The sequence below is a fragment of the Manis pentadactyla genome, chromosome 5 (assembly GCF_030020395.1).
Source record: "Manis pentadactyla isolate mManPen7 chromosome 5, mManPen7.hap1, whole genome shotgun sequence".
NCBI lineage: Eukaryota > Metazoa > Chordata > Mammalia > Pholidota > Manidae > Manis > Manis pentadactyla.
The window spans coordinates 44,825,212-44,969,390 of record NC_080023.1 but is presented as its reverse complement, the minus strand read 5'-3'; the positions used below and the strand labels follow the sequence as shown (position 1 = coordinate 44,969,390).

General features: G+C 37.1%; 2 protein-coding genes across 9 annotated transcripts in view; both read right to left on the bottom strand.

Moving 5' to 3' along the window:
• The window catches only part of CRACD (capping protein inhibiting regulator of actin dynamics), a 280,742-nt gene extending 275,110 nt beyond the window's left edge, over nt 1-5,632 (bottom strand). For both annotated transcript variants that reach the window (XM_057502247.1, XM_036895229.2), the window contains exons 1-2: nt 5,453-5,632; nt 4,842-4,885 (exon numbers count right to left, since the gene is read on the bottom strand). The gene's annotated coding sequence lies outside the window, so the exon portion shown is untranslated. The remainder of the gene's footprint in view (nt 1-4,841; nt 4,886-5,452) is intronic.
• A 25,217-nt stretch (nt 5,633-30,849) lies between these two features.
• Nucleotides 30,850-136,522, bottom strand: CEP135 (centrosomal protein 135). 7 transcript variants are annotated; one of them, XM_057502243.1, is made up of 27 exons: nt 136,312-136,522; nt 135,203-135,448; nt 126,921-127,078; nt 122,979-123,169; nt 122,047-122,214; nt 119,730-119,871; nt 117,581-117,665; nt 108,255-108,383; nt 104,392-104,607; nt 102,227-102,292; nt 100,025-100,163; nt 86,301-86,524; nt 81,062-81,214; nt 76,388-76,540; nt 66,059-66,136; nt 61,064-61,215; nt 49,105-49,220; nt 48,883-49,037; nt 48,394-48,449; nt 47,506-47,674; nt 46,548-46,658; nt 46,080-46,265; nt 39,997-40,206; nt 38,958-39,160; nt 38,014-38,118; nt 36,403-36,516; nt 30,850-31,820 (listed from the first exon to the last, which is right to left on the bottom strand). In XM_057502243.1, exons 3-26 carry the CDS (start codon nt 127,055-127,057, stop codon nt 36,417-36,419), a joined length of 3,444 nt encoding a protein of 1,147 aa, XP_057358226.1. In that variant the 5' UTR covers nt 127,058-127,078; nt 135,203-135,448; nt 136,312-136,522; the 3' UTR covers nt 30,850-31,820; nt 36,403-36,416. The 7 variants fall into 7 exon arrangements, with proteins under 7 accessions (XP_057358226.1, XP_036751112.2, XP_036751113.2 ...); XM_036895217.2 differs by having other exon boundaries at nt 30,850-34,723; nt 135,203-135,258; XM_036895218.2 differs by having other exon boundaries at nt 135,203-135,258.
• Nucleotides 136,523-144,179: the final 7,657 nt, after the last annotated feature.

Here is a 144,179-nt window from a genome sequence, read left to right as displayed (position 1 = left end):
AATTCACATGGAAACACCAAAGACCCCGAATAGCGAAAGCAATCCTGAGAAGGAAGAATAAAGTGGGGGGATCTCGCTCCCCAACTTCAAGCTCTACTACAAAGCCACAGTAATCAAGACAATTTGGTACTGGCACAAGAACAGAGCCACAGACCAATGGAACAGAATAGAAACTCCAAACATTAACCCAAACATATATGGTCAACTAATATTCAATAAAGGAGCCTTGGACATACAATGGGGAAAATGACAGTCTCTTCAACAGATGGTGCTGGCAAAACTGGACAGCTACATTTAAGAAAATGAAACTGGATCACTGTCTAACCCCATACACAAAAGTAAATTCGAAATGCGTCAAAGACTTGAACCTAAGTCATGAAACCATAAAACTCTTAGAAAAAAACATAGGCAAAAATCTCTTAGACATAAACATGAGTGACCTCTTCTTGAACATATCTCCCCGGGCAAGGGAAAAAAGCAAAAATGAACAAGTGGGACTATATCAAGCTGCAAAGCTTCTGTACAGCAAAGGACACCATGAATAGAACAAAAAAGTATCCTACAGTAAGGGAGAATATATTCATAAATGACAGGTCCGATAAAGGGTTGACATCCAAAATACATAAAGAGCTTACGTACCTCAACAAACAAAAAGCAAATAATCCAATTAAAAATATATACATATGTTAACTACTTACATAATATGTTAAATACTTAAAAAATATGTTAACTATAAGGCATCAACATCTCAAAGGCTTTTACTCCATTTTCTTATTCCCACAAAGTTACTTAAAATAATGTTTTTATTTATGGATTAAAGTTTGTAATCTTGCTCTTCTAACATATCTGTGAAAATCATACATACATGTAAGCCTAAAATATGCATATGTGCCTGCCTCAAAGCCACTAGTACAAAATTTCTAAATTGATTTTGCTCTTATCTCTTAACAATATTCACATCAAGAATAAAAGTAGTACAAAACATAATGGTGAGTTTAGTATCTGCCTTAACATACATATTACGGTGATCATTCAATAGCTGGAACATTTATTGATACAAAAACTATACCAATTTATTAAGGGTCAAGTGTAAGACAAAAGGAATAAACCATAAGCATAAAACATAAGCTTACTACATTTATATGCATTTCCTTAGGGTCAAAATGATTTTTTGAAGGCTAACTTAAGGATGAAATGCAATATTCAACAATAAATGAAACAATATATTCACTTTAATCATAATAGAAAATGAAGACTAATGAACAGAAGCATTTTCCTATCACATAAACTACGAAACTGCTCTTTGTCTACTCTAATCATGATTTATACAAACACTTATTTTAAAATGATCAGATTTGAAAAGACTAACCTTAATTCAACAAATAAACTGTTTAAGCTTACAGCTAGAAGTTTAAAGTTCTGTGCACACAGAACTATAATACAAAAGCAGGAGCATACTTATACATCTTTAAGCACCTGGTAATTATATCTGTAAGACACATTCCTACATATCAACAGCTATACACAAACCAGACACTACAAAAGTCTGAATCTACAGAACACAACAATGAAAGAAACAGTGAAATTTTCCTTTCCACTGTCACTGAAAATCATTTACTTGTGTACTCTAAGTACTATTTATAAAATCTTTTCCCTTAAAGCATTCCTTAATTCTGACAGTATTTTTAAAGAGGAGGAAAGTCCCAGAAATACCAAAAAATTATAATTAAATTATTGCTAAAACTTCAAGAAATATTTGCAAAGAACTGAAATACCAAAGAAAAAAATTAATAGGACAGTTCTTGGTGGTTTCTTACAAGCATTTTACAAAGCAAATAGTTTTACTGCCTGGTAATTTTGAGACAAATCAATAGACTGTAAAGTACTCTCTCTGCAGCTCTTAAGTCTTCATTTTGTGCCTTAACAAAAGCTGACACTCATTTGTAATGAGTCTTTTTATAGTTACACAGCTATTTTACATCTCTTCTGAAGACATATTAAACCTTTGGGTGCTCAATAAAACTGACCAATTAATTGACTCCATCATAAAAACCTGAGAAGCTATTCCAAAATATGTACATCAAAGACCAAAGTCAAAGTTAATCACAAGTCTTTCCTACTTTACTAAGTTGAAAATTTTCTTCAAATGGGTCCTTTCCGAGGAAACTACAAAAGATGTACAACAAGTGAATTCTTAATACTGCCATTCAAGTTTACATAAGAGAAGGAATGATAAAGCTTCAGAAATCACTGTGAGAGAACAGAGCGAGGGGGTTCAGAGAGCAGAGAGCTCTGGGGTCACAGGGGACTCAGTCTGAATTCTTGCTTCACCTCTCACAAACTTTAGGACCTTGGGCAAGTTAATAAAACCTCTTTGAGTCTTAATTTCTATTATCAAATGGAAACACAAGGCTAAATTACAGGCTGTTGGGGGCACTAAAATAGATAACATATACAGACTGCTTAGTACAGTACTGAGGCCATTAATACTCAATAAATGACTGTAATTACTAAGATATGTTTAAGAACTTATTTTCAGTGTAATTTACTATTCAAATTCCAACTAATGTTGCAAATCAATAAAAGGAAAAGTATAAAGATTCAATAACAGATTTTTCTTTAATGCATTTAACTGATCGTCCTTTCAATTAGTGCTCTCCCACTGCAGGTCCTGACCCATTAGTGGGATGTGAAGCCATTTAGTGGATCTCAACCAGCATTTTTAAATAAAATAGAATAAAACTATAAGAATGCCTTGTAAAGGAAGCCTAAGCATTGATTCATGAATTTTTTTAAAAAACTTTTAAGTATTTTCATAATGTGTCTGTACACTGGATGGCAATATAAAACACATTTCTTACTGTACAAAAAAAAGTTTAAAAGCAACTGCTTCATGTTGTAATAACAAGAATAAAAATAATTAACTGACCCTGAATGCTTAGTTTTTGCAAAACATTGCACAAAACTCATACATTATTTCATGCGATCCTCCCCAAAATCCTGTAGATAGGTACTACTATTTCAAACATTTTACAGATGAGGAAACTGAGACTGAGAGAGATTAGGTCACTTGCAAAGGATGCAGTGCCAATAACTGGTAAATCCGGGGCTTGAATTTAGTTACCTTACTCCAGAACTTGCACGTTTAACCACTTCAGAAGGTACTAGGTTGTAACATATAACTTTTTCTTACATAAAAGCTATTCAAAAAGAAAACTTTCTCATAAGGCTTGACTTTCTGGGGGTTTAGCTTATCTTAGAGAGGGCAGTATGATTCAGATATAAAAGCTAGGTGTGAGATTCAGCTGCTGTCCCCTGGCATTGTTACTTCAGTGGCAAGCAGTGTTAGCAAGTCATTAAATCTCCCCGTGTCTGGATTTCCTCACCTACACACAGGAATGACAGTATCTGCTCTGTGTCCCCACAGGCCACTGTGAGAAATTTATGTACATATAACAAGTGAAATGTTTTACTTTGCTACTCAGTTATCTAAGATGATCATTAATACCGCTCAAAGGACCCCATGCTTTATAGAAACATATATCACATATGATCAAATAAAGGAAGGCCACTAGAAAACTGTATGTGCAAACACTACACATTTCTTGACAAACAGTAGGCTTTCAGTAAATGTTCATGAAACTGAAAAAAGTAAACCAATTTGATCTGTACGTATGTTTTAGCCCTTTGTATTTTATTTTTCATTAAATCATTTTTTCCATAACTATTTATTGAACACCTACTAAATGCAGATTAGAAATGGGGACTATAAAAAGACTAAAAAACTGTTCCTTTGCCCTAGAGAATTCCCTATTAATTTCAATTTTTTTCCAAACTTGTGTAAGAGAGAATTGTAAAATACAGCAATAATAATAACTTACATTTACTATAGTGCTTTATACTTTAGAAAGAACTATGTGGTAGCTTTTGTTTCTTGCACCAGTTGCCTAAGTTGTCAAGTCAGTATTATTTTTCTGACTCCAAATTACTGTTAAGTACTGCTAAGTCTTCGGAGTGAAAGTTTTTCAATGTCACAGGTGACTATAAAAATAAGGTTTTGAAGAAAATACATTTTAATACGGGAAAGCTAGTGGCATGACTTTCTTCCTTCACATTTCTGAGCTGAAGTAATCTATAGTGCTACTGCATTACTACCTACGTTAAGATGCATTTCCAAAATGTTTCTTTTAAATACCTGCCTTTTATCTCTTTTCTTACAGGCAATTTTGTTTAATATATTGAACTAGGATTCAGTTTTCCCATAGAATAAAAGAGGTAGTAGTGAAGGTGTGTTCCCTTTGTTGACTTTTCAAAATTACCGAAAACTGATTGTTGTATTCAGAGTCTTGAGTCACTCAGAAAGCCAATTAATTGTAACCCATATTATATATAATTCAACAACTACAGGTGATTTTTACAGGTGAACGTTGATTTCATAATGAACTGAAAATTTGCTCCTGGCTATTTACCAAGAACCTCTTACTACAATTGCCTTATCCTTTGTATTCTAACCACTCCCTCTCCATCACCAACCCCCGCAACAGACTCACACTCACTCACTGACACCAGATCAGTTTCCGAGCCATTATTCGTAAAAACCATATTAAAATTTCACAACACATGGTCGTAGTTACTAGGTTTTCTACCCCCACCACCACCTCCACCCACTGAATTAATGTGCCTTTATATATATATATATATATATATATTCTCTCTTAAAATCAAGAATTCAAGAATTCGTAAACTATTACGATACCTCTGTTCTGAGAACATCCAATATAAAATGTAACGCCTGCCTTCTGCTTACTAATAACCATGAAAAAAAGCCATACTCCACCTACCGTATCCGTAGGGTGAGGAGGTCCAATCTCGCCACTACAGAGCTCTGCAAAAAAAAGACGGTTATAGGAGCAGGAAAATAATCGCAAGAGCCCCTGGGAGAAGATAAAGAAAACACATTTTACACTACTGCCAGTGTGTGGTCTTCCGACTCCAGCCCTTGGTAAACAGGCAGAACCTTTGTCTTGCCTCAGCCATCGAAGTGGTGGCTCATCAGAATCGGGTCAACAAGAGTTTGTGCGAAATGGCTTGGCAGAGGTTAAACAAAGCGCTGCAGCCCCGAGGCGGGGGACGGGGCTGAGCCCGTCGGCGTCCGAGATCCCCGACGTTGAGGTCTCGCGCCGATACCACCGGGGCCGGGGCGCGCTTAGGAGAGGGGATTTCAGGGTCCCACGCTCCCGGCAAGTTCGCGGGGCGCAGCCCACCCGCAGTTGCCTTGCGGGAACCCCCAGCAGCGCCGCCCCGCGCCGGGTCCTCAGCGCGGGCCGGCAGGGCACACGGCCGGGAGCACGCCCCCAGGGCCAGGGCAAGGTCGGGAATCCCGGGCGCCGCGGAGATGCCAGCCCGCTGCCCCCATTGTCTGTCCCCGGCCGCGGGCCGGCAGCGCGCTCACCTGAGGCCCCGCCCGGGGCCGCGGCGGGCAGAGCGGCTGACGGCGACGGGCGGTCCCGCGCGGGCGGCGGGCGCGATACAGCCCGCGGCTGCCCCGAGCACCAGCAGCCTCCGCAGCAGCGCCAGCCGGGCACCCGCGTCTCAGGCGGCCGCGGCCTCCATTGCTCTCCCCGCCGCCGCCACCGCGCGGCAGTGCGCGCCCGGCTCCGCGCGGCGAGGTCACGTGCTGCGCCGGCGCCCCGAGCGCTCGGACCCGCGCCGCGGCCCCGCCCGGCTGCGCCCGGGGACTGCCCGGCCCGCGGCACCTCGGGGTCCTCTCGCTCGCTCTGGACAGCCCCCTCCCTGCGGGTGCCCAGGAACCCGAGGCACACGGAGGGGCTTGGGGTGGGTCAGTGCCCTTCCCACCACTGCGGGGCACGGACCGAGGAACTGAGCGCGTGGGGTCTGAGTTTCCTGGGGTGGGCTCGCAAGGAGGCTCTCTTGGGGTGAGGGCCGGGGACCGTTAGTCATCACCCCACGGGATGCAAATCCGGCCCCTGATACCTAGACGAGCTGGATGCCAGAGAGAGCGCCCTGGACGCCTGTGGGAGTTGCACTTTGCAGAGCCCCAGCAGTGAGACATGGCCCTGGGACTCCTGAAAGTTCAACAAGCCTGTGGAAAAAGGCTCGCAGTTGCTCTGCTGAGCCGTAGTACATCAAAACAGAGTGACATTGACGTTGGGCATTATTGTCCCCAGCCATATGAAATTAAATACTTTAATATTTTAAGGAAAATATTTGTCCTTTCTTTTTGTGACTTACCTGGAAACACTGAGACTTTTTCTCCGTACTTTTTGCTGTGACTATTTTAACGGAACTTGGAAATCAGTTTCTGGTGACGTTTCCGTTCACTTTGCATGGGAAGATGCTAACAATAATATAGCATCTTTATTTATCAGGAAATTGAAAACGAAGCATAAACATCCTCTGTGATAAAAGATGCAGAAGATTAAAGGTAATCCTGATAGATGACCTGTTAAACCAGATGTTCCCAAGCCAAAAACAGGATTAATAATTTTAATGCAGGTGCATGACTTAAAAGGAGCAACTTTGATACTGGGAGAATCTAGTATGTATTCCCTTATCTATCTGAGCTTTTTCCAGATAAACACTTTAATTCACTATCACCATGAAATACGGTTGTGTGTTTTTGCGAATATATATTTCATTCAGTTGTTCAGGGCTTATATGTTCTAAATGATGTCTCCTTTTTTCCAAATAAGCATAATGGTATGTTATATAAAGGGTTGAGCAAGTTCTTTTTTATTTGATTTGATCTAGAATAGAAGCCCAAAGTTAAATCTGTTTAGAACATAAAACAGGTTTTTTTTCTTGACATAGTCTTGCTAACTACATGAAAATATAAAAATTCAAACTTACATAAATCAAGTGTAGGTGTACTGTCTTTTTTAATTTTGCAGAGCAAGGTATCCCAAAGTATATACCCTTAAAATACTGAAAGAGTTCTAGAGAATTTATGCTCATATTACAGCTTTCAGCAGTACTTTGTGTTTCATGGGCCTCAAATACCAGAAGCTATCAAGCACCCCTTCTGCTGGGTGCTATTTTTTTTTCCCTCACTTTTCAAACATGGTTCATGGTTACCATATAGAGGACTATAATAACAGGTGGCACATCAAAGCAGGTATCAGTCCACTATTCACTTTTAAAATAGCTTAACTGTCTTTCAGTTAAGACACAGATTTTCAGAGATCATAATACAATATAAAAGATGCAGAACATTAGGATTTTTTGAGACATTTAACCATTTAAATATCTTAGGAAGGATGTGATAAAGAAATTACATAGTTAAGCCAGTAGTTCTCAACTGTGGCATTTTTGTCCTTGAGGAGACATTTTGGTTGTTACGACTCATTGTCAGGCGCTATAGCTGGCATCTGGTGGGTGGAAGCCAGCGATGCTGCTACATCCTGCGATGCCCAGGACAACCCCCACCACCAAAGATCATGTAGCCCAAAATGTCATTGATGTCAACGCTGAGAAACCCCGAGGTAGACCCATGGACTTCCAAAGCTCTTGATTCTGTACTCCACCATGTCTGCTTATCATCCCTTTCCCTGTGTACTTGCACAGAATTTTCTTAGTGCTCAGGAAAGGAGTATAATAGTAGAAGCTTTCTACTGGGAGGAGAGACTAATAACTGAGAGACAAAAAGTAATTGCATAAACAAAAGTCATGTAGATAATAAGGAAAAAAAAAGAAAAAAAGCTAAAATCATGGAAATATTGTGGTGTGGGAAATATCTTAACTGTTCCTTGCAACTTCTTCAGAACTTTGTTGGGTCTTCCCAACAGCCTTGACTTCCAAACTGAAAGAACCGAAATAATACCACCATTTTGAAAGTTTCCACTAGTCAGGAGTAAGGTTAGTAATTCCTCCTGACCACGCCAGGGGATGTGCTGCTGTGAACATTCAGAGTTCAAAGTGAATGAGGTGCTTATAAACAGCTCAGCAAGCAGGAAGTAGGGTTATAATCAGAACACTTATCCTATCCCTAGTCCTGACTTTTTCTCCCTATGCTTGGGTCTGGGGTAACTCACTTCAGACATTTCCTCAAATCTATAAAATAGGGTTAACTGTTAGATCTCACATATCTTTCATCTAAATTACAAACTTATGATGGTGTCTAAAAATAAAGTAATACTAGGCAAATGTTAACAAAAAGAAAGCATATGGGGCAACTTGATATCCATAAGCAAAAGAATGAAACAGGAGAAAAAAACAGAATGAAACTGGACCACTACCTCACACCATATACAAAAACTAATTCAAATGGATCATAGACTTAAAGGCAAGAGAACTATAAATGAACTCTTAGAAGAAAATATAGGCATAAACCTTCACATAATTTCTTAGATATGGTACCAAAGGCACCATGAAGAAAATAAATAAATAAAATTAGATTACATCGAAATAAAAAACTTCTGTTCTGCAAATGATACCATCAGGAGAGTGAAAACATGACCCACAGGATGGAGAAATGCACCAGCAAATCATATGCCTGATAAGAGATTTGTACACAGAACATAGAAAGAACTTGTACAACTCAATAATTTAAAAGACAAATAATCCCAATTTTAAAACGAGCAAAGGTATCTCAACAGACATTACTCCAACAAAGATATACAAATGACCAATAAACAAATGAAAAGATACTCAACACCATTGACCATCAGGGAAATCACGTCAAATCACAATGACATACACTTTATACCGACTAAGATAGCAAACATTAAAAACAGATAGATAATAACAAGTGTTGGTGAGGATTTAGAAAAATTTTGAAAAAACCCTCACACATTGCTGGTAGTAATGGAAAATGGTGCAGCCACTTTGGAAAACAATTCCTGAAGATGTTAAATATGGAGTTACCATATGACCCAGAAATTCCATGCCTAGGTATACACCCAAGAGAAATGGAAACATATATCCACACAGAACATGTATAGGAATGCTTATAGTAGCATTATTTATAATGGCAAAAAGGTAGAAATAATCCAAATGTCCATCAATTGACAAATGGATTAAACAAAATGTAATATTATCCATACAGTGGAATATTATTTGTCAATAAAAAGGAATGAATTGCAGATGACATGATATTGTACATAAAAAACCCTGAAGAATCCACTCCAAAACTACTAGATCTAATATCTGAATTCAGCAAAGTTGCAAGATACAAAATTAATAAATACACAGAAATTTGTTGCATTCCTATACACTAATAATGAACAAGCAGAAAGAGGAATCAGGAAAACAATTCCATTCATAATTGCATCAAAATATTAAAATAGCTAGGAATAAACCTAACAAAGGAAGTAAAAGACTTATACTCTGAAAACTATAAGACACTCATGAGAGAAATTAAAGAAGATACCAATAAATGGAAACACATCCCATGCTCATGGAGAGGAAGAATTAATATTGTCAAAATGGCCATCCTACCTAAAGCAATCAATAGAGTCAATGCAATCCCTGTCAAAATACCAACAGCATTCTTCAATGAACTAGAGCAAATAGTTCTAAAACTCATATGGAACCAAAGCAATCCTGAGAAGGAAGAACAAAGCTGGGAGGATCACAGTCCTTGACTTCAAGCCCTAGAACAAAGCCACAGTAATTAAGACAATTTGGTACTGGCACAAGAACAGAACCATAGACCAATGGAACAGAATAGAGAGCCCTGATATAAACCCAACCATATATGTTAATTAATATACGATAAAGGGGCCATGGACATACAATGGGGAAATAACAGTCTCTTCAGCAACTGGTGTTGGCAAAAACTGAACAGCTACATGCAAGAGAATGAAACTGGATTATTGTCCAACCCTAAACACAAAAGCAAACTTGAAATGGATTAAAGACTTGAAGGTAAGTCATTAAAGCATAAAACTCTTAGAAGACAACATAGGCAAAAATCTCCTGAATATAAACATGAGCAACTTTTCCTGAACACATCTCCTTGAGCAAGGGAAACAAAAGCATAAATGAACACATGGGACTACATTGAACTAAAAACCTTCTGTATAGCAAAGGACACCATCAGTAGAACAAAAAGGCATAGTTTTTGAGAATATATTTTGTAAACGACATATCCTACAAGGGGTTAACAACCAAAATATATAAAGAACTCACACCCCTCAACAACCAAAAAGCAAATAACCCGATTAAAAAATGGGTGGAGAATATGAACAGACAATTCTCCAAAGAAGAAATTTAGATGGTCAAAGGCACATGAAAAGATGCTCCACATCACTAATTATCAGGGAAATGCAAATTAAAACAACAATGAGATATCACCTCACACCAGTTAGGATGGCCAGTATTGAAAAGACTAATAACAGCAAATGCTGGTGAGGATGCAGAAAAAGGGGAACCTCCTACACTGCTGTGGTGGGAATATAAGCTAGTTCAATCATTGTGGAAAGCAGTATGGAGGTTCCTCAAAAAACTAAAACTTGAAATACCATTTGACCCAGAAATTCCATTCCTAGGAATTTACCCAAAGAATACAAGTTCTCAGATTTAAAAAGACATATGCACCCCTACGTTTATTGCAGCACTTTTTACAGTACCCAAGGTATGGAAGCTACCTAAGTGTCCATCATTTGATGAATGGGTAAAGAAGATGTGGTACATATACACAATGGAATACTATTCAGCCATAAGAAAGAAACAAATCCTACCATTTGCAGCAACATGGATGGAGCTGGAGTATATTATGCTCAGTGAAATAAGCCAGGCGGAAAAAGACAAGTATCAAATGATTTCCCTCATTTGTGGAGTATAACGATGAAGCAAAACTGAAGGAACAAAACAGCAGCAGACTCACAGACTCCAAGAAGGGACTAGCAGTTACCAGGGGAGGGGTGGGAGTTGGTGGGTGGGGAGGGAGGGAGAAGGGGATTGAGGGGTATTATGATTGGCAGACATGGTGTTGGGGGGTGTCATGAGGAAGACAGTATAGTACAGAGAAGGCAAATAGTAACTCTATGGCATCTTACTACACTGATGGGCAGTGACTGCAATGGGGTATGGTGAGGCACTTGATATTACAGGTGAATGTAATAACCACATTGTTTTTCATGTGAAACCTTCATAAGAGTGTATATCAATAAAAAAAAAAAAAGGAATGAAATATTGACACATGCTACCACATGGATGAACCTTGAAAATGTCGTGTTAAGTGAACTAGGCCAGACACAAAAGACCACATATTGTATCATTCCATTTATGTCAAGTGTCCAGACAGGCAAATCTATGGAGGCAGTAGTAGACTCATGGTTAGGGGGTGGGGAGTTGGGAGGAAAATGGAGAATGAGTCTTAATGGTTATGAGGTTTCTTGGGATGATGAAAATGTTCTAAAAGTCATTGAGGTAATGGTTGCATAATTCTGTGAAAATACTAAAAATTACCAAATCACTCAATTTAAATGGGTGAATGGTATAGAGATATATAAATTTTATCTCAATAAAGCTGTTAAAAAGAGAAAAAAGCCTAAGTAGCAATATTAAAATCTGATAAAAGAGATTTGAAGATAAAAAGTATCAAGTGCTAAAAGGTATAAGTCAACTATAAAATATTTAACAGTCCTGAAACTACCTATCTAGCAATTGAGTTTTTGAATTATTTAAGCCAAAAACTGAAATAAAAGGGAAAATTAAAAATCTGCTCTCACAGTGGACTACTTTTATACTTTTCTTAGAAATTGACATATCACAAAGACAAGGTAACTATGTAGAGAATTAACAAGCTTAATCTAAAAGATATAAAGAAATGGGTACCCAACAAACAGAAAATATCCATTCTATACAAAACCATTTGGAACAGTCATAAAAATTAACCAAGTTTTAGGCTTTAAAAAAACTCAATAAATTTCAAAAACCAAAATCCATGCATACTACATTCTTTGATCAAAATTCAATGTTAGAAATTTGTAACAAAATCCTATGTGAAAAATTTTAAATTCCTTTTATTTTAAATAACTGTTAAAATAGGGTGACAATGCCTTTCAATACACCCAGAAACAGTCCTGCCTTACACCTGTTGTCCTGACATTTTATATATATATATATCCCAGTTTGGATAATAGAGTACATAGTGTGGTCCCAGTTAAGGAATAATGCAGAACTCAAGTTGGAATGTTTTCAGAAAAAAACAACAAAAAGCAATGACAAAAAACCCGTGGGTGGACAGCCCAAGGTTTTGAAGAGAAATTTTGTAGCCTTAATGCATACATTAGAAAATAAGAAAGAATAAAAATAAACTTAAGTACATGACTCAAGAATGAAAATAAATAAAAACAGAGAAAGTAGAAAGAAGGGATGAAATAGAAGTTAAGGCAATAGAAAACAAAATTATTTTTTATTTTTTTTATCAGCAGATTTTATCAACAAAATAAGTTGATTCTTAGGGAAAAAACTTGGCCAATCTCTGGTCAATCAGTGAAGAGACACAAAAAATAAACAGTTCACAAGAAAAGAGAAATGACTTAGGTATGGATTTTTTTAAATCTCAAGGAAATATAGTGTCCAGAAAAACTGACATCAGAGGGAGAAAATCTCAACACATCAGTACTTTTAGAAGAAATTGAAAAGGCAGTCAAATGATTTCCTCTAAAAAAGACAACTACCCAGGTGATTTCATAAATCAGCTCTAACAAACTTTCAAGGCCCTAACAATTCCCGTGTAATGTAAAGTGCTCCAGAGCATGAAAAAAGAAATTTCACAACTCATTCTAGGAGGCTAGGATAACAACATCAAAGCTAGACAATGCTGTTTTCATCCAAAAAGATGGCCATGGCCCAGTCCCACCTATGAGCACAGATTAAAAAATCTGAATAAAATACTAGAAAGTCAAAACCAGCAGTACATTAAGATAATGCTACAGTGCTGGAAATTGTAATGGTAATAATTGTACAAGGCTGTGAATGTATTTAACGCTACTGAATTGTAAACTTAAAAACTATTAAAATGGTAAATTTTACATATATTTCACAATGAAAAAATTAATGTTACAATTATTGGGAGACAATTCTCCATGGAGCTCTTAATTTCTGCATGTCTTTTTAGAAGTGGCCCTGACAATTTTTTTTCTGGACTATCTTTTCAAGGATGTTTGTGTAGCTTTGGAAGATAGAGATAGTGTTATCTCAGAGCAGGGGGCAGATTTGTTTGCTGTCCAATATAAAGAAGATAATGACTCTCTCCAAGGCAAAGGTTGGATAGGTTGCTTAAAGTCCCTTACTGAAGACCAAGGTTGCCTAAACTGTAGTTCCTTAGCTGTGATGTAAACCCACTGCATATGCAGCATTCATCCAGGCTTATCTGTGGAATTTAGGACTTGAGGAACTGGTGCGAAACTCAGGCTCCCTGTAGGGTGTGCAGGAATAAAGAGCTTTGTCTTGAACGCAAAAGTCTCACATCTTCTGCCAATACTTATGAACCTCTGACAAGCTAACTTGACAGGTTGCCATAGGGCAAAATTTAAGACCAGTTACAGTTCTTCACAGTCTGAACCACAAGGATAGACTACTACATGGCTGTCTGGAAGAGAAAGGATAAGGTTAGGGGATAAGGGAAGATGGCACAGGGGGTGCTCTCATGCAAGTGTTGGGTGGTGTGGAGGAAATGGGGGTCCTGGACTGTCCTACCTGTTCAGGAATGCTTAGAGACTGAGCAATGAGAGGTGGGACTGAAGCAAGCTGTGTGCGTGGTGTTCTCCTCAGGTGTGGTAAGAAAGAGCTGTCATGGCAATGGGCAGCAGGCCTTGGGGCCCCATCAAAAGACAATATGACTAGAGCTATTGAGTCAGGGGATCCGCAAAGTTGAAATAAATGGCATCAGCAGTAAGGATACAGAATTTTGGTTCTGTTTAGTTGAGCCTGGGTCACCATTAGTCACTTGAAATTAAAAGTCAATGCAAAGCTTTGGTTGCTGGAGAAAAGATACTCTTTCCTTCTATACCCTCTGATCTCTCCCTCCTCCTTCCTGACCTCAGGAAAGTCGTGCTACTTTGAGGAACCAAATGATTGGGCCAAGGTCTCCTTGTGGCCAAGGAGGACTGAAGGCCATAGACACACTGTACAAATATACTGAGAAAATTTAGGAATCAGAAAGACTCACATTTCCATGGCTTTCTTGGATACAGGAACTCAAGTCACCATTCTGCTTAGCCTGATGGTGCTCAGATTCAAGTGATGGGGTTTGGGGAGGCTTCTGAATGGGGAAGAGAAGCTAATTTGAGCTTATGGATGGGCTCTTTTGGACTAATTCAATGCACTGCTGTGGCTTGTACATGTGAATGAATATTAGGAATTGATGTGTTACATGCTTATACTCCCATCCCCTCAGTGTCAGAAGGGATTACCCCAAACAGGGAAGAGCAGAAAGTACAGACAAGCTGGTGGGCCTAACTTTTGGCCATTTGGCACTAGCAGATGAGCCAGGATTGAGCACATGTGCCTCTGCCCTCTGATTTCAAAGCTCTCACTCTGTAGATGATATCCTGTTGGTTGGCAAGTCAAAAGCCTCCATCTCGAGGCTCCTGACTATCACACCTACACCCAACAAACTTCAGAGGCCGGCTTGCCAAGTGAAGTTTCTTGGGACTGTATAGGCAGATTCCCAGTGCCAAATGCCTCCAGCACTCCAGGAAAAACTGTTAAATCTCTAGGCATCCCCACTCCCCAAAATTGGTTTCAGCTCCTTTGTGGACTTTTGGGAACCGGAGACAACAGGTGCCGCACTTGAACATTCTGTTTGGTCCTTTATATCAGCTAAACCACAACTCAGCGTTCTTTGAGAGAGGCCCAAACCGAGAACAATGAATGCTCCCTTTGTCCTCTAAAAAGAGCCTGCACTGCAGCCTGGCAAAGTCATATGGTCTGCCTGTTTCAAGAAACTGCAGTGGCCGGCAGTCTAACCTGATGCTGTGCCATCCCTGTCCACATGCTATGAAACAAACTCAGGTGCATATGGGCCACTTTTGAACCATTTGTCCTTGAACCACAATGACATCAGTGGCGGCTCCCAAACATGGACTCTGTCCTGTACATGTACAAACACATAGACAAGCAAAACCTTTTAAAAACCTGGTTGATACAAATTCATATGCTTCTCCTGACTTGCCTTACAGCTTTGGGTTCTGCAATGGATGCCTATCTAAGCTGCAAGTACTCAGTGATATTGCCCATATTTCTTAACCAAATCAATTTCATGATGATCCAAATCAACAAATCCCAAACAGGAGTAACTTGTGAGCCTTAGGTCTATCTGTATATGGAGGAGAGATACCACAGGCCATCTCTCCATTGTGGATGGAGGTTGCTTTTTGGCTTATCTACTGCCCCACTGGCAAGTTACCAGAGAGTAGCAGGCCAGTCTAAATAAGTGCATGAGTCATAATGGATAACAGATTGACTTTAGACTAAATCCTAGATATCTAAAACAGCACCTACCTGCTCTGCATGATAGTTACTCAGTTGGCTGGGTCAGGGATCCTGGGAGGCATGACTGAGGTAAGCACTGCTGGTTAACCTCTTCCTGCTGCTTAGAATCTCATTAATATTAGCCTTAAATTGCTGTGTGAGACAAACTGAACAGATCTGGTCTCAGCCTCTGTTGGTCAGAGTAAGTAGGGTGGCAGATGGAGTGGCATACTTACAGGAGCACTCAATTTGGCCAAGAATGTATAGAGTCAAAGGGTGGATTATCCTTGGGAGAGGCAATTTGCCATGGACCCTGAGCACCCTTGTACATTATTGTCATGGGTAGACCAATAATGCAAGGCCCTGATGAATCTTTACCTAGGCCATTTCTCAGCATTGTTTTTGCAGTGAGCACCCTGAGGGATGAGGCGATGTTTTCCCTCGGGGACAAAGAGCAGGCTTACTTATTGCTTGCTATGAAAGAGATGGATTCCCTAAGCTCAGTGATCCTAGGCTGTGACATGAACCTCTGTAGGCGTAGTATTCATCTGGGCCCTTCCACCCTGACCTCCTGGGGCTTGGGGGTGGGTAAAGAGAACCAACACAAATAGGATGCTTATGCTGCTTATGGTGCCGTGAGAAATAAAAGCCTTTGCTTCTGACCCAGGAATCTCCTGTTTTCTGCCAGCATCTAGGTTCATTTACTAGCTTGAAACTAAGGTGAAATAAAATCCAGACCCTTATATTTAACTGCACTTCAATTTCTTTAACACAGACTGTTCTAGTTGAGTTCTACATTATTTCTTGAAGGAAATTTCAGCATTTCCTATTTTTTGGAATTTATCCATGTGTTAACTTACATTAGCATATGATCATTCTTCATACTTTTTTCTTGGTATCTGATAGATCTGTAATTATTTCCCTCTTCGTTTTGAATTTTATATATTTTTTATTGATAAGCCTTGATAAATGGGGGTTACTGTTACTTTTTCCCAATCTCTTGAGTTAAGTTCTCACTCATTTGTTAACAGTTTTATTTCCTGATTAGCATAAAGTTATAGGTTTTCCTCTAATTACTCCTAGGTTTGTAATATACCACAATTTTGATTCTAGAGGATTTATTATCACAATTATTGCTCTGAATTATTTCATTCTCTTTATGATTTTCATTTTTATCAGAAGGTAATTAAGGAAGAAATTTTTTAGTTTTCAAACACATTGAAGTTTTTTTGTCTTTTATATTATTTTCTAATATGCATATGGCAAGAGAAATGATTTATGTAACAATCCTTTTAAATTTAAGGCTACCTTCAAGGGCTAATATATGATCTATATTTTAAATCTAAGAGATGTACTTGAAAAAAATGTGTCTTCTCAGTATGTTGGGTCTAGGGTTTTTTACATGTGTATGAATATATACAGCTAGGTATTTGTGATGGCTGTATCTTCTTGTTCTTAGCATTTTTCTTCTTGTTCATGTTCACCCAGTACATTAGCATCATGTTTTTCTTTTTTCCCCTAAAATTCTACATGGTCAGATAGTAAGATTACTACTCCAGCTTTCTTTTGGTTTCCAATTGCCTGGTGAATCCTTTTCCTTTCAAACTATGCCTTTTTATTTTAAATCTCTCTTGTAGCTGATATATATATATATATAAATCCAGTCTTTTAATTGGTGAATTTATCCACTTATATTTATTGTGTTTGTGCTTACATATGGATTTATTTCTGCCATTGTTTCATATTTCTATTACACTTTAATTTTCTTTTTTTCTCTTTTTTTTGCTTTATGCCAGAGATCAAGTTTTCTTCTGTTAAATGTAATGTTATATCACTTTAAAAATTATCTAAAAGTGACTTCTCCATTACTAGTTGTATGTCTATGGACAAGTCTTGCCTGTGCCCTCACCTGTAAGACAAGAATGAAGGATAATATGGTTGTTGTAGAATTAAAGGAGGTAATTTATGTGAAACAGAGTAAGTGCCTGGTAAGAATAAAGTTTTCTATATAAGTGTTTATTGCTATATCATTATGATAGTTGCTCTTAAGAGTCATATTTATGTTATTTGTCCCTGTTGATTTCTGAAACATCATATTTGTATTTTCTCCCAAAAGACAAGTATTTTACCTCTTCTCATGTTCATTTTCTTCCCCACCATCCAGCATGGTATTATCCAGTTTCTATAATTTTTGGACTGAATTGTTATGGATCTGCTTTCTTCTATTTTTCATTTTTTGTTCCTCTCCCTTTTATTAGTACAGTAGACTTTACTAAGTAAGCTATTTGGTTATCTTTAATTAACATATCTATTGCATCATCTCCTATACTTCTCGGTGTTACTTCCTCCAAGTGATTTCAGTGTGGATCTTCACTTGACAAACCTGAAACTTGTATGCATAAGAACACTTTCATTACACCTTCAAATTTGAACGACAGGACAGCTAGTTATACAATAATTAAGCTCAAAATTCTTTTTTCATTATTCTAAAAATACTATGATACTCATTTCTAGTGTGACTTTTGAGAAGGTTGATGCTTTTTTTGGATTGCTGTAACAATTTACCATAAGCTGGGTAGCTTATAAACAATAGAAATTTTTTCTTACAATTCTGTGGGATAGAAGTTCAAGATGAGGGTGCCAGCAGGGTCAGGGTCTTCTGGGTTGCAGACTGCCAACTTCTACTATATCCTAACATGGCAGAGAGGGCAAGAAAGCTCTCTGGGGTTCCTTTTGCAAAGCACTAACAGCATTCATGAGGCTTCCACCCTCATGATATAATTACCTCCCAAAGCCCAACCTCCTAATCATCACATTGGGAAATGGGGTTTCCACAAAGGAATTTGGGGGGAACACATTCAGTCCATAATAGATAGAAATCTGATCTTTGTTCCTTTTTAGGTGACCTGCTTTCTTTCTGAAATTTTTATTTCTTTACTTGGATATTGTGTCTAAATGTAAATTTCTTCTCTCCCACTTGGCTTTCTCCAAGCCCTTTAAATGAATACCTCAGACTGTATCCTTCCACTATTTGGAGACTGCTCTCCATTATTTCTTAAAATATTTCTTGCATTCCTAATATTTCTCTCTTCTCAGGCTCATTATTAATTGGAAGATAGCACATGTACTCCATAATGCTTTTCTGTTTAACCTTTTTCTGTTGCCTTCTGCAAGAAGTCCTCAATCTTATCTTCAAATTCACTATTTTATTTTTTTTACAATATTGTATTAGATTGATTAGTACAATCAAGTATACAACACAGTGGTCACCAGTTACCCACATTATTAAATCCTCACTCTAACTAGTGCAGTTACTATCTATCAACACAGAAAAATGTACAGAATCACTGGCTATTTTCTCCATGCTCTACTATCATCCCCATGACCAACATATATTATGATTGAGGATTTTTGTGCTCCATTTTCCACCTCACCCTCATAACTCACCCATCCCAAACCCTCCACCATGGTATCTACCAGTCACTTCTCAGTGTCTGTGAGTTTACTGCAATTTTATTCATTGTTTTGTCTTTATATTCCACATAAAAGTGAAATCATATGGTATCTGCCTTTCTCTGCCTGGCTTATTTCACTCAGCACAGTACACTCTAGGTCCATTCAAGTTGCAAATAGAAGAGTTTCTTTCTTTTATTATGGCAGAATACTATCCTATTGTGCATATGCACTATCTCTTCTTTACCCATTCATCTACTGATGGACACTTTGGTTGCTTCCATATCTTAGCTGCTGTAAATAATGTGGCAATAAAAACAGGGGTACATATATCTTTTTGAATCAGGGATTTTGTTTTTTTCAGGTGTGGAATTACTATGTTGAATGGTATTTCTATTTTTATTTTTTTTGAGGAATCTCCATACTGCTTTCCTCAGTGGCTGCACAAATTCACATTCCCACTAACAGTGTAGAAGGGCTCCCTTCTCTCCATATTATCACCAACACTTGTTATTTCTTGTCTTTTTGAACAGTGGCCATTCTGTACAGTATGAGGTGATAGCTCATTATGGTTTTGATTTGCATTTTCCTGATGATAAGCGATGTGAAGCATCTTTTCGTGTGCCTGTTGCCATCTATATTTCTTCTTTGGAAAAATGTCTGTACAGGTCCTCTGCCCATTTTAAAATCAATTTGTATGTTTTTTTTTAAGCATTGAGTTGTATGAGTCCTTTATATATTTTGGATGTTAACCTCTTATCAGATAAATTATTTATGAATATATTCTCCCATACTGTAGGATGCCCTTTTGTTCTGCTGATGATGTCCTTTGCTGGTATCCAGAAGCTTTGTAGTAGTTGGCTGTAATCCACTTGTTCATGTTTTATTTTGTTTCCCTTGCCAGGGCAGATATGTCCCGAAAAAAATTGTTTATGCTTATGTTTAAGAGATTTTTGCCTATGTTTGCTGCTAACAGTTTTATGGTTTCATGTCTTACATTTAGGTTTTTAATCCATTTTGAGTTTACTTTTGTGTATGGAGTTAGACGTTAATCCAGTTTCATTCTCTTGCACATAGCTATTCAGTTTTCCCAACACCATTGAAGAGACTGTCTTTTTCTATTGTGTATTTATGGCTCCTTTATCATATATTAGTTGACCATATATGCATGGGTTCATATTTGGGCTTTCTATTCTGTTCCATTGATCTATGGGTCTCCTCTTCTGCCAGGATCATACTGTTTTGATTACTGTAGCTGTTTACTATATCTTGAAGTCAGGGAATATAATACCCTCAGCTTCATTCTTCTTTCTGGGGATTGCTTTGGCTATTTGAGGTCTTTTGTGGTTCCACAGGAATTTTAGGATTATTTGCTCTAGGTCATTGAAGAATGCTGTTTGTATTCTGATAGGGACTGCATTGAATCTGTAACTTGCTTTGGACAAGATGGCCATTTTGAGAATATAGATACTTCCTATCCATGAGCATGGGATAGATTCCATTTATTTGTGTCTTATTTAATTTCTCTCATGAGTGTCTTACAGTTTGCATACTACAGGTCTTTCACCTCCTTGCTTATGTTTATTCCTAGGTATTTTATTCTTTCTGATGCTATTGTAAAAGGAGTTGTTTTCCTGGTTTCTCTTTCTGCTAGTCCATTGTTAGTACATAAGAACACAACATATTTCTGTATACTGATTTTGTAATCTGTAATTTTGCTGAATCCAGTTATTAGTTCTAATAGTTTTTTAGAGGAGTCCTTAGGGTTTTCTATATATAGTATAAGGTCATCTGCAAATAGTGAGTTTTACTTCTTCCTTATCAATTTGGATGCCTTTATCTCTATCTTGGGTGACTTCAATGGCCAGGAACTCCAGTACCATGTTGAATAAAAGTGGTGAGAGTGGACATCCTGGTCTTGTTCTTGATCTTGGAGGAAAAGCTTTCAGCTTTTTGCCACTGAGTATGATGTTCACTGTGGGTTTGTTGTGTATGGTCTTTTTTATGAGGTGTGTTATCTTTATATCCATTTTGTTGAAAGTTTTTATCATGAATGGATTTTGAATCTTGTCAAATGTTTTTTCAGCATTTTGTTGAGATGATCATATGGTTTTTATCCTTTCTGTTCATGTGGTGTATTACAATGATTGATTTACAGATAGTGTACCATCCTGCACTGCTGGAATAAATTCCACTTGGTCGTGATGTATGATCTTTTTGAGGTATTTTTATATTTGGTTTGCTAATATTTTGTTGAGGATTTTGCATCTATGTTCATCAGGGATATTGGTCTATAATTTCATTTTTTGTACTGCCTTTGTCTGGTTTTGGTTATTATAGAGTGATGCTGGCTTCATAGAATGAGTTTGGAAAGTATTCCCTCCTCTCCTACTGTTTGGAATTCTTTAAGAAAGGTATGAGCTCTCCTTTAAATGTTTGGTAGAATTCAGCTGTAAAGCCATCTGTACCTGAACTTTTGTTTGTTGAGAGTTTTTTGATTATCAGTTCAATTTCATTATTGGTAATTGGTCTGTTCAGATCTTCTGTATCTTCCTGGGTCTATCTTGGAAGACTGTACTTTTCAAGGAATTTGTCCATTTCTCTAAGGTTGCCCCACTTATTGGCATATAGTTTTTTGTAAAATTCTTAATAATTCTTTGTATTTCTGAGGTGTCAGTTGTAACTACTTCTTCATTTCTGATTTTGTTATCTGTGTCTTTTTTTCTTGATTAGTCCAGCTAGGAGTTTGTCTATTTTCTTCATTTTCTCAAAGAACAAGCTCTTGTTTCATTGATTTTTTCCTATTGTTTTAATCTCTACTTACTTCTGCTCTGATCTTTATTATGTCCCTCCTACTAAATTTAGGTTTCATTTGTTCCTTTTTTTCTAGTTCTTTAGTTGTGAGTTTAGACTATTTATCTGGGATTGTTCTTGTTTATTGAGGTAGGCCTGTATTGCTATGTACTTACTTCTTAAAACCACTTTTGTAGCTTCCCACATATTTTTGACTGTTGTATTTGTTTTCATTTGTCTCCATGTATTGTTTGATTTGTTTTAATTTGTTCATTTATCCGTTGATTATTTAGGAGCATGTTATTTAGCCTCCAGGTGTTTATGGGTTGTTTTCTTCATGTAATTTATTTCTAGTTTCATACCATTGTGATCTGAAAGGATGCTTGACACAATTTCAATCTTTTTGAATATATTGAGGCTCTTTTTGTGTCCTAAAATGTGATCTGTTCCAGAGAATGTTCCATGTGCACTTGAAAAAAAGTGTACCCTGCTGATTTTGGGTAGAATGTTCTGTGTATAGCTATTAAGTCCAACTGATCTAGTATGTTGTTCAGTGCCTCTGTTTCCTTATTTATATTCTGTCTGGTTGATCTGTCCATTGATATAAGTGCTGTGTTACATCCTCTAATACAATTGAGTTGTATCTATGTCTCCTTTTAGTTCTATTAGTATTTGTTTTACATATTTAGGTGTTCCTATGTTGGGTGCATAAATGTTTATAATGGTTATATCCTCTTGTTGGACTCACCCCTTTATCATTATGTAATGCCCTTCTCATCTCATTACTTTGTTTTGAAGTGTATTTTGTTTACTGTAAGTACTGCTACTCCTGATTTTTTTCTTCCTGTTATTTACATGAAATATCTTTTTCACCTTCAGTCTTTAGATCTGAAATGAGTCTCTTGAAGGCAGCATATGGATGGGTCTTATTTCTTTATCCACTCTGCCACTCTGTCTTTTGATTGGTGCATTCAGTCCATTTACATTTTTTTTACTTTAATTTCTCTTACTTTTATCAATCAATCAATTAATTAATTTAGTTATCATTAATCTACAATTACATGAAGAATATTATGTTTACTAGGGTCCCTCCTTCACCAAGTCCTCCCCACAAACCCCATTACAGTACTGTCCATTAGCATAGTAAGATGCTGTAGAATCACTACTTGTCTTCTCTGTGCTGCACAGCCCTCCCCATGCCCCCCCCACATTATACATGCTAATCATAATACCCCCTTTATTTTTCCCCACCCTTATCCCTCCCTTCCCTCCCATTCTCCCCAGTCCCTTTCCCTTTGATAACTGTTAGTCCATTCTTAGGTTCTGTGATTCTGCTTCTGTTTTGTTCCTTCAGTCTTTCTTTGTTTCTATACTCCACATATGAGTGAAATCATTTGGTGTTTGTCTTTCTCTGCCTGGCTTATTTATACCCTCTAGCTCCATCCATGTTGTTGCAAATGGTAGGATTTGTTTTCTTCTTATGGCTGAATAATATTCCATTGTGTATATGTACCACATCTTCTTTATCCATTTATCTACTGATGGACACTTAGGTTGCTTCCATTTCTTGGCTATTGTAAATAGTGGCTTTTGGATGTAGAGTTCTATAGATGTCTATTAGGTCCATCTGTTCTAGTGTGTTGTTCAGTGCCTCTGTGTCCTTACTTATTTTCTGTCCAGTGGATCTATCCTTTGGAGTGAGTGGTGTGTTGAAGTCTCCTAGAATGAATGTATTGCATTCTCTTTCCTCCTTTAGTTTTGTTAGTATTTGTTTCACATATGTTGGTGCTCCTGTGTTGGGTGCATATATATTTATAATGGTTATATCCTCTTGTTGGACTGAGCCCTTTATCATTATGTAATATCCTTCTTTATCTTTTGTTACTTTCTTTGTTTTGAAGTCTATTTTGGCTGATACTACTGCAACAGTTGCTTCTTTCTCCCTGTTGTTTGCATGAAATATCTTTTTCCATCCCTTGGCTTTTAGTCTGTACATGTCTTTGGGTTTGAGGTGAGTCTCTTTTAAGCAGCATAGAGATGGGTCTTGCTTTTTTATCCACTCTGTTACTCTGTGTCTTTTGATTGGTGCATTTAGTCCATTTACATTTAGGGTGATTTTTGAAAGATATGTACTTATTGCCATTGCAGGCTTTAGATTCATGGTTACCAAAGGTTCAAGGTTAGCTTCTTTAGTATCTTACTGTCTAACTTACCTCACTTATTGAGTTATTTTAAACACTGCCTTGTGATTCTTATTTTTCTCCCTTCTTATTCCTCCTCCTCCATTCTTTATATGTTGATTGTTTTATTCTGTGCTCTTTTGTGTTTCCTTTAACTGCTTTTGTGGGTAGTTGATTTTATTTTTTGCCTTTAGTTAGCATTTGGTTGGTCTGCTTTCTTTGCTGTGATTTTATTTTCTCTGGTGACATCTATTTAGTCTTAGGAGTGCTCCCATCTAGAGCAGTCTGTCTAAAATACCCTGTAGAGGTGGTTTGTGGGAGGCAATTCCCTCTACTTTGCTTGTCTGGGAATTGTTTAATCCCTCCTTCATATTTAAATGATAATCGTGCTGGATACAGTATTCTTGGTTCAAGGCCCTTCTCTTTCATTGCATTAAATATATCATGCCATTCTCTTCTGGCCTGTTACAATTCTGTTGAGAAGTCTGATGATAGCCTGATGGGTTTTCCTATGTAGGTGACCTTTTTCCTCTCTCTACCTGCCTTTAAAACTCTGTCCTTGTCCTTGATCTTTGTCATTTTAATTGTTATGTGTCTCGGTGTTGTCCTCCTTGGGTCCCTTCTGTTGGGGGTTCTGTGCACTTTCGCGGTCTGATTATTTCCTTCCCCAGTTTGGGGAAGTTTTCAGCAATTATTTCTTTAAATACACTTTCTATCCCTTTTTCTCTTTCTTCTTCTTCTGGTACCCCTATAATACGGATATTGTTCCTTTTAGATTGGTCACACAGTTCTCTTAATATTGTTTCATTCCCGGAGATCCTTTTATCTCTCTCTGCGTCACCTATGTTTTCCTATTCTCTGGTTTCTATTCAATCAATGGCCTCTTGCATCTTATCCATTCTGCTTATAAATCCTTCCAGAGATTGTTTCATTTTTGTAATCTCCTTCCGGACATCATCCCTTAGCTCTTGCATATTTTTCTGCAGCTCCATCAGCATGGTTATGAGCTTTATTTTTAATTCTTTTTCAGGAAGACTGGTTAGGTCTATCTCCTTCTCAGGGTTTGCCTCTGTGATCTTGGTCTGTATCAAATTCTTCTGCCTTTTCATGGTGATAGAGGTATTTGTGGGGAGCTGGTGTGTGTGTTGGCTAAGAGAAAGTCCCTTCTTGCTGGTTTGTGGCCTTCCTCTCCTGGGAGAACAGCGACCCCTGGCAGCTTGTGCTGAGTAGCTGCGTGCAGATGGGGTTTCTAATTCTTGCCCCGCCACTGTGGAGCTCCACTGTGGTTGCTGTGGGAATGGCCTCAGGCTGCTTCTCCAGTATGGCAGAGCCACACTGGAGGGTGAACGGGTAGGAGGCCGTTTATCTCCGTGAGGGGCCTCTGAGCTGCGCTGCCGCCCAGAGGTTTAGGGCGCCTGGAGTTCCCTGGGATTCCCAGCTGCTGGGCTAAGTGTCCTGGGATGCTTCCGTCCAGCGGTGGGGTCACTGTCCCTTTAAGACTTTCAAAAAGCACTCTCTTTTCTTTGTCCCAGGGGCACCGGCTGCGGGGACCTGCTCACAGGTCTTACTGTCCTGTTTCTCTAGTTTCCAGCACCCCATGCATGCACTGTGTGTCTGCGCTCTGGTGCGGATGGCTGGGGCTGGGTGTTCAGCAGTCCTGGGCTCCCTCTCCCTCCCCGCTCCGACTCCTCTCCTCCCGCCGGGAGCTGGTGTGAGGGGCCTCGGGTCCCACTGGGCTGCAGCTTGTATCTTACCCCTTTCACAAGGTGCTGGGTTCTCGCAGGTGTAGATGTAGTCTGGCTGTTGTCCTGTGTCTTCTGGTCTTTTAGGAATAGTTGTATTTGTTGTATTTTCAAAAATATATGTGGTTCTGGGAGGAGATTTCCGCTGCTCTACTCACCGCCATCTTGATTCTCTCTCCTCAGTCCATTTACATTTAAGGTAGTTATTGGTAGGTATGTACTTATTCTACATTATTATTTTCTGGTTGTTTTTTTAGTTCCCATCTGATCCTTTCTTCCTCTTTTATACTCTTGTCATTTGATGGATTTCTTTAGTGCTGTGATTGGATTTTTAAAAAAAATTTTGTGAATCTATTTTAAGTTTAAGGCTTGTGGTTACTATTAGGTTCATAGTTTCCTAAATATATAACAGTGTATATTTGATCACTCCATTTTGAACATAGGGTAAAAGTATTTATTCTTCTTACTCCTCCATATATATATTATATATATGTATTAGATGTCATAATGTGCATTTTGTGTGTATCCCTTGACTGAGTTTGTGTATAGCTGATTTCACTTTTTTTTTTTTTGGCTTCATACTTGCTTAGTTAAGTAATTGGTCTATAACCTTTACTGTGGTTTATTTTCACTGGTGAAAAATATTTAGGCTTAAGAACATTTCCTTCTACAGAAATCTCTTTAACATATCCTGTAATGCCAATTTAGTGGTGGTAAATTCTATTTTTTTTATCTTTTATTCTCTCCTTCAATTATGAATGGTAACCTTGTTGGGTAGAGGATTCTTGGTTGAAGGTTCTTTTGTTCCAATTCATTAAATATTTCATTCCCCTCCTTTATGGCCTTTAATGTTTCTGCTGACAAATCTGCTGATAGCCTTATGGGGTTTCCCTTATAATTTTTTTTTTTGTCTCTCTGGCTGCTTTCAATACCCTCTCTTTATCCTCAAACTTTATCATTTAATTGTTGTATGTCTTGGTGTTGTCTTCCTGAGGTTCCTTTTGTTAGGGGCTCTCTGAACTTCCAGGACCTATGTGCCTATTTTCTTCCCCACACTGGAGACATTTTCAGCAATTATTTCTTCAAAGAGACTTTCTACTCCTTTGTCTCTCTCTTCCCTTTCTGGTACCCCTATTATGCAAATATTGTTTCATTTGGAGTTGTCACGTAGCTCTCTTAGCATCTTCTCCATTCTAGAGATTATTTTTTCTCTCTGTTCCTCAGCATGCTTTCTTTTCTCTGATTTCCACCTCATTGTCTTCTCTACTTGTGGCAATATATTATTCATGCCCCCCAGTGTATTTTCCATTTCTGTTATTGTTTTGTTTAGCTCTGAGTAGCTTTTTCAAATCTTCTCTTTGTTGAAATCTTCCCTGGGATCATCAATACTATTCTGCAGACTGGTGAGCATATTTATGACTGTTATTTTGAAATATTTATCAAGAGAACTTGTGATGTTTCATTTAGCCGTTTCTGGAGTCTTATTCTGTTGTTTGGAATGTATTCCTCTGCGTCTTATTTGTCTGGGTTTCTGTGGGCATTTGGAGCTGGCCCCTGTAGCCACCTCCCCAGTTGGGCTGAGGGCCGAAAAAGCTGGAAAGCCTCCCTCCACCTGCCAGGCAGCAAAGTCTAACTGCTTTCTGATATCTTATGCTGTTCTTTTGTTTGGAACATATTCCTCTATCTCATTTTGTCCATGGTTGCACTTTGTATTAGATAGATCCACTACTACACCTCTTGATCTAGAGGGTAATAGCTCTATGGTTTCCTGTGGTGCCCAGAAGCTCAAGATTCTCTGCTCAGCGGTGCCTGATTCTCCTTTGTGGTAGAGCTGTAGTTGCTGCTGGCAGGCTGTGCGGGTGGGGCCACCTTTCTGCCTGTCTGACAGAAGTGGCTGATCTGTCAGCAGGGATCCTTTGTGAGCCATGTAGCAGTGCTTCTGTGGGGATTGTTGTGGGTGGACCACCTTTCTGTTTGCAGCAGTGGCTTGAGTCAGTCTGCCACAGCTGGCAGTTCACCTCAGCTGGCCCTTTCTGAGCCATGCAGCTCCACTTCTGCTGGGATCATTGTGGGTGGGGCTGCTCGGGTAGGCACAGAAGAGCATGCCATAGCGCTGGACCACCAGGAAGCAGGAAAGCACTTGGAGTTGGCTCCTGCAGATGCCTCTCTAGCTGGACTGAGAGGGCTGGGAAAGCGTCCCTCCACTTGCCAAGCAGCAAAGTCTGACCACTGCTGGGCATAGCAGGCCAGGCAGTTGGGTATGTGCAGAGTACCTTGAGGCTGAGCCTTTTGGTCTTTTGTTCAGTGGGGGGGATTGGCCTTTTGGGGCTGGCTCCTGTTAGCACCTTACCTATTGGGCTGAGGACTTAGAAAGCATTGTCCACCTGCTCTTTCTCCTGCAGACAGAGCTCTGTCCAATCCCTGCATTTCTCAAACCCTTCCCCCTGCTGGTAAATCTTTCAACCTGCTGCCTGGGTTGATTCTCAGCAGGACAGAGCAAGTCAGTTCCTCCACAAGTAGCAGAAGGCCCAGCCTCCCAGAGTGTTGTGACTCTCCCTGGTGCCCACCTCCATTAATCACCAAAGTCCAATGCAATGTGGACTCACATTCCCAGAGCAGATCTTCAGGGCCAGGTGCACTGAGTTCCCAAGCATTTATCCCCTCTCTGCTCTGTTCCTCTCCCTTCCGCTTGTGGGCTTGGTTCCCTCTTGATGACAGCTCTGTCACTTTACCCTTCTCTGTGTGGTCTTTTCTTCCTCCTCATGTGTAGGTGGTCTGTTTTGTTGTCTTCAGGTCCTTTTCAGGGCTAGTTGTATTTTCTGTAGTTGCTTCCTTGGTGTGTGTGTGTGGGAGGGTTCTGCCTTGCCTTTGTACTCCATCTTTTTTGCCAGACCTACTTTCTTTTAAAGATATATCCAATCCTCAGATGAAAATAGAAGCAGTATTAAAGAAGAAAACATAAAAAAAGCACTAAGTGGAAATATTCATTGCATTAAAGGTAATATGGAGATAAAGAACACATGGGAGTTGCTGGTGCCTTGAGAAGAATGGTTTGACTGGAGTCACTAAAATAAAGCATGATTAGAATAGTTCAAGGATAGTTGGGTATAAACAGGGGATGAAGTGAGTGTAGATACCTCTTTTCAAGAGATCTGTGCTATAAAGAGTGTGAATATTTGTAATGGTAAGATCTGGGAGGGTTTTTAAAATGGGGTATTAAAAGTGGGAGGTATGTATTTAAGTGGAAAAAAGTCAATAGCAAAAATGACCCAGGAAATGTGGGGTTAATTGCATGGTCTTCTTAGTATAAGGAATGAATACTGGCCACAAATAGGTGGAATAGAGGATGAGATTGTTCATGAAATAATAGGAAGGAATTTATATGGATACAGATGTGTTAATAATAGATTTGGAGACTGGGAAAGTTCTTATTGTTTCCATTTTCTCAGTGGAAAGAAACAAGCCAGTAAGAGTGAGGAAGACAACGGATGGAAGGCTTGAGTGGAAAGGTGTCAAAAACTTGTTTAGGGAGAGGTTATTGGAATTGATCAGGAAAATGTACAAGGATTGTCACACAGTGCTGTGTGCCCTTGCTTTTGAGGGCCAGAGATTCCAGGTGAAAACTCATAATGGTTGCTCTTTTCACCAAGTAAGGTTAGTAGCATAAGTACAGATGCAGAGTAGCTGAAATAGCTGGATATAAACAAGATGTGAATTCTCAGTTCAGAGGAACAAGAGATAGGTAATAGAAAACTGTCTGGAGATCCTGGTAGAGTCAAAGAATTGTTGGGATAGGCGTAAGAGAGTGATCTAGAAAGAGAGGTGAGTAGGATGCTAGGAGTTGAGGTTTTTTGGAGGTAATAACAAGATCTAAAGCAGTGTTTTCAAACTATAGGTTGAGTCCCATTAGTGGGTCATGAAATCAGTTTTGTGGGGCAGTTTCCAAATTAGCATTTTAAATCCTGGCTGCATTAAAATTATTCAGAGAATCTAAAAAAAGAAAAGACAGGGCCCACACCTCATTCCCAGACAGTCTCTTTTATTTGGACTGGTGTAGGGTTCAGAAATCAGTTTTTCAATAAAATTGTCCAGGTCATTCCAATATGCAGGCCTGGTCAATAGTCACTGTTCCAAGAAGAAACTGACATAAAAAGAATGGTGACAGAACTAATGGTAGAAAGATAGTAAGCCAGGTGCTAAAACCTAACAGTTGGGGAAAGGAGTGTGAGATCAGATGTGTGGTAAGCTATAGTAAAGTAAAGTAGCAGGTAGCAGAGTCAATGGTAATTAATGTTCTCTACCAAGAGCATCTGCAAGAGAAAAAAATATATAAACACACACAAACATGTTTAACATTATATAGATGGATTTTAAACAGAAACTCTGATTTCATTTCTTATATTTTGAACTAACTGGAAATAAACGAAAGTCAGTTAAAAAAAAAAAGTGCCTGGCACCTAAGTTCAGAATTTCTCCATAACCCACGATGATAAAGTTTGATTTGACTAAATTGTACTTAATTATAGAATTAAGAATATTGCTAAAATTATTAAAAACAAACATTTGTAAGAAAGAGAGAGTAAACTGGGAAGTTTATTTGAAAATCTATGTCAAGCTCCACAATTTAAAATTATTTAAAACAAATTAAACATCTACAAAAGGTCAGAACATTCAGTATTTTAAGGTAAAACTAATTAAAAACTGTAGTTTCATGGTTATTAAAATAACAATTACGGCAAGCTATACATTTTTAAATTATAGAAAACATTTACATATATTTATTAAAAGATATTCCTTTCCACATGACATGGCAAATAGTCCCATTCTCTTGTATTTTGCTACAATACATGAATTCACACAAAGGAGATATAAAACGAAAAATTACAAAGTGGATGGGAAAGCCAGTCACATCACACCAAAATACATGCTGAATCAGTGCAAAGGGCATAACCCAAATATGTAAGGCATGTTAGTTTTAGAAAAAAAGCACTGTCCACCCCCAGTTATGCACACATACACACAAACTCTATTTAAACTGCAGAAACAAAATGTATCATAAATAATTGGTCTTCCACTTTCCTGTTAATTTTTAGTTCTTTTTAAATAATGAAATCTATTAAGAACAGCAATTTTTTCAAATGCATATTCTTCAAACACTATTAGTTTCTGTATCTGACATTCTTTTTTGTTATTGTTGTTCTTTTATCAATATATGACTATATCAACATTCTTTAATATTGTAACTTTGAAAATTAATTATTTAATATGCTACAGTTTTTACATACTATTCTGCAAGACTGACAAATTATAACATACAGGTTTAGAAGACAAAACCTGGTATTATTGAATGTATACACTGGAATTTTAACAAAATATTTTACTATATTTACCCCGCACACTTTTATACCCATAAGTTTTAGGTTAATACAGCAAGGAATTTTATTTACTGAAAAAAAGTCCCAAATATCTGTTCTAATGTTTTACAAAATTCTGAAGACAGCTTTTAGTTTGATTTGGATAGAATTTGTATTATGTGAAGAATCCATGTGGTAGTCAAAACAATATAGTATTATATAATGTAAGTGTATCCTTCCTATCACAGTTCTTCCAGTTTGCAACAACAAATTATCTATGGTGACCATTATTTTATCAAGACCTCTGCTATTATAAGAATAGACCTGAATATATTCCCCCTGATGGACAGCAAATTGTGAATAGTTTTACATTTAGAAGAAAAAAGTTAAGCATGACAGCATAGCATCAAAGTTGATAATTCTTTGTGAATGTGTTAAAGATATGGGTGATAAACATAGGCATGGAAACTAAATAAACACTAAAAACAAGTACAGTAAGAATATTTACATACATATATCATGACTCATTAGGAAAAATATTATTAAAGCACAATGTGAACAATACATTATATTAATTCACAGTATAAACACACTGGAGTAATTTAAGTCAGAAATAATAAAAATACAGATATCAGCACTATTTTACATATTTTGTTGCCATATATATGAAAATATACACACCGATATAGTTCTTTTAAACCATAGTTTTTATATAAATATTCACTGATTTAAATAAAAGTTGACAGAGGTAGAATTTGTGTCAATGTTCATGATTTTCAGGAACAAGTAATTCAAATATTTCATTACTGTTCTTTTAAAAGACCCATATAGCCAATTCATTGAAAGCCATCATTCTGCAAAAGAGGGGAAGAAAGGTGGGTTAAGAATATTCACAAAACAGAGATTCAGTAATATTTTAATTGAAATTATAGTCTCTAATAAAAGCCCTTGCCCACAATCAAGTCATATTGAATAGTTAAGGACTGCTCTGTAATTCAAAAATATATTCCCCTCAAACTACCAAAATACATCAAAGCACAAGAGAACTAAATAGATGATACATACTGAAAAGAAGGGGTAACACAATTAAGAATAATGACTCACAAAAATGGATAATATCTAGGTTTAATAAAATTACATACTATTACTATAAATTATGTTCTCTGAGTCTTATAGTAGCATGTTATTTACAATCAATTATTTTTCCAAGTATTTTGACCTTATATGCTATCTAATCACCCTCTTAATCAAAATGCACACATTAAAATAAAAAAATTCCAAATGGAAATGCTGAGAAAGTAACTATATTTTTCTGTATGTAGGAAGATATACTTAAGTAGAAACTGTCACACACATTGTCCAATGATATAAAACATTTATAAGAGAAAAAAAATCGGGCAGCTGTATGTCCCATAAAAGGATGATTAAATAAATCACAAAATACCCATGTGATGAGCATTACATCACTATTTTAAAATGGCACTTTTGAAAATGCTTTTAATTATAAGAATAAATACAGCAATATTAAGGGGAAAAATCTCACAGAAATAAAACAAAAGCAGGATAAAAACTATTTTGAGTATGATCTTCATTAGAATTACATATGTACATCTATGCATTTGTATGTTTATTCCAAATTAAATACAAGTATACCAAAATGTGAACTGCTCTTTTCTCTGGGTTGTAGGATTGAAAATTATTTTGATTGAACATCTATGTTCATAGCAGCATTTTCACAATAGCCAAGAAGCGGAAACAACCGAAGTGTCCATCAATTGAAGAGAGGATAAACAAAATGTGGTATATACATACCATAGAATATTACTGAGCTTCAAAAAGGAAAGAAATTCTGACATATACTCCAACATGGATGAACTTTAAAAATATTATGGTAAATGAAATAAGCAAGTCCACAAAAAGCACACACACTCTATGACTCCACTTATATGAGATACATAGAGTAGTCAATTTACAGAGACAGAAATTACAATAGTGGTTGCCAAGGGTGAGGGGAAGGGAGTTGTGTTTAATGGGCACAGAGTTTCATTTACAGAAGATGAAAAACTTCTGGAGATGATGGTGGAGATTATTTTTGCACAACATGAATGCAAAAATTGCCAGAGAAATGCAGAGTTAGGAGTTGTTAAAATGATAAATTTGATGTTACGTATATTTTACTGCAATTTAAAAAATGTAAAAATAAATTGATCTTGGTTTCCTTTCTGCTTTTGTAGTTCATATCTTCTCAACGAGCATGTATTTGTTACAATAGTCAAAAAAATTAAAAACAAAATTGGATCACATACTTTAACTATTAGAGAGATATTAAAAATATGAATTAATAGGAATATTTCATATTCATTTCTAAGTACTTATGGGAAAATCCCTTAAAATTAGTTTTGGTGGCTATATTTAAAAAATATGAATGGAAATGGGTTACCAATTATCAACACCATTAAGATAGTATGGAAACTTGTTAATAGTTGTAGAAATTCCAAATCTGCCTATTAGGATGGCTATAATTTTAAAAGGAAAATAAGTGTTGGCAAGAATATGGAAAATTGGAACTGTTACATTGCTGATGGAAATGTAAAATGGTACAGGCATGTAGAAAAAGTTTGGCAGGTACTCAAAAAGTTAAACATAGAATTACCATATGATCCAGTAATTCTACTCCCAGGTACTGCCAAAAGATTTGAAAACAGGAACTAAAACAAATACTTGTATGATACCTATGTTTGTAACAGCATTATTCACCCTAGCTAAGAGGTGAAAACAACCCAGGTGTCCATCAACTGATGAAAGGATAAAAAAAAGTCATATAAACATAAAAAGAAGTATTATTCAGGCATAAGAAAGAATCAAGGTTTGATACATGCTACAACATAGCTGAACCCTGCAAACATTATCCTAAATCAGATAAGCCAGTTGTAAAAGGACAAAAATGGTATGGTTTCACTTGTATGGAAATTTAGAACAGGCAAATTCGTAGAGGAGAAAAGTAGATTAGAGATTACCAGAGGCTGGGGAGGTAAGGTCAAGGGATTGGAGAGTTATTGCTTCATGGATAAGTTCTGGATATAGTGATGATGGTCGCACAACATGAATTTAATGCCACTGAGTTGAACACTTAAAATATAGTTATGATGGCAAAGTTCATGTTATTTATATATTTTATTGCAACTAAAAAGACTTTTCTAATTGATTGCACCTTTAGAGATTGCTGGAATCCACCATGTTCTTTATCAATGGTTCTTAAAGTATAGTCTGGGATCACTTGGAGTGCTCAGGACCCTTTTAGGGGGTCTTGAAGGTCTTGAACATAAGCCTATTTTCATAAAACTAATCAATTGTTTGCTTTTTTACTCTTAGTATTATGGGTACACACATGAGTTTTCCAGAGGTTAAGTGATATGAAAGGCCAGAAAGTAAATTATCTTAGATTTGTGGGCCACAGGGTCTATGTCACAACTACTCAATTCTGCCAGTGCAGAGAAGCAATCTTAGACAATAATGTAAACAAACGGTTGTGGCTATGTTCCAACAAAGCTTAGTTTACAAAAATAGGCAGTGGAGTGGATTTGCCCACAACTCTAATTTACCAACCCCTGATCTAAAATGCAGTATGAATCAAGTATGAGAAAATGTTTATGTCAGAGCTGTTATAAGGCTTTATGACAAGCTGAATCTCATTCAAATTAATGCAGCAGCCTAGCAGTCAGCATCCAGCGATTGCAGCCAGCACAGAGAAGTGGTCCTCAAAGTGAAAGAAGAAAATAAATGTTTTACTCAAACAAAAGCAAAAGCATAGCAATCAGAAGTCATTTAAACCCAAGTCTTAAAAACACCAATAAACCCTGTGGCATCAGTATGTTAAAGCACAGCACATAACTAATGTTTATAATGAGGATTCTGAGCCGTTGGGGAAATGCTTAATTATCTTTCATATACTTCTATTACAACAGGCAAAGAAATGCATAATTTCTAAAAAGACTGACTTTGCTATTTTTGCCCATAAGCCTGGATTTTTCCAGTCACCTATTTTCAAACCCTGCGTCTGACATGCTTCTTTCCTGTTCATTACCATCTCCAATGAATCAGCACATCCCTTTGACCCTTTCTCAGTCAAATGTGCCCTCTTTACAACCACTTTGGAAAACTGGTTTGCCATATCTACTCAAGCTTGAACATACGAATGTCCAAATGACCTCACATGCACCAAACACCCTTATCTAGTGACCTGACAATTTCACTCATAAGTGTGCACTCAACAGAAATGCACACATCTGTTCACCAACATGCAGGTACTAGAATGTCCACCATAACTCTATTAGTAATAGCCCAAGCAGGTAATGCTCAGCAACAACTGAATTAAATGGATTGTGGTAAATTTACACAATGGAATACTGTGCAGTAAGGCTGAGCAATCTACAAGGACACACAACAGTATGGAAGAATCTCACAAATGCTCTGTTGAGGAAAGAAGCCAGAAATGTATGATCTCATTACAAAATGTCTAAAAACAGGCAAAAGGAATCTATGCTTTTAATAGGTAGGACAATTACTTTTAGAACAGGGCTTACAACAGAAGGAGGCCAACAGAGGTAAAGTTTTGTTTCTTGATCTGGGTGCAGGTCACATAGGTGTATTCAGTTTGTGAAAATTCAGAGCTACATAGAATGATATTATACTTTTCTGTATGGATATTCGAATTTATTTTAAAAAATCTGTCCTAGCTTTCAATTTTATTACACTGACCCTGAACTAATTATACCTTTCATTTCATACCTCTTTCTGGTCTCCCAGCCTCTGGTTTCTACCCTCCCCGATATGGCCCAAATAAGGTTGTGAAGTTAATTTGCCAGGAACAGTTCTTTCACCTTAACCTGTCCTATACACAGAGGACTTTCAATGGCTCCCCAACTTACAGAATAAAGTCTACAATCTCTAATTTAGCTTTACATTCAATTTAATTAGCATGTCCTACTCTACCTTCCACATCTTTCTCCCTCATTATTCTCCAATGACCTGCTTTTCCTGTCAGCTTGAGTCCAATGTGCCACATGCATTCATTTGTACATCTTTGTCCACACTTTCACCATCTATTATTTGTACCTTGAGTTTGCCATTTCATCAAATATTATCCTGTGATATCTCATTTTGTCATTTAACATTTGTCGTGGATATCTCCTTTTTTTGAGGCATAATTTATGTTCAGTAAGATAGGTGGACAGTAAATGTTTAGTTTAATGAGTTTTTGCAATCATATATACCCATGTAACCATCCCAAGACATAGAACATTTTACTACTTCACAAAGTTCCCCTGACTACCTCTGCAGAAAAACTGCCCCCCTTCACCCTCCACACCAAAAACTACTTTCTGAATGTTTATAACCATAGATTAATTTTGTTTTTCCTGGGTGTTACACACATACCTTTCTGATAAGTATCAGTTTACATGTTCGGAAGAATGTAAAGGAGATCTCAGAGTAGAACTTAGGGGTGGTGTGAGAAGACCATGCCGACGCATTTCCTGAATTGCTCGTTCTCTGTCAGTAAAGATCAGTAAGAGATATGAAAAAGTAGTATACAAATATAAGGTGTTGTCATTGTTATTTGTTGTCATTTCTACTTAATTAGTTAATTAGTATTTCTACCAAGTTTAAACCCTATGTCCTTACATGACTTTTAAGTAGTGTGTAAAAGATTTCAATTAAAGGAATATGCACTATAAGAGATTATTCAAAGTGTCTCTGAATACAGATATTTAAAGTACATTGTTCCCTTCCCTGCCCCTTCCTTTCTCACCTCTGCTTGCACATAAAATTTAGTCCTTTTCCTTCTTCCTGCCTCAAAACTCCCAAATGTCAGAGTGAAATAACCCATTCTTTCTGTTACGTTTTCCTTCCCCGTGTCTAGGTCTGTCCCACAAAGCACAGTGACTGTGCTGCCACCTCAGTTGTGGGCTACTAGAGTCTCTGGCATAGATGTTCTCTGCCTTGAGTTCTTTGGTTTCCAGGATTTCTACCTAGTTGGGTGTTTCACAAATGCTTTTTCATTATTATCCCCCAAAGGAAACTTTTTTAGACATCCTGACCCCACAAATTATTCCCCCAACTCCATGAAATTTTAATACAGAGACACACTGTGTACTGTGGCTCTTTGGAGGGCCATAAATCATTGTAACGCTTGAGGTGTTTTGTCACTCCCTCTTCCACCCAGAACTAATTTTGTCCCCTGGGGCGGCAATGTTGCCGCTTTAAGAACAAATGACAGAGGGTATGGTAAGGAAAAAGGAAGACATGGTCATGTGGGTCAGGTTTCTTTTGGGAACCAAGAGCAGGGAAAAAGGTGAGGAATTAATGGTATCTATAACCCTAGTCAGTGGAGAGCTTGAACTGTTTAGGACCCTTGAACTGAAGAGAATTTAAGTTTTCATTACGAAATAGAAATCACTATAAATGTACCATTAAGCACACTCAAAAATGAGATCTTCTAAGTTATAAGAAATTAACAACACTTCTTTCATGACAGTGATGTAACCTCAGACTTCATTTCTCTTAGTCTCGGCTCTGCCATTTACTGTATGTGTGACTTTGGTTTCCTGTAATATACGCACAATAATCAATTGTTGGTAGGATTAATCAGATACATATATGGTGATGGCAACTATTTATTAATTGCTCTTAAGATCATTATCACTTTTAGATGATGTGTATTATGAGTGTCCTACTGAACCATACTGTTTTGGGCTCTTGCAGAATTCTTACTAGCCTATTGATTACTTATCTATATACCCTTTGAAATAATGCCCTAATTTTGCCCTGAGGAATGCTATAGGAAACAAATAATAGTTGTTACTTTATTTACTGAAGGTACATATTATCGTTTATAACACTTGGGGCCTTTTTAGGGAGAATTACTGAAGAAATTTATTTTACATATTAATGTTAAAAAATTTTGCTGTTTAAGGCATAAGAAGTTTTTTTTGGAGTAGGATAGAGAATAAATAAAAATACTATCCAATGCTACAAATTCTTTCTTACCGTTCATATCTCTCAGTTGAATTCTGCCTTTTTAGAGCATCATGATCTGTTTGTAATTGTGCCACTTTAGCCCGAAGCATGGTGTTTTCCCGGCTTTGACTATTTCTTAAAAAAATTTTTTTGAAAATCAAAGAAATAAATAACAAATGTGCTGTTTACATGGTAGAGTCAAGTGCTATGGATTTTTGTTTCTCTTATTACCAAATACAAATGGAGCCGACAAAGATGAAAAAGAGAAGATCAAGACTTTCCAACAATTCTTTAAAATTCCTGAAGCTTTTATCATGGTTCTCTACTACATTTATTTTGTTTATTTAATGAATATTTACTGAGCTTCTAGTATGTGTCAGGCACTAACTGCAGCAATGCTGGAGATACAAATTTGAATGAGACATGAATTGTAACACCAAGATGTAAAGTATCTTCATCGGCTCTTTCTTGACTCTTGCCTCAGAAAAAGAAGTACTTCGAACTCCTTTTAAAAGTCCCACTTGTTCTATCTACTCAGGGTTTCCTCCCTTCTTCCAATAAACAAGTCCAAACCTCCTCTTCTAAAAAAATACCATCAATCTCCTAAATGGTAATCAATACACTTATGAGGGTCAAATTGCATAGCCTTTTGAAGTCTTTTTCCTAATCCACAGCTGACTCCCTCCATCCTGAAATGTGTCCTCCTTTGCTGACTCCTCTCTTTGGTCCTCAAATTTAGGCATTTTTTTATTCATCCACTTCCATGGGGACCACGCTTTGTGGTAAAGATACATAATCCAAACACAATTTCTCTCCTGAACTAAAGCCCTGAATTTTCAAAAGCAGGAGCTACATAAGCAAAACATTCTGGTTGTATTACCATCCTACACATGCCCATCCCCCTCCCCCATAAATATTGAAAAATTATTTTTGACAAGTTATTTTCCTCACATAGGTTGACTTGTGACACTTACAATTTACTTTCTAAAAGGGTTAATTTTTCTTTAAGTAGTTGAATTTCTGTATCCTTCTCATGGGAGGTTAAATGAGAATGAAATTCTTTATCTCTATTTGTAGCCAACAATGATTCAAGGTTCTTAATTGCATGTCTTTCACTTGACAGTTGTTTTTTTAAAAGCTCTGCTTCTGATTTTACATTTTCTAATTCCACCACAACCTACAGGAAAAAGAAAGTAAGATTATTTCACAACAATTTTAGACTTACTCTGAAATATTATTTGCAGAGCTACACACCAACTGTTGGTTCATTTTGGGTAATGGGTAAACATTTTGAACTATTTCTTTAAGTATAAAATAAACATCTTATTTTTAAAATTATCTTTGCTGTTTTTAGTAAAGGTCTTATTTGGCAATAAGACCTATCCCAACCCTCAAACAGTTTTCACTCATACTACCTGGTCAAGAGAGGGTTGTTAATATAAAATCTTAAAAACATGGCCACTCTATCAGCAAAGAGGCCCTTTTGGTTTATTAAGTATGTATACCCTGACTACATAGCCAAGCCAGTATTAGGCCTTCTCACCTGAAAATAAAGATACTACTAAATGAGTGAAGATGAGAACTGTGTTTGAGAACACACACTGGGCTGTTCATTGTTATGGCTCAGTTTGGGAATGGAAAGTTCCAGCTAACTAGATTTTTAAAGTGAAGTAAGTTTTAAACACCTTGAGATTTTTATCAGGAAAAATATCCCACTTAGGAAACAACGAACTGCTCAATCCTTCATTTAAGTCTGACCTCTGAACAGAAAAAAGAATGTACTGGGTAGGCTCCTATTCTATAATTAGAAGACTCACATTCTAATACTCATCTACTCCAAAATAGACAGCATCTAATTTTATCACCATGTTTACCAGAGAAATCTTGAAAGAGAATCTAATCAAAAGTAACTACTCTAGAGTGGAACAAATATTTGGTAGTGAATGATAAAGTAAAACAACTGAAGTAGGGATCAATAAAGAAATGTGCTACAATAATCTTTTAAATTCTTACCCTCTCAAACTCAAGGCTTTTGGAATTTAATTTTTGGGTCATGATATCTTTCCCTGAGTCAAGCTTAATGCAAAGTTCTCTAAGAGATGACAAATCATTTAATACGGCTGCTTTCTCATCTTCTTTATGTCTCAGTTCTTCTTCTAATCTAGATATGGATTTTGCCATTGATGAGATCTGAGACTCATAAGCATGATGTGCATTTATGTGCTGAAAATAGAAAAAGAAACAGGTAAAAAGTTAAAGTAACCCAATTACCTTAAAGGCTTGAATCTGTGCAGCCACAACCTCACTTTATAAAAATATGAGAGCCAACTTTTGCATATTTTAAGATATTCTCAGGAAGATGGACTTTCTATTGCTTAACAAAATGAATTATGTATAATTATTAACCATGGTAACTAAGTGCCTTATATATATTTGGACAATGCAAAGATGAAAACTATTGTTTTAGGATGTTGTGAAAATGAGGGATCTTTGAAGGTATAAAGTTTTCCTTTATCAGTTCTTTTTGCTATAAAGAAAAATACTTTGTTTTCAAGAAAAAGTAACGTATATATTTATCACTCCTCAATTATCTTTTTTGTCAGCTAAAATATTTTTAATAAGAATGATTGATATTGTTATGAAACTAGTATGTGCTCATTGAAAAACTTCTAACTGATAGAGAAATAAAATGTGAATCTCAACCTTTGCCTTCAATCTAAAAATCACTGTCAATACTTTGGTGTATAAATTTCCATATCTGCATAATCACATATAATCATATATATATATAGATACATATGTATGTTTTTTAATATATAATATATATGGAGTGAAAGATCATTTTTAAATGTAAGTTAAAATAGAGTAACATTTAAGTATATATGTTATAACATATATTATCTATATAACAATATTATATATATAGATAAAATACATGCTATTCAACCTGCTTTTTCTTTTCAAAATAGAACACTAACTTGGGGCATCTTTACATATTGGCATGTATAGGTAGATCTCTTTCATTCTTTATCAGTTGTATACTTACTCCTCAATTATCTTTACATTCTGAGTTTCAAAAATACAGTTTGCTTTAAGACTAAATACCTGAAGTCATATTTAAATTTAATTCAACCTAATAGTACTATACTTTATAATATTTTAACTGAAATAATGAACACAGTTTGAAATACTGAAAAAGATTTTTCCCCTACAATAATCCACATTTTAAATTTCTCACAATTTAAATTGATAAATACAAACTGATATAAACTACTTCTATAATTTAAGAATTCTACACTAGAAAAATAAAATTATAATAGGCTTTACTGTAATGAATCAACATTAAAAATACAACACTGTGCTGTGGAGATTTAATAAATATCAATGGTTGCAAAAACTAAATATTTGGATTATCCAAATATTAATTAATTAAATTAAAGTTTCCCAAACTAAATATAAATATGTAAACTAATTTCGTATACCACATAAGAACACAAATAATGACAAAGAACAAAAGAACTAAAGAACAATTTCTCCTGAGAATTCTTCTGAAGGTTGAAAAGCATTCCTTTAGTTATTATACGCTTAATAGAAAAACTCAGTGTATAAGTCTCCTAGGACTGCTGTAACAAATTACTGCACATTAATGGGTGCCTTAAAGCAAGACAAATTTATTCCCTTACAATTCTGGAGGTTACAAGGCTAAAATTTAAATGTTGGCAGAATGGGTATCTTCTGGAGGTTCAAAGGGAATCTGTTCCATGCCTCTCTCCCTGCATCTGGTGGTTGCTGGCAATCCTTGTGTTCCTTGTCTTGTACACACACCTCTCCAATCTCCGCCTCCATCTTAAACACTAGAACCTGGTGTTTGCCCTCTGGTCTTCAAGGACAACAGTCATTAGGCTGTGGCCTGCCTTAGTCCAGTATGGCTTCATTTTAATTTGATTAAACAGACAAGGAAGTTATTTCCAAATAAGGTCATATTTCAGGAACGTGTGTGTGTGTGTGTGTGTGTGTGTGTGTGTGTGTGTGTGTTAGAATTTCAACTTATCTCTTTGGGGGTCATAATTCTATCTGCCTTCTGCTTCCTCAAAATTCATGTCCTTCCCATGTTCAAAATACATTACCTCTATCCCAAAATTCTAGCATCAACTCTAATTCCATAACCTCATCTAAGCATCATCTAAATCAGATGTGGGTAAGACTCTGGGTATGGTCTGTTGTGAGCCAAAAGTCCTCTCCCTTAACAGACCCATGGCACTAGAAAAACAAGTTACCTGTTTCCAAAATACAATGGTGGGATAGGCATAGAATAGACAGTCCCTTCCTGCAATGGAGAAAATAATAGAAATAAAGGGGCCACTAGCCCAAAATAAGTCTGCAACCAAGCAGGGCAAATTCCATTAGACTTCAAACCCTAAGAATAATTATCTGTGCCTCGATGCTCTGAGCCCTGGGCTTGCTAGTGCAGACCCAGTTTTTTAGTCTTCAGCTACAGCCGCCTCTATTTGGCCCTTAGGGGCAGTAATCCCACCTCTGGAACCAAGGAGGCAGTAGGCCCATCCTTCTGCGCCTGTGGTGGCAGCTGCAGCCCCCCAGCTTTTGAACTGCCCTTAGCAGCCCTGCTGTTCTCTGAGCTACCTTCACAGTCATTCTTCCCTATTGTTGAAAGACAACATGCTTGTAGCCAAAGAACTCTACTGGCCTGTTTTCTGCTAGTAGGATCCTGGATTTTCAAAAGACTTTACTCATTTCATCTGGTTTCTGTCTCTTTCAGTCCAAGCTGCCAGTGTTCCTACTCAGATGACTGACTGGATCCATGAGTTACACCAACAATTCCTTCACTCAGAGATTGTCTAGCCATATTATTGGTCCTGTCTCCAGAGTACACTATCTGGATATGCTAAGAATTTCCTAAGTCACCCACTCCTGGTTCCTTTTTTTGCTTAGTAGTTCCTTCTATTTATCTCTTTCCTTTATATTTTACTATAGGCAGAACAGGGTAATCAGCTGCACCTGCCATACATTGCTTGGAACTCTTCTTAGCTAAATATCCAGGTTCATCACTTCCAAGTTCTCCTTTCCTCCCAGGAGTAGACCAGCCTTTAGCTAGTTCTCTGCCATTTTCTAACAAGGACCATCTCTTGCCCAGTGTCCAATAACATGTTCCTCAATTCCAGCTGAGACCTCCCTTCTATGAAGAAGCATTCATACTTCTGGAAAAATATTGTTCATGATCATTTATATATTTTGTTCAGAAATTCTGTCTACAGTTCTTTCTTTTTTATGAGCTGTGGGGAAGTTGGGGTTCCTATGGTCAGGATCCTCACTGAACTTAAACCACCTGATGATGTAACTGGCCTGTTGCTAGGCTACCGCTTCCACACCTTTAGGCAATAAACTATTATTGTGCTATATAGAGAGCTTGGTCTGGTGCTCTGGGCAGAGGCAGAGATGCTAGTGCTCGACCTACCGCTGGGAGAACAAGCCAGGTAATAAATCCTTTCACCCCAAAGAACGTTTTGCTGTCAATTTCTTTGGTCACATTGAATCCATAGCAAACTTGCCTGGGGCTGAAACCCATTGGCAAGACATGAGCTCTCATCAGAATTGCTTTTAATGTCCACCTTTTTACCAAAAATCTTTTGAAGGCCTATCTAGGCTTTTTCTAGCAAACTCCTCAAAATTCTTCCAGCCTCTGTTACCCAATTCCAAAGCCACTTTCACATTTTTAGGTCTGTTACAATAGCATTCCATTTCCTTGTACCAAAATCTGCACAGGCACACCTCGTTTCGTTGTGCTTCACTTGGTTGTTCTGTGCAGATATTGCAACTTTTACAAACTGAAATATTGTGGCAACCCTGCATCAAGCAAGTCTACAGGTGCAATTTTTCCAACAGCATTTGCTCACTTTGTGTCTCTGTGTCATATTTTGGAAACTCACAATATTTCAAACTTTTTCATTATAATATTTGTTATGGTGATCTGTGATTAGTGATTATGATTTGCTGAAAGCTCAGATAAAGGTTATCATATTTTAGCAATATTCTAAAATTAAGGTATGTCCATTTGTTCAGACATAATGCTGAACACATGCTTAACAGACCACAGTACAGTGTAAATATAACTTTCATATGCACTGGGAAATAAAAAACTTCACGGTACTCACTTACTGCAGTGGTTGGGAACCAACCCTGCAGTATCTCTGAGGTCTGCCTATATTTCTAAATAAGGTCACATTCACAGGTTCTAGTGGTTAAGATCTAAATGTATCTTTTTTGGGGGCTATAATTCTACTCATTACAGATTGTCAATAATTTCTCCTGAAAAATGACTACAGTACTGTACCAACAAAACAAAAACAAAACTAATAGCCAACTATTCTGTATTAATCTAACTTTAGGATGTCTATATTTTAACTTAACTCAAAATTTTATTAAGAGATTTTTATTAGCCTGTCTTTATGACAAAAACCTATTTAAACCCACGTGCAAAAAAATTGAGTTGGACCCTCACTTTATATCATATATAAAAATAACTCAAAAAGGGATCAAATACCTCAACATAAGAGCTAAAACTATATAACTCCTACAAAAAAATAGGGGGAAAATATATGTAATGTGTAATTTACCACTTCAGCCATTTTTAAGTATACAGTTCTGTGGCAATTTGTACATTCACACTGTTGTGCAACCATCACCACCATTCATCTCCAGAACTTTCTCATCTTCTCCAACTGAAACTCTGTACCCATTAAACACTAATTCTCCATTCTCTACTTCTACCAGCGCCTGGCAACCATTAGTCTACTTACTCTCTTTATGAATTTGACTACTCTGTGTACCTCATATAAGTGACTTAGCAATGGTTTCTTGGATATGACACCAAAAATATAAGCAACAAGAGAAAAAATAGATAATTTGGACTTTTTTAAAATTAAAAACTTTCATAGGTCAAAGGATAAAACTGAGTAAAAAGGCAAGCCAAAGGATGGGAAAAAACATTTACAAATCATGTATTTAATAAGGGATTAATATCCAGAATATACAAATAATTCCTACAACACAACAAACAACAACCTGATTAAAAAGTGGGCCAAGGATATGAATAGACATTTCTCCAACGAAAACAATACAAATGGCCAATAAACACACAAAAAGGTATTCAACATCAATAATCATTAAGGAAATGCAAATCAAAACTGAGATATCACTTTACTCCCCTTGGGATTACTATTATTAAAAAAAAACAAGACAGAAAATAATGTGATGGCAAGGCTGTGGAGAAACTGGGAACATTACATTACTGGTGGGACTGTAAAAATGATGTTGCAGCTCTTATGGAAAACTGTATGACAGTTCCTCAAAAAAATTAAACATAAAATTACCATATCATCTAGCAATTCCACTTCTGGGTATGTCCTAAAGAATGGAAAGAAAGCAAGGACTTGATAGGTATACCCGTGTTCACAGCAGCATTATTCTCAATAGCAAACCATACATCCAGTGTCAGATGAATTGATAAACAAAATGTAGTATAGACACATGATGCAGCCTTAAATTTCAGCCTTAAAAAACAATGAAATTCTGACACATGCTACAACAGGGATGAACCTTGAGGTTAAGTGAACATTACAGCTAAGTGAAATAAACCAGTCACAAAAATACAAATATTGTATGATTCTACTCACATGAGGTACACAGAATAGCCAAATTCATAGAGAGAGTAAGTAGACAAATGGCTGCCAGGGGCTGGTAGAAGTGGAGAATGGAGAGTTAGTGTTTAATGGGTACAGAGTTTCAGTTGGGGAAGATAAGAAAGTTCTGGAGACGGATGGTGGTGATAGCTGCACAACAGTGGGAATGTACCAACTGCCACAGAACTGTACACTTAAAAATGGTTAAAAAGGTAAATTTCATGTTAGGTATATTTTACTACAATTTAAAAAAGTAATGGGAACCTAAAGCAAATTATCAGAAGGACAAAAGATTACCACTGAACTTGATTTTAGCAATGCTTAAATCTCACTTCAGTAGAGTATCTTTGAATATTTTCTGTTCTATTAACTGTCTTCAAAGACAAATAAAAGTATTACCTCCTGAATTTCTTTTTCTAATAGCTCCTCTCTTTCTCGAAGGTGTCTCCTTTCCGTGTCAATAGAAAGAAGTTCCAGTCGAACTGAGCTGTTTTCGCCCTCAGCTTGATGGGCTTTGACTTCCCAGTCTTCAGCACGGTTATGAAGCATCTGAAATCTATCTAACAAATCTTGATTTTCTTTTTCCTAATTTAAGCATAATTAAATGATTTCTACATTAGTAACTCACTCACTGGAATACTCATGTCATAAACATACACATACATTGTGATTTTTGCTCTAATTTAGGAAGCATAGCTTTCTGTGCAGATACTATACTAAGTAAGATCTGTGGGGAAATATAAAAAGACATCAGCAAGATTTCCACTCTCATAATATTAATATCTAATAGAGGAAACAGAATAAACAAACATGAAAAAGTAAAAAAAAATCAATCTTAAAATCCAACCTAAATAATGTTTTTTTCACCTTGGCAGCCATTAAGCTCTCCCATCGTGACACTTCAGTAATGTAATTATGAACTCTACTCTTCATTTCTTCTTTTTCTTGCACTGCTGCTTCCAATTCCAATGAGATTTCCTATAAATCAGAAAATTAGACAAATCTAAAATGAATACAGACCTAATGAACTATTTATATGCAAATGCTTTTTCAATTTGGGAAATAAGAGTAGGAAAAAGGAAAACTGTTCATATCATTTTCACATATTTTTCCTTGACTGATCTCAACTTTTTAGCCAAATATACCACATTTCCCATAATACGTGACCGTGTACCTGGCATTTATATTAAGAGCTAGCTATACTATACTCAGGAGTTGACATTTTCAAAAATTCATATATCAGTTAGCTGCTTTACACTGAATTACACTGAGAGTAATAGTTTTAAAATATTAAATATTTAAAACAAGGAAATCATTGATCTTCTTGGTATAATCCTTTAATAAACTAGAACAAATAAAATCAATACCTTCAATATTTGCCATTCTATAATATTCAATAATTTATTTACAGGTACATCTCTAAGCCACTGGAAGAAGTACAAATAATTAAAATCTATCATGGACCTTTAAAAACCATCAACTTTGCCCTAGGAGTGATGCTGAGGTGCTTGCCCAGTAAGAGGACAGTGGTTTCTGCCACAAAGAATGCCGTGCTCCTAGGATTAAGATTCCCTGCAACAAGGACCAAAACGGTGAGACAACAGTTGCACCCATTTGACACCCTGTATATATAGAAACATTCCAACTCACATTTTTTAATACCCTTATAAACACCATTCTCCTTAAATTATTTCTTATGTTGTTGATATTTAACCATTAAATTTTAGAAAACATACTTGGTGGAGTTTTAGAATTTAGCCAATAGTGAATATACCATAAAACTGGGTATTATAAAGCTACTAAACTTTATGCATTTCATTCATACTTGGTTTTCTCTTGCCACTGTAGCCAGATCATCTTGTAATCTTCTATTTTCCTTAAAAGACATTTCTTTGGATTTTCCTACTTCATCAAGTTCTTTGTGAGCTGCATCGAGCTGGTGCCGGAGGCTGTTTATTTCACGGTCCCGATTAGCCAATGTTTCCTTTAGCTGGCTGTTAACGTGAATGGTGTGGAAATAATAAAGAAAGCTTTTTGGAAAACTGTAGTTCATTTAAAAGAAAATTTCTTTAATTCTGAAATAAGTATGCTGAGAATACTAGAAATTATAACTACGGCATTAAGAAACTGATTAATTAGGTAAAACATTTTAGATCTCTACCACTCATTATAAGCAGAGTCATAAAGTTAATTTGTTATTCCAAAAGTCAAGTAAAAACAGATTTTCAAGTATTAGGAGCAAACATAATAGATTCAACTAGAAAATATTTATTTAATATTTAAGCCATTATATAATATGTGAAGGTATGTAAAATAAATATAATTAGTTACTTTTATCTTGAAGTAAGGAGACTAAACATAAATGTAAATTTTTCTAACTGTGTTCAAGATAGGTTTAGATGTAGAATAAATACAAAGATATTCAAAGCTGCTAAAATAATCTAAGTTTACATGATTAGGGTCTGAATGGGGTAATTACTGTACAAATAAAGAGCAAGTAGGTGTGTAAAAGAGCAGTAATAAGACATAACTGTTTAGATGTGGGAGAGAGAAGACAGAAGAAAGTTAAAGGGACAGTAGACTGAGATATTGTCATTGGCAGAAACAGGAAAACTGAAAAGGAAATTTCCTTACTGCTAAATTGCTACTTAGATAAAGCTGCATTCACTGGACATTTCTGAAAAAGCTGGATGCCATTTTATTTATTACTTACTTCATAGACGATTCATACTCTGAGACTGTTATCGTCATCTGAACAATAGCTTTTTCCTAAAGAAATTATAAAAATATGTAAGATTGTAAACTATTCATATAGAAAAGTCTCTAGTTGAATTTATACAGGTGATCACATTTACATAGTTAAAATCCAATTATATAAATTATGCTATAAAAGAAAATCCTAAAGTAAACATATTTCCATGTCCCAATGGTTCTTCACATATTGGCAAGTTTCTACCCACTCTAAGAACTTTAATTGTTTCCTTGGGTTTGCTGTAGTTACATCTGATAAAATTATATTCAAGAAATATTAACTTCTGAAGATTCATATTATCAGGATGAAATTAAATTTAAACATATTAGAAGATATGTCCCTGGATCTTAGGAACTTTTAAATGAGAGAAAAGAACTGCATATTTGAAAGAGAGAATGAAATAATCTTTCATGTTCAGATTCTGGATAACTATATGTAATACTCACATACTTTATTAGTTAGGTGTTCCTGCAAGTTTGCAATCTTTTCTGTCTTCTCATCTACAGTCTCCTGAAGCAAGTCTTTTTCTTTATCAATAACACCAATGGTCTTTTTCATTACATGAGCTTCTTCATCCTGTGAAGTCATCTTAAGGTGCAGTTTACCTATAAATGAAATGTTTGTTAAACAAAGTAAATTAGGGTTAGCAAAAACAAAATTAAAAACACTTACTTATTTTTTCCTCCAGCGTTTTAATTTGTGTGTGTGCTGATTCGAGTTCACCTCTTTTTATGCAAAGTCGGTGCTGATAATCATCAAGTGACTTCTGTAGCTGCTCATTTACAATCCTAAAGAATAAGTGAACAAAAATAAATGGTATTGTCCCTGGTAGAAATTATTGTTTTAAAAATGAGAGATCTAAAAAAATATTTTTCAAGTTTCTTTTATTTTAAAGCTCTTCCAGTATAATCAATGACATTATGTTATGAATTTCTTGCTGAACACCATTCTTCAAAGTGGTTCCATCTTCTAAAAATAATATAGTGTAAAAACCAACTTAATTGTATATCTTTTCTAGAGGCTTTCTGGTAGTTTTAAAGTACTTCTCAGCTTCTTTTTTTAAATTAAAACATTTTTTTCATTTTGGTATCATTAATGTATAATTACATGAGGAACATTACAGTTACCAGACCCCCCTCATTATCAAGTCCCCACCACATACCCCATTACAATCACTGTCCATCAGCATAGTAAGATGCTATAGAATCACTACTTGTCTTCTTTGTGTTATACTGACTTCACTTCTCAGCTTCTTAACATCAATCCTCTTACCCTTACAATCTATTTTCAATAATGGAGGAAATGGGATAACTTGTTTTTACAATAATGGAGGAAAGGGGATAACTTGTTTTTACTGTATGGCCAAGTACTTCAAAGGTTATCCATAAATCCAGAACATCATGACCAGTCAGATTTTAATTTGATTTTCTATTCTGACTTTTTTGGTGGATAATCACTAACAGTTCATAGTAAATAGGGAAAGCAGGCATTTACTGTAGTGCAGTGATTAAGACTAATGATTGGCTTCAGAGAGCAAAGGAAAGGATGTACAAAGGAAATACAGACAATTTCAGAGGATTGACTTACTGACAGAAGAGTATGTTTCAGAAGAAACAAGAATTTGCTCTCATATCATCTAGAGTCTTTAGAATGCTTTTAGCCTTGTCCTAGGAGTTATTAGTCCTGCATTGTGAGGAAGACATTGTTTTCACCTTAGGCTATTTACTGGGAACTCCCACAGGTTCCTTTTAGGGTTCTTTTAAGGATGACCTTGTTTAGAATTGCCTAAAGGGGAGGGAGAGAAACACCAATAAGATGCGACTTCTCCAAAGAAATGAAGAAGTTTTACTGTCAATACTGAGGTGTTCTGAAAGATAAAAGACATGACCCTGAGTGCTCTAGGTTCACTGGAGGTAAATGATGGCTAACTGGTAGGAGGAAAGTCAAACTGAGACCGACTTCTTTAGAGTTGCATAACCACACGGAACCAAGTTGGAAAGACTCTAGGTTCAAGCAATTTTACTTGATAAAATTATCTGAGGTCACAGAACATGTGCGGCTGGCCTGCTATCCCCACCATTGCTCTAGGTCATCCCAAGGGATGCCCCACCCATGGCAGCTCAGGGGATTAACCCAGAGGCCGCTCCCTGCGCGAAGTTGACTGGCACAGATAGAGGAGACAAGTGCGGAGACGGGGAAGCACGAAGGGGCCTTGTCCCTGTGGCAGACACATGTGCTGTTGGCCTGCAACCTGTGCCAGTGTGCTAGGCCATCCCAAGGGCCGCCATGCCTACAGAAGCCTAGGGGACTAACCCAGAGGTTGCTCCCTGTGTGAGGTTAACTGGCACAGACAGCAGAGATAGGCAAAGTGACTGGCAAGCAGGAAGGGACTTTGTTCTACCAGCTGACACATGTGCCATTAGTCAGCAACTATTCCCATTGCCATGAAAAGGCAAAAGAACCTTGTTCAATCCAAAATACCTCAAACACCAGAAAGAGGACTTGGTGAGACTGAAATCACCAATATTCCTGAAAAAGAATTCAAAACAAAAGTCATAAGCATGCTGATGTAGCTACAGAGAAAAATTCAAGAGATAAGGGATGAATTTAGGAGGGAGATCACAGAAATGAAACAAACAATGGAAGGATTTAAGAGAAGACTGGATGAGGTGGAAGAGACTGTTAATGGAATAGAAATCAGAGAACAGGAATACAGAGAAGCTGAAGCAGAGACAGAAAAAATGATCTCTAGGAATGAAAGAATATTAAGAGAACAGTGTGACCAATCCAAACAGAATAATATTTGCATTATTGGGGTACCAGAAGAAGAAGAAGAGAGAAAAAGGGATGGAAAGTGTCCTCGAATAAATAATTGCTGAAAACTTCCCCAAGCTGGGGAAGGAAATAGTATCTCAGGTGATGGAAGTCCACAGATCTCCCAACACAAGGGACCCAAGGAGGACAACACCAAGACATATAATAATTAAAATGGCAAAGATCAAAGTCAAGGACAGAGTATTAAAGGGAGTCAGAGAGAGAAAAAAGATCACCTACAAAGGAAAACCCATCAGGCTATCATCATCAGACTTCTCAGCAGAAACCTTACAGGCCAGAAAAGAATGGCATGATATATTTAATGCGATGAAACAGAAGAGCATTGAACCAAGAATATTCTACCTGGAAAGATTATCATTTAAATTTGAAGGAGGGATTAAAAAATTTCCAGATAAGCAAGTTGAGTGAATTAACCTTCCACAAACCATCTCTACAGTGTATTTTTTTAACGTTTTTTTTTGTATTATTAATCTACAATTACATGAGGAATAATATGTTCACTAGACTCCCCCCTTCACCAAGTCACCCCCACATACCCCATTAGTCACTGTCCATCAGCATCTACAGTGTATTTTAAAGGGACTGCTCTAGATGGAAGTATGTCTAAGGCTAAATAGCTGTCACCAGAGAAAACAAAACCACAGCAAAGGAAGGAGATCAACCAAATAGTAACTAAATGCAAAATAAAATCAGCTATCCACAAAGTCAGTCCAGGGAAACACAAAGTACAGAATAAAGCACCTAACATATAAAGAGTGGAGGAGGAAGAAAAAGAAGGTAGAGAAATAAAGAATCATCAGACTGTGTTTATAGTAGCATAAGTGAGTTAAGTTAGACTGTTAGATAGTTAAAGAAGCTGCCCTTGAACCTTTGGTAACTATGAATCCAAAGCCTGCAATGGCAATAAGTACATATCTATTGATAATCACCCTAAATGTAAATGGACTGAAGGCACCAATCAAAAAATACCCAGTTACAGAATGGATAAAAAAGCAAGAATCAACTATATGATGACTACAAGAGACTCACTTCAAACCCAAAGACATACACAGAGTAAAAGTGAAGGGATGGAAAAAATATTTAATGCAACTAATAGGGAAAAAAAAGCAGGTGTTGCAGTACTAGTATCAGACAAAATAGACTTTAAAACAAAGAAAGTAACAAGAAACAAAGGACATTATATAATGATAAAGGGATCAGTCCAACAAGAGGATATAACCATTGTACATATCTATGCACCCAACACAGGAACACCTATGTATGTGAAACAAATACTAAGAGAATTAAAGGAGGAAATAGAATACAATGCATTCATTTTAGGAAACTTCAACACACCACTCACTCCAAGGGACAGATCAAACAGACAGAAAATAAGTAAGGACAGAGAGGCACTGAACAACATACTAGAACAGATGGACCTAACAGACATCTATAGAACCCTACACCCAAAAGCAGCAGGATACACATTCTTCTCAAGTGCACATGGAACATTTTCCAGAATAGACCACAGACTAGGCCACAAAAAGAGCCTCAGTAAACTCAAAAACATTGAAATTGTACCAAGCAACTTCTCAGACCACAAAGGTATAAAACTAGAAATTGTACAAAGAAAACAAAAAGGCTCACAAACACATGGAGGCTTAACAACATGCTCCTTAAATAATCAATGGATCAATGACCAAATTAAAACAGAGATCAAGCAATATATGGAGACAAATGAAAACAACAGCACAACACCCCAACTTCTGTGGGATGCAGCAAAGGCTGTTCTAAAAGGGAAGTATATAGCAATAGAGGCCTATTTAAAGAAGGAAGAACAATCCCAAATGAATAGTTTAAATTCACAATAATTGAAACTAGAGAAAGAAGAATAAATGAGGCCCAAATTCAGCAGAAGGACGGACATAATAAAGATCAGAGAAGAAATGAATAAAATTGAGGAGAATAAAACAATAGAAAACATTAATGAAACCAAGAGCTGGTTCTTTGAAAATTAAACAAAATAGATAAACTCCTAGCCAGACTTATCAAGAAAAAAAGAAAATCTATACACATAAACAGAATCAGAAATGAGAAAGGAAAAATCAGTACGGATACCACAGAAATACAAAAAATTATTACAGAATACTATGAAAAACTATTTGCTAACAAACTGGATAACACAGAAGAAATGGACAACTTTCTAGAAAAATACAACCTTCAAAGACTAACTCAGGAAGAAACAGAAAATCTAAACAGACACATAACCAACAATGAAATTGAATCAGTAATCAAAAAACTACCCAAGAACATATGGATACACCACGGAATTTTATCAGACATTTAGAGAAGACATAATACCCATTCTCCTTAAAGTTTTCCAAAAAATAGAAGAGGAGGGAATACTTCCAAACATATTCTATGAAGCCAGCATCACACTAATACAAAACCAGGCAAAGACATCACCAAAAAAGAAAATTACAGACCAATATCCCTGATGAACATAGATGCAAAAATACTCAACAAAATATTAGCAAACTGAATTCAAAAATACATCCAGAAGATCATACACCATTATCAAGTGGGTCTCATCTCAGGGATGAAAGGATGGTACAACATTCGAAAATCCATCAACATCATCTACCAAATGAACAAAAAAAAGGACAAAAACCATATGATCCTTTCCATAGAAGCTGAAAAAGCATTTGACAAAATTCAACATCCATTTATGATAGAAACTCTCAACAAAATGGGTATAGAGGGCAAGCACCTCAACATAATAAAGGCCATATATGACAAACCCACAGCCAACATCGTACTTAACAGCAAAAAGCTGAAAGCTTTTCCTCTAAGATTCGGAATAAGACAAGGATGCCCACTCTCCCTGCTTTTATTCAACATAGTACTGGAGGTCCTAGGCACAGCAATCAGACAACACAAAGAAATAAAAGGCATCCAGATTGGTAAGGAAGAAGTCAAACTGTCACTGTTTGCAGATGACATGATATTGTACATAAAAAACTCTAAAGAATCCACTCCAAATCTACTAGAACTAATATCTGAATTCAGCAAAGTTGCAGGATACAAATTAATACACAGAAATCTGTGGCATTCCTATACACTAACGATTAACTAGCAGGAAGAGAAATCAGGAAAACAATTCCATTCACAATTGCATCAAAAAGACTAAAATACCTAGGAATAAACCTAACCAAGGAAGTGAAAGACCTATACCCTGAAAACTACAAGATACTTTTAAGAGAAATTAAAGAGGACAAATGGAAACTAATCCCGAGCTCTTGGCTAGGAAGAATTAATATTGTTAAAATGGACATCCTGCCTAAAGCAATCTACAGATTCAATGCAATCCCTATCAAAATACCGACAGTTTTCTTCAATGAACTGGAACAAATAGTTCTAAAATTTATATGGAACTACAAAAGACCCTGAATAGCCAAAGCAATCCTGAGAACAAAGAATAAAGCAGGGGGTATCTCGCTTCCCAACTTCAAGCTCTAGTACAAAGCCACAGTAATTAAGACAATTTGGTACTGGCACAGGAACAGACCCACAGACCAGCGGAACAGAATAGAGTCCAGATATAAACCCAAACATACATGGTCAATTAATATACGATAAAGGAGCCATGGATATACAAAACTGGACAGCTACATCTAAGAGAATGAACTGGATAACTGTCTAACTCCATACAAAAAGTAAACTCCAAATGGATCAAAGACCTGAATGTAAGTCATGAAACCATAAAACTCTTAGAAAAAACGTAGGCAAAACTCTCTTGAAGATAAACATGAGCAACTTCTTCATGAACATATCACCCTGGGGAAGGGAAACAAAAGCAAAAAATGAACAAGTACAACTATATCAAACTAAAATGCTTCTGTACAGCAAAGGACACCATCAGTAGAACAAGAAGACATCCTACAGTATGGGAGAATAGATTCATAAGTGACATTTCCGGTAAGGGGTTGAAATTCAAAATATATAAAGAGCTCACAAGCCTCAACAAACAAAAAGCAAATAATCCAATTAAAAAATGGGCAGAGGATTTGAACAGACACTTCTCCAAAGAAGAAATTCAGATGGCCAAAAGGCACGTGAAAAGATGCTCCACATTGCTAATCATCAGGGAAATGCAAATTAAAACCACAATGAGATATCACCTCACACCAGTTAGGATTGCCTCCGTCCAAAAGACAAACAACAACAAATGCTGGTGAGGATGTGGAGAAAGGGGTATCAGTTCAACCATTGTGGAAAGGTGTATGGAGGTTCCTCAAAAAAGTAAAAATAGAAATACTACTTGACCCAGGAATTCCACTCCTAGGAATTTACCCTAAGAGTGCAGGAGCCCAGTTTCAGAAAGACATATGCACCCCTATGTTTATCGCAGCACTATTTACAATAGCCAAGAAATGGAAGCAACCCTAAGTATCCATCAGTAGATGCATGAATAAAGATGTGGTACATATACACAATGGAATGTTATTCAGCCATAGTAAGAAAAGAAATCCTACAATTGCAACAAGATGGATGGAGCTAGAGGGTATTATGCTCAGTGGAATAAGCCAGGCGGAGAATGACAAGTGCCAAATGATTTCACTCATCTGTGGAGTATAACTACAAAGCAAAAACTGAAGGAACAATATAGCTGCAGAATCATAGAACCCAAGAATGAAATAACAGTTACCAAAGGGAAAGGGCCTGGGGAGGGTAGGTGAGAAGGGAGGGATAAGGGGAATAAGGGGCATTACGATTAGCACACATAATTTGGGGTGAGGCACGGGGAAGGCAGTATAGCACAGAGAAGATAAGTAGTGAGTGACTCTATATGATCTTAGTATGCTGATGTACAGTGACTGTAATGGAGTATGTGGTGGGGACTTGATAATGGGGGGAATCTAGTAACCACAATATTGCTCATGTGATTGTATATTAATGATACTGAAAAAAATATATATATATCTGAGGTCAAGGTGATTGCATTGTAGTCAACCTGCTCCTAAAAGTTATAGCTGTTGTTTAGAGGAATAAAACAACGGTGAGTAGAGAATGAAGAAAGATAATATTCATTGTATTGATATACAATGATTTATATACATTAGCTTATTTATTCCATAATTAGAATTATTAACCCAATTTTATAGCAACAAATAACTAATAACTTGTCAAAGGTGATAAAGCTATTAAGGCAAAGAAATGATACAAATCCAGGCTAGTCCAACCTGTTATCAATGTTTTTCTATTACATCACATTGCTTTCTATGTAGAATACAGGGAGTACAACATCCTTTGTGTGGAAGGGAAAAGTCTACTAGTACGCTATGTAGAGTACTTTCAAAAATACAATGGCCCACAGAGTTTCTAATGAAGGACACTGAATGGTTGGAAAAGCTTGAAATTCTAAGTAGAAATGTAACAATCTCTCTAAATCCAAGTTCATAAGGAGGGTTTCCTAATGAAAGCAGGGTTGATAAAGAAGGCAGGATAACATCTTGACTGATGGGCAGTAATGGAGGCCCTTGCTGAGTCCTAAAAATACCTTTGTCTCCTCATAGTCCAGTGTACATAGGGATGGGGACAATAAGGGTTCTATACCAGACCTTGGATGTAACTTTTCTGACATAAGTATTGCTGCTAAGATAAAGGATTGTTAAGGAAAGAATTGAAGTATAAACTCATAGAGAATAATAATTGAGTTGATTATCATATTACATGTTCATCATGTTGTCTGGAAAGGAAATTTTAAGGACCTTTGAAAACTAAATTGTTAGGAGAAATGAATAAATTCCTTAGCTTTGAAAGTACTATGAAGATAGCAAAAGGAATTGATGACTTCCCATGAGTGAGTAAAGCAATACGACTCACCTTAGAATCAAACTTCTAGCTCTCTACTTACCAGGCATGTGTCTGGGTAGCAACACCTCTCTGAGCCTCAAACTCCTCAGTTATATTACATTACATGGAGGTAGGCAGGCTTTCATTTTAGGGGGCAAAAGTAATGACTTTCCTTCATGATGGAGTATATTTTAAGCAAAGACAGCATCTTAGAGTCCTTTATTCATAAGAAGTGTTCAAGTTACAAAATGGAGCTGAAGCTTCATCTAAGAGGGGTGAGTAGGTTTGGAATTTTAATGGCCAATTAGAGGAAAGAGACCATACAATATCCTTGTTTTACTTTAGACGTCTCTCAAGAGTCTATGGCCATGGCTCACGACTAACTGAGGAAGGCTACTATTATCATCTCTTGGTGAGCCAGAAAGGGGAAAAAAGGATCAGGAATGGCTTTTCTTCTACCTTCCTTCGAAGGGGTGATTTGTTTCTAGTGGCCCTCGTTCCCTTGGTCCTTTCAAGTTTGGCTCCATGAGCTCAGCTGTCCTCAGCTAGGGCCCTGGTACCTTTTCCTGTCTTGGCAGTAAAAAATGGTCGGCATGCCCCCAAACAGTTCTTAGGCACCCTAAGGAACCAATGAGCCTTTCCTTCTTTCCCTTGTTTAAAACAGCTCTCAATTCTTGAGAAGAAATACTTCTCAAAGAAGAGTAGTTATATTTGGTTTTCTGAATAGACCTAAATCCAATGATAACAAGTGATACCTATTGCCATAATTTTAACTCTAAGTAGAGTTTATGGGCCCTTTCTGGGAACATATGCTAACATATTTGATCATGGGTAAGTACATAACTCTCCAGTTTTGAAGAAGTTACACAGTTCATTAAAGACTAAGGTGAAGTGAAAACAGTCTGCAGGTATTTTCAGCTGCAGAAATCCAGATGTTACAGCCCTAGAGCTAGCAGTTTGGGAGATTAAGGCTGTTTTCAGTGGGGCTGACTGAGAAAAGTTAGTTATCTAACTAGGCTGGAAACTATCCTGCAGCAGGAGTTGTCAAACTATGGCCTATTAGCTGTGTCTGTAAGTCCTATGAGCTTAGAGTGATTTTTACATTTAAATGATTGGAAAAAATTTCAACAGAACAATTTTCAATACATGACATGTGAAAATCATATGTAAATCCCAGTGTCCATAAAGTTGTATTGTACCATGATCATACTCCACTTCATTTGTATATTGCCTGTGGCTGCTTTTGTGGTACAAAGGGATGAATAGGTACAACAGAGATTGCATGGACCACACAGTCTAAAATAGTGACTATGTCCCTTTCTGGAAAAATTTTACTGACCCCAGCTCTAGAGGATGGCTAGCATGTTCTGAGGGGCTAAGACCGTTCCTGTGTACAACAAAGCTGCTTTTAGCATTATGGAGTTTTGATTTGAGGTATAAAAATGCCAGGTCTCATTAAATACTAAAATTCAAGGGAGTGAACAGTCATTTGTTTTACATTAATGGGTGGTTATAAAGTAGGATTTTTATTATGTCATCTGGTGCTGCACCAAGAGACCAGACCAAAGATCCTCTATTTAGACAGTTAGAGACTGTCCTTCATATAGAAAAGACTATTTGGTGGCACTCATAATTGGTGAAAAATGCCTGACCCAGGAAGGAAGAGAAGATGTACCAGGTGCATGGGAAGGAACATGTGCTTCACCTATATGAGTATCAGCTTCTTAAATGTCTTCATGTCGAGGGAAAGAGAACTTGATGTGGGCAGCAAGATCTCTATAACTGAAATTGGCACTCAGTTTGGACAACGTGGCTTTGTTTCCACAGAGTGCTGAGAAGTATGGTTTGTATTGATTTAGCTTTGGATTTGGGCCACACAGCTTCAACTCAGGGTTCCACCAATGTTTACTGATATGGAGAACGTGACTGATACAGTTTCCTCAGAGATTTTCTATCAGAACAAAACAAAGTTATGGGATCATGCAATTTCCCCAGGTTACAATATACAAGGTAGAGAGAAAAACAATCCTCACAATGCCTTCCTACAACACAGTGACTGAATTATTCCTAGGGGAGGGAAGCAGCAAATTGAACTCACAAGAGAAAAGGAAATTCCTACAACAATGAAAACACCTAAAAGCTGTGGCTAGGGAACCCAAGAAAGGGCACTGAAAGCTCTGCCTTTTGAGAATGAAAAGGGCCTCCTGTGAGGTAAGGAGACTTGCGGCTGTAGTTGGAAGGAAAAAGCAAAATGAATTAAATGCCAGATCTAGTCAGCTGGACACAAGAAGAAAAAGGGTACACTAGTAGTTCTGGGTGATAGAAATATGACACAGTATCTCTACTTTGGAATATAGAAATTAACCAGAAGGAGAGAGGCTGGTCCATTCAGCCTCTCTCTATGGTACATTCATAGGATGTATGTAGCACTTGCCAAAAAAAAGGGGCAAAAAAGCAGCTTCTACCTTACTTCTTCCTAAAGTCTAACTTATCAAGACTTTTAATCAGAGCAACAAAAGAGCAAAAACTGGAGATGCCCTATTTGAGTCCCTAATATCATATTCTTTAACTGGACACATCTAATTCTTGGTCTTATTTCATTAAGTTTGATAATCAGGAACCCCTTATGAATAACCTCACGCTTTTCTTTCTCTAATTCTTCCTTTGATTTTCAATTTTGCTGTTTATTTTTGCAATTCTCAGTGTTTATATATAGATCTATCATCTTTCTCTCATTTATTTTTATCCTTTTGTGTTCTGAGTTCTAGGTGAATTTCTTCAGTTGTTTTCTATTTCACCAACTCAGTTTTCTGAAATGTTCGTTAACACTTTCAGTTTAATTAATCAATCTTTTTTTTCTAATTATCACTTACTACAGTCCTTTGAACCTCAAGTTGTTACTACTTTATGACTGACTTAGCTTCACATATGCAATATCATGCTGACATCTGAAAATCTCTTTCTCGTTCTTATTGCAAATGTAATTTAAAGAGAAATATTTCCTCTGATTCTTCAGACTGACTCTTTTCTGACCTCAGTATCTTTTTACTTACTGTAGCTACGCAGTCCAGAAAAAAACTTGTCTTTTTGTTTCCATCAGTCTTCTAAATTGATTAATGGCTGACTATCCAATCTCCTAAGACAATATTCTGCATTACTGTATCTTTCTCTGATTCCCATAAAAGTACCCAATCCTTTTGATTTTATGTAAGAAATGTTTCTGAAATCTGGGCTTTCTTCTCCAAGTTCATTGCCACTGCTTCAGTCCACATGGTCTCCATTTGCTGGCCATCAGTCTCTTTAAGACTCCAAATCCATCTTCCTTATTTCCATCAGCATTCACTTTCTAAAAGGCATGCTAATCATGTCACCCCTGTGGTTTAATATTTGTTCTCTATGTTTATAACATAAAATCCAGACACTCTTGGTTATCATACCAAGTTTTTCATAACTGATTCCAACCTGTAGATACAGCCTATTTTTCCATACTGACCTTCTTACCATTTTTTAGACAGATCACCTTTTTAGACTATGTAATCAGGCATTCTGATTTTATACTTGTTTGAAAAAGGAAAGAGAAGGATGATGACATAGGTAGCAAAACATTCTGTAATTTTCAGAATGTATACTATGAAGTACAAATTATCCCAAGTATCTGGTAGGGAGACTTTGGAAGGAGGAAGGTATAAAAACTTGCATACAATTGTATCAATCTATGAAAGTCTTTAAAAATACAGATACTCAAAACCTACCCAGATTCATTCAATCAGTAAGAACCTCCAGAGATCAGCCCCTACATCTGCACTTTTCAAAAGCCCCCCAGAAAATTCTGCTGCAAGACGAACTTTGGGAAACACTGCTCAAAGGGCTGACCTAAATAAATGTCACCATTATGAATGAGCCTTACACAGCCACAGATTCATTCCCAACAGTGAAATAACAAAATTTTTGATAAACTTACCTAAGTGAGTTCATCTCTGTTTTCTGATGAGATGAGTCACCAGCCACATGACTAAGTTTTTGAGCTTGGAGTTTTGCTTTGTTCTCTAATGACTCTACTGTTTCTTTCATTAGTAGTATTTTAGACTTTAATTCACATTTGTCATTTTCAAGCTATAATTTAAATATTAAGAATTAATAGGTATAGTTCTCAGTTTTGTTTTTCTTAAGCACTTTTTAATAATATTTCCAGAAGAAAACCAAGGAAATAAATAAGAGTTATTTAAAAAAACTTTAAAAGTCATATGTACACTTTTGATTCTACATGTCAGAATGGGCATACACATTTACCACTCCTCTTCAATATCACTGAAATGACAGAAAAGATACAAAAAAAAAAGCAAGCAAGCAAGAAAAATATACCCATAGGAACAGTGAAAACAGGAAGGGAAACCATTAGCACAGCAAAATCTTAAGCAAAACCTAAAAAACAGTAGATAAGATCAAGCTGAAGAAAAATCAGAGCAGAAAATATGCAAACTTGAACACAAAAGGGGCAAGATTTATATGAAGAAACTGTAAAATTTTCCTACATGGCATAAAATATAATCTGACTTAGAGATACATCATGTTTCTGAATGAGAATATAATATTGGAAAGGTACTAAAATTTTCTGAAGTAACTGTAAATTCAATGAAATTTCAATAAGAACCCCAACAGAACCTTTTTTAAATAAGGGGAGAAGAGTGGTTTAGATTTCTTTCTAAAATTCACTTAGAATTTTAAAGAAATTTGTCATTAAAGAAAACTTAAGGAAAAAAAATAGGGAAAATATCAGGAGCAAAGGAATGCCAGTAGATTTGCCTTATAGGATATCAAAATAAATTAAAGAGCTACTGTAATTCAAACAGCAGATTTACTTAGAAATGGATAAGCAAATACATGTACACAGATGTAAATTTAGAAAAGGTAGCATTTTAAGAAAGGAAAAGGCAAACTCTTTTGAAAAAGAGTTGGGACAGCCACTCATTGGAGACAAAATTGGGTAGATCTGTTTTATTGTCCATATAAAAACACATTCTAAATGGGATAATGATCTATACATAAAAATTCAAAACCAAGAAATATTAGCAATAAGTATAAGTTCTCCCATTAAAACTAGACTGACCACATACATTGTTATCTCCCCTCTCTCTGGAAACAGTGCTTAAATGACAGTAAAGGAGTAAGAATGTTATACACTCATAAGGACATTGGGGATGAGAAAGAAAACAAGAGTGGACAAGTGACTTCAAAATTGTGGAAGACAATGAGTAGACAGAATAGTGACTCAGAGTGAAAGATACAATCTAAAGCAGAGTTTCTAAACCCAAGAACTACAGACTTTTAGGGCCAGGTTATGTGGGGCTGTCCTATGCATTGTGTATTGTAGGACATTTAGCAGCAGTCCTGGCCTCTGTACCTACTACACACAAGAAGTACCTTCTCCCTTAATTGTGACAACCAAAAATTGACCAGGTATTGCCAAATATCTCCTAAGAGGCAGATTTGACTCCAGTTAAGAACCACTTATCTAAAGTGATCACAGTAGGGAATACCAATTAGCAGCCAGCTGATTTGCCCTGAGGAAGCTCAACATATTGATGCATCGAACAATGAGTTGGGGTAATGAGCAGAACTGAACAAGCAGAATTAATTGGTTGAAAGGCTACATACTAGAATCCTCATCTCTTAAATATCTCCCACCTCTTTCTTGAAAGTTCTATTGGAAATAAACTTTAACTAAATAAAAAAAAAATCAATAGAAGGGTTGAAGATAACATTGAGGAAATCTCCCAGAAAGTGGAACAAAAATCAAAGAGCAAATAAGGGATAAAGGAAGGGTAAGAACCTAAAATGTCTTTAGGAGGTCTAAAAACAGCTAACAGAAGTTCTAGAGAGAGAAAATGGAAGAGCATAGTAAATTACCCAGAAACTGAAAATAATAAATAAAAAGAAAATCCTAAGACTTTTCAGAAATGAAAACATGCCATGTACAAAGGACTAAGAAACAGAATAGCACCAGAAATCTAAAAGGTAGTTAAAAAACAATGGAGGACAGTATTCAAAATTTTTACGGAAAATAAATTTTCCAATCTAGATATCCACATCTAGATTAGAAGCCAAAATCATAAATCATATGCTAACTCAGAATCAAAATTATGAAAGTTGAATAAAGACATTTTCATAGTAGTAGAATATAAAATAAGTTTCTTCCCATGTAATTCTTTTTCAGGAAACTGCTGGAGAAGGAGCCATACCAGAACAAAGGAAAAACCGAGAAAGAAGAAAACATGGGATTCAACAGAGGGGGGACAGGGAAAGTCTTATGAGGAGAGCTTTAGAGAGACAGTCCACAGCACAGCAGGAAGATGGAAAGCTCAAGAAGGGAGGTCTTCGGGGGAAAAAACAGAACCGATAGGTTTCAATATTTTTTGTGGCAGATGTTGGAGTTCTTGACAAAAATTAGCAATGGGTTCAATGAAAACAGAAAAGCAACAAAAAAAAGAAACTAAACAAAGGCAATTATTAACTCCAGAAAAAAACAGTCTACAGGAAGAAAGGCAAGAGTAGTACTGTCTCACTTGGCTGAGCTGTGACCACGGGAAGTCATGATAATGTGAACAATAACCACTAAAGTAAGCAAAATATGTAGTTAAGCTACGTTGAGGTACTGGGGGAGGAAAGAGGGAGGACTGCTAGGTCATTATCTACCATCAAGGCAATGTACTAAAAAACCTTAAAAGTCAATAAAGTAAGACTAAGCAGCACAGGTGCATTATTTAGAAACAGAGAGGTAAACAACCAGGTTGATAATTCTGGAGAAGATGGGGAGGTGGGAAAGGAGACTGTTTTTTTTTTTGCATTAAAAATGTTGCAGAATTCCTTGGGTATTTCTTGTACAAACAAGAGTACTTGTACAATATGAAGAATAAAAAAATGAACATTTGTGTATCTGCCACCTGACTTTAAAAAATATTACCTGAACCTTCGAAACTACTTGTGAGCAGTCTCCAAACGTGACCCAACCCCTGCTGGTGGTGGTAACCACTATCCTGAGTCTTGTGTTTGTCATGTCTTGCTTTTCTTTAGTGTAGCAAATCTGTTTGAATCTCTAAACAATATACAGTTTATATCTGAATGTTTTTGAACTCTACATAAGTGGAATCATACTGTATGTTTCTTCAATATTTCTAAGATTCATGCATATTGATGCTTGTAGCTACTGTTCATTCATTTTTGCTGCCTTGATGTGTGAGCTTCCTCAGGGCAAATCAGCTAGTTTCTAATTGGTATTCCTTACTGTGGTCACTTTAGATCAGTGGTTCTCAACTGAAGTCAAATCTGCCTCCTAGAAGGTATTTGGCAATATCTGGAGAATTTTTGGTTGTCACAATTAGGGGAGAAGGTGCTTCTTGTGATCTAGTAGGCAGAGGTCAGACCTGCCATAAGTTGAAAAGACAAGCCACTAACTGACAGAGTAACTTGCTATACAATTAACTTAAAAAACTCAACAGAAGATGTGAATTGACACTTCATGGTAGAAGAAATAAAAAATAGTTAATAAACTACTAATAAAAAGATATTGTGCCTCAATAATAGAAGAAATGCAGATTAAAACCACAGTAAAATCATTTCATATTCATCAGGTTATCAGAAATTAATGTTACAAGAAGTATTATTAGCAAGTATGTGTAGTTCTGGAATGTAAACTGGTACCTCTTTGGAGAATAACTTAGCATTGTCCAGGAAAGGCATACCCTGTGAGCCAGCAAAACCATTTCTAGATAAGTGCCCTGGGTGGAGATCAGCAAACTATGGCCCTTGAGCCAAATTTAGTCTTTTCAGAAGACAGGACTCAAGAGTCAAGGGAGGCCAAGGCAGCTAAAATTTGCAGGGCAGATACTGAAGGAGAGATGCACAAAATGAGAGCTCCAGAGATCTGTATAGGGAACCTCTTAAATCTTCAGCTGAGCAGACTGAGCACAGAGGATGCTACCCAAGGCCAAGGAATGATCACAGAATTAGAGAAAACAATATTTGGGACTCATGCAGGGCCAAGAATAGTTCCTGTTCCCATCAATCATTTGAAAATCTCCTAATTCATGGAGCAATATAAAATGTACTCAAAAAGGTTTTGTGTCAGTAGTGAAACAGTTAGTCAAAGACTAAAAGCTACTCTGGTCCCACCTAATGAAGCTTAAAAATAAAAATGAAAAGGATCAAGATACTTCTGTCTAACCTAACTGCATCCCAGAACAAACCTCAAGAGTATTTATAGGAATACAAGCTATGCAGCAACCAAGAACGTAAAATTCACAATGTCTAACACCCAATCTAAAGTCACCAGGCATTCAAAGGAACAGGAAAATACAATTCATGGCAAAAGTAAAAAATTAACTGACATGAAGTTGATAGAAACAGATCACAGAATTAGCAGACAAATTTAAAACAGTGAAGACACAGTAAAGTGGCCAAAAATGAAACAGAAAGAAGACTGTCAGAACACATACACATGTGTTAAAAATCCTATCGCCAGAGAGCAATAAGGAACAAAGGAGAATTTCATTTTTTACTCTGTATTATATGATTTTTTAACAAAAGCAAAAAAAAGAAAAAATTATAGCTAATGCTTCCTGAGTGCTTATAACATGCCAGTGACTCTTCTTAGTTCTTGACATGCATTAACTAACTTAATCGTCACAAAAACCCTAAGAAGGACTACAAGGCCATTCCCATTTTACAAATAAAGAAATTAAGGGGCAGAAAGTGTAGGTAACTTGCCTACAGGTCACAGAGATGGATTAGAACCCAAGTAGTAAACCTTCAGAGTACATACCCTCTATCACTGTTGTACAGCTTCTCTTATTATATGTATGCTATTTTGTAAATTTAAAAACATACTGTTCTCTAAAACTATAATTAAAATAGTCACTCCTACAACACAATATACCACAAATCCAGTTTGATAATTTACCTGGTGATTAACACATGTCAAATGTTCAATACTTTTCTCTAATTCTGATTTTTCAAAAAGACTCATTTCCTGGAGATTCTGAAAGAGAATTTTATAGAGGGTGTTAATTTGCATCAGATAATAAAACAAAATTAACAAAGTAAGCAATGCAAATCTATAGTACTATTTTATTTGTTTTTTTGTAACAAATGTTTTAGAAATAAAATCATTAGAAATTTCATAAAAACAATGTTTTTGGTTTAAAAAATAAGAGTTTCTCATCTTTTATACTCTAACTCCTCGTATAACAGTAATAGAAAACACAGACAGGTAAGGATTCATTTAAAAGATTTATACAGCTCAATTTATTAGCACAACCATAAAGGGAAAAAAACAGCAGGATAAGTAAGCTCATGAGTATGCCTTCACATAATGAGATATAAAAGGAAGAGAGTGTAAAGGAAGAAAAGATGAGATCAGAAAGACAAAGGGTAGAGATAACCACAAGGTCACGCAAGGGTCAAAGTTTCAAGAATGGGCTGGTCAACAGCATAAACAGTGCCATTTTTTTGGTTACATTACCTTATTCAACGCTGGCTGATGACAAGTCTAGGACAAACAATATTTAGTTGGTATTCCCAGATAACTTTTCTAGTACAGATTCATACTTCCACACAAATAATTTTGTAAAAATACAAAACAAAGACATCTGATATTTGGATTATACATTTGAAACGATCACTTAGCTATATGTATTTTTTTGTTTATTAAATGATTTCAACCAGTACTAAGTATAAACTATTTACTAAGCAGCAAACAAGGTAGTAGGAATATAGCAATGACTAAAATGGATAAAGCCTCTGACATCATGAATACTAAAACCCAGTAGAAGAGACAAACCTTAAACGACATATTGAAATAAAATCCATGACTATTCTGTGAGGAAAAGGAACTTTATGGCAACATATTGCAAGAGAATTCTGGAGTCTGGGGTACATTTTCTATGTGAGCAAATGATGTTTAACATGGCTCTAAACAATGGATAGTAACTGGCCAGGTGAAGGAATTGGAAGGGATGAAGGCTTTTCAATAGCCCATGTAGAATACTGGAGGCAAGAAAAAGCCTACTAAGCCTGGAGTCAAGAAAATGATGGGTAGGGAACAGGGGGAGAAGAGTTTGGGGAAGTCCTTGAAAACAGTTAAGGAATTTAAATAGGAACTGATTTGACTAGATTTACATTTTTGAAAGATGACTCTGATTTCAGTGTAAAATACAGATTTGAGGAACCGCTAACACATTAATGGAGCTGAGAAAGAGTAACTGCCAAAAAAGCAGGGAAACAAAAAAAACTAGACAATTTCAAGAGAAACTGAGCTCAGGACTCAGACTCAATGTGACTTCACAGTTAGGCGATCTTGGGGAAATTATTTAAATTCACTGTAATCCAGAAAAATCTGTAAGCATTACCTATCTGAAAAAGCAATTTTGAAAATTTACAGACAGTCCATATAAATAGCACTTGGAACCGAGCCTCCCACATGGATAGGGCTTAATGTTAAACATTACTTAAGAGGCAGCATCGATAGGACTTCGTGATAAACTGAGAAATATGACTTACTCCCACTGAGAAGGGAGTCAGTAATGATGCCTGGTTCAACAACTGGGTGGACAGCGGACTAACAGGAAACTAGAGGATTCAGGATTGAGATGATAAGTTCAATTTTTTTGTGAAACCCTACTATAATAGAAACTCATAAATCCTCCTTCCTATTATCTAAAAAGATTCTGGTATTACAACACTTTTTCTGAGTTTTCAGTACTATTGCAGTTTTTTAAAAAAGTATAGTTGATAACACAGTAATATATTGGTTTCAAGTATACAACACAGGGATTCAATAGTTACATACACTATTAAATCCCCAACCCCATAGTGCAGCTACTAATGGCACCATAGGAAGACGTTAAAGCATCATTAGCTATATTCTCCATGCTGTACTACCATCCCTGTAATTAACTTACATGGTGACTAAGAATTTCTGTGCCCCTTTTTCCCCCTTACCCTCTCCACCTACCCAACCACTTCAACCCCTCCACCATGGTAACAACCAGTCACTACTCAGTGTCTGTGAGTCTACTGCTATTCTGTTCATTTTGTTTTTAGATTCCACATGTAAATAAAATCATATGCTATTTTTCTTTCTCCACCTGGCTTATTTCACAGAGCATAATACTTTCTAGACCCATTCTTGTTATATCGAAAATAGCAGGATTTTATTTTCTGGCTGAATGATAGTCCATTGTGTGTGTATATATGTATATATATATATACATATATACACACACACCACACCTTCTTTATCCATTCATCTATTGATGGACACTTGCACATCTTGGCGATTGTAAACAATGCATCAGTAAACATAAGAGTGCGTTTGTCTTTTCAAACCAGGAGTTTTGTTTTCTTTGGGTAGTTCCTAGAAGTGGAGTTACTGAGTCATAAGGTATTTCTATTTTTAGTTTTCCCCAGCGACTGCACCAATTTACGTTCCCAAACAGCATAGCAGGGTTCCCTTTTCTGTACACCCTCGTCAACACTTGCTACTTTTCTCTTTTGGATAATGGCCATTATGACTGGCGTGAGGTGATATCACATTGTGGTTTTGATTTGCCTTTTTCCCTGATGATTAGCACTGTGGAGCATCTTTCCATGTACTTGTTGGCCAACTGTATTTCTTCTTTGGAGACATGTCTGCTCAGGTCCTCTGCCCATTTTTTAATCGGGTTATTTGTTTTTCTGGTGTTAGTCATATGAGTTCTTCATACATTTTGGGTATTAACACCTTATTGGATAAATTATTTACACACTTATTCTCCCATAGGTTCTGCTGATGGTGTCCTTTGCTGTACAGAAGCTTTTTAGTTTGATGTAGCCCCACTTTTTCATGTTTTATTTTGTTTCCCTAGCCTGGGGAGGTATGTCCAGACAGAAATTGCTCATGCCTAGGTTCAAGACATTTTTGCCTATGTTTTCTTCTGGGAGCTTTATGTTCATGTCTTACATTTAGGTCTTTAATCCATTTTCAGTTTACTTTTGTGTATGGAGTTAGACAGTAATCCCATTTCATTCTCTTGCACGCAGCTGTCCAGTTTTCCCACCACCAGTTATTGAAGAGACTGTCTTTTCCCATTGTTTATCCATGACTCCTTTATCATACATTATTTGGCCATAAATGCATGGGTTTATTCCTGCACTCTCTATTCTGTTCCAATGATCTATGGATCTGCTCCTGTGCCAGTACCATACTGTTTTGATTCCTGCAGCTTTGTAGTGGAGCTTCAAGTCAGGGAGTGTGATACCCCCATCTTTGTTTTTCTTCCTCAGGAGTACTTTGGCTCCTCGGGGTTTTTTGTGGTTCTGTAGGAATCTTAGGATTATTTGCTCTAGTTCACTGAAAATGCTGTTGGTGTTTTGATAGGGATTGCCCTGAATCTGTAAATTGCTTTGGGCAGGATGGCCATTTTGACAGTAACGATTCTTCCTATCCATGAGCATGGGATAGATTTCCATTATTTGTGCCTTCTTTAATCTTTCTCATGAGTATCTTACAGCTTTCAGGCTACAGGTCAGGTCTTTCACCTCCTTGCTTAGGTTTATTCCTAGGTACTTTATTCTTTTTGGTGTAATGATGAACAGAATTGTTTGCTTGATTCCTTTTTCTGCTACTTTGTTGTTTGTTATATAGGAATGCAACATATTTCTGCATATTGATTTTGTAATCTGCAACTGTGCTGAATCCAGTTAACAGTTTTTTAGAGGAGTCTTTAGGGTTTTCTATATATAGTATAAGGTCATCTGCAAATAGTGACAGTTTAACTTCTTTACCAATTTGGATGCCTTTTGTTCTCTATCTTGTCTGATTGTTGTGGATAGCACCTCCAGTACCATGTTGAGTAAAAGTGGTGAGAGTGGACATCCTTGTCTGGTTCCTGATCTTAGAGGAAAAGCTTCCAGCTTTTCGCCATTGAGTATGATGTTGGCTGTGGGTTTGTCCTATATGGCCTTTATTATGTTGAGGTGTGCTCCCTCTATACCCATTTTTTTGAGAGTTTTTATCATGAATGGATGTTGAATTTTGTCAGATGCTTTTTCATCACCTACTGAGATTGATCATATGGTTTTTATCCTTCTTTTTGTTAATACGGTGTAATCACATTGACCGATTTATGAATATTGCACCGTCCTTGCATCCCTGGAGTAAATCCCACTTCATTGTGATGGATGATCCTTTTGATGTATTTTTTAATTCGGTTTGGTAATATTTTGTTGAGGATTTTTGCATCTGTGTTTATCAGGGATATTGCTCTGTAATTTTCTTTTTTTGTAGTGTCCTGCCTGGTTTTGGTATTAGAGTGATGCTGGGGCTCATAGAATGAGTTTGGAAGTATTCCCTCCTCTTCTACTTTTTGGAATGCTTTAAGAAGGATGGGTATTAGCTCCTCTTCATATGTTTGGTAGAATTCAGCTGTGAAGCCATGACTTTTGTTTTTTGGTAGATTTTTGATTACCAGTTTGATTTTGTTGCTGGTAATTGGTCTGTTCAGTTTTTCTGTTTCTTCCTGGGTCAGTCTTGGAAGATTGTATTTTTCTAGAAGATCGTCCATTTCTTCTAGGCTGTACAATTTATTGTCACATAAGATTTTCATAGCATTCTCTAATAATTCTTTGTATTTCTGCGGTGTCCCTTGTGATTATTCCTTCTTCATTTCTGATTTTGTTTATGTGTGTACACTCTCTCTTTTTCTCAGTAAGTCTGGCTAGGGGTTTATCTCTTTGTTTGTTTGCTCAAAGAACCAGGTCCTGGTTTCACTGATTTTTCTTCTATTGTTTTATTCTTCTCCATTTTACTTATTTCTGCTTTGATCTTTTTTCTGTCCCTCCTTTGGGCTCCATTTGTTCTTCTTTTCCTGGTTTCTTTAGTTGTGATTTTAGACTATTTGGGATTGTTCTTGTTTCTTGAGGTAAGCCTGTACTGCTATGTACTTTCTTCTTAGAACTGCCTTTGCTGCATCCCACAGGTTTTGGGCTGTTGAGTTTTTGTTTTCATTTGCCTCTATGTATTCCTTGATTTCTGTTTTAATTTGGTCGTTGGTCCATTGATTATTTAGAAGCATGCTGTTTAGACTCTATGTTTTTCTGGTGTTTTTTGTTTTCTTCATGTAATTTATTTCTAGTTTGATACCATTGTGATTGGAAAAGATGCTTGATACAATTTCAATCTTTTTTAAATTTATTGAGGCTCTTTTTGTGGCCTAGAATGCGATCTGTTCTGGGGTGCATTCCATGTGCACTTCAGAAAAATGTGTATCCCACTGCTTTTGGGTGGAACGTTCTGTAGATATTTGTTATGCCTCTGATTTAGTGTACTGTTTATTGCCTCCGTTTCTTTTTTATTTTCTGTTCTTTGTTCATTGATTAAGGAGTACAGTATTAAAGTACCCCAAAATGATTGTATTGCTTTATATTTTCCCAGTTAGTTCTGTTCGTATGTTTTACATTAAAAGTGCTCTTATGTTTGGTGCAGATCTTTACAATTGTTATATGCTCTTTTAGGACTTATCCCCTTATCATTATGTTAGGCCTTCTTGTCTCTTGTTACTTCCTTTGTTTTGAAACCTATTTTGTCTGTAAGTACTGCTACTTCTGCTTTTTTCTATTATTTGCATGAAATATCTTTTCTATCCCATCATTTTCTGTCTGTGTATGTCTTTATATCTGAAATGAGTCTCTTGTGGGCAGCATATAAATGGGCCTTGTTTCTCTATCCATTATGTCATCCTCTGTCTTTTCATTGGCTCATTTAGTCCATTTACATTTAAGGTTGTTATAAGATAAGTACACATTTACTACCATTTTATTAACTGTTTTCTGGTTGTTTTTGTAGTTCTTTTGGGTTCCTTTCTTCCTCTTACACTCTTTTATTTTTATTTGGTGATTTTCTTTAGTATTATGCTAGGATTAAAAACATTTTTTTGTGTGTTTATCTATTATAGGTTTTAGGTTTGTGGTTACCATAAGGTTCATTGATAGTTTCCTAAACATACAACAATCTATTGTCACTTTATTGAACACAGGCTGAAAGTACTCTTTGTTCTTTTCCTCCTCCACACTTTACGCATATGATGTCCTGATCTACAGCTTTTGCGTATCCCTTGACTGATTTTGTGTAGTTGATGTTACTACTTTTGTTTTATTAACTTCATACTTGCTTAGTAAGTAACTGGTCTGCTCTCTTTACTGTAGGTTTATTTTCACTGATGAAAAATATTTAGGCTTAAGAACACTTCCATCTACAGAAGTCTCTTTAACATATCCTGTAATGCCAATTTAGTGGTGGTGAATTCTTTGAACTTCCATTCTTCTGAGAAATGTTTAATCTCTCCTTCAATTCTAAATGATAACCTTGTTGGGTAGAGGATTCTTGGTTGTGGGTTCTTCCCTTTTAATATATTAAATATTTCACTCCACTCCCTTCTGACCTGCAAAGTTTCTGCTGACAAATCTGCTAGTAGCCTTATGAAGTTTTCTCTTATAGGTAACTGTTTGCTTCTTGCCACTTTTAAGATTCTGTCTTTATCTTTAATCTTTGACATTTTAACTACTATATGTCATGGGTTGCCTTCCTGGACTTCCTTTTGTTAGGGGCTCTCTGCACTTCCAGGACTTGGATGTGTGTTTCTTTCCCCAAATTGGGAAAGTTTTCAGCAATTACTTCTTCAAAGAGACTTGTTACTCCTTTGTCTTTATTCTCCTTCTGGGAACCCTATTTTGTGAATATTGTTTTGTTTGGAGTTGTCATACAGATATCTTAGCATTCTCTTATTTTCAGAAATTATTTTTGCTCTCTGTTCCTCAGCTTGATTGCCTTCCTATACTCTAACTTCTATCTCATTGACTGTCCCCTCTACTTCTAGTAATCTACTATTCATTTACTCCATGGTATTTTTCATTTCAGTTACTGTATTCTTCAGCTCTGGGTGACTCTTTTTCAAATATCTTTATTGAAGTTCTCATTGAGATCAGTCTTTTCCCAGGTCAGTGAGCACCTTTATGACTGCCACTTTGAAATATTTATCAAGAAGACTGGTAATAAGCATTTCATATAGTCCTCTTTCTGGTGTCTTACTTTGTTCTTTTGTTCAGAATATATTCCTCTGCCTCCTCATTTTGTCTGGGTTTCTTCCTTTCTTCCTTCATATTAGAGAGCTCTATGGTGACTCTTGGCCTAGAAAGTAATGACTTTATGAAAGTACCCTGTAGTTCCCAGAAGCTCAAGACTCTTTGCTCAGGAGTACCTGGTTGTCCTTTGAGGTGGAGCAGCAGTTGCTGCTGGTGCACTGTTGGAAAGGAAGTCTTTCTGCCTTTCTGCAGGTGGTAACTGATCTGTGTCAACAGAGGCTGACAGTTCACCTCAGTGTGCCCTTTGTGTGGTATGGTTCTGCTGGGATCACTGAGTGTGGCTATCCTCTGCCTGCAGGGCAGCAATGGTTGCAGCTGCTTGGCCAGTGGGTTGGGCAGGGTGGGTCTCCAGGGGGGTGAGGCATGGTGTTGAGCCACAAGCTAGGGAGATGGAGTGTTTGGAGCTGACTCCTGCAGGTACTGCGTCAGTTGTGCTGAGAGCTGGCCAGGAGAGCTGGGAAAGTCTCACCCTGCCTGCCAGGCAGCAAAGTCTGAATACTGATGAGCCAATCGGGTTATCAGGTGGGTGGGTGTGCAGGGGAGTGCTGTCATGGGGCTGAGCTCCCAGCAAGGGAGATGGAGCTTTTAGGGCTGGCTCCCATGAGTGCACAACAAGTTGGGCTAAGGGAGGGTGGGGAAGCATCATGCACCTCCGTTTCTCCTCTAGAGAGAGCTCTCTACAACCCCTGCTTGTCTGGCACCCTTCCATTGCTGGTAAATCTTTCAAACTGTGGCCTTGGTGTTTGGTCTCAGCAGGACCTATGGAGCATTCCTATTCTCCACTATCAATAGGAGTCTCAGCCTCCTAGAGTGCTCCAACTCTCCCTGGTGTCCAGCCCTGTTAATCAGCAAAGCTAAATGCAATATGGATTCACTAAAGTTTCCAGAGCAGATCTCCAGGGTCTTGTGTGCAGGACTCCTGAGAACTTATCCCCTATCTGCTCTGTTCCTCTACCTTGTGATTGTGGGCTGGGATAGGGGAAGGGCTTGGGTTCTAATAGATTGCGGCTCTGCCTCTTTACCCTTCTGTGGACCTTCTCTTCTTCGCCAGGTGTAGATGGTCTGTTCTGAAGGTTTCAGGTTGTTTTCAGGATTAGTAGTATATGCTATAGTTGTTTTCTTGGTGTGTATGTAGGAGGAGGTTTCTGCCTTGCCTTCCTATTATTCTATCTTTTCCACTGCCCTCACTGTTGTATTTTTTAATCTTAGTTTTATATTCCTTGGTCATTTCAACAAATACAGAAAAGGATATATCAGTAGCTTGTGCTAAAAGTTGCCATATTGCACAGAAGTTTTCCAATTGGTAATTTTAACACTTATTTTTATAAGAAAGCACTTTCTAGAAGGCAGTATTCTAAAAGTTCCCAATTAAATGTATTCTGTTGGAGTAAAACTTTAATTGAAAATTTACAATATAAAGACTACCCTTATAATGATTAAATGTTCATATTCTTAATTTTACTAATTTCTAAGCACTGATTCAATAATACTTTTTGAAGTTAACTATGGAATACATAATAATAACAATAAAGTTAATATTGAGTTCTTAGTGCTGAGCATTAAGTGCTTTATGCTTATTAACATTTTCACTTTTTTGAGGTTCTGAAGAGAAATATAAAATGCTGTCCATAGATATGATACCAAAGGCACAGCAACAGAAGAAGAATTAGATAAATTGGACACAATCAAAATAAAAACTTTGGTGTTTCAAAAGATACCATTAAGAAAATGAAAACACAACCTACAGAATGGGGGAAAGTTTTTGTAAACCATACATCTGATAAAGGGCTTGGATTGAAAACATATACACTTACAGCTTAATAATAATAATCAGGCAACTCAATTAAAAAATGGATGAAGGACCTGAAGAGATATTTCTTCAAAGAAGACACACAACTGGCCAAATAAGCACATGAAAAGATGGCCACTGAAGAAGTGCAAATCAAAACCACTAAGGCTACTTCACACCAAACAGCATGATGATGATAAAAAACACAATAAAAAAGATAATAAAAATACAAATATAAAAAGACAGTATCTTTTAAATAATAAAAAAATAACAAGTGTTGGTAAATATGTGGAGAAATTAGAACTCTTATACATTGCTGGGGGAAATATAAATGGTACAGCCACAACAGACTGGCTATTGCTCAAATTATTAAATGTAGTTATATGAACCTAGGCATATACCCAAGATAAATGGAAAAGTACATCCACACAGCAAGTTGTACAAAAATGTTCATAGCACCTTTTTTCATAAAAACCCAAAAGTAGAAACCACCCAAAGGATAAAATGTTCCTTTTTTTACAATGGAATATTATTGTACAATGAAAAGGTATGAAGTATTGATACTACAACATTAATGAACTCTGGAAACATGCTAAAGAGAAGCCAGATATAAAAAAACACATACTGAATGAGTTAATTTATATGAAATGCCAGGAGCAGGCAAACCCATAGAAACAGAATCTGAGGAGGCTGGGGAGACTAATGGTACAGGTTTTCTTTTCGAGGTAATGAAAATGCTCAAAAATTGATTGTAATGATGGTTAAACAAATCTGTTAGTACATTAAAAACCACTGAATTGTACATTTTAAATAGGTGAATTCCATGGTATGCAAATATCTCAATCTGTTTTGCAAATAAAGATAATGTCCTTCCACATGACGAATTTCCTCTTGAGATTAGAAGTTGGTTATTTTCTATAAAGAACCAGGTAATAAATATTTTAGGCTTTGTGGGCCATACAGTTTCTGTGGCAAATATTCAACTCTGCAACTGCAGCACATGAAAAATCACACAGAATATGAAAATGAATGAGTGCGGTATTCCAATAATATTTACCAACAACGAAATCTGAATTACGTAAGTCTCATGTGTCAAGAAATACTCTTTTGATAATTTTTAATGATTTAAAAATGTAAAAACCATTCTTAGCATATAGGCCATGAAAAAAACATAAGTGGTCTGGATTTGGCTCATGTGCCACTGTTTGCCAACCCCTGATCTAGTTACATTGTAATTACTCACTTCACAGGAAAGCATATATGAAGACCTCCTTTTTTCTCAGTAAATGACCTATTTAAAAAAAAGTCAATATTATTACTTGCCTTTAACTTTTCTTTTAAAGCTTCCTTTTCTGCCATAATCCTCCTTAAGTCAGACAATGCATGCTCTTTTTCCTTTTCCATAAGACTAATAATAGTATGGGAAACTGTGGATTCGGTGGATTCTTCTCTTCGTGCAGATAACTGCGCCTGAGACTTAAAGAATTAAAATACATTAATAAAACACACTTTGGATATGTTCCGAGTTAAGAAAAGGCAAACTAAATCTAAGCTCACTTTGCTCTCTTTCAAACCCCAATAAAATGGGAGACAAAGGAAAATCATAACATTAATCATAAAATCATAAAATGGGAAGAGACCAAGGCAAATGCCAGTTGCAAAATTTTGGAAACCAGACAACAGATGTACAACTAGTAATTAAGCAGACCTAAGAAAACTGAAATTAAAGCCAACAGTGAGGAAAGCCCAGATGTTGATCAATCTGCACTGAAGAATCCCCAAAAAGGTCTAAAATAACCTTTTCAACTTGACGTTTTAACTTGCATGTCCAACTCCATGTCTCAAAGTATTAGGTTTATGGGGATTGGTATACGAACAAGTTTAGGTGATAGATACCATGCACTGCTCAGACTCACCTAGCCCTCTGTCAACTGAAAATTTGTAACTGGGCCAAGCTGGATCACTTACCTCATCCCTAGAGTGTTTTTTACTAGGCTAAGATACAACAATTGACAAAAGATCCCTACATGTCTAAAAAACAAGAATAAACATTGTGGCTCAGAGTGAAACTAAGTCCTATTTCTGGCAGTTTTAGAAGTAGGAGATTATCACAGATCAACCACACAGAAAATAAATAAGGAAAAAGAGGCACTGAGCTATACACTAAATCAGAGACTTAACAGATATCTACAGAACATTCCACCCAATAGCAGTGGGATGCACATTTTTCTGAAGTGCACATGGAATGCACCCCAGAACAGATCGCATTCTAGGCCACAAAAAGAGCCTCAATAAATTTAAAAAAGATTGAAATTGTATCAAGCATCTTTTCCAATCACAATGGTATCAAACTAGAAATAAATTACATGAAGAAAACAAAAAACACCAGAAAAACATGGAGTCTAAACAGCATGCTTCTAAATAATCAATGGACCAACGACCAAATTAAAACAGAAATCAAAGAATACATGGAGGCAAATGAAAACAAAAACGCAACAGCCCAAAACCTGTGGGATGCAGCAAAGGCAGTTCTAAGAAGAAAGTACATAGCAGTACAGGCTTACCTCAAGAAACAAGAACAATCCCAAATAGTCTAAAATCACAACTAAAGAAACCAGGAAAAGAAGAACAAATGGAGCCCAAAGGAGGGACAGAAAAAAGATCAAAGCAGAAATAAGTAAAATGGAGAAGAATAAAACAATAGAAGAAAAATCAGTGAAACCAGGACCTGGTTCTTTGAGCAAACAAACAAAGAGATAAACCCCTAGCCAGACTTACTGAGAAAAAGAGAGAGTGTACACACATAAACAAAATCAGAAATGAAGAAGGAATAATCACAAGGGACACCGCAGAAATACAAAGAATTATTAGAGAATGCTATGAAAATCTTATGTGACAATAAATTGTACAGCCTAGAAGAAATGGACGATCTTCTAGAAAAATACAATCTTCCAAGACTGACCCAGGAAGAAACAGAAAAACTGAACAGACCAATTACCAGCAACAAAATCAAACTGGTAATCAAAAATCTACCAAAAAACAAAAGTCATGGCTTCACAGCTGAATTCTACCAAACATATGAAGAGGAGCTAATACCCATCCTTCTTAAAGCATTCCAAAAAGTAGAAGAGGAGGGAATACTTCCAAACTCATTCTATGAGCCCCAGCATCACTCTAATACCAAAACCAGGCAGGACACTACAAAAAAAGAAAATTACAGAGCAATATCCCTGATAAACACAGATGCAAAAATCCTCAACAAAATATTACCAAACCGAATTAAAAAATACATCAAAAGGATCATCCATCACAATGAAGTGGGATTTACTCCAGGGATGCAAGGACGGTGCAATATTCATAAATCGGTCAATGTGATTACACCGTATTAACAAAAAGAAGGATAAAAACCATATGATCAATCTCAGTAGGTGATGAAAAAGCATCTGACAAAATTCAACATCCATTCATGATAAAAACTCTCAAAAAAATGGGTATAGAGGGAGCACACCTCAACATAATAAAGGCCATATAGGACAAACCCACAGCCAACATCATACTCAATGGCGAAAAGCTGGAAGCTTTTCCTCTAAGATCAGGAACCAGACAAGGATGTCCACTCTCACCACTTTTACTCAACATGGTACTGGAGGTGCTATCCACAACAATCAGACAAGATAGAGAACAAAAGGCATCCAAATTGGTAAAGAAGTTAAACTGTCACTATTTGCAGATGACCTTATACTATATATAGAAAACCCTAAAGACTCCTCTAAAAAACTGTTAACTGGATTCAGCACAGTTGCAGATTACAAAATCAATATGCAGAAATATGTTGCATTCCTATATAACAAACAACAAAGTAGCAGAAAAAGGAATCAAGCAAACAATTCTGTTCATCATTACACCAAAAAGAATAAAGTACCTAGGAATAAACCTAAGCAAGGAGGTGAAAGACCTGACCTGTAGCCTGAAAGCTGTAAGATACTCATGAGAAAGATTAAAGAAGGCACAAATAATGGAAATCTATCCCATGCTCATGGATAGGAAGAATCGTTACTGTCAAAATGGCCATCCTGCCCAAAGCAATTTACAGATTCAGGGCAATCCCTATCAAAACACCAACAGCATTTTCAGTGAACTAGAGCAAATAATCCTAAGATTCCTACAGAACCACAAAAAACCCCGAGGAGCCAAAGTACTCCTGAGGAAGAAAAACAAAGATGGGGGTATCACACTCCCTGACTTGAAGCTCCACTACAAAGCTGCAGGAATCAAAACAGTATGGTACTGGCACAGGAGCAGATCCATAGATCATTGGAACAGAATAGAGAGTGCAGGAATAAACCCATGCATTTATGGCCAAATAATGTATGATAAAGGAGTCATGGATAAACAATGGGAAAAGACAGTCTCTTCAATAACTGGTGGTGGGAAAACTGGACAGCTGCGTGCAAGAGAATGAAATGGGATTACTGTCTAACTCCATACACAAAAGTAAACTGAAAATGGATTAAAGACCTAAATGTAAGACATGAACATAAAGCTCCCAGAAGAAAACATAGGCAAAAATGTCTTGAACCTAGGCATGAGCAATTTCTGTCTGGACATACCTCCCCAGGCTAGGGAAACAAAATAAAACATGAAAAAGTGGGGCTACATCAAACTAAAAAGCTTCTGTACAGCAAAGGACACCATCAGCAGAACCTATGGGAGAATAAGTGTGTAAATAATTTATCCAATAAGGTGTTAATACCCAAAATGTATGAAGAACTCATATGACTAACACCAGAAAAACAAATAACCCGATTAAAAAATGGGCAGAGGACCTGAGCAGACATGTCTCCAAAGAAGAAATACAGTTGGCCAACAAGTACATGGAAAGATGCTCCACAGTGCTAATCATCAGGGAAAAAGGCAAATCAAAACCACAATGTGATATCACCTCACGCCAGTCATAATGGCCATTATCCAAGAGAAAAGTAGCAAGTGTTGACGAGGGTGTACAGAAAAGGGAACCCTGCTATGCTGTTTGGGAATGTAAATTGGTGCAGTCGCTGGGGAAAACTAAAAATAGAAATACCTTATGACTCAGTAACTCCACTTCTAGGAACTACCCAAAGAAAACAAAACTCCTGGTTTGAAAAGACAAACGCACTCTTATGTTTACTGATGCATTGTTTACAATCGCCAAGATGTGCAAGTGTCCATCAATAGATGAATGGATAAAGAAGGTGTGGTGTGTGTGTATATATGTATATATATATATACATATATACACACACAATGGACTATCATTCAGCCAGAAAATAAAATCCTGCTATTTTCGATATAACAAGAATGGGTCTAGAAAGTATTATGCTCTGTGAAATAAGCCAGGTGGAGAAAGAAAAATAGCATATGATTTTATTTACATGTGGAATCTAAAAACAAAATGAACAGAATAGCAGTAGACTCACAGACACTGAGTAGTGACTGGTTGTTACCATGGTGGAGGGGTTGAAGTGGTTGGGTAGGTGGAGAGGGTAAGGGGGAAAAAGGGGCACAGAAATTCTTAGTCATTATGTAAGTTGGTTATGGGGATGGTAGTATAGCATAGAGAATACAGCCAGTGATTTTGTAACGTCTCCCTACATTCATAGATGGCAACTGCACTAGTTGAGTTGAGGATTTAATAATGTGGGTAACTGGTGAACCACTGGGTTGTATACTGGAAACTAATACAAAATGTATGTCAACTATAGTTCAATAAAAAAAGTAAGAAGGAAGAAGAGGGAGATTTTCTCAAATTGACCTGCAGAAAGTACAGAGGAAGAATAAATATGAAAAAGTAACAGCGCTCTCTAGAAAAGGATGATAGTAGAGACTACTACTTATAATTATAATTATGAAGGAACATTACATGCTCCATGTTACAGTAATTTAAAGGACTTAAACTTTCTCCATTAGCATTAGCTGGCTGTATATATTTTGTTTGCTTAATTTTAATCAATTTCTTACCTCACTATATAAGACACTTAGTTTATCTCTTTCTGCTGTTAATAATTTAACATTGCACTGTATATCCTCCATATGTTTTTCAAATCTTTCCAGCATATGCTGAAGTTCATCTCTTTCTCTTGTGACTAGAAGAATTTCTGAATTGTAATCACCCTGAAACATAATGTAAAAACAGAAGTTATCATCTGTTATAATTATCACCACACGGTTATCACCAGGATGATGGTGATGAGACTGACTGAAAGAAGCCAACAGACAAAAAGAACACAAGTTCCTTTAATGTAATTAAGAACACAATTTTTAATTGATAATGAGAGCAAGAGATAAGAGTACTGGCAGTACTGGGGTAAATTTCCTGGTCTTCATTCCCAGGAAGGGACCTAGCTGCCAATGATAATACTCAATTATACCCCATCAGATGCTTCAACTGTCATTCTCCTGAGTTGTTTATACTGGTGGTAACTAAAGTTTAATCCCGATCAGAAACATCAGCAGTATCCAGGAATCTGTTAGACATCAAAGTTTGTGGGTCCACTCCAGACATACAAAAATCAGAAACTTTGGAGACAGGGATCAGTAACTGGTTTATCAAGCTCTCCAGGTGTTTCTGGTGCATGCTAATTTTTGGGAAACACTAGTTCATAACCCTTTCCAGCAGAGGGACCAGAAGGGTTTGATTACCCAGTTCAAGTAAGTATAGCAGCCTACGCCTTCCTTAGTGTTGTCTGTGACTGAATATAAGATTTCCCAGGCATATCAACCCCCAATGGCACAGCTTCAAACCTATGCAAAGTCTATTTTTGCACCCAAATAAATACAAGTATTTTTGCAGGGGAGTATACATTAAGGATTTTCACTAAATAACTACTAACATTTCTAAAACAAGATTATGTCTATTATTCCAGTAAAATTCAAAAGATCCACTATCTCTTCACAGGTACTGTGGAAAATGAAGATGATAAATGTAGACTTGGGACCTGTGGTATCTTCATGTTGAAGTACTAACTGCAGAAGCCCCTGGTGAGCATAATCTGATAATTTGGTACATTGAAAAGCATCCTGATCTATGTTATTAAATATCTACTGTGCACATACCATGTCCAAGGTAAACTTGGTAAATGGTAGATTTCTGTAAGTACTCCTCACCTGCCTCTTGGAAATAAGTTATCCTCTTGGTTAAACAAACAAAATGAAGGCATAATGGATGAGATTAGCTATATAGACAACTTAAAGGACAAGGTGTTTTTACAGGACAAAAGCAGATTAATCAGGGCTTAGGTAAGTATAAAAAAGTCTGTGATGTAACTATATCTAAATAAAAAATCTTATAGAAAGGAGGTGATCTGCAGAGATTTTAGAAAAGAAGAGCTCAGTGAATAAGGATTTGAGTCAATTTTCATTACTACCTAGGTCTTAATTTAAATGTCACTTTCTTTAAGGAGTTCTTCTAGATTCTCCAATCTAATTTAGACCTCCCTCCATATATTCTCATAGCATACTTAATCCTTGCTGTATCCTTTCTTCATTAACAATTATAAATGATTATAAAGTTATTTGCATGATTATGTTACCAGTTATTGAATAGCCTTCTGAAGAAGGAGCTCTCTTAAATATATCTTGTAGGTAGATATTTATATTTGTTTTAGTTGTTAATAACTCCCTTTGACCACTCACCACTCCACTACTCCCAACAGATGCACACACATGCACAGTGCTAAAGGTTATAAGGATAGGAACTAAGTCCTTATTTCATATTCCCAGTGCCTCGTTCCTAACAGGCACTCAGTACATACATGTTGAACAGAAATTAACTTTCTAACTACACTTGATGTGCTTTGAACCAGCACATTTACTAGGAACTACATTTTACACTGGACCCTTACACAACTTATCTCATATAATCTTCACAAAGGTTGTAGTTACTTTTCCTACTTTGCAAATGAGGAAGCTGGGGTTCCATGAAGTTAGAGAACTTCTTCAAGATCATAATAAGCTAGTTTGTATAGTTGGAACTTCTATCAGGCCTCTAACTCAAAAGAACTTTCCATTACACTATACTCACAAGTCACAGTTGGAACCATGGTAAGTAAAAGGTGAAAGGGGCCAGTGCCCTCCCTACACAGATGACAGAGAATCAATGGGTGTACTGCTAACAAAGATCATTGATATTAAAAGGTCAATTCTTTTTTAGTTTTTGCGCTAACAAGAAGCTGTGCCTAATGATTTTCCATAAAGCACAGGCTGAAAACAGCTTGCACCAAATCTAGCTTTACAGAGGTCTTTGACTGATTGCCAACAAAGTGTTTCTAAAATGTTTAAATACCCAATTTTAGGTGGGAATGCATTCTTTAGTACCCAGCACTCACAACTCTCTTACACTCCCTCCATCCATTTCACTCATGTACATACCTACTATTCCTTACCATACCTGCAATTTACTATTGGGACTCTAAAATACTCTGAACACCCTAACTTTCTAAACTTTAGAAAATGAATTCTTTATCTATGTCAGATAATATTAAAACATTTCAAGAAAGGTGTTTTAGTTAAAGGGGGGAAAAAGCCTCTCCTAATTTTACCAGTACCTTAATCTCTCTCACTTGTCTTTCAATTGTGAATCCATACCAAGCAACTGAATGAAATATGTAGCTTAAAAGCTTTGAGATATTTATCTACTCAGTTCTAATACTTGATTAAAATGATCAATCATTTTGTGGAAGATTTTCATACACAACAAAGGTGATCATGTCAATGATTTAATATTTCCTGAGTCCTAAGTATATATGGAGTATTAAAAAACAACTCAGCAACACATAAATTAATTTATACTGTATTTTCCCACCAATTCATTATGCTTATAACAGATAACATAGCATAGCATTTATACTCACACCTGCAAATCAAATTCAGTCATTAGTCAAAGAGGTTAAAAAACAGAGTCTAATCAGAAAACTCAAAATCATTTAACAACAGACATAGGGTCTTCAGGGAAAAAAAAAAAACTTCAGATGAGAAGTTGGTGAATGCAGCCAAGTCTGAAATTAATGTTTTTAACCTATTAGTTTCAGGTGTACATAGTAATAATTTGATATTTTTATACATTTGAAATGAAATGTTTTGAGTTTTAATGAGTTTACTTCCAACTTCCCCTAATTTTATCTTACTTTCCCTATGGGGTTAATGAAACAGTGTGTAGACAATGTTAGGGTCATATAAGCCTCAAGGGACTCTTTTTTTTTTTTTGGTTTTATGTGATCTCTATATATTTTTATTCTTATTTTTATTTTTTATTTTTTTGTGAGGGCATCCCTCATATTTATTGATCAAATGGTTGTTAACAACAATAAAATTCTGTATAGGGGAGTCAATGCTCAATGCACAATCATTAATCCACCCCAAGCCTAATTTTCGTCAGTCTCCAATCTTCTGAGGCATAACAAACAAGTTCTTACATGGAGAACAAATTCTTACATAGTGAATAAGTTCTTACATGGTGAACAGTACAAGGGCAGCCATCACAGAAACCTTCGGTTTTGCTCATGCATTATGAACTCTAAACAGTCAGTTCAAATATGAATACTCATTTGATTTTTCCGTCAAGCTGTTAAGTCCCTGTCCCTTTAAGACTTTCAAAAAAGCCCCCGCTTTTCTTTGTCACAGGGGCATCAGCTTCAGCACCCGCTCTGAGGTCTACCCCCTGTTCTCCCAGTATCCAGGGCCCCCTGGGCATATACTGTGTCTGCGCTCTGGCCCGGATGGCTGGGGCTGGGTGTTCGGCAGTCCTGGGCTCCGTCTCCCTCCCGCTCTGCCTATTGTTCTCCCGCCGGGAGCTGGGGGGAGGGGCGCTCGCGTCCCGCAGGGCCGGGGCTTGTATCTTACCCCCTTCGCGAGGCGCTGGGTTCTCGCTGGTGTAGCTGCAGTCTGGCCACTGTCCTGCGTCTTCTGGTCTCTCTTTTAGGGCTAGTTGTGTTTGTTGTATTTTCAAAAGTATATATGTTTTTGGGAGGAGATTCCCACTGTCCTACTCACGCCGCCATGTTGGCTCCGCCTCCCTCATTTGATTTTTATACTTGATTTATATGTGGATACCACATTTCTCTCTTTATTATTATTATTTTTAATAAAATGCTGAAGTGGTAGGTAGATACAAGATAAAGGTAGAAAACATAGTTTAGTGTTGTAAGAGAGCAAATGTAGATGATCAAGTGTGTGCCTGTAGACTATGTGTTAATCCAAGCTAGACAAGGGCAATAAAACATCCACGTATGCAGAAGATTTCTCTCAGAACAGGGGGATGAGGTTCTAAGCCTCACCTCTGTTGATCCCCAATTTCTCACCTGATGACCCCCCTGCTACTGTGCCTGTCTTAGGTTGTTCCTCCCTTGAGGAATCTTACCCGTCTCTGATCTTCCGGGGCCATACAGGGAAATGTAATGTTGGTAAGTGAGAGAGAAGCCTTATTGTTTGAAATGGTTAGCTTTTTATTTCTTTGCATATTTATGCCCTATAGCTTCTATGTCAAGGGACTCTTATACATCCAAATCTTAAAACACACACACCCAAAAAGAAAAATCTAAAGAACTCACATGATACTCATTAAACATTGAAAATAATTAAGACCTAAAATAGACATGATTTTAACCTTTCATGACTCATGGTTAACTTTACCTAATATTCATCTTTAGAATACCAACTTGTAAATGTGATTGTAATGGACAAATGGAATGATTTTCCCAGCACCCACTTCTACTTTCTACTTTCTCCCATTGCATGAATAATGTGCAAGACACCAGGTGTATACAATATGACCCACATTTCTGATTGGTGGTAGGCTGGTAATGGCATGAAGCCATGTTGCTTGCCATGTAGACAAAGCTTCAAGAAAGAAATGCAGCTAATACTGAAAATAAAGGCTAGTGAGAAACGAAATGTCCAGTAGCATGAGTTCCTGGCTCCAGGTTCTGGAAGCCCAAATGACACACTGCATTTCTCCCATATACATAATGAGCTATTCAATCTTCCCTTAATTTCCGGGAATCAGTATGTTATGTTTTGTTCTTAAGTAGTTTTTTAATGAAGTGTTCCAACAGTACAAGTCATGGAAGAAAATGAAAATCAAAATTAAGAGTTTTTAAAAGCAAGTATGAATAAAGTTACATTTAATATAATAATACATCAGAAAATCCTGTTCATGAAGACATTCTCTTGCCTTATCCATTACTCTTATAAAAGATATTACCTTTTCTAGTGTTTTAAATATTGAACTTTTTTCACGTGCAAAATAATTTGTAGAGCAAGATCTTCGCTGTATTATATGTTGGAGTCTTTCTAGTTCTTTCTTATAAAAATCTCGTTCTTCTTCTATACCTTTCAGAAATGTGTCTAAACGAGAAGGCGATCTGTCTCGACGTTTTATGCCATGTTCTAGCCTCATCCTCTCAACTTCCAAAGTAAGTTCTCTTTCTGCAAGTTAAAGTAATTAAAGCTTAAAAGAGTGTTGCATATAAAATGTATAATTAGCCAAGGAAATTTATATCTATAACTTTTATAACAGAAACTAGTAAAAATCATCAACTGTTTTGTGTATCACCTATTAACTGCCAGATTCCAAAGAGGCAAATATTGTGGAAAGGAAAAAAAAAAAAGCAAAAATGAAAAGCTTAAATAAAACCCAATAAATCAAAATCTTTTTTGCTTTTGTCCCACCAAAAGGATAGGTACTATTTAATATTATGAAATCAAACAATAAATTACTACATGGTACTTTTGGGTGGCCTGAAAATGCCCTAAAAGACATTTTACTTACCAACAATCACAATATGCACTATTTTAACATTAAGCTTCAATTTAATGCAGTATCTATACTAAGAGTACTTCTCCATCCAAATAAATACATCTATTAATTTTACTATAGAGGTCACCTTTTCATGAGTCAAAAGTAGTCTAACACTGGCAATTTCATCTAGTTCAAAAATGATGCTTATTACAATCCTAAGGCATGAAATTATTTTCAAGACAGATTCTGATTCACTCCCATCTCCTCTCATTCATTCAGAGTATATTTACTGTGTATTTACTGTATGTCCAGCATTAGTTAAGGATTTTAAGTATGAAAAACATAGCCAAAGTCAAAAAATTGTTCCAATAGTAGGATAAAAGCTACAAAATAAGAGCATGCTATGGAATCTGAAGGATGAATTGGCAAATTCATCTCAAGAAGTGACCAAAGAAAGGAGAACCCTCCTACAGTGCTGGTGGGGATGTAAATTAGTTCAACCATTGTGGAAAGCAGTATGGAGGTTCCTCAAAATGCTCAAAATAGACATACTATTTGACCCAGGAATTCCACTTCTAGGAATTTACCCTAAGAATGCAGAAGCCCAGTTTGAAAAAGACAGATGCACCCCTATGTTTATCACAGCACTATTTACAATAGCCAAGAAATAGAAGCAACCTAAGTGTCCATCAGTAGATGAATGGATAAAGAAGATGTGGTACATATACACAATGGAATATTATTCAGCCATAAGAAGAAAACAAATCCTACCATTTGCAACAACATGGATGGAGCTAGAGGGTATTATGCTCAGTGAAATAAGCCAAGCGGAGAAAGACAAATACCAAATGATTTCACTCATCTGTGGAGTATAAGAATAAAGAAAAACTGAAGGAACAAAACAGCAGCAGAATCACAGAACCCAAGAATGGACTAACAGTTACCAAAGGGAAAGGGACTGGGGAGAATGGGAGGAAAGGGAGGGATAAGGGCTGGGAAGGAGAAAGGGGGTATTACGATTAGCATGTATAATGTGTGGGGGGGAATGGGAAGGGCTGTGCAACACAGAGAAGACAAGTAATGATTCTACAACATCTTACTATGCTGATGGACAGTGACTGTAATGGGGTTTGTGGGGGGAACTTAGTGAAGGGGGGACCCTAGCAAACATAATGTTCTTCATGTAATTGTAGATTAATGATAACAAAATTAAAAAAAAAAAGAAGTGACCAAAGAAGAAGAAAGCAGGACAGGGAGAAGGAATGGACAATTGTGTTAAATGCTAAGAAGTCAAATGAATTAATGAATGAAAAGTATCCACTGCATTTAGCATAATGGAGGTGAGTGATGGCCTTAACAAGGGCAGTTTTGTTGGTGAGGTGGGACAAAAGACAACTGTAATGGACTGAGGAGCCAAAGGGTAGTGGGAATCAAGCAGAAAGAGCAAATGTGGATGACTTTTCAAGGTATTCAAACTGAAGAGGAGGCTGGCTGGAGGAATGGATCAATACTTTTTAGAAAGGGAAAAGGGTAAGCATGTTTGAATGGCAGTGGGAGAAAACAATACAAAGACTAATGTTATGAAAAGGAGATAATATGTAAGGTTTTTAAAATTAGAAAGGATAGGACCCAGAGAACAGACAGAGGCAGTATAAAGATGGACACACCACTAATATAATAGGAAGGAAGACAAAGGTGGACAGGTTTAAGATCTGGGGACAGGAAAATTGACAAAATGCCTCCCTGATGACTTCTATTCTCATAGGGAAACTGGAGATAAGATCAACCACTAGATTGGGGGCTGGGAAGAGAGTCACAGGTTTATTGAGAATGGAATTGTCAATCCCTCTGCCTGGAAAACTGCTCCCAGATCTTCATCTGGCTGGTGTTTTGTCAATGAGACTTTCCATCAGTCAATGTCTAGCACATGTTCCCATTTCATTTGAACACCTCTTATCATCTAAAATTAATTTCTTCACATATGTGCTACTAGTCTAAGTATACAGAAAAGGCTCCACAAGAGCAGGGACCTTGGGCATTTTACCATGATGTACCTCAGCAGCCAAAATAGAGTTTAGCACACAACAGGCTCATAAACTTTAGTCAAATGAATGAAATGAATGGATGAATTCCTACATGTTCCTTAACTGACACATTTAGGATGGTACCAAGCAGAAAGTCTTAGCTTAGTTCAATTATGTGTGTGTGGGGTGTGTATGTGTGTGTATTTTCAGGTGATACTACTGCACTCCTCACAAAGATTCTGTACTTCAACTCTGCACTACTTCAAAATAGTCTTTCCCTTGGTCTTAATTAATTCTATTACCTGTCTGCCTTAAAGAAGGATATACTTCTAGGATTAAACGTGATGGTGGTTTGAGAAGTGAGGCAGAAACCTCCTCCCAAAACCATATATAACACAAAAATAGAGCAAATACAACTAAGCCTGAAAGAGCAACCGGAAAGAAGACTGCCACAAATAGCCTACATTTGGGGAAAACAGAAGACCTCACAGAAAATGGTAAAGTAGCAAAGCCGCGATCTAGCAGGACCCTAGTCCTTCCCCTACCCCAGCTCACAGGCGGGAAGAAGAGAAATGGAGCAGAGAGGGAATAGAAGCCCAAGAATGCTAAATACCCACGCCTGGAGATGTACTCCAATGGCATGAACCCACATTACATAATGCTCTGGAGATTAGAGGGGTTGGAAAGCAAAGACAGGTGGAATACTCAGAGAGACTGAGATTCCAGCTGCATGTGGAGAACAGGTACCCACAACCAGCCATTCTGGGACAAAAGAAAGGCAGGTATTTTGAAAGGCTCCCAACGGCAAGAGGGCTGCTAAAGGGGCAAGGATTACACAGAGTTTGCTGCTCAGGAGAAAGAACAGGTGGACAAAATCATCCCAGCACAAACAGTTCAGTTAAGTTGGGAACTATCAGGAGCTTCACACGCTCCAATGCCCTGGCTGGCAATGCAGCGCCAAAGCTCCCCAATGTGATACGCAACCTGCTGCTCCCTCCTCTTGGCTGTCACTGGTTTACAAACCTGCTGCCACGGCCAACATGCCAGGTCAGCCAGAGGGCGGCCTGCATGTGGCAGGTACAGGGGCGTAGCAGAGAGGCTCTTCCCTATACGCTTGGACCACTGGACCTGGCAGTGGAGGCAGACACTGAAGGTGGGAAGCAGGAAAGAGCTCTTTCTCCCTGGCAGGTACTGGTGACACTTGCCTGTGACCCACACCATCAATCTCTGGGTAGCTCCAGAGAGTAGAGCTTCTGGGCACTAGAGGGTGCTGCCTAAACAAAGTGATTATTCCATAGTAATCATTAGTAATATGAAACATCATGAGAACCTGGTACAAAACAAAATCTATCAAACACCAGAAAGATGGCTAAGTAAACTGAAATCACCAATCATCCTAAGAAAGATTTTAAAATAAAAATCATAAACATGCTTATGGAGGTACAGAAAAATATTCAAGACCTCAGGGAGGATTTCAAGAAAGAGACAGAAACTTTGAAAAATACAGTATTGAAAATGAAAGCAGATTAGATGAGGTAGAGGAGATGGTAAATGAAATAGAAATTCAAGAAGAGGAATAAAAAGAAGCTGAGGCATGGAGAGAAAAAAAGGACCTCAAGGAAAGAATATTAAGAGAACTGTGTGACTAATCAAAATGGAACAATATTCACATTATAGGCATACCAGGAGAAGAAGAGAGAGAAAAAGGAATAGAAAGTGTCTTTGAGAAATTATTACTGAAAAATTCCCCAAGCTGGGGAAGGAAAGCATCTCTCAGGTCACAGAAGTGCACAGACCTCCTAAAACAAGGGACCCAAGGAAGACACCAACAAGACTTATAATAATAAAAATGGCAAATACCAAGGACAAGGACAGAGTATTAAAAGCAGTCAGAGAGAGAAAAAAGATCATATACAAAGGAAAACCAATCGGGCTATCATCAGACTTCTAAGAAGAAACCTTACAGGCCAGAAGGAAGTGGCATAACATATTTAATGCAATGAAACAGAAGGGCCTCAAACCAAGAATATCCTACTCAGAAAGATTATCATTTAAATTTGAAGGAAGGATTAAACAATTTCCATATAAGCAAAAGATGGGGGAATTTACCTTCCACAAACCGTCTCTACAGTGTATTTAGGAGGGACTGCTATAGACGGAAGTGATCCTAAGGCTAAACAGCTGTCACCAGAGAAAATAAAAACTAAGTAAAGGAACTAGGCCAATTAATTAACTACTAAGCAAATGGAGAATTAAATCAACTACCCACAAAGTCAGTGGACAGATACAAGCAGTAGAGAATATGACACCTAACATATAGAGTGGAGGAGGAAGAAAAGGGAGAAAAAAAAAGAAGAACCCTTAGACTGTTTTTGAAATAGTACAATAAGCGAATTAAGTTAGACTATTAGATAGTAAAGAAGCTACCCCTGAACCTTTGGTAACCATGAATCTAAACCTGCAATGGCAATAAGTATATATCTATTGATAACACCCTAATTATAAATGGTCTGAAGGACTGAATCAAAAGACATAGAGTTAATGAATGGATAAAAAAAAAGACCATCTATATGATACATACAAGAGACTCATCTCAAACCCAAAGACATACACAGACTAAAAGTGGAAGGCTGGATTAAGATATTTCATGCAACTAATAGGGGGAAAAAAGCAGGAGTTGCAGTACTTGTAGCACAAAAATTAGACTTCAAAACAAAGAAAGTAACAACAGACAAAGAATGACATTACATAACGATAAAGGGGTCAGTTCAACAAGACGATATAAACATTACAAATATCGATGTACCCAACATAGGAGCACCTACATATGTGAAACAAATACTAACAGAATTAAAGGGAGAAATAGAAAGCAATGCATTAATTTTAGGAGAATTCAACACACCACCCATTCCAAAGGACAGATCAACCAGACAAAATAAGTTAGGAGACAGAGGCACTGAACAATACATTAGAACAGATGGACCTAACAGACATATACAGAACACCCAAAAGAAGGAGGATACACATTCTTCTCCAGGCATATCGTATATTTTCAAGAATACATCATATACTAGACCACAAAAAGAGCCTTAGTAAATTCAGAAGGACTGAAATTGTACCAACAAGCTTCTCAGACCACACATGCACGAAACTTGAAATAAATTATGCAAAGAAAAGAAAAAAGCCCCCAAACACATGGACACTTAGCATGCTCTTAAATAATCAATAAATCAATGAACAGATAAAAAAAGAAATCGGAGCATTATATGGAGACAAATGAAAACAATAATACAACAACGCACAATCTGTGGGATGCAGTGAAGCCCATTCTAAGAGGGAAGTATACGGCAATACAGGCTTACCTCCAGAATGAAGAACAATCCTAAATTAAAAGTCTAAACTCACAATTAATAAAACTAGAAAAAGAGAAAATGAGGCCCAAAGACAGTAGAAGGAAGGACATAATAAAGATCAGAGAGAAATGAATAAAATTGAGAAGAATAAAACAATAAAATAAATGAAAGCAGGAGCTGGTTCTTTGAGAAAATAAACAAAATAGATAAACCCCTACTCAGAATTAACAAAAAAAAAAAGAGAGTGTACATACATAAACAGAATCAGAAATGAGAAAGGAAGAATCACTACAGACACCACAGAAATACAAAGAATTATGAGAAAATACTATGAAAAATTATATGATAATAAACTGGATAAGCAAGAAGAAATGGACAACTTTATAGAATAATATAACCTTCCAAGGATGACCCAGGAAGAAACAGAAAATCTGAATAGACCGATTACCAGCAAGGAAATTGAATTCGTAATCAAAAAACCACCTAAGAACAAAACCCCTCAACCAGATGGTTTCACCTCTGAATCTTAGCAAACATTAAGTGACGACCTAACACCCGTACTCCTTAAAGTTTCCAAAAAGTAGAAGAGGAGGAAATACTCCCAAAATCATTCTATGAGGCCAACATCATTCTAATACCAAAACCAGGCAAAGACACCACTAAAAAAGAAAATTACATACCAATATCCCTGATGAACACAGATGCAAAAGTACTCAACAAAATGACAGCAAACCAAATTCAAAATACATCAAAAAGATCATCCATCAAGATCAAGTGGGATTCATCCCAGGGCTGCAAGGATGGTATAACATTCAAAAATCCATCAACATCATCCACCATATCATCCATAGATGTTGAAAAAGCATTTGACAAAATTCAACATCCATTCATGATAAAAACTCTCAACAAAATGAGTATAGGGGGCAAGTACCTCAACATAATAAAGGCCATATATGACAAACCCACAGCCAACATTATACTTAACAGTGAGAAGCTGAAAGCTTTTCCTTTAAGATCAGGAACAAAACAAGGATGCCCACTCTTCCCACTTTTATTCAACATAGTTCTGGAAGTCCTAGCCATGGCAATCAGACAACAGAGAGAAATAAAAGGCATCCAGATTGGTAAGGAAGAAGTTAAACTGTCCCCATTTGCAGATGACATGATGTCATATATAAAAAACCCTAAAGAATCCACTCCAAAACTACAAGATCTAATATCTGAATTCAGCAAAGTTGTGGGACACAAAATTAATACACAGAATTCTGTTGCATTCCTATACACTAATGATGAATTAGTAGACAGAGAAACCAGAAAAACAATTCCATTCACAATTGCATCCAAAAGAATAAAATATCTAGGAATAAACCTAACCAAAGAGGTGAAAGACCTATTCTCTGAAAACTACAAGACATGCATGAGAGAACTTAAAGAAGATACCAATAAATGGAAATACATCCTGTGCTCATGGACAGGAAGAATTAATACTGTCAAAATGGCTATCTTGCCTAAAGCAATCTACAGATTCAATGTAATTCCTATCAAAATACAAACTGCAATCTTCAATGAACTAGAGCAAATAGTCCTGTAACTTATATGGAACCACAAAAGACCCCAAAAAGGCAAAGCAATCCAGAGAAGGAAGAATAAAGCAGGGGGAATTACACTCCCTGACTTCAAGCTCTACTACAAAGCCACAGTAATCAAGACAATTTGGTACTGGCACAAAAACAGACCCATGACCAATGGAATTGACTACAGAGCCCAGATATAAACCCAAGCATATAAGGTCAATTAATATACGATAAAGGAGCCATGTATACACAAAGGGGAAATGACAGCTTCTTCAACAGCTGGTGTTGGCAAAACCAGATAGCTACATGTAAGAGAATGAAACTGGATTATTGCCTAATCCAATACACAAAAGTAAACTCATAATGGATCAAACACTTGAATGTAAGTCATGAAACCATACAACTCTTACCAAAAAACATACGCAAAAATCTCTTGGACATAAACATGAGCAACTTCTTCATGAACATATCTCCCTGGGCAAGGGAAACAAAAGCACAAATGAAAAAGTGGGAGTATATCAAACTAAAAAGCTTCTGTACAGCAAAGGACACCATCAGTAGAACAAAAAGACATCCTACAGTATGGGAGAATATATTCATAAATGGAAGATCCAATAAGGGGTTGACATATAAATTATATAAAGAGCTCACACACCTCAACAAACAAAAAGCAAATAAGTCAATTAAAAAATGGGCAGAGGAGTTGAACAGATACTTCTCCAAAGAAAGAATTCAGATAGCCAACAGGCACATGAAAAGATGTTCCACATTGCTAATCATCAGAGAAATGCAAATTAAAACTGCAATGAGATATCACCTCACACCAGTTAGGATGGCCAACATCCAAAAGACAAACAACCACAAATGCTGGCGAGGATGTGGAGAAAGGGGAACTCTCCTACGCTGCTGATGGGAATGTAAAACAGTTCAAACATTGTGGAAAGCAGTATGGAGGTTCTTCAAAAAACTCAAAATAGAAATACCATTTGACCCAATTCCACTCCTAGGAATTCACCCTAAGAATGCAGGAGCCCAGTTAGAAAAAGACATAATGCACCCCTATGTTTATTGCAGCACTACTTACAATAGCCAAGAAATGGAAACAACCTAAGTGTCCATCAGTAGATGAATGGATAAAGAAGATGTGGTACATATACACAATGGAATATTATTCAGCCATAAGAAGAAAACAAATCCTACCATTTGCAACAACATGGATGGAGCTAGAGGGTATTATGCTCAGTGAAATAAGCCAAGCGGAGAAAGACAAATACCAAATGATTTCACTCATATGTGGAGTATAAGAACAAAGGAAAACTGAAGGAACAAAACAGCAGCAGAATAACAGAACCCAAGAATGGACTAACAGTTACCAAAGGGAAAGGGATTGGGGAGGATGGGTGGGAAGGGAGGGATAAGGAGGAAAAGGGGACATTACAATTAGCACATATAATGTAGGGCGAGGGGACATGGGGAAGGTAGTGTAACACAGAGAAGACAGGTAGTGATTCTATAGCATCTTACTCCATGACGGACAGTGACTGTAATGGGGTATATGGTAGGGACTTGATAATAGGGGGAGTCTAGTAACCATAATCTTTTTCATGTAATTTTACATTAATGATAGCAAAATAAAAATGTACTGTTACTATAGAAAAAAAAGATTAGATACAATGGAGGAGACAATAAATGAAATAGAAAGTAGGAAAGAGGTATACAAATAAGCTGAGGCACAGAGAGAAAAAAGGATCTCTAAGAATGAAAGAATACTGAGAGCACTATGTGATGAATCCAAATGTAACAATATTCGTATTATAGGGATGTCAGAAGGAGGAGAGAGAGAAAAAGAGATAGGAATTGTTTTTCAGGAAGTTATTGCTGAAAACATCCCTAATGTGGGGAAGGGGATATTCTCTCAAGCCACAGAGGTACACAGATCTCCCAACACAAGGGACCCAAGGAAGACAACACCAAGACATATAATAATTAAAATAGCAAAGATCAAGGATAAGGACAGACTATTAAAAGCAGCCAGAGAGAGAAATGAGATCACATACAAAGGAAAACCCATCAGGCTATCATCAGACTTCTCAGCACAAACCTTACAGGCCACAAGGGAGTAGTATGATATATTTAATGCAATGAAGCAGAGGGCCTTGAACCAAGAATACTTTATCGGGTTAGATTATCATTTAAGTTTTATGGAGGGATTAAGCAATTTCCAGATAACTAGAAGCTGAGAGAATTTATGCCCCACAAATCATCTCTACAGTGTATTTTGGAGGGAATGCTATTGATGGAATTATTCCTAAGGTTAAATTGCTGTCCCCAGAGGTAACAGAAAGGGATAGACAAGAGTACAGAATATACCTAATATATAAAGAACAGAGGAAGAAAAGGAGGGGGGAAAAAAAAGAACCTTTAAATTGTGTTTGTAATAGCATAATAAGTGAGTTAAGTTCAACTCTTAGATAGGAAATTACCCATGAACCTTTGGTAATCATGACTCTAAAACCTGCAATGGTAATAAGTACATACCTATCGGTAATCACCCTAAATGTAAATGGTCTGAACACACCAATCAAAAGATGTAAGAGTCACTGAATGGATTAAAAAACAAGACCCAACTATATGCTGCCTACAAGAGTCACTTCAAACCCAAAGACATACACAGACTAAAAGTGAAGGGATGGAAAAAGATATTTCATGCAATAGTGAGAAAAAAGCAGCAGTAGCAGTACTTGAATCAGACAAAATAGATGTCAAAACAAAGAAAGCCACAAGAGACAAAGAAGGACATTACATAATGATAAAGGGGTCAATCCAACAAGACGATATAACCATTATACATATCTATGCACCCAACACAGGAGCACCTATGTATGTGAAACAAATACTAACAGAATTAAAAGGGGAAATAGAATGTAATGCATTCATTCTAGGAAACTTCAACATACCACTCAATCCAAAGGAGAGATCAACCAGACAGAAAATAGGTAAGGTGACAGACGCATTGAACAACACATTAGAACAGATGGACCTAACGAACATCTACAGAACTCTCCACCCAAAAGAAGCAGGATACACATTCTTTTCGAGTGCACACGGAACATTTTCCAGAACAGACTACATAGTAGGCCACAAAAAGAGCCTCAGTAAATTCAAAAAGGTTGAAATTGTACCAACCAACTTCTCAGGTCAGAAGGGTATAAAACTAGAAATAAATTGTACAAAGAAAACAAAAAGGCTCACAAACACATGGAGTCTTAACAACATGCTCCTAAATAATCAATGGATCAATGACCAAATTAAAACAGAGATCAAGCAATATATGGAGAAAAATGAAAAGAACAGCACAATGCCCCAAGTTCTGTGTGACGCAGCAAAGGCAGTTCTCAGAGGGAAGTATATAGCAATTCAGGTCTATTTAAAGAAGGAAGAACAATCCCAAATGAATAGTCTAAATTCGAAATTATTTAAACTGGAAAAAGAAGAAGAAATGAAGCCCAAAGTCAGCAGAAGGAGGGACATAATAAATATCAGAGAAGAAGTAAATAAAAGCAAGAAGAATAAAACAATAGAAAGAATCAATGAAAGCAGGATCTTTCTCGTTCTTTGAGAAAATAAACAAAAGAGATAAACCCCAAGCCAAAATTATCAAGAAAAAAAGAGAATTGACACACATAAACAGAATCAGAAATGAGAAAGGAAAAATCACAACGGACACCATAGAAATATAAAGAATTATTAGAGAACACTATGAAAAATCTATATGCTAACAAACTGGATAAGCAAGAAGAAATGGACAACTTTCTAGAAAAATACAACTTCACTAGACTGACCCAGGAAGAAACAGAAAATCTAAACAGACCAATTACCAGCAATGAAATTGAATTGGTAATCAAAAATCTACCCAAGAACAAAACCCCCAGATCAGATGGATTCACTGATGAATTTTATCAGACATTTAGAGAAGACATAATACCCATTCTCCTTGAAGTTTTCCAAAAAAATAGAAGAGGAAGGAATATTTCCAAACTCATTCTATAAAGCCAGCATCACTCTAATACCAAAACCAGGCAAAGACACCAGAAAAAAGAAAGTTACAGACCGATATCTCTGATGAACACAGATACAAAAATACTCAACAAAATATTAGCAAACCAAATTCAAAAATACATCAAGAAGATCATACACCATCATCAAGTGGGATTCATCTCAGGGATGCAAGGATGGTACAACATTCGAAAATCCATCAACATCATCCACCACATCAACAAAAAGAAGGACAAAAAGCACGTAATCATCTCCATAGACGCTGAAAAAGCATTCAAGAATATTTAACATCCACTCATGATAAATACTCTCAACAAAATGGGTATAGAGGGCAAGTACCTCAACATAAAAAAGGCCATATATAACAAACTCACAGCCAACATCATACTTAACAGCAAGAAGCTGAAAGCTCTTCCTCTAAGATCCAGAAGAAGACAGGGATGCCACTCTGCCTTTTATTCAACATAGTACTGGAGGTCCTAGCCACGGCAATCAGACAACACAAAGAAATAAAAGGCATTCAGATTGGTAAGGAAGAAGTCAAACTGTCACTGTTCGCAGAAGTCATGATACATAAAAAGCCCTAAATAATCCACTCCAAAACTACTAGAACAAGTATCTGAATTCAGCAAAGTTGCAGGATATAAAATTAATACACAGAAATCTGTTGTATTCCTATACAGTAACGATGATCTAGCAGGAAATGAAATTAGGAAAACAATTCCATTCACAATTGCATCAAGAAGAATAAAATATCTAGGAACAAACCTAACCAAGGAAGTGAAAGACCTATACCTTGAAAACTACAAAACATTTCAAAGAGAAATTAAAGAGGATACTAATAAATGGAAATTCATCCCATGCTCTTAGGTAAAAAGAATTAATATTGTCAAAATGGCCATCCTGCCTAAAGCAATCTACAGATTCAATGCAATCCCTATAAAAATACCGACAGTCTTCTTCATTGAAGAATAAGAAATTTGTCATGGCAAGAAAACTTTGGTTAGAGCACAATATAAATGGTGTAAGTAGAAGTACAGCTGAAAGCTAAGAGGCAGAGAGGGAAAAGAAGGTGAAGGCTTGGAGAGATACAGAGTAGTAGAGATTGATGGTACATGAAACAGAGGCTGATATGTAAATAAAAAGATGGACAAAAATAGTGATATAATTTCACTGGTTGGGGAAAGTAGAGAGATGGTGATGGTAAGTGAGCAAAATATACATTATAGATGGAAGATAACAGATGTTATCCAAAGTTGTTAAATCAAGAAATAGGGTGAATAGCCTATGCAGAAATGCCATGCAGACCCTGTGTTCATCACAGCACTACTTACAACAGCCAAGAAATGCGAGCAACCTAAGTGTCCATCAGTAGATGAATGGATAAAGAAGATGTGGCATATACACAATGGAATACTATTCAGCCAGAAGAAGAAAACAAATCCTATCATTTTCAACATGGATGGAGCTAGAGGGTATTATGCTCAGTGAAATAAGCCAGGTTGAGAAAGACAAGTACCAAATGATTTCACTCATTTGTGGTATATAACGAAGCAAAACTGAGGAAAGAAGACAATAGTGGACTCACAGACTCCAAAAAGGTACGAGCGGATACCAAAGGGAAGGGGTGGGGAGAGAGGGAGAAGGGGACTCATGGGTATTACGATTAACACACATAATGTAGGGGGGACATGGGGAAGGCAATACATCACAAAGAAAAGTAGTGACTCTATAGCATCTTACTATGCTGTTGGACAGTGTCTGCAATGGGATATGGAGGAGGAACTGGATAATATGGGTGAATGTAAAAACCACATGTTGCTCATGTGAATCCTTTATAAGATTGTATATCGATGATACAGTAATAAAAAAAGAAAAAAACGGTATGTATATACCTATAAAACTACACACACACACAAAAAAAGGATATATTTCTACTGGAAAATATTCATGCTGGGTTCCATGTACCAACTAGTCAAAATATAAAGAATCTTGTACGGTCCTTGAGGGATAGAGATTTTCTACTATATGTACAGTGTCTAGTATAGTTTCTGATATAGCAAGGACTCAAGAAAGATTTCTTGAATGAATGAATGAATGAAACATCATCTACTAAGAAAAATAGTACAAGAAGAGAAAAACACAATCACTTTTTAAGTTGGCAGCATTTTACATTTTACCTGTAATTGCAAAGCTTTCCATTTTTTTGGTAAGTCTTTGCTTTTCTTGTTCAAGCTGATGAACAACAGTTTCCAGGTCTGATTTTATAAGGAGTTCATCACTCAGTTTCTCCTTTTCTTTATGGCATGAGTTTAATTCCTGCAAATTTTAACACTATAATTAATATTTCTAACAACTTCATAGATATTATGCCACTTAAAATACATTTTTGTAAGCACATTTATTTAAAAGTAATTCACATACACATATACACACTCTTTAAGTTTGTGAAATATATGGTTTCATTTCAAAGTTAATTATCACTTGTAGCTAAAAGGAACATAGAGTCCAAATGGCAACAGTGCTTCTTTCTGAATAGAATTATTAGATTTTTTCTTTTAATTTATTTAGCATATCATCTAATATGCATACTTTCTTTTAATTATTTAGCATAGTTTAATTTATTTAGTATTTCAGAGTTTCTGAAATAATAAGTTTAAAGCTTTTTATTTTTAAAGGAGGGCAAAAGAAAGGGCATAGGGCAAGAAGAAAGTCTTAGAGCTCTGAGACTACCACAGGTACCTGTAACTATAGTGGTATTCGCTCGGCCTCATCGGCACACAATGGGATTAAGACCCCATTCCCCAATGGAGAGAAGTACCAGGAAGTATTCACTGCTGGGGATGAACTTACGGTGTGATACACTCTGCACAATGTCCAGGACGTGGCAAGTGCTTAATAAATGTCAGCGATTAGTATCATTAGTATTTATCTTTAAAAACTCATAAAATGAAGCACTAATGGAAAAAAGAAAGGTCAGAAAATAACTACAATATCTTACTGTCACCCAAGACTACTGAAACTTGGTCAGAGTTCTAGGACAAGCATTCTGAATCACATTCAACTGTTTATAGTGTACACACAAACAGCAGTAAACAAACAGCAGAAGTCTCTGTCCTGATGGAGCTTACGTGTGGTAAAAACATCATCAAAATATCTACTTTCTGTTTACTGAACTCATGAAAGAATTTCATATCTATGAGACTCAAGAGTGGATAACACTTAGCAGGTTGAGATATTCAACTATTCAATATTGAATTGAACTGAATACCTGCAATTGAATAAAAAGGAAGCCACTATGATATGCTATTCATAGTGAGTAAATAAATACCAACAAGTATCTGAGCACCTACTATGTGCCAGCATATCATAATGGCCTCATTTTTTAATTTGCCTTATGCCACCAGAAAACAGCAGCTAGAATGTATAAAGAGTACAGTATACATAATGAGAAAACTAGAAGTTAGCATTAGTCTTTGTTACCAATCTTATAAAAAACTCATGCAATTTAATAAGTTATTAAAAAAAATCCTCTCAACAATCTTTTGGGTGACCACCCAGGAGTTTCTTACCTGTAAGACATTCTGCCAGGTCTAGACTGTAAGATTATATGCTATATTAAAAAAAAAAAAGACTATATGCTATATTTAGGTATAAGCTGGGATGATTATTATTTTTCTCACCTGAAGACCACCAGACCAAACAATATTTAGAAACATGGTTTGCACTTCCAAACAAAGGTATTAAAAGATGATGAAGCGTTTTTTAAAAAAAGCCAACAGGTAATTATCAAGTAATCAATTCCAGGTTTTAACATTAGCAAAGAGACAAGTCACAAAGCAATTAAAAAAGCATAAAATCTTAAGATTTTTCCAAATTTGAATTTAACTTGCTCTCTACTGTACTTGAGATTAAAGAATTATAAAAATAAATAAAACTATCTACACCCACATAATGGAGTATTACTTAGCCATAAAAAGGAAATAATGGATACATGCTACAACAAGCATGAACCCTGAATACATTGTACTAAATGAAAGAAGCCAGAAACAAAAGACCACATATTGTATGATTGCATTTATATGAATGTCCAAAATAGGCAAATCTATGGAAAACAAAAATAGATTAGTAGTTGTCAGGGGCTGGGCAGAGGAAAATGGGAAGTGTTTGCTAATGGGTATAAGGTTTCTTTTTTGGAGTAATGAAAATGTTGTTAGACATTAGTGACCACCTGTACTACTTAGTGACTATACCAAAACAACTTAGAAGTGTGGATATTATGATGTGTAAATTACATCTCAATTAAAAAAATATGTATGTAAAGTAAAACATAACCATTTTCTTACCAAAAGTTCTGGCAATCCAATGTGACATCTACTTACCAGTTGAAGTTTTGCCATTGTTTCTTCAAGATTCTGCATTTCAGAGAGCTTTGTTTTAATCTCTTTCTAGGAATAAAAAGCCTATTAGGTAAACACCTAAAAGTCAAGAATACTTACCACTAAGTCACACTGCAAATAAGACCATGTGATTTTCCGAGTAGTTCATGTTCTCTCTCACCAGTAAAATCTGAAACTTCAGCCCTAAGTCTCAATTTCATTGGAGAGGCCAAAGCTGAGGCTCCTCTTTATTTTCTTAATATCTTGAACACTTATAGGGACCTACTTGTAATATACGAAACAAGAGGGCCACTTGAAAATCTTTTTTTTTGCTTATATACTAGTGAGACTTTCTCTGAACTTTCACATGTAGGATTCATCTACGACACTGTCATTTCCCCTTTTCTCCCCATCTGGTATTACCAACTTAATCCTCTAAACTGCAACTGAGAGAGCTGAATGTCAATATTAAAATATTCTGACCTAACAGGAATCTTTTGTAAGCACGTTGTCATTCTTGATCATTGCCAACAGGACAGAAGCAGCCATGTTCAGTGTGTTGTGTGCATGAGCATAGAAGATGCAAAATAGGTAGAAAAGAAGAGGGGTGATATAGAGGAGTGCTGTAATGGAACTAAAGCCTCAAAAGCAGACTTCAAAATGCACTAATTATGTTCTTCAATTTTCAAGACTGTTTGGCTCTTCTGGGTTCCTTGGGATTCCATGTAAATTTAAGTACTTTTTTCCTATTTCTATAAAAAATGCCACTGGGATTCGTATAGGGATTCCACCTTATCTGTAGATTGCTTTGGGTAGTAGGAACAGTTCAACACTATTAAGTCTTTAGTTCATGAACATATGATGTCTTTCATATTTGTTTTCTATAATTTTTTCAGCAATGTCTTTTAGTTTTCAGTGTACAAGTCTTTCAGCTCCTTGGTTAAATTTATTCTTAAGTGTTTATTCCTTTTGCTGTTACTGTAAATGGTATTATTTTTTAAATTTCCTTTTTGGATTTTACTTATTAGCATATTGAAACACACCTGATTTATGTGTGTTTTCTGTCTCATAATTTTGCTGAATTTATTAGTTTTAATGCACAACTTTTTTGGGGAGGGTAACATCTTTAGAGTCTTTTACATATAAGATTATGTCATTTGGAAACATAATATTGGATGCTTTTTATTTCTTTTTCTTGCCTAATTGTTCTGGCTAGGACTTCCAGTACTATGTTGAACAGAAGTGATGAGAATGGACATCCTTGCTTTCTTCCTGATCTTGGAGGAAAAGCTTTCAGTCTTTCACCATTGAGTATGATGTTAGCTGTGGGCTTTTTCATATATGGCGTTTATTATGTTGAGGCAGTTTCCTTCTATACCATTAACTAGTGGAGATGACACTGGATAAAATTAATTCGTTGATGTAGAGTAGTGGTCCTCAAACTAGCTATTCCTGGGATAACATAAAGACTTTCCAAGCATTATGCAGAACCATCATATACACATTTTAAGAAATCAATATCTAGATTCTTAATTTGCATATACAGTCCTTCTTAAAAATTATTTACCTGAAAACCTACTTGTGGTCTAGGTATCATGTGAGTTCTCCTTTCCATCTTGCCTCTCACAACTGCTTTTCTCTCACTTTTCAAAAGAAAGGCACATATCTAATATCACACTGTCTCAAGATACGAAAAACTTCTGAAGCACCAGACAAAAACATAATCTGAAATGTTGGGCCTGGCCAAGCCTTTAATCAGGACAGTTTTATTTCATTATTATATTATTAAGAGATTATTTCAATAAAGTTCTAATTTTTTATTTAATAACTATTTCAAAAAATATCTTTTAAGGGTTCGTGAGCACAAAATAAAGATAGAGGACATTTCAAAGCTTGTTCACAATGCTAAGATAAAAGGACAGAGACAAATATCTTGAAGGAAAATAGGACAGAGTCTGGAGAGCAATCCTAAGAACAGATGAATTTCAGAAAGACACCCCAACAATGAGAACAAGCACAAACATTTAGATGGTATAAGCAACACTTTAGAAAGACTTAGATTACAAAATCAACCAACCAACCACCCAAAAGACCTGAACTGGATAGCAAAAGGGCTCAAGCTCTCTATGCTCTAGGAAGATTAATGCACACTCACAACCTAGACATACCTTTGCTTCCTCAAGTTCTTTATCAGCAGTTTCAAGCACTTCTTCTTTATGTCTTTCCAACTGTTGTGCTAACTGGTCTATTTCAGTTAATTCTTGGCAGAGTTTTTCATTTTTGTTACTTAAGTTAACAACTTCAGTAGTCACTGTTTCCTTGGTTTCCATAAGCTCTTGTATATGCTTCTCCAAGTCTTTATTAGCTTGCTGAAGAAAGTCAACCTAAATTGAATTTGTAATTCATAAGGAATATGAATTGGAATACTGAACTTTAAAATCATATTGCAAAAGACTGTATTTTAAAAAATACCAAAAATGAAAACCATAGTTACTTTATATTTGTAAACTTACATTGTTTTGATTTACACAACTGACAATGTGTGGTTTAATAAGAATATGTAATCACTAGCTTTCATTTCCAAGCACTGAAGGAACAGATAAGAAATCTGTGTGACACAAAGTTCTAAACATGACAAGAACATTACTATGATGATAATATTACTCTAGATTGCACTATCCAATACAGTAGCCACTGGCATCCACATGTGGCTACTGAGCACTTGAAATGTGGCTAGTCCACACTGAGATATACTACAAATGTAAAACATACACAGGATTTCAGACTTAGTACAGGCATACCTCATTTTATTGCACTTCACTTTATTGTGCTTTGCAGATACTTCATTTCTTTTACAAATTCAAGTGTGGCAACCCTGTGCCAAGCAAGTCTATCAGCGTCATTTTTTCCAACAGCATTTACTCACTTTGTATCTCTGATATCTTAGTTGTGTGTCATGTTTTGGTAATTCTGGCAATTATTTCAAACTCTTTCATTATTGTTATGGTGATCTTTGACCAGTGAGCTTTGATGTTACTATTTTAATTGTTTTGGGGAGCCATGAACCACACCCATATAAGATGGTGAACTTAGTTGATAAATGTGTGTGTGTGCTGACTGTTCTACCTATTGGCTGTCTCTCTCTCTCTCTCATCTTGGGTTTCCCCAAGAAGAAACAACAATATTGAAATTAGGCCTGTTAATAACCCTAAAATGGTCTCTAAGTGTTCAAGTAAAAGGAAGAATTACACATCTCTCTGTTTAAATCGAAAGTTAGAAATATTTAAGTTTAGTGGAGAAGACATGTTGAAAGCTGAGACAGGCTGAAAGCTAGGCCTCTTGTGCCAGTTAGTCAAGTTATGAATGCAAAGGAAAATTTCTTGAAGACAATTAAAAGTGCTACTCCTGAGGACATATGGATAATAACAAAAGAAAACAACCTTATAGCTGATATGGAAAAAGTTTGAGTTGTCTGGATTAGAAGACCAAACCAGTCACAACATTCCCAAAATTTAATCCCTATGCTTAAGGCAAACCTAGAGCAAGGTCCTAATTCTCTTCAATTCTATAAAGGCTGAGAGAGGTGAGGAAATTGCACAGAAAATTCTGAGGCTAACAGAGGTAGGTTCATGAAGTTTAAGGAAAGAAGCCATCTCCAGAATATCAAAGTGCAGGTGAGGCAGCAGGTGGTGATGCAGAAGCTGCAGCAAGTTACCCAGAAGACCAAGCCACATTAATGAAGGTAGCTACACTACCTTCATTAGCTACAACATATTTTCAATTTAGATGGAACGCTTTGTATTAGAAGAAGATGCCATCTAGGACTTTCATGGCTAGAGAGAAGTCAATGTCTGGCTTCAAAGCTTCAAGGAGCACGCTGACTCTCTTGTTAGGAGCTAATGCAGCTGGAAACTTTTAAGTTGAAGGCAATGCTCACTGGCCATTCTGAAAATCCTAGGGCACTTAGGAATTATGCTAAATCTACTATGCCTCTACTTTGTAAATGGAACAACAAAGCCTAGATGACAGCACATCTGTTTATAACATGGTTTACTATTTTAAGCCCCCTGCTGAGACCTACTGTTCAGAGAAAAAGATTCCTTTCAAAATATTACTGCTCAGTGACAATGCACCTGGGTCACCCAAGAGCTCTGAAGGAGATATTCCAAAAGATTAATGTATTTTTATGCCTGCTAATATAACATCCATTCGACAGCCCATGGGTCAAGGAATCATTTTGATTTTCAAGTCTTATTCTTTAAGAAATACATTTCATAAAACTATAGCTGCCATAGACAGTGATTCCTCTGATGGACCTGGGCAAAGTAAACTGAAAACCCAGAAAGGAACTACCATTCTAGATGCCATTCAGAACATCTGTGATGCATGGTAAGATGTCAAAATATCAACATGAACAGGAATTTGTGAAGAAGCTGATTCTAGCCCTCATGGATGACTATGAGGGGCAGAAGATTTTGGTGAAGGAAGTAACTGCAAATATGGTGGAATATGCAAGAGAACTAGAATTAGAAGTAGAGGCTGAAGATGTGACTGAACTGCTGCAATCTCATGATAAAACTTGAACAAATGAGGAGCTGCTTCTTAAAAGATGAGTAAAGAAAGTGGTTTCCTAAGATTGAATCTATTCCTCCTGGTGAAGACACTGTGAAGATTTTTGAGATGACAACAAAGGATTTAGAATGATATAAACTTAGTTGATAAAGCAGAAGCAGATTTTGAGAGGATTGACTCCAATTTTGAAAGAAGTTCTACTATGGGTACAATGTTCTCAAACAGCATCTCATGTTACAGAGAAACTGTGAAAGGAAGAGTCAATTGATGCAGCAAACTTCATTGTTGTCTTACTTTAAAATTGCCACATCCACTCCAACCTTCAGCAACCACCACCATGATGAGTCACCAGCGTTCAACACTGAGGCGAGAACCTCCACCACCAAAAAAGATAACAACTTGCTGAAAGCTTAGATGATGGTTAACATTTTTTAACAATGAAGTATTTTTAATTAAGTTATATACATTGCATTTTTTTTGACACAAGGCTATTGCATACTTAGTAGACTTCAGTATAGCATAAATATAATTTTTACATGCAATGGAAAACCAAAAAATTAATTGTATTTGCTTTATAGTGGTGGTCTGGAACTGAACCCACAATGTATCTGAGGTATGCTTATACGAGAAAAATAGAAAAGAATATAAAATGTGTCAGTGGTGTTTTACAATATTAATAACATATTGAAATAACATTTTGGATATATTACAGTAAATACATTATTAAAACAAATTTCACTTCTTCTTTTTGCTTTTTTAATCTGGCTCCTAGAAAAGTTTAAATTACATATATGGCTCATATCATATTTGCATTGGACAGCACTAATCTAGAGCTACTGTCATATTTGTAATGTATTCGATCTGGTTACAGCCCAGGAAGCACTGACATGTCTAAATTCCTAAAGGTCATGTGTCATACTTTATGGAACTCAGCTGTTCTTCCAACCTTAGGTCAAAAGCATGGCAAGGGAATCCATCACACAGGGTGTTAAAAGCTACATGTTTTAATTTTTATATTTATTTAAAAAATTCTTTTCTATATTATAAAATAAATATATAATGATAAAGTTTTTGAAAATAAAGTAAATCATAAAGAATAATAGTCCACAGTATGGGATAAACTTTGCTAGTATATTTTGTTGTACTGTCTTCCTGTGTTTATTCTCTCCAAGTTCGTACATACATTTTTAAAAAGCAAACTCAAGATTGCAGTGTGTCTATAGCTTACTCTATTCTTTTTAATATTTACCATTATGGTGTATCTATTTTTGCCTCATTACATATTCTTTAAATATGTGATTTTTCAATAGATGCATGCTATTTCTGGATACTTTGGCTGAATCAAGTTTTTCCCACTGTAAATAATACCCCAGTGAATAAGCCTATTACTTTTACAAATCCATAGATCATTATAAACATAGTTTTATACACTTAGTGAAGTAATTATAAAAGTCATTACCTGCATATTTAAATGAGCAATAAGCTTTTCATTGCTTTTATTTCTAGCCTCCAGAGAGAGGATGTCAGGGGAGCGACCACCGTTCAATGCAATTGATAATCGTTCTATCTCTCGTTCTCTTAGCTCAATCTGAAGACATAGAATTGTGCTATAATTTTAAAAAATCTGTTTCTGAACTGACATGATTAACACTGGACAAACATTTATTTGGATTATACAGCTGACCCTTGAAAGACAAGACAGTTAGGGGCACCAAACCACCATGCAGTTAAAAAATCTACATGTAACTTTTGAATTCCCTAGAACTTAACTACTTAAGAGCCTACTGTTGATTTTTTGATAGTATACATGATAAAATAGACTAGTATCCACATATGTTTTATGCATTCATGATATACCTTTTTTCTTAAATTTTTTTGATATTTCTGGCTAGGTGGTTTGTCTGAGTTTTTTCAAATTGTCACAAATATCCAAAAATTTTTCCAATATACTTATTGAAAAATATCTCTATATAAGTGGACACATGCAGTTCAAATCTGTGTTGTTCAAGGGTCACCTGTACTTCCATTTTTCTTATGTCACACAATATATACAAGAGATGACATTCACATATGTATCCATATATATATGGCATTATGAAATGTATACATGCAGAGCAGACACAAACACATAGAAAATGTTAACATAAGAATTATCAATATAGTTTTTGGAAGTATTGCTATTGAAAAGATTCTTCCCCATGTAATTTTTAGAGATTTCCCCCCTTCTAAGATTAGCCAAAGTTTATATAAAAAGAAGTACTGAGTACCGGAACTGAGTCAGAACAACTTCAGTTCCTGGTGGAATAAATGTAGAATAAATTAATAAATGTAAAACACAAAGAAAAGTGGATTGCTACTGACAGTATTAAAAAGGATAGGAAGCTGGATAATTTAACAAATTGTTCATTATTTAGAAAACAACAGAGTATAATAAAAAAGATCACTATCAACAATAAATTCACACTTACATTTAAAAATTTGGAAAAACCCACACTTGAAGCTTTAGTTTTAAAAAGAATTGAAAATAAACACCAAGCATTTAGTTAAACAATTACACAGCACAGTTTTAGGTACACAAAACTAAATAAAACATGGGCTCTGACTCTCAGGAACACAGATTTATAGGGAAAACTAGCAAATAAACCAATAATTGCTATATAATATATTGTTCAATAGTAGAATAAAGGGAATGGGTATTTGACACCAAAGTAGTTGAGGGAATAAACTGATTTATTATACATGCTTTATTCATGCCTGTGGGAATTCATGAGGGACTGATCAAATAAAAGTTGTCGAAAAAGATTATAAATGATGCCATGAGGAGAAGGAAGAAGAGATATTCCAGGCAGTGACACAGAACATAAAACAACCTGGCATGTTTGAGGGAAGAGAAATGGTTCAGAATGACCGAACTGTAATGTGTAAGGGAACTAATGGCTGGAGATAGTTAAAGAATTAGTCAGGGACTAATGATAAATACTGAGTACTTTGTTATGGAGAAAGATCACTCTGGACTACAGGGTAAATGTGATAAGTATAAAACCAGAGGCAGGGAGACCGATTATAGGAATATAAGAGATGATCAAGGCCTAAAATAAAACAATGAGATAGGGTACAGCAGAAGTTAAGTGTAAAAAGTACTGAGAACTGACAGATTATGGTAAGTGGTATGTGAAGCGAAGAGAGTGAGATCTAAAAAGGCTACAGAATGTTGGCTTGGGCAGATGGTGATTCTATCAACCAAAGGAGAGAAGGTAGGAGGAAAACCAGATTTGAGGCAGAAGATAACAAGTTCAGTACTAAACATATGACTACAAAGAGTCTTCATTCAAGTAGAAATGCCCAGTATGATGGGTATATGGACCTACAGTTTAGCAGAGAAATTTGAAGCAGAGATTGGGAAGTCATCAACATAAAGGTAGGGTTTTAAACCAAGAGAGTGATAAGACCAACCGAGAAAACGTACCAGGAAAGGAGAAACGTTCCAAGACAGAATCCTGGAAAACTGTAATATTTCAGGTAACAGGCAGAAGAAAAAAAATCAAAGAAATTAATGAGGTTTAAAAAAAAGGAAAACAGTAAGAAAATGAAGTTGGGAATAGTCTCAGAGAAATTATAAAAAACTTCAAATGCTATAGAGTGGGTCAAGAAAATAAAGACTAAAAGTATCCCTTTGGATCTAGCAATTAATGTCAGTGGTGTCATTAACTACAGCAATTTATGTAATGTAATAGAGAGCAGAAGTCAGACTGAAATAGGTGAAGAAGTAAGCAGGAGGTGAACAAGTACAGAGAAAAGATACTCTTTAGGGAAGTTTGCATGAGAAAGTAGAAGAAGATAATCAGCAAGAGCAAGGGGTAGTTAAAAGAGATTTTTTTAAGGGATGTTAGTAATGACAATAGACCTCATAGAACTGTTACGAAAATTAAAAGAACAAGTAATTGTAAAGTAGCCATATAAGTGTTTGTTAAAGAAGGAAAGAGTAATTGATTAACACAAGGTGTAAGGAAAAGGGAGGAAATGGAACCAAGAGACTAAGGCAAAAAGACTAATCCTGAAACAGGAAAAACACCACCCTGCCCAGCAAGTTATGGGAGCCTGAGTGGGAACATTGCTAATTCTAAAGACAGAGATCAGAAGTTGAGACAGGTTGCTATCCTGAGGAGGAGGGTCTTATAGCCTAGAAAAAGAGCTTGAAGAGAACCTGAAATCTGGAACATATGCTGAGGAAAACAGAACAAACTCAAGAAAAAAAAATTTTCTGATAGGCAGCTGAGCGGACTCAACTAAGACTGATAACCACAATAAATTGGTGGTTTCAATAAAAATGGTCAGGATATTTTCTCCAAACACTTTAACCACTTCAGAGATGGTAAAGATTGGTCCAAATATGTTCATAGAGTTAGAAAAAAGTGATGAAAGTGTGACTACAAATTGAAAAAAATTACTAATATTCAATTTCTGCTTATTTGATATTTTCTTTTTTAAAAAATTTTTTAATAAGGTATGATTGATATACACTCTTATGAAGGTTTCACATGAAGAAACAATGTGGTTACTACATTTACCCATATTTTCAAGTCCCCACCCATACCCCAATACAGTCACTGTCCATCAGTGCAGCAAGATGCCAGAGATCCACTATGTCCCTTCTCTGTGATACACTGTTCTCCCCGTGATCCCCCACACCATGTGTACTAAACATAATACCCTTCAGTCGCCTTCTCCCTCCCTCCCCACCTGCCCTCCCACACCCCTCCCCTTTGGTAACCACTAGTTCTTTCTTGGAGTCTCTGGGTCTGCTGCAATTTTGTTCCTTCAGTTTTGCCTCATTGTTACACTCCACAAATGAGGGAAATCATTCGGTATTTGTCTTTCTCCGCCTGGCTTATTTCACTGAGCATAATGTCCTCCAGCTCTATCCATGTTGTTGCAAATGGTAGGATTTGTTTCTTTCTTATGGCTGAATAGTATTCCATTGTATATATGTACCACCTCTTCTTTATTCATTCATCTACAGATGGACACTTAGGTTGTTTCCATATCTTGGCTATTGTAAAAAGTGCTGCAACAAACATAGGGGTGCCTATGTCTTTTTGAATCTGAGAAGTTGTATTCTTTGGGTATATTCCAAGGAGTGGGGTTCCGGGGTCAAATGGTATTTCTATTTTTAGTTTTTTGAGGAACCTCCATATTGCTTTCCACAATGGTTGAACGAGCTTACATTCCCACCAGCAGTGTAGGATGGTTCCCCTTTCTCTGCATCCTTGCCAGCATTTGTTGTTCTTAGTCTTTTAGATGCTGGCCATCCTTACTGGTGTGAGGAGGTATCTCACTGTGGTTTTAATTTGCATTTCCCTGATGATTTGTGATGTGGAGCATCTTTTCATGTATCTGTTGACCATCTGAGTTTCTTCTTTGGAAAACTGTCTCTTCATATCCTCTGCCCATTTGCTAATTGGGTTCTTTGCTTTTTGGGTGTTGAGGTGTGTAAGTTCTTTATATATTTTGGATGTTAACCCCTTATCGGGTATGTCATTTACAAATATATTCTCCCATACTGTAGGATGCCTTTTTGTTTTGTTGATAATGTACTTTGCCATACAAAAACTTTAGTTTGATGTAGTCCCATGAGTTCATTTTTGCTTTTGTTTCCCTTTCTCAAGGAGATGGGTTCGGGAAGAAGTTACTCATGCTTATATTCAGGAGATGTTTGCCTATGTTATCTTCTAAGAGTTTTATGGTTTCATGACTTACATTCAAGTCTTTAACCCATTTCGAGTTTACTTTTGTGTATGGGGTTAAACAATAATCCAGTTTCATTCTCTTGCATGTAGCTGTCCAGTTTTGCCAACACCAGCTGTTGAAGAGGCTGTCATTTCCCCATTGTATGTCCATGGCTCCTTTATATTAATTGATCATATAAATGGTTGGGTTTATATCAGGGGTCTCTAATCTGTTCCATTGGTCTATAGGTCTGTTCTTGTGCCAGTACCAAATTGTCTTGATTACTGTGGCTTTGTAGTAGAGCTTGAAGTTGGGGAGTGTAATTCCCCCAGCTTTATCCTTCCTTTTCAGGATCGCTATGGCTATTTGGGGTCTTTTGTGGTTCCATATGAATTTTAGGATGATTTTCTCTAGTTCGTTAAAGAACGCTGTTGGTATTTTCATAGGAATTGCATTGAATCTATAGATTGCTTTAGGCAGGATGACCATTTTGACAATATTAATTCCACCTATCCATGAGCACGGGATGTGTTCCCATTTATTGGTATCTTCTTTAATTTCTCTCATGAGTGTCTTGTAGTTTTCAGAGTATAGGTCTTTCACTTCCTTGGTTAGGTTTATTCCTAGGTATTTTATTCTTTTTGATGCAATTGTGAATGGAATTGTTTTCCTGATTTCTCTCTCTGCTAGTTCATTGTTAGTGTATAGGAATGCCACAGATTTCTGTGTCTTAATTTTGTATCCTGCACCTTTGCTGAATTCAGATATTAGATCTAGTAGTTTTGGAGTGGATTCTTTAGGGATTTTTATGTGCGATATCATGTCATCTGCAAACAGGGGGAGTTTAACTTCTTCGTTGCCAATCTGGATGCCTTTTATTTCTTTGTGTTGTGATTGCCGTCGCTAGGACCTCCAGTACTATGTTGAATAGAAGTGGGGAGAGTGGGCATCCTTGTCTTGTTCCTGATCTTAAAGGAAAAGCTTTCAGCTTCTCGCTGTTAAGTATAATGCTGGCTGTGGGTGTGTCATATATGGCCTTTATTATGTTGAGGTACTTGCCCTCTATACCCATTTTATTGAGTTTTTATCATGATGGATGTTGAATTTTGTCAAATGCTTTTTCTGCATCTATGGAGATGATTATGTGGTTTTTGTCCTTTTTGCTGATGTGGTAGATGATGTTAATGTATTTTCGAATGTTGTACAGTCCTTGCATCCCTGGCATAAATCCTACTTGATCATGATGGATGATCTTTTTGATGTATTTTTGAATTCGATTTGCTCATATTTTGTTGAGTACTTTTGCATCTATGTTCATCAGGGGTATTGGTCTGTAATTTTCTTTTTTTGTAGTGTCTTTGCCTGGTTTTAGTATTTGAGTGATGTTGGCCTCATAGAATGAGTTTGGAAGTATTCCCTCCTCTTCTATTTTTTGGAAAATGTTAAGGAGGATAAGTATTAGGTCTTCACTAAATGTTTGATAAAATTCAGTGGTGAAGCCATCTGGTACAGGGGTTTTGTTCTTAGGTAGGTTTTTGATTAGCAGTTCAATTTCATTGCTGGTAATTAGTCTGTTCAGATTTTCTGTTTCTTCCTTAGTCAGCCCTGGAAGGTTGTATTTTTCTAGAAAGTTGTCCACTTCTTCTAGATTATCCAGTTTGTTAGCATATAAATTTTTATAGTATTTTCTAATAATTCTTTGTATTTCTGTGGTGTCTGTAGTGATTTTTCCTTTCTCATTTTTGATTCTGTTAATGTGTGTAGACTCTCTTTTTTCTTGTTAAGTCTGGCTAGGGGTTTATCTATTTTACTTTCTCGAAGAACCAGCTCTTGCTTTCATTGATTCTTTCTATTGTTTTATTCTTCTCAATTTTATATATTTCTGCTCTAATCTTTATTATGTCCCTCCTTCTACTGACTTTGGGCCTCATTTGTTCTTCTTTTTTTAGTTTCATTAATTGTGAGTTTAGACTGCTTATATGGGATTGTTCTTATTTCCTGAGGTATGCCTGTATTGCAACATACTTTCCTCTTAGCACAGCCTTGGCTGCATCCCACAGATTTTGCGGTGTTCAATTATTGTTGTCATTTGTCTACATATATTGCTTGACCTCTGTTTTTATTTGTTCACTGCTCCATTGGCTACATAGGAGCATGTTGTGAAGCCTCCATGTGTTTGTGGGATTTTTAATTTTTGTTGTGTAATTTATTTCTAGTTTCATACTTTTGTGGTCTGAGAAAGTGGTTGCTACAATTTCAATCTTTTTGAACTGAGGCTCTTTTTGTGGCCTAGTATATGATCTATTTTTGAAAATGTTCCATGTGCACTTGAGAAAAATGTGTATTCTGTTGCTTTTGGGTGTAGTTCTGTAGATGTCTGTTAGGTCCATCTGTTCTATTGTGTGGTTCAGTGGCTCTGTCTCCTTACTTATCTTCTGTCTGGTTGATCTGTCCTTCAGAGTGAGTGGAGTGTTGAAGTCTCCTAGAATGAATGCATTGCATTCTATTTCCCCTTTTAATTGTTAGTATTTGTTTCACATATGTGAGTGCTCCTGTGTTGGGAGCATGGATATTTATAATGGTTATATCTTCTTGTTGGATTGACCCCTTTATCATTATGTAATGCCCTTCTTTGTCTCTTGTGACTTTCTGTGTTTTAAAATCTATTGTGTCTGACACAAGTATTGCAACTTCTGCTTTTTTCTCTCTGTTAGTTGCATGAAATATCTCTTTCCATCCCTTCACTTTTAGTGGGTGTATGTCTTTGGGTTTAAAGTGAGTCTCTTATAGGCAGCATATAGATGAATCTTGTGTTTTTATCCATTCAGTGACTCTATGTCTTTTGATTGGTGCATTCAGTCCATTTTACATTTGGGGTGATTATTGATAGGTATGTACTTATTGCCATCGCAGACTTTAGATTCATGGTTACCAAGGGTTCAAGATTAATTTCCTTACTATCTAAGAGTCTAACTTAACTCACTTAATATGCTGTTTCAAACACAATCTAAAGGTTCTTTTCTTTTTCTCCTCCTTTTTTCTTCCTCCTCCATTCTTTATATATTAGTTATCATATTCTGTATTCTTTGTCTATCACTTGATTGACTTTGGGGATAGTTAATTTAATTTTGCATTTGCTTAGTAATTAGCTGTTCTACTTTCTTTACTGTGGTTTTATTACCTCTGGTGACAGCCATTAAACCTTACAAACTCTTCCATCCATAGGTTCTGGCATCCCTATAATGTGAATATTGTTCCATTTGGATTGGTCACACATTTCTCTCAATATTCTTTCATTCTTAGAGATCTTTTTTTCTCTCTGTGCCTCAGCTACTTTGTATTCCTCTTCTCTAGTTTCTATTTCATTTATCATCTCCTCCACCATATCCAACCTGCTTTTAATACCCTCCATTGTGCTCTTCAACGATTGGATCTCCGACTGGAATTCATTCCTGAGTTCTTGGATATCTTTCCATACCCCCGTTAGCATGTTGATGTTTTTTATTTTGAACTCCCTTTCAGGAAGAGTCATAAGGTCCGTGTCATTTAAATATTTCTCCAGAGTTATATTAATTTTACTCTGGACCAGGTTCCTTTGGCAGTTCATATTTGTATATGGTGCCTTCTAGTGTCCAGATGATCTACTCTCTGGAGCTGCTCAGCCCCTGAAGCAATGTCGGGAATAGCAGGGGAGCGGTATTGGTGTCTAGGGGGAAGAAAGAGCTGTTTCCTGCTTCCCGGCTTCTATACCTGTCTCCACTGCCTGAACCAGTGGGCCAAGCACACAGGTATAAGGTTTTGTCCCAGAGCAGCCGGATATGGATCCCTGTTTTCCACAAGCAGCTGGAATCTCAGTCTCTCCAGGAATTCTGCCTGTATTAGCTTTCTAACCCCTTAATCATGCCAGTATCATGAAAGCACCATGAAATGTAGGTTTGTGCTCCCAGAGCAGGTCTCCGGAGCTAGGTATTCAGCAGTCCCAGGCCTTTCACTCCCTCCCTGCTCCGTTTCTCTTCCTCCTGCTAGTGAGCTGGGGTGGGGGAAGAGCTTGGGTTCCACCGGGCCACAGCTTTGGTACGTTACCCTGTTTTGTGAGATCTGTTCTTTTCTCCAGGTGTATGCAGTACGGCACAGTCCTCTTTCCTGTTGCTCTCTCAGGATTAGTTGCACCAACTATATTTTCTAATTGTACATGGTTTTAGGAGGAAGCCTCTGTCTCTTCTCTCATGCTGCCATCTTTAATCCTCTCTTATTTGATATTTTCAACATGTTTCCAGAGTTAATTTTTTGGTTGACATGATTATAATTCCTTTTTACTCTATTTTTATCCAAATAATCCTCAAAGTACTTTACAAACTTAACAGTTATACTGTATATTTGTATTTATATGTGTAGATCACTTCACATCACAAAAATGCAGTCATGTACAGAAAATGAAACCTGTTGTTACCCAATCTGAGCTTCAGTAAGCATACTAAGAAAGTCCGTAGTTATCCAAATAAGAACTTAGCCAAGACACTAACAGAAAGAAAGAATAAAGCTTGTTACGGTTATGACCTAACTGTTTCTATCAGTTCCCCTACTTCCTCAGAGAGCTGTTTTATAAGGTACTAGTGATTGTAGAGAAAACACATAACAAATAGAGCAACACAGAAGAATGACTTTAAAGAAACTTATGTTCAAAATTACAAAATCTATAAAAAGAATAAAAAGATTATTTATAATATGATAAAGCACAATACACTTCAAAAAAATACCTCCCAAGATGGAAACAGTAATATGGTTATAATATTTGGGGAGACAGATGATTCACCTGGAAGAAATGCACAAAACAAAACAAAACACTACTATCCACACCAATGAATATTAAAGGGACCAGACTGAGGGCCTCTAAAACCATTTAAGCCATTCCAGCTATTAACTCTATTAACAAAATGATGAAAAGGATAAAAGCTGTATAAAAACTCAGTATCAATAATAATAAGTGTAACCCAAATTCTACCACAATCACAGCATACCCATCTCAATTGTTACTATGTAAGTAAATAAAAATCCTACCTGCTTGTTATAGTCTCTCAGTCCACTTTCCATCACTGCTAACTTTTCTTGTAACTGGCAGACTTCCTGTTGAAGTTCCTGAATTCTAAAACAGATTTATAATTAATGCCAATATATTTTTGTTAACAAATACAAAATAGTAAGAAATGAAACTAGCTGTATTCTTATAAATTCTCTATTTTGTTTCTCAGTGAGGTATGAGGTGCTGTGCCAAAAGGTTCCAAAACCATAACATAGAGTACATGATCTTAACAGATTTAATTTTAGAAGAATAGATTAAAAATTTGAGTGGAAAATAATCTGAAACTCAGATACATTATGCCTATTATTGCATTTTGATCCTCAGGAGAAACTGTTGAGGTATTGTTGTCAATTCTTAGGTTCAAGAAACTGAGGGTAGACTCCAACGTTCATAACATTATCAAGTGAAATAACAGACTAAAATGTGTTTTCTCACTCTAAATGACCCTGCATCTTCTAATGAATCACTCTGCAATCCTGGAGAGAATTAAAATACTGAGAAATACTACAATATTCCAAGTAACTACAGCAAAAAAATCTAGTCCTTTCTAGAGCTTGTTAATTCTAACAGAATCAAGATTTATCCAAATAACCTGAATTCTAAAATGGCCTAATATATTTGTACTATATTAAAATTTGCCAAGCATTAACATAAATATGACATGACTACTTTCACACTGGAAAATTAAGCCTGATGCCAAGTCTGTTTTAAAGAGAGATTTCCCAGGGGGTAGAGTAACTGAGGCTAGACACAGCTTGTCCCTGCTTTTACTGGAACCAACATTTTCTACTGATCTAGGTTTAGAAGAAGAGTATGTATGCACAAATGACTCTGGATACAAACAAAATATACATGTGCAAATTAAAACAAGGTAATCAGGAGATTCTTGCCACCTAGATGGTTTGATAGAACAGAAAAATGTCAAGAAGAAAGATGAAGACAGAAAATGATACATATACAGTCTAAAATCTCCTTAAATAATACTAACACATTGTGAAGTCCTGGATTATAACTGTAACAGAAGAGCAAAACACAAAATACTTCACAGTTAAGGTCAGGTAACTGTACAAATTCAGGTATGAAACACTGAGTGAGAATAACTGAGCTAAAAGATCCTAATTAGTACCTCACCAAAGTTCTTTTTTAGATTATTATATTGAAATAAAGTAGAAAAACTTCCCTATATTCTCTATATAATCCACAAGATAAAAAATTATCTGCACTAGTTTATTCCGTATTTTGTTTTCTTTGCTAAGACCACGGAGGCTTGTATTCTCTCACTTCTTTGACCCCCTTACAATTTTTCTTTTTTCAAATGGAAGTGTGGTTGACATAAGATATTACATTAGTTTTATGTGTACAACAGTGATTCAAACATTATGTACATTATGAAGTAATCAACATGAAGAATCTAGCTGTCACCATACGAAATTGTTACATATTATTAACTGTATTCCCTATGCTGTATGTTGTATCTCCATGTCTTATTTATTATATAACTGGAAGTTTGTTAATCCCCTATAATTTTCTTAATGGCATTTTGTGTACTTCTCTCGTCTCAACTTCAACTACTGGATTGTAAGCTTTTCAAAAGCAGCAACACCATCTTACTCATCTTTACAATCCCAACACTTACATAGTACCTTTCCCAGAGGGCTTAATGAAGTTTTAATGAAAACAATTATCGGATTCCAATGTGAGGAAACACAAGCATATGTGGAGCTAGAGAATTACGAATCAAGAATTTCAAAGTCAGTTACAAATCCATTCATGTCCATTGGCACTTGACACACATCTGAATTAAAGAGTCCTGTAAAAGACAACTCTGAGTGATGAAGCTGAAGGTCAAAGCAACTCTCCTGAAGTAGGTGCTAGATGGCACCAAATTGTTTTAAAGCAAATGTGAACAGAAACATCAGATACATGATCTATTTGAAATTAAACTTTCAAAACAAGTAAAAACATTCATATCCATAATATATTCAGAAAGTACTTCCCGAGTGCTTTGTGCAATTTTGTGCTAGGCACAAGAAATACAACAATTAAGGATAAAAGCCCTTCTATCAAGAAATTTACAGTTAATCAACTGATCAATTAACTAAGATAACAAAAAATTATTTAATGCACCTGTTATCAGCCACTTGCAAGAGGTCTGCAATGTAAGGGTCATCTGGCTGAGGAACTGGGTATGAACTGACTTCAGAGGGGGGGACTGGTTCATCAATTTGCATTCGCTGGCGTCTGAAAGCAATACTTCTTTTCTTGCCACCTAAAAAAAATGTTGTTATTTCAAAAAATTAGGAAGAAACAAAACATTGTCTTTGGATTAAATATTCCAGAAAGTTTGTCATTTTGTTATAAAGTATGTCTCTAGTTCATATTACGTTATCAATAAAATATTTCCTCCCTCATCTATAAATACCCACTGTGATCCTTAACTAAACAACATATTCCTGAAAGCCTCAAGATATACACCCAAACTTACTCTGTTCCTCCACTACATAGGCAATGAGCTTTGGCAAGATTAATAGTTGAGTGTGTTTTGTGGTATCACTATATTGTGAGCTCAAGAAATCATTGCCAGCAGGAAACTGTCAAATGAGGAGCTCAAGACATGGTTAAGTAAAATAAACATGCTTATTAATAAATGCTTAATGGGCAGATAACTGAAACCTTACATAACAAAATCAGTATATAGAGCAGCATGTCATCTATATTATAAAATGATGCTATAACCTGAATTTGTGGGAGACGTTTTCTTAATTATCTTTAAACTAGCAGAAGGAATTTATTTTATGGATGGATAAAACCTATCCTGGTCCAAACCCCATGGATGATTTACCTTTTCCAGCATCTGGCCAAGATTAAACATGTACCTGAAAAACAAACTGATCCTCATGAAGAAAAAACATAACCCACAACTCCATCTACATTAGAATCCAAACAAATACTCCTAGGTCTTGTTTTGAGGATGAAGAAAATGGGTCAAAAGTATTTAAATGACTTGCTCGTAGTAACATCCCTAAACAAGGTAAACCATTTTCTTCTTCCCTTACCTCTTGGTTTTCCTCCTTGGTTGCTCCTTCTCAGTTTTTTCTAGTACTGCCTTCTTCCACAAGTCCCTTAAATGCTGGCTTCACTAGGATCTGTCTTTGGCTCTCATCTCTCTCATCCCAGGTCTACATAATCTCACTAGATAATTCCTACCATGTCCACAGCTTCAATTTCCATGATATTCCAACAACTCCTAAATTTGAATCTCCATCCGGGACCACACTTATGAGAACAGATCTACACGTCCCACTGTACACTGGAAACCTCAATGTAAGTATCGCATGAGTACAGCATATTCAGCACATCCAAAAGGAGACTCCTGATCCATTTCCACATTCTTTATCTTATGAAAGAGTACCATCATCCACCCACTCTTTCACTTGAAACAAATTGCTGTATTTCCTAAGTCTACCACATCAGCCACTAAATTCTAAAGATTACATCTCCTGAATCTCTTTCTTGAATCTGTCCCATTCTTCTCTCTGTCCTCCCCCCGACAATCTTCTTATTATTTCTGAGATCTTTTCCCACCTTTCTCCACTGTTTCTGTCCTGGGCTCAGAGTTCCCCACTCCATCTCATTTCCTGCCAATGAGTCCCGCTGATTTTTCCCCTGCTCTGGGCCTCTCAATTCCTAATCCCTCAACTCTCATGAGTCCCCTTCTCCACTCAGCTAGAGGCAAACAGTAACATGATTATGCTTAGACTTTGTCTCACAACTGTGCCAGCTTCTAGACCTCCAACTCCTTTCTGATATCAATCTTCATTCTTATCAAATTATTATTGGTCCTCATCGTGCTCTTCAATCCCTCAGTTGCTACCTAGCCTCATAATTCAACGCTTTCTTATGCCTCACTTACTTCCATAATCTTAATCCCATGGTTTAGACATCTCAATGACCTTGTCACTAATATTGGAGATTCTTCCACCAACTTTATGCCTGGACAACCATCAGCTCTGGATTTGCCCCATCATTTCTTTTCTCTTGCTTAAGAACTACTGAGCTAAAGCTAAAAATACTAAAATAAACTAAGAAATAAGTACATAATTTCCAAATTCTTTAATGAGTATGGATTACTTTTGTAACTGAAATAATAACAATGATAGTAATAATATGAAAATTTTAAATAAAGAATAAGGAAATGAAACGGGGTATTGGCATTATACTACTTGTATTTAAGAAGCTATTATGATATATATTTCTAAGTATATGTATAAAATACTACCTGAGTCTTCAGAATTAAATCTACAAGTTTATGTGACTATCCAAATACATCTTTGCAAATACTGAAGTCTGAGCATCAAAATCCAAAATCCTATTTCAGTTAACAGTTTTAATACCTTTAAAAGATTAAATATGTATAATTCACTTTGAGAAAATATAGACTTACCTGGAGTCTGTACTACAGCATGCAAATTCTTTTCTTGAAGTTGTTGAATTTTTTCATTTTTAGCTTTGCTTTCTTTCTCCAAAAGTTTGAGTTTATGAACATACTGGTTATTTAGAAATTGCAGATCAGCTGCCTCACGTGTACATGTCTTCAATGCAATTTTCAACTCTTAAAATGAAAAAGATTCAAAGACTATTTGATAGATCAAGAAGCTCAGAAGTTCTTCCTTTTCACAAAATACAAAAAGTCACATTAATTTGAAAGGCTCCATCTGATTCATAATTCATGCTTTGCTTAAAAGGCTATTACCTTCTCTTATCACTGGTAACAAAACTGCAAATCAGTCACTAAACACAAAAAGGAATTCTACTTGTCTTTTGCCATATGAGCCTAATATAAAGCATGGCTTTTGATCTAATCCAAGAAACTGGGTATGAAGCTAAGGGATTATGAATTCATGCCAGGTATTAGATAGGGCTTTCTACTGAATATAAGAATTTGTAATAAGACAGCCATATAATTACCCTTTACCAGTACCTTTGAAATCATTTTATTCTACCTTCCAGTTCAAACACAGGGTATTAAAGAATCAGAATGATACATGGCTTTCACCTCACTTTACTCCTCTCATTTTCAGTAAGGGAAAAACAAAATTGTTTCAAGAGAGTTTCTTCAGTTCCAGCATTTAACATTTTCTATAGCAATTTCAATTCTAAAATGTAATCTACTTATAGTGATGGTGAAGATAGTTATAGAATGCAAATTAATTTTTCTTCTTTGGAACTTTTCAACACACCATACAGTATTTCAAGAGCTGTTAGCAGGAAGACTGTCACATTTTCCAAACAATAGTTCTAAAATTAGGCTAGCCTCTCCTACATATAAAACAAAAAGTGCAAAAATATTGCATTTTAAAAATCACAAAACTTTACCTTTAATGCGTTGGCCTGAGTGTTCTCTCAGTTTCATTAATTCCAGATATAATTCATTATTTTCCCTGATCAATTTTGCATTTTCAAGCTTATAAGGTTCCAAAACAAAATCAAAATTGGCACTTTCTTTTTCAGCTTTCACGGCAGATAATTTTGATTTACGAAGACTTTCTGTTGTATGAACTAGGTCACTAAAATTAAGGAAAAGAAAATGTAAATACAAGGAAACATTCAATTAACTTCTAGTAACTAAAGATGTATTTCTAAAAAAACTTAAAATTAAGTGTTAATGCTAAATGAGCTCAAATCTATAAACACACAAAAACATGAGATCTTTCAACATCCCAAGGAACTGATCAAAACTTCTCAAAGCAAGATCAATTAAAAGTTATGAAACACAGAGACATAGTTAGAATCATCTTTCAATCTGCCCTCTTGCTATCCCCAAAGTCCAATTAGTCACCTGATTCTGTGGATCCTTGAGACTTACTTGTTCATTCAGCAAATATTTATTGAATGCCTGCTATATGCTAAGAGCCAGGGACACAACAAATAAGAATGATTTCTTTACCTATAAGAGCAAGACCAGTGAAATATTCACTCCATCAATATTTACTGAGCAAGGAGCACAATAAAGAACCCTTCATCATGGAGCTTATATTCAACTGACAAGTTTGTCAAAAGTTATAATGCTATGTGATAAACTCAGTAATATTTCAGTGACAACCTAGGTACAGCAGTGAAACAGTCGGTCTTTAATCTCATGGACTTTACACTCTAAAGGAAAGACAAAAACAAGTGATCAACAATAATAAGTGGTTAAGGTAACATGTAGCAGATGTAACAGAGTCCTGCAGTCCACAAAGCTGATAGGCCTAAGGGCAAAGCAGGAGGGAAAGGAGAAAGGGACTTTATAGCAGATAGAACAGCAAAATGGAGGGGTCAATGGGGAGCATGTATATGTTTAGGGAGTTTCGAGGGGTTCAGTACATGGGAGATGAAGTGGTAGGAGTAGAAAATCACTGTGGAAAAGGTTCCTTAGAAAGTTCCTTAGAAAGTTAAACATACTTCTATCCTATAATTCCGAATTGCAGATCTAGAACTAGGTCATAAAAGGTTTTGGAGGCCATACTATAGACCACAAAATGTTTCATCCATTACCTCCTTTTCATCATCCTCACTCGTAGTCCTACTGCAAAAGCATCTTAAGTAATTTCCCTACTCCAGACTCGAATCACCGTACTGGAACTCAGGTGGAAAGCACAAGTCAAAAAGAAGTTTTTAGCTAATTTAACATGTAACAGCTCAAGTAACCACAAACCACATATTAGAGGACCATCATTAACATAACAGTAATTAGAGACCAGTGAGTGAGGCAGACACAGAAATCCCAACTGTATCAGGAAACTTAACAAAAATTTATAATCCTACTCACATAGAAAACCCTCAGAAATGTTTACTCCGAACAGTATAGTGTGAATGGTGACTCTCCAACCAATGTGGAGCTCCTGAACTGATGACAGGGGAGTAGGATTCAAGAAGAATAGATGGAAATAAAAAGAAATAAAAGGCATCTAGATTGGTAAAGAAGTCAAAGTGTCACTGCTTGCAGATGACATGATATTGTACATAAAAAACCCTAAGGAATCCACCCCAAAACTACTAGAACTAATATCTGAATTCAGCAAAGTTGCAGGATACAAAATTAAGACACAGAAATCTGTTGCATTCCTATACACTAACAATGAACTAGCAGAAAGAGAAATGAGGAAAACAATTCCATTCACAATTGCATCAAAAAGAAAAAATACAAAAAAAAAAGAGAATAAAATACCTAGGAATAAACCTAATCAAGGAAGTGAAAGACCTATATCCTGAAAACTATAAGACACTCTTGAGAGAAATTAAAGAAGATACCAATAAATGGAAACACATCCTGTGCTCATAGGAATGAGTTACATGGTTTCATGACTTACATTCAGGTCTTTGAAGGTAATTCAAAGGTGTCAAAATTCAGGACAGGAAGAATTAATACTGACAAAATGGCCATCCTGCCTAAAACAAACTACATATTCAATGCAATCCCTATCAAAATGCCAACAGCCATCTTCAGTGAACTAGAGCAAATATAGTTCTATATTCATATGGAACCACAAAAGACCCCGAATAGCCAAAGCAATCCTGAGAATGAAGAATAAAGCTGGGCGGATTATACTCCCCAACTTCAAGCTCTACTACAAAACCACAGTAATCAAGACAAGTTGGTACTGGCACAAGAACAGAGCCATAGACCAATGGAACAGACTAGAGAGCCAAATATAAACCCAAGCACATATGGTCAATTAATATACGATAAAGGAGCCAAGGACACACAGTGGGGAAATGACAGCCTGTTCAACAACGGGTGTTGGCAAAACTGGACATCTACATGCAAGAGAATGAAACTGGATTATTGTCTAACTCTACACACAAAAGTAAACGGGAAATGGATCAAAGACCTGAATGTAAGTCATGAAACCATAAAACTCTTAGAAGACAACATAGGCAAAAATCTCCTGACTAAAAACATGAGCAATTTTTTCCTCAACCTATCTCCTCGAGCAAGGGAAACAAAAGCAAAAATGTACACATGGGACTACATCAAACTTAAAAGCTTCTGTACAGTAAAGGACACCATCAGTAGAACAAAAAGACAGCATACAGTATGGGAGAATATCCGACATATCTGACAAGGGGTTAACATCCAAAATATATAAAGAACATGCCTCAACAACCAAAAAGCAAACAACCCACTTAAAAAATGGGCAGAGGATATGAACAGACAATTCTCCAAAGAAGAAATTCAGATGGCCAAAATGCAGATGAAAAGATGTTCCACATCGCTAGTTATCAGGGAAATGCAAATAAAAACCACAATGAGATTTCACCTCACACCAGTTAGGATGGTCAGCATAGAAAAGACTAGGAACAACAAATGCTGGCGAGGATGCGGAGAAACAGGAACCCTCCTACACTACTGGAGGGAATGTAAGCTAGTTCAACCATTGTGCAAAGCAATAAGGAGGTTCCTCAAAAAAGTAAAAATAGAAATACCATTCAACAGAGGGATTCCACTCCTAGGAATTTACCCAAAGAATACAAGTTCTCAGATTCAAAAATAAATATGCACCCCTATGTTTATTGCAGCAATATTTACAACAGTAAAGATTTGGAAGCAACCTAAGTGTCCATCAGTAGATGAATGAATAAAGAAGATGTGGTACATATACACAATGGAATATTATTCAACCATAAGAAAGAAATAAATCATACGATTTGCATCAACATGGATGGAACTAGAGGGTATTATGCTCAGTGAAATAAGCCAGGCAGAGAAAGACAAGTACCAAGTGATTTCCCTCATTTGTAGAGTATAACAACAAAGCAAAACTGAAGGAACAAAACAGCAGCAGACTCACAGACTCCAAGAAGGGACTAGCAGTTACCAAAGGGGAGGAGTGGGGGAGGGCAGGTGGGGAGGGACGGAGAAGGGGATTGAGGGGTATTATGTTTAGTACACATGGTGTGGGTGGTCACAGGGAAAACAGTGTAGCACAGAGAAGGCAAACAGTGACTCTGTGGCTGACGGACAATGACTGCAATGGGGCATGGGTTGGGGGACTTGACAGTATGGAAGAATGTCATAACCACATTGCTTTTCCTGTGAAACCTTCATAAGAGTGTATATCAATAATACCTTAATATAAAAAAAATAAATTAAAAAAAGTAAAAAATAAACATAAAATTTAAAGTACTTTGAAAAAAAAAGAATAGATGAACTTCAGATGATTTAAGGACTTTAAAAAAAACTATCCATTTATTTACTGAAGCATGAAGTTTAATCAGAAACTTGGTAAATGACGTTAAGGATCATACAGGTTTAGAACTGTATATCTGTTTTACCTGAAAAGTTTTTCTACTAAAGGTAAACATTCCACTGTCAGTGTCTGGCGGTATCCCAACTGATCCAATCTTTTCCTAATGTTAATATACTTTCTTTCTGTAGCTGTAGTCATCTTTTCTTCCAAAGCTAGTTTCATTTACTCCCCTAAATTAAAGTCCTAAAAGAAAAGAGTGAAACATTATTCTACTATTACAGCTATTTAAGAAGAAATTCTTTTTTAATATGAAAAAATTATTTTGTTTCTCTTCATATAGGCAGTTTTCTGGAATACTGACATTGAATCCAATAAATATGATATTCATGTTGCTCCTTTAAAAGAAGTATCTCTTCATAAATCCAGAAGTAAAAGTTAAAACAACAAAGCTTCTAGAAGAAAATAAAGAAGAATATTTTCCCAGACAGGTAGGCAGAGAAGCCTCTTTTAAAAACACTAAATATAAAAGAAAAACTTGATAAATTAGATTTCATCAAATTAAAAATGTCTGCTCACTGAAATATTCCATTAAGAAAACAAACAAAAAAGGGTGGGGGATGGAGGATGCAAGATGGTGGCGTGAGAAGTGAGACAGAGAATTCCTCCCAAAGCCACATATAGTGTGAAAGTATAGTTAATACAGCTAGCCCTAAAACAGCAAATGGAAAGAAGGCTGCACCAGACTGCATACAGACCTCACAAACAGAGCAGACATCACAAAACAGGGTAACATAGAAAAGCCTTGAACTGGCGGGACCCAAGCCCTTCCCCCACCCTAGCTCACCGGTGGGAGGAAGAGAAACGGAGTGGGAAGGGGATGGAAGCCTAGAACTATTGAACACCCAGCCCTGGAGGTTTGCTTTGGAACACAAACCTACACTGTGAGGTGCTCTGGAGGTTGGTGGGGTTGGGGAGCTGGGACAGGTGGAGTGCTTGAGAGACTGAGATTCCGGCCGTTTGTGGAGGATGGGGATTCACATCCAGCAGCTCTGGGACAAAGGAAAGGCAGGCGGTCTGAGAGGCTTCTAGCAGTGAGAGGGCTGCTGAAGGGAAGGGGTTTTCATTGAGCTTGCTATGTGGGAGAAGGGATAGGTGGACAAGTTTAGATGCACTCTGCCCAACAGGTTGGGAACTTTGAGGAGCTTCAGGCGCTCCATACCCCTGGCTACCTGGTCAGTTCTGAGGCCCCCCACTGTGACATGCAGCCTGCTGCGCCTTCCTCCTGCCATGCCAGCACCTGCTCGCAAACTGGTAGTCACTGCATGGCATCAGGCCAGTCAGAGGGAGGCCCCGCCTACAAGAGCTAGAGACGCCACCTTACACCTGTGTGCTCGGCCCACTGGCTCTGATACTGGAGACAGGCACTGCAGCTGGGAATCAGGAAACAACTCTTTCCTCACCACAGGCACCAGCACCACTCCCTTACAACCCCCAACCTCAGGGACTGAGCAGCTCCAGAGACTAGAGCTTCTGGACACTAGAGGGCACAACAAAGAATTATGAAATGTCAAAGGCACCTGGTTCAGCCCCAAATCTCACAAACCCCAGAAAAAGGGCCAAATTAAACTGAACTCACCAATCTTCCTGAAAGAGAGTTTAAAATAAAAATCATAAACACGTTTATGGAGGAATATGAAAAATATTCAAGAACTCAGGGATGAATTTAAGATGGAGATTCAATCATTAAGAAATTCCATATCTGAAATGAAACATACAATGAAGGGATTTAAAAGATTAGATGTAGTAGAAGAGACGATAAATGTAATAAAATTTAAAGAGGAATACAGAGAAGCTAAGGCACAGAGGGAAAAAAGGATCTCTAAGGATGAAAGAATACTGAGAGAACAGTGTGACCAATCCAAACGGAACAATATCCACATTATAGGGGTACCAGGAGAAGAGAGAGAAAAAGGGATAGAAAGTGTCTTTGAGGAGGTAATTGCTGAAAACTCCCCCAATCTGGGGAAGGACATAGTCTCAAGCTATGGAGGTGCAAAGATCTCCCAAACAAGGGACCCAAGGAAGACAACATCAAGACACATAATAATTAAAATGGCAAAGATCAAGGATAAAGATAGACTTTTAAAAGCAGCTAGAGAGAGAGAAAGATCACATACAAAGGAAAGCCCATCAGGCTATCATCAGACTTCTCGGCAGACTTATCATATGACCTTACAGGCCAGAAGAGAGTGGCATGATATATTAATGCAATGAAGCTGAAGAGCCTCGAACCAAGATGACTCTACCCAGCAAGGTTATTATTTAAAATTGAAGAGGGATTAAACAATTTTCAGATAAGCAAAATCTGAGAGAATTTACCTCCCACAAACCACCTCTACAGTGCAGTTTGAAGGGACTGCTATAGATGGAAGTGTTCCTGAGGCTAAATAGATGTCACCAGGGGAAATAAAGCCACAGTAAAGTACAACAATCTATTACTAAGCAGATGCAAAATCAAATCAACTACCCACAAAGTCAATCAAGGGATAGACAAAGAGTACAGAACATACCTAACATATAAAGAATGGAGGAGGAAGAAAAAGGAGGGAAAAAAAGAACCTTTAGGTTGTGTTTGTGATAGCATACAAAGTGAGTTTAATTAGACTGTTAGATACTAAGGAAATTACCCTTGAACCTTTGGTAACCATGAATCTAAAGGCTGCAATGTACATACCTATAGATAATCACCCTAAATGTAAATGGACTGAAGGCACCAATCAAAAGACACAGAGTAATAGAATGGATAAAAAAGCAAGAACCATCTATATGCTGCCTACAAGAGAGTCACTTCAAACCCAAAGACATACACAGACTGAAAGTAAAGGGATGGAAAGAGATATTTCATGCAACTAATAGGGAGAAAAAAGCAGGAGTTGCAGTACTTGTATGAGAAAAATTAGACATCAGAACAAAGAAGGTCACAAGAGACAAAGAAGGAAATTACATAATGGTAAAGGGGTCAGTCCAACAAGAGGATATAACTATTATAAATATCTATGCACCCAAAACAGGATCACCTACATGTGTGACACAAAATACTAACAGAATTAAAAGGGGAAATAGAATGCAGTACATTCATTTTAGGAGACTTCAACACACCACTCACTACAAAGGAGAGATCAACCAGACAGAAAATAAGTAAGGACAAAGAGGTACTGAACAATGTATTAGAATAGATGGACCTAATGGACATCTACAGAACACTTCATCAAAAAGCAACAGGATACACTTTCTTCCCAAGTGCCCATGGAACGTTTTAAAGAATAGATCATATATACTAGGCCACAAAAAAGAGCCTCAGTAAATTTAAAAAAGACTGAAATTGTACCAACCAGCTTCTCAGATCACAAAGGTATGAAACTAGAAACAAATTACAGAAAGAAAACAAAAAAGCCCACAAACACATGGAGACTTAATAACATGCACCTAAATAATCAATGGATCAATGACCAAATAAAAACAGAGATCAAGCAATACATGAAGACAACTGACAACAATTCAACACCGCTAAATATGTGGGATGCAGCTAATGCTGTACTAAGAGGGAAGTATATTGCAAAACAGGCCTACCTCAGGAAAGAAGAACAATCCCAAAGGAACAGTCAAAACAAAAAATTAATGAAACTAGGAAAGGAAGAACAAAAGAAACACAAAAGTCAATAGAAAAAGGGACATAATAAAGATTAGAGCATAAATAAATAAAATCAAGAAGAATAAAACAATAGAATCAATGAAAGCAGGAGCTGGTTCTTTGAGAAAATAAACAAAATAGACAAAATCCTAGCCAGACTTATCAAGGAAAAAAAAAAGAGTCTATACACATACAGAATCAGAAATGAGAAAGGAAAAATCACTACGGACACCACAGCAATACAAAGAATTATGAGAGAATACTATGAAAAATTATATGCGAACAAACTGTATAACCTAGAAGAAGAAATGGACAACTTTCTAGAAAAATACAACCTTCCAAAGCTGACCCAGGAAGAAACAGAAAATCTGAATAGACCAATTACTAGCAAGGAAATTGAATTGCTAATCAAAAAACTACCTAAGAACAAAACACCTGTCCAGATGGTTTCACTGGTGAATTTTATCAAACATTCAGTGAAGACCTAATACCCATCCTCCTTAAAGTTTTACAAAAAGTAGAAGAGAACGGAATACTCCCAAACTTATTCTACGAGGCCAACATCACTCCAATACCAAAACCAGGCAAAGACACCACAAAAAAAGAAAATTACAGACCAATATCCCTGATGAACATAGATGCAAAAATACTCAACAAAATATTAGCAAACCGAATTCAAAAATACATCAAAAGATCATCCACCATGACCAAGTGGGATTCATCCCAGCATTGTAAGGACAGTACAGTATTCAAAAATCCATCAACATCATCCACCACATCAACAAAAAGGACAAAAACCACATGATCATCTCCATAGATGCTGAAAAGGCATTCGACAAAATTCAACTTCCATTCATGATAAAAACTCCCAACAAAATGGGTATAGAGGGCAAGTACCTCAAAATAATAAACACCATATATGACAAACCCACAGCCAACATTATACTTAACAGTGAGAAGCTGAAAGTGTTTCACCTAAGATCGGGAACAAGACAAGGATGCCCACTCTCCCCACTTTTATTCAACATAGTTCTGGACGTCCTAGCCATGGCAATCAGACAACACAAAGAAATAAAAGGCATCCAGATAGGTAAGGAAGAAGTCAAACTGTCCCTGTTTGCAGATGACATGATATTGTACATAAAAAACCCTAAAGAATCCACTCCAAAACTACTAGATCTAATATCTGAATTCAGCAAAGTTGCAGGATACAAAATTAATACACAGAAATCTGTTGCATTCCTATTCACTAACAATGAACTAGCAGAGAGAGAAATAAGGAAAACAATTTCATTCACAATTACATCAAAAAGAATAAAATACCTAGGAATAAACCTAACCAAGGAAGTGAAAGACCTATATTCTGAAAACCACAAGACACTCATGAGAGAAATTAAAGAAGATACCAATAAATGGAAACACATGCCGTGCTCATGGATAGGAAGAATTAATACTGTCAAAATGGCCATCCTGCCTAAAGCAATCTACAGATTCAATGCAATCCCTATCAAAATACCAACAGCATTCTTCAGTGAACTAGAGCAAATAGTTCTAAAATTCATATGGAACCACAAGAGACCTCAAATAGCCAAAGCAATCCTCAGAAGGAAGAATAATGAGGGGGGAATTACGCTCTCTGACTTCAAGCTCTACTACAAAGCCACAGTAGTCAAGACAATTTGGTACTGGCACAAAAACAGACCATAGGCCAATGGAACAGTCTACAGAGCCCAGATATAAACCCAAGCATATATGGTCAATTAATATACAATGAAGGAGCCATGGATATACAATGGGGAAATGACTGCCTCTTCAACAGCTGGTGTTGGCAATACTGGACAGCTACATGTAAGAGAATGAAACTGGATTATTGTCTAATCCCATACACAAAAGTAAACTCAGAATGAATCAAAGACTTTAATGTAAGTCATGAAACCATAAACTCTTAGAAAAAAACATAGGCAAAAATCTCTTGGACATAAACATGAGCAACTTCTTCAGGAACATATCTCCCTGGGCAAGGGAAACAAAAGCAAAAATGAACAAGTGGGACTATATCAAACTAAAAAGCTTCTGTATAGCAAAGGACACCATCAGTAGAACAAAAAGACAGCCTACAGTATGGGAGAATATATTTGTAAATGACATATCTAATAAGGGGTTGACATCCAAATTATATAAAGAGCTCATGTACCTCAACAAACAAAAAGCAAGTAAGCCAATTAAAAAATGGACAGAGGATCTGAACAGACACTTCTCCAAAGAAGAAATTCAGATGTCCAACAGGCACATGAAAAGATGCTCCACACGGCTAATCATCAGAGAAATGCAAATTAAAAACACAATGAGATATCACCTCACACCTGCTAGGATGGCCAACATCCAAGAGACAAACAACAACACATGTTGGCGAGGATGTGGAGAAAGGGGAACCCTCCTATACTGCTGGTGGGAATATAAAATAGTTCAACCATTGTAGAAAGCAGTATGGAGGTTCCTCAAAAAACTCAAAATAGAAATACCATTTGACCCAGGAATTCCACTCCTAGGAATTTACCCTAAGAATGCAGGAGCCCAGTTAGAAAAAGACATATGCACCCTATATTTATCGCAAACTATTTACAATAGCCAAGAAATGGAAACAACCTAAGTGTCCATCAGTAGATGAATGGATAAAGATGTGGTACATATACACAATGGAGTATTATTCAGCCATAAGAAGAAAACAAATCCTACCATTTGCAACAACATGGATGGAGCTAGAGGGTATTATGCTTAGTGAAATAAGCTAGGTGGAGATAGACAAGTATCAAATGATTTCACTCATCTGTGGAGTATAAGAACAAAGCAAAAACTGAAGGAACAAAACAGCAGCAGACTCACAGAACCCAAGAATAGACTAACAGTTACGAAAGGGAAAGGGATTGGGGAGGATGGGTGGGAAGGGAGGGATAAGGGTGAAAAAGGGGCATTACAATTAGCACATATAAGTTGGCAGGGGTACACAGGGAAGGTAGTATAACACAGAGAAGACAAGTAGTGAATCTATAGCGTCTTACTACACTGATGGACAGTGACTGTAATGGGGTATGTGGTGGGGATTTGATAATAGGGGGAGAATAATAACCATAATGTTGGTCGTGTAATTGTCCATTAATGATAGCAAAAAAAAAACTATATTAATATCTGACAAAGAATATGTATATGGAATATATAAAAATTATTATGATTCAGTAATAATAAAGATAAAACAGCCCAGTAAGAAAACAGGCTAAGGACCTGAACAGGCACCTTGCAAAAGACATCTGAATTTGCATAACCATATGACGAGGTGCTTAACACTGTAGTTACCAGGGATATACAAATTAAAGTCACAATGAGGTGCAATTTTGCCCATACCAGAATGTCTAAAATTAAAAGTATAATACCAAATGTTACCAGAGATTTGGAGCAACTGGAATCTTCACATTGTTGACAAGAGCATAGAATCACTGTGGAAAAGGTCTGACAGTTTCTTATAGTTAAACATACTTCTACCCTTTAACTTTGTAATTCTATTACTAGGTATTTACTTAAGAAAATGAAAATAAACATCCACAAAGAGACTCTACAAGAATATTCACAGTAGCTTTATTCATAATATCTCCAAACTGAAAAAAACCTATATATTCATCCACAGAAGTATAAACTACCATATATTTATACAATGTAACGCTACTCAAGAATAAAAAGGAACTAGTGGTACATATCAATAACACGGGTGAATTTGAAAAGCACTATTTGAGTAATAGAAGCCAGACATATACATTGTATGATTTCATGTATATGAAGTCCAAGAATAGCAAAATTAAACTATGTAGACAGAAATTAGACCAGCTGTCACCTAGGGCAGTGGAGGTAAGTGGAGACTGCCTGGAAAGGGTTAAGAGGGAACTTTCTGGGATGACGAAAATATTATATTGATTAGGCTAGTGGCTACATACATGTATATATACATTCATCAAAACTTTTCAAATAGTACACTTAAGATCTGTGTATTTTACCATGTAAATTTTACTTTCATTAAAATAAAGACCCAAACATATATCTGTACACATTTTTATCACATCTTTTATAATATTTATAAACATATTCTCTATCAGTGTGTTCTAAAAGGTAATTATCCAAACTTCAGAAACTTTACTCTTTTCTAACCTTTGCCAGGTAGTTGTATTTTCAAACCAAAAAACCCTTTGCCTTACATCTCCACTGATCTTCACAAGTTATAAAATGTGATTGCATGTTAATACATGGAAAACTTGTTCTTCACAAAACTACCCAGTGGGGGAGACAGGACCAATTCAAAGACGTGGGAAGCCTGCCTCAGAGAGAAACTTTTCCCAAACCCCAAGACCACAAGGCAGGTGGGCAGGCAGGTCTCCTGAGCCCTGGTCCAGCACTCCGGTTTCTGTACTACGCAGTCTCAACTTACCAAATCACTTCAAATTAGTACCTCTCCTTTATAATTCCTACACATCTTTCTCTCTCTACACACTTGCTAGCCTTTCGAGTGTCAACCTGATGGACTTTCTAGGTTCCTTCCCCAAGAAGGACCTGACTGATGCTGGGGGTTTTAGAGAAAGGACTGGAAACATCAGAAATATAACTGCCAAAACCAAGAACTAGCAGGGACTCACCAAACACTTCTCTTGGTACCAACTTTAGTTACTTAGAAGTAATACTTCTTCGTATCCTGCGGAAAGATGGAGTGAGGCAATGGGGGGCTTGGATGAATATGAAACAAAAAATCATTAATACACACGAGAGATGAAAAAAGATTAAGATCCGCCCAAGGACAAAAAGCATTAGGCTTTCCTCAGTCCGTGGGCTGCTGTCTTCCTCCTATCTCCATCAGCCAGACATTGTGGCTACACGGAAAGTTTCTAGAAAACATAAAAGGTGAAGTTTGGAGATCCTCCACGCATACGTGTTTAGAACTATCCGCCTGCTTAACTCCTCGCGGTTTGCGTCTGAAAGCCAGCACATCTTAATATACAGCATCGTGTGTGTGTGTGTGTGTGTGTGTGTGTGTGTGTGTGTGTGTGTGTGTGTGTGTGTGTGTGTGTGTGTGTGTGTGTGTGTGTGTGTGTGTGTGCGCGCGCGCGCGCGCATCTTAATATACAGCATCGTGTGTGTGTGTGTGTGTGTGTGTGTGTGTGTGTGTGTGTGTGTGTGTGTGTGTGTGTGCGCGCGCGCGCCAGCACATCTTAATATACAGCATCGTGTGTGTGTGGGGGGGGGCGCTAAATAAAAACCCAAAGCCAACCTTAATGCTGCCTCAGGGTCCTTCTTTACTGAACCTAGAATAGTTGAGACCGGAAGGGAGACGGGCTCTTTTCAAAGGTTAATAAATGGCTCCCGTCCTACGCTTATGGGCACTTTCGATTTTACAAAAGCACGTTTGATTCTTCTACGAAGAAAGCATGTTAACTTTCAACTCCGCTCATCAGTCAGGGGCAGGCCGGTGTGCAGGCAGCACAGACGCCGGGGCGAGCGGGTAGAGGGCCCGGGCACACGCAGGCCCAGGCCGACCGGCGGCCCGCGGCTGGGCCGTCGGCTGTGGAAGGAAGCGGCGCCTGCGGGGAGTCTGCGCCCCGCCCCGCCGGGCTCCACTTCCTCCCGCGGCCGCGCGGCCTCCCTCCCGGCAGCGCCCGGGCCCGGCCCGCGGGGACCGCAGGGACCCCGGGGGGCGAATCCGCCGCCGCCGCGCCTCCTCCCGCCCTCCGGCCCCCACGGCCCACCTCACCCACTGCCCGGGCCGCTGCTGCCTCCGCCCGCGGCCGCATCTCGCCTCGAGCCTCGCCTCCCTCGCTGGCTCCTTCCGCCTAGACAACGATCAGTTTGAAAATGGCGCGGAGAGACGATCGGGGCCGGGCCGAAGGAGGCGCCGCAGTTGCCCCAGTAACGGGAGCGGCCGGCGCTTCGCGGCGCGCGGCGAGGGCGCGCCCGGCGGCGATGGCGGCGCTGGGCTCCGGTGACCGGAAACGCGACGGCTCCGACCGCGCTGGGCCACGACGCCCCCAGGCGGCCGGTGAGCCGCGAGGCTCCGCAGTGCCAGAGTTGGGCTCCTCTCCTGTGTGCTCACCATCTACTGGGCGCGGGGTTAAAACTGCCCAGTTGTGGTCCCTGCTGCGGATTAGCTTTAACACACAAGATAAACGCCTACACACCACGTAATCCCCAGTTTAAATACCACGTTGCCTTTGCAATTTTTCCTGACAACCACCCAATACAATTAGCTTGCTTCCATACCCATGTTCCCATTAAGCTCTCTGTAGACCTTCATGCTCATCCCATCACGATAAGTTTAATAACGTCATTGTTTTGAATCCATGAGTTATAAGTCAACACCAAAACGTAATTGTGTCTCTCTGCTGCCCCAACTGTGAATTCCTTGAGCCAGAGATTATTGTACTCAGCTATGTTTCTCTAACACCTACCACAATAAACGTTTGTGAATGGAATTAAATTGAAATAAACTGATTATAGAGCGCTTTCTCACTTAAAGAGAACACAAAGGTCAAATCCTAGAATTCCATTTCTTCCCTGAAAACCTCTGGATGATCAGAGAGGAGCTCAATTCCTATTTATTGCTCTTCCAAATAAACCTTCCACTCTGAAAACATACTCAGTTCCTGTACATTATGTAACTGCTCTGTGGGTTGTGAATAACTGAACCCATCCGTATATTGCTTTAACGTTTCAATGGTGTGTGCCTTTTCTTCCTGAATGCCATAATGAGTTGTTTTATGAAATTTCTAAGAGGTAATGGATCAGATTCTGTAGATGGTTTTTATAATCTTGACCACATACAGTTATACACATTTTCGCTGATCAACAAATACCTGTTTTGGAAACGGAGCCATAAATAAATTTACAGCATAGTAAAATGGCTGTGCAACATTCACCCAGTCCAGATGACTCTTTGCCCCAAACACGTAACAGTTAGAAAATGCAAAAATCAAAATAAAAGAAATTTTTAAAGATGAGTGGGACACTGAAATCAGGCCAGTTTAGCTCTAGGTGATATGGAAGACCATATTCAGAGCTGGTGGACTCCAGGGACTGATGTTAGGGTCTCTGGCACACACACACAAAATTGTTGCTGCTCACTATGCAGGTCCTAGGGTGTTGAGCAAGCCACAGGGCTAGGGAGGCAGAAGGAAACAGAAACCAAGCTTGCTGAGCTCCATAACTCTTCAAAACCACCAGAGGACAGGTGCCCTGAATTGTGGGGTTTTCTGACCAGGCCACCCTCAAAACTGTTAATAATGAGAGGAGGGGGGAGCCAGATTTAGGAAGAAAAATAACCTTTCACTGAAAATGAGCTTGTAAACACAAATGCCAAAATGATGAAGAAATCTAATAATGCTAATGAAGATAGCCAACAAAACATCAAAACATGAATTCTTTCTAGATGAAATAATCTGATGAAGCCTTTAAACTGAATACATATACTTAAGGTGATTTAGATCAAGTTTTCTCAGTCTTGGCATTTTTGACATTTTGGGCTGGATATTTTTCATAATGGAGGGCCTGTCCTGTGTATTGTAGAATTTTTAGCAGCGTTCTTGGTTCTCCCCACTAGATGCCAGTAGCATCCCCTGAGTTGTAACAACCAAACATATTTCCAGACATTGCTAAAGGGAGCTCTTTGGTGCTTAAAACCAAATTTTTAGACACTTCAAATTTAGAGAGTACCATGAATCTAGCACAGAATATCCATTCTTGCCCCAGTGCCCCTCCTTCCTCTTCACCTTAATCTTAAATAACAAAAAATCCCAAGTTCAGGCCAATGGTAGTTTTTCTTGAAACCAGGAGAATGGGGAAAGAACTCTCTAGAGATGGGGGTGAGTTGTGCGGGTGAGCCAGCCTTCTCCGGGTGTCTGTAGCCTCATCAATGAGTCCTGTGAGCCGGTGCCCTTCCTTCACCTGAAGGTGGAGCCCATCTCCTTCCACCTGGGTGATGAGACCCTCTGCTACCCAAGGGGTAAACGTTAAAGAAGGTGTCTTGGAAAGTGCAGAGGATACACACTATTCAGGTGTCCACTTTAAGCATCTTTAAAATAATTTATGTTTAAAAAATTCCCTCTCTTGTCTTAGTGCACCGGTGGCCCAGTTGTATCCATTCTGAATGGACAGGCAGTACTTTCCTTGGTCTTCTCTTTGTCTCCCATGATGTGGTCGCCCCCTTAACCCCTTGTCCATGTCACCGTTGTGAATGGATAGCAGGGGCCACCATGTAGTCCTGACATAGTCCTGTGTGATTCTGCGATCAGTTTTCTTTTCTTTTTTTCTTCTGTAGTTGTTCATTCAAATAAGCAGGTGTTTGGAAATTAGGGGAAAAATTAATTCTCACCAGTGGTTGCTACTACAGTTAAATCAATACAGACCTTAAGTATATAAAAAAAAGAGATTTGGGGAGGGGAGAAAAGGAGGAGAGGAGACAGCATGATGAGAAAGATATTGGTGGAGAGACGTGATTGCTTCATTAATACCAAAGGCAGCAATCTGATGGGGACTCAAACAAGCAGATTGGCATAAATGATAACGAGACTGAAAATGAAAAGTGACGTCAGATAACTAAAGGATTACCAAATGCTAGATTTCAGAGCTTGAATTTTATCCAATGTTATGGAGAATTATTGAACATTTTACAACTGAAACACTGTGTGATGAAATTAGTTTTGGGAAAATTAATATGTGTGGTGGAAGGATGGAATGGTGACTAATGCAGAAAACAATGTTATCTAGGACAAGAGAAGATTATTTTAATGATGAGATAAAAGCCTGAGGGAAATGTGAAAAGTATTGCAAGGGAAAAATGGGCAGGGTTTAGTGAGGGACCAGCCTCCATGAGTGAAGAAGTGGAAGGAATCCAGGTAAATGTCAATGTTTTGAGTTTAGGAGACTGAAGAATGTGCTGTTGTGCAGACCCCTAGGTAGTATAATCAGGAAGCCATCCTGAAGTGTGCTGGGCCAGGAAAGGGACAAGGGGTGGATGGTAAGTTTGATCTGTGACTTAAGGGCCTCAAGGTCACATTATAAAAATGTCCAGGTTTGGCATAATAAGAAAGGTGTTCGGTGTTTTACCTCCTAAAGTTCTTGGAATTTTCTGAGTGATGAGGGTGATAGGAGGAACATCTTTTGTTTTAATGAGATGACTCTCAACAGGGCCCTGGACAGCTTCAGGATGGGGGGTGATCTCCAGAAAGACCAAGACTTGATTAAAAGCTTGGAACTTTCAGCCCCACCCTACAATCTCTAGAGAGGGGAGAGGGTTGGAGATTGAATCAATCACCAGTGGTCAATGAGTTAATCAATAATGCTTGTGTAACAGAACTTCCCATAAAAACCCTAAATAACAGGTTTGGAGAGATTCCAGGCTGGTGAGCACATCAAGGTGCTGGAGGATGGTGCACCTCGAGAGGGCATGGAAGCTCTACGTGCCTTCCTTCTTCCATTTGGCCATTCCAAAACTGTATCCTTTATGATAAACTGGTAATAGTAAAGTGCCTTCCTGAGTATTGTGAGCCATTCTAGTAAATTATCGAACCTGAGAGGGGGTCATGGGAACCCCCAATTTATATCTGGTACATCAGAAGTACAGGAGGCATAGGACTTGTGACTGGCATCTGAAGAAGGGGCAGTCTAAGACTGAACCCCTAACCTGTAGGGTCACAGTAACTCTGGGTAGATAGTGTCAGAACTAAATAGAATTCTGGACCACGTGGTGTTCAGAGAGTTGGAGAAGTAGTTTTGGAAAAGACACCATGTATTTGGTGCCAGGAGGAATAACTCACCAGGAATCAGGTTTAATCAGATAATGTTTAGAAACTTAACAGATAAATTGAGGTTTCTTCTCTGTATTTTGAAACATATTCTGTGTGTCTGGATACATTAACTTTACTACAGTAACTGATTCTCCTGTTTCCTCCTTTAGACTGTGAGCTCCATAGTACACAGAAGACTAACATGTTCTTTGTGCCCAAAACCCAAGCAGAGTGTCTGCCACTTAATAAAAGATTAGGAAATATGAATTAAATTGAATTGAACAGAACTGAGGTGAACTGAATGAGCCAGGCCTTCTGACACCAAGTCCAGTACAGCATAGTTGCTTCCTTTCAGTAGCTGGCCCAGAGATGGAGCTAAAATGTCAATATTACTGCTAGCTAATGCAGGTCCTTTTTTTTAGGCAACAGGGACTCAGTTTTCCTACTGCCACAGGTATATGGTTTGGCTGACAACCTGATTATAGCTGGCACATCAAGATAATGGTTACAATAGTTCCAGTATGTCTGGAGCTTTGCAGTGGAGCCTCCGCAGTGACTTGGCTACAAAAGACACTCCAGTTGTGTAAATGTTATGAGAAGCTATTCTTTAGCAGCAGAGATATTGGAAGTTATTCTCAAGAAAGGAGACCTTTTAAAAGTACAATGCCAAAGCATCTTGATGTAGCAGTTTATTTTGTGCAACAAAGACATCAGCAATTTTCATTTTATAATGCACCTTTTGGAATCAGCAAGAACAAAAAGAGTGGGGATCACATGAATGAAAAGACTGATGAACAGCAGTATTTTTTAAAAACATGTCAAAAGTTCTCTGGTCAAAAGACAGGATAAGCTGGGGAAGATATTTACAACTATTTTCATAGACCTAATATATAAAAAAAGCTCCTATAAAAGACAGTAAAATGAGTAACAAATAATAGGATATATTATGGAAAATAATTATAAAACAGATAAGGATATGGGAATGTAATTCATCAATGGCTCTTTATCATATAAAAAGGGACTTACACTCACTGAAAATAAGAGGCATGCAAATTAAAACTAACGGGGTTCTGAAGGATGAGTAGGTAGCCATGAACAATTTGTTCTGAGTTATCAAAAGAAAGTGAATCTTTTTGAAGGTGTGCAGACCCTTCAGAACAGCCCAGATCCTTCAACCTTTGCTGTCATGAAAATGACATGGTCTATTAACCTATCACTTATCTAGCTTGGCTACTTCTTCTAGAGTAGAAACACTCACTTTCTCAGTTTTTTAATTGAAATTTATAGCTAGAAATGATTACATCAGATTAGGTCTGGGGACTGGGTTATATTTATTTCCTTTGATATATCCGCACACCATATACAATGTAATCAACACAGTCTAGTATCACATTAATCTTTTTAGCAGCTTATCTCCACTGGAGAACCATACACAGATCTCTTTCTATAGCTAATAAGTTTTTAATATTTATATTTATTTATACCCTCCTGAATGCAAATGTGAGATTTCCAGAGTAGAGATCAAACTTATTGTCACTTACAACAATAACTACTGGTTTCCTTGCCTAACTCCCCAGGATGACATGAGAGCCACATGTCACCCAGTATGTCCCTGGTTCTGTACTATAGGAGATATTAAGAATCTGAGAGTTTATATAGGAGATGGACAGCTCTCTCCCTGCCCCTCCTGAGAAAGGGGGAGACACCTTTGCTACCCAGGGTACACTCATATTCCTCGGGAAAGAAGGGAAAGGTCCTGGGTTCTTACTTTCTGGAATATAAATAAATATCTTTGGGAGAAGACCAGAGAAGCCTCCTCCTAGTGAGAACTCTTGGCATGACTCCTCGGTTCTAGGTTTTGCACCAATTCAAAATGTAAACACAGACCTCCAGGGAGGTAATTCTCTTCAGACTTTTCTCATTATGCAGTCACAGTCATTATTTAACTTCCAAGGCTTGTTCTTTAACCCAGGTTCCAGTAAAACTTGTTCAGAAAGTCCTTGTTCAGGTGTACTCCCTTAATGACTTGAGCTTGATCCAAATATTTTTCCTAAGGCCCAGAGTGGGCCTTGTGATCTCTCTTTCTCTCTCCTTATTACAGGTTCCAAGGACTCAGCCTGAGTATCAGTCAACATGCATTTGGCTGAAATGATCAGAATGCCTGATTAATAGCTGGTTTAGTAATAAAAGCATTTTGTGATCTCTTGCTAAAATGCCTGGCAGTAGCAGGTCCTAGCTGGTTTGCAGTTCAATGACACCATCAAGGACCAAATCACTTTGCAACCTCCTACTCTCTGTCCTCAGTGGGTGGCTTTTACCCTCAGACCTTTTGCCCCATGGTCTCAGAATGACTGTCAAGACTCTAAGAGACTGGTCTGCTTGCAGCACCCGAAACAAACAGTGCGGGCAGGGAACAGGGACTGAATGACAAGGAAAAAAAGGTATTGCCTCATCAGCCTCTTTCTCATCAGAGAGAAAACTGTCACTCAGAATCTCCTAGTCGAGTTCCCTTTCTGGACCAGAACTGGTTCCATGCCCACCCTAGAGGGTCACTGGCAAAGAAGACTTGAATTAGTTAACAATTTATTTTCAGACCAAATTAGGGTTCTATTAACCACCTGTAACAGGATGTTAGAAGAGATCCAGGAGTTTTGGGAGGGCTTCTCTTCTCATTTTAAACTAAGAGAGAGGGGATTTAAAGAGGTCACTTAATTTTAAGAGATCACCTGAGCAAAGCAGAGAATCCCAAGTTGAGGTTGCTCTCTCAGAATTTGTTGTATCTTTTCCATGATGAGGTCTGAGCCTTACATGAGAGGATATCTTAGGTAAGATTCTGTGGATTGGGTCCCTTCACACCCACTCTGGACTCCTAGGTGAGAGGTTAGAGTGGAGCATTGCGAGGCATGGACTCCCTCTAGCTGAAGTTGCCCTGCCATCTGCACCCATGTGAGACTTGCCTTACAGAATGAAGGAGAAAGAGCAGCAGGAGGTGAGGCACTGGGTTGGCTGCAATGGGTGGTGGCAGAGCTAGCTCAGGAGCTTCCTGGAGGATCGGTGGAGACTCTCCTGACCACAAAGGAGATGGAAGCTGTCTCTAGAAGCTTTGCTATAGCTTTGCCTGTTTTTCTAGGCCTTTCAAGCAATTTTGTAAGCTTCCTACAACTTGGTTGTAAGTCCTTTTCTGTTTAAATAATCTCAGTGAGTTTCTGTCATCTGCAACCAAACCCTAATAGAGAAGTGTCCTGTCTAGGAAGGTCTGCAGGAAAACAAGGAGTCTTCTGCTGGGGAAGCTGGAGACAGTGCCAGGAATGGAGGAAGGAGGAAGAGACCATTGGGAAGAGAGATGCATTGACTCTTGGCAAGTGAGCTAAAGGGGAGAGATCTTCAGAGAAGAGAAGAGGGTTTCCAAAGCTCCCAGAGGGACAACAAAAAAAAGTCAGCTTTACACACCTGGCAGACAGAGAGCAGATGCTGGTTCACAGCAGCACTGGTCAAGCAAGAACCCTCCTGCCCTTTCCCTCTGTCTTCTCTAGCAATTTGGGTAGAGGAGGAATTGAAGTGGGGATGGGAAAGTGGAAATCAAGTGACCACTTCCCTTTTCCTCTCTGCCTGCTGCAGGCCCAAGCTAGAGGAGGCTGAAAACACTGACCAGGAAGCCATGCTTAAAGGTTTGTTTATGACAGGGAAATAGACGTTTTAATTACTGACCAAGGACTTATCTTACTTCAGTGACCCCAGAAAAGTTATGGGTTCTGCTGAGTTATTATCCAGGGGCAATAGGAGGAACTAGATGTGAGGAAATAGATTTATGTTTTGAACCATTCTGAGCAAACCATACTTA

Coding starts and splice junctions, on each gene's coding strand:
- CEP135 (XM_057502244.1), bottom strand. CDS start 127,057: ATGAAACTAGCTTTGGAAGAAAAGATGACTACAGCTACAGAAAGAAAG. Junction 117,666..119,729: donor TTGCAAGTGGCTGATAACAG/GTGCATTAAATA, acceptor AATCTGTTTTAG/AATTCAGGAACTTCAACAGG. Junction 38,119..38,957: donor ACCCTTTTAGAAAGTAAATT/GTAAGTGTCACA, acceptor AATTTTTTTAAG/AAATAGTCAAAGCCGGGAAA.